Source organism: Bos indicus x Bos taurus, chromosome 7, assembly GCF_003369695.1.
Source record: "Bos indicus x Bos taurus breed Angus x Brahman F1 hybrid chromosome 7, Bos_hybrid_MaternalHap_v2.0, whole genome shotgun sequence".
Lineage (NCBI taxonomy): Eukaryota > Metazoa > Chordata > Mammalia > Artiodactyla > Bovidae > Bos > Bos indicus x Bos taurus.
In genome coordinates this window covers 90,383,360-90,505,939 of record NC_040082.1, presented here as the reverse complement: position 1 = coordinate 90,505,939, position 122,580 = coordinate 90,383,360, and the positions used below count along the sequence as shown (strand labels likewise).

General features: G+C 54.1%; 6 protein-coding genes across 21 annotated transcripts; 4 read left to right on the top strand and 2 right to left on the bottom strand.

The window, feature by feature from the left end:
• Positions 1 to 1,785: 1,785 nt before the first annotated feature.
• ZFR2 (zinc finger RNA binding protein 2) lies at positions 1,786 to 51,942 on the top strand. Of its 7 annotated transcripts, XM_027547239.1 has the most exons (19): positions 1,791 to 1,905; positions 23,854 to 24,073; positions 25,024 to 25,135; positions 25,555 to 25,758; positions 25,867 to 26,153; positions 28,753 to 28,935; positions 30,638 to 30,878; positions 32,292 to 32,452; positions 33,188 to 33,307; positions 34,479 to 34,618; positions 34,736 to 34,868; positions 35,693 to 35,883; positions 39,192 to 39,366; positions 42,039 to 42,177; positions 43,578 to 43,675; positions 44,075 to 44,170; positions 45,552 to 45,663; positions 46,400 to 46,497; positions 47,202 to 51,942. In XM_027547239.1, exons 1-19 carry the CDS (start codon positions 1,853 to 1,855, stop codon positions 47,379 to 47,381), a joined length of 2,943 nt encoding a protein of 980 aa, XP_027403040.1. In that variant the 5' UTR covers positions 1,791 to 1,852; the 3' UTR covers positions 47,382 to 51,942. The 7 variants fall into 7 exon arrangements, 6 of the variants coding, with proteins under 6 accessions (XP_027403042.1, XP_027403041.1, XP_027403044.1 ...); XM_027547237.1 differs by having other exon boundaries at positions 1,789 to 1,905; positions 34,479 to 34,868; XM_027547238.1 differs by having other exon boundaries at positions 1,790 to 1,905; positions 34,479 to 34,868; positions 39,195 to 39,366.
• An 11,676-nt stretch (positions 51,943 to 63,618) lies between these two features.
• On the top strand, positions 63,619 to 71,849 carry MATK (megakaryocyte-associated tyrosine kinase). Of its 3 annotated transcripts, XM_027547234.1 has the most exons (14): positions 63,619 to 63,993; positions 64,436 to 64,546; positions 65,256 to 65,315; positions 65,693 to 65,806; positions 65,893 to 66,008; positions 66,097 to 66,316; positions 66,704 to 66,797; positions 68,679 to 68,744; positions 69,983 to 70,082; positions 70,164 to 70,248; positions 70,438 to 70,511; positions 70,626 to 70,821; positions 71,197 to 71,283; positions 71,389 to 71,849. In XM_027547234.1, the coding sequence occupies exons 2-14, from the start codon at positions 64,541 to 64,543 to the stop codon at positions 71,626 to 71,628; spliced, it is 1,458 nt and encodes a 485-aa protein (XP_027403035.1). In that variant the 5' UTR covers positions 63,619 to 63,993; positions 64,436 to 64,540; the 3' UTR covers positions 71,629 to 71,849. The 3 variants fall into 3 exon arrangements, with proteins under 3 accessions (XP_027403035.1, XP_027403036.1, XP_027403037.1); XM_027547235.1 differs by lacking the exon at positions 64,436 to 64,546 and having other exon boundaries at positions 63,858 to 63,993; XM_027547236.1 differs by lacking the exons at positions 64,436 to 64,546; positions 65,256 to 65,315 and having other exon boundaries at positions 63,862 to 63,993.
• Positions 71,850 to 74,517: 2,668 nt separating this feature from the next.
• On the top strand, positions 74,518 to 77,000 carry RAX2 (retina and anterior neural fold homeobox 2). Its single transcript, XM_027547233.1, has 2 exons — positions 74,518 to 75,805; positions 76,418 to 77,000. Exons 1-2 carry the CDS (start codon positions 75,437 to 75,439, stop codon positions 76,754 to 76,756), a joined length of 708 nt encoding a protein of 235 aa, XP_027403034.1. The 5' UTR covers positions 74,518 to 75,436; the 3' UTR covers positions 76,757 to 77,000.
• Positions 77,001 to 79,167: 2,167 nt separating this feature from the next.
• MRPL54 (mitochondrial ribosomal protein L54) lies at positions 79,168 to 81,180 on the bottom strand. 2 transcript variants are annotated; one of them, XM_027547230.1, is made up of 3 exons: positions 81,028 to 81,180; positions 80,194 to 80,359; positions 79,168 to 79,555 (listed from the first exon to the last, which is right to left on the bottom strand). In XM_027547230.1, the coding sequence occupies exons 1-3, from the start codon at positions 81,143 to 81,145 to the stop codon at positions 79,423 to 79,425; spliced, it is 417 nt and encodes a 138-aa protein (XP_027403031.1). In that variant the 5' UTR covers positions 81,146 to 81,180; the 3' UTR covers positions 79,168 to 79,422. The 2 variants fall into 2 exon arrangements, with proteins under 2 accessions (XP_027403031.1, XP_027403032.1); XM_027547231.1 differs by having other exon boundaries at positions 80,994 to 81,135.
• Positions 81,181 to 82,988: 1,808 nt separating this feature from the next.
• APBA3 (amyloid beta precursor protein binding family A member 3) lies at positions 82,989 to 90,464 on the top strand. 2 transcript variants are annotated; one of them, XM_027547229.1, is made up of 11 exons: positions 82,989 to 83,122; positions 84,149 to 84,690; positions 84,776 to 84,815; positions 87,755 to 87,900; positions 88,021 to 88,107; positions 88,212 to 88,373; positions 88,730 to 88,909; positions 89,034 to 89,246; positions 89,802 to 89,921; positions 90,010 to 90,150; positions 90,240 to 90,464. In XM_027547229.1, the coding sequence occupies exons 2-11, from the start codon at positions 84,160 to 84,162 to the stop codon at positions 90,309 to 90,311; spliced, it is 1,692 nt and encodes a 563-aa protein (XP_027403030.1). In that variant the 5' UTR covers positions 82,989 to 83,122; positions 84,149 to 84,159; the 3' UTR covers positions 90,312 to 90,464. The 2 variants fall into 2 exon arrangements, with proteins under 2 accessions (XP_027403030.1, XP_027403029.1); XM_027547228.1 differs by having other exon boundaries at positions 84,088 to 84,690; positions 90,240 to 90,459.
• Positions 90,465 to 90,543: 79 nt separating this feature from the next.
• Positions 90,544 to 121,079, bottom strand: TJP3 (tight junction protein 3). 6 transcript variants are annotated; one of them, XM_027547223.1, is made up of 23 exons: positions 120,865 to 121,079; positions 119,435 to 119,503; positions 105,273 to 105,329; positions 105,048 to 105,157; positions 104,273 to 104,375; positions 103,679 to 104,027; positions 102,264 to 102,367; positions 101,071 to 101,181; positions 100,638 to 100,746; positions 100,068 to 100,126; positions 99,775 to 99,880; positions 99,577 to 99,643; positions 99,201 to 99,357; positions 98,201 to 98,309; positions 97,824 to 98,061; positions 96,701 to 96,912; positions 95,409 to 95,504; positions 93,698 to 93,768; positions 93,035 to 93,245; positions 92,852 to 92,952; positions 92,180 to 92,467; positions 91,140 to 91,186; positions 90,544 to 90,772 (listed from the first exon to the last, which is right to left on the bottom strand). In XM_027547223.1, exons 3-23 carry the CDS (start codon positions 105,318 to 105,320, stop codon positions 90,670 to 90,672), a joined length of 2,799 nt encoding a protein of 932 aa, XP_027403024.1. In that variant the 5' UTR covers positions 105,321 to 105,329; positions 119,435 to 119,503; positions 120,865 to 121,079; the 3' UTR covers positions 90,544 to 90,669. The 6 variants fall into 6 exon arrangements, with proteins under 6 accessions (XP_027403024.1, XP_027403023.1, XP_027403022.1 ...); XM_027547222.1 differs by lacking the exon at positions 119,435 to 119,503; XM_027547221.1 differs by lacking the exons at positions 119,435 to 119,503; positions 120,865 to 121,079 and adding an exon at positions 110,213 to 110,397.
• Positions 121,080 to 122,580: the final 1,501 nt, after the last annotated feature.

Below are 122,580 nucleotides of genomic sequence, written 5' to 3'. Positions count from 1 at the left end.
CACACACAGTTGTAAAAAGTAACACAGAAAGATCCCATGTACCCTTTTCCACCATGTTACCCAATGGTATTAATAACATCTTGGAAAATTATAATACAATAGCACTATTGCTAATGATACAGTCAAGATACACAACATTTCAATCACCTTAGGAGCTCTCATGTTGCCCTTTTATAGCTACTCCCACTCCCCGTTCCCCCACCCCCATGCCCTTAACTGGTGGAAATCACAAATACATTCTCCGTTTCTATCATTTTTGATCTTTCAAGAATTTTATGTAAATAGAATCATATGTGATCTCTTGACATCAGCTTTTCCTGCTCAGCATAATTCTCTAGAGCTTTATCCAAGTTGTTGTGTGTATCAAGAGTTTATTCCTCCTTACTGCAGAGTAACATTCCATTTATATGAAATGTCCAGAACTGGCAAATCCATAGAGACAGAATGCAAACTAGTGGTGGCCAGGGGCTGGGGGAGGTGTGGGCAAGTAACTGTGAAGGGGTACAAGGTTTCTTCTTGGAGTGATGAAAATGTTCTGGAATTAATGTTTGTAACCACCATCCACAACTTTATGGATATGCTAAAAAAAAATTGAATTGCACACCTTAGGTGGGTGAATTGTATGGTATGTGAAGTATATCTCAATAAATCTGTTCTTAACCAAAGAGTACAGTTTGGTTATGAACTGCTTCCCTGAATCCAAGTTCTTGAGGACTGGTGTTGGGCAGCTCACTGTTACCCCCCAAGAAGGCCCTGCCTGTAGCAAGTGGGTAAAGAAATATCTTTCAAAATGAATTACCCTTAGAACAGGGTTTCTCCACCTTGGCACTGCCGATATTGGAGACAGGTTCTTCTCTGTTATGGGGCACCTACCTGCACACTGCTGGGTCTTGTGCAGCATCCCTGGTCCCCACCTACTTGATGCCAGGAGCACTCCAGTCATGACAGCCACAGATGTCCCCAGACACTGTCCACTGTCCTCTGGGGGCAAAATACTCCAGTTGAGAACCGCAAATTTAGAGCCACTGAATTTTAGGTACTGGAGCCTTCTAAGGAAAGACTGGCACACAGGGTGCTGATCAGCAGGACTTGGTTGTATCAGCAGGGCCATATTCACCCAGCCAGAAACGGTCAGCGGGGCAACGAAACCCCGCTCAAAAAGGAAAAACCACTGCTGCTGCTGCTGCTAAGTCGCTTCAGTAGTGTCCGATTCTCTGTGCGACCCCATAGACGGCAGCCCACCAGGCTCCCCCGTCCCTGGGATTCTCCAGGCAAGAACACTGGAATGGGTTGCCATTTCCTTCTCCAATGTATAAAAGTGAATAGTGAAAGTGAAGTCGCTCAGTCGTGTCCGACTCCTAGAGACCCCATGGACTGCAGCCTACCAGGCTCCTCCATCCATGGGATTTTCCAGGCAAAAGTACTGGAGTGTGTTGATATTTCCTTCTCCAATGCAGCCTCGAAATCTCCAAGCTGAGAGGTCAAAGGGAAGTCCAATATGGGGCGGGGCTTGCGGCGAGGGGCGGAGCTTGAACCAAATCAAAGAGGGTCGGGTCTGGGACTCCACCGGAAGAGTGTCGAGCCAAAGACCCTGATGCTGAGCAGAGGGAAAGTGGGGACTCCGAGTAGGGGGAGGGGCTTGCAGCGAGGGGAGGGGTTCGAGGCAAAGATACGCCCTCGGAAGCAGACTAATAAGCGAGAAGGCACGAGCTTCGCGGGTGGGGGCGGGGCCTGAGGCGCGTGGCGGGGCGCGAGAGGCACGCGGCCCAGGCGCCGGCCAGATGACGTCATGCGCTGACGGCCCCGCCCCTTCGCGCCTCCGGGTCGGCGGGCGCTTAGTGGAGACGCCAAGATGGCGGCGAGTAACTATTATGGCTTTGCGCAAGGCGTCGGTTCGCAGTACAGGTAACGGCCCCCGCGCCGCCCGCGCCGCCCGCGCCGTTCGACCCTAACCCCGGCCCCGGGGAGGCCACAGCCCCGAGTTGTTTCTGTCGGGGAGAGCCGGAGGGGCTCCTGACGTGGGAGGGGGCTCTCGGCCTGTCGCGGGGATGTGCCCAAGGGGGAATTGTACCTCAGCGGGCACCGAGGTCTGACCACGGAAGGGGCTGCCCTAGGAGGATGCAGCACCTGAGGTGGGGGAGAGAAGACCGGCGTGGGACGGTACCTGACTGGGTTAGGGGCGGGGCAAGGGCCAAGGACGGAGGGCGGGGGCAGGGCGAGTAGGGAGAAGACCGAGACCTGTGAGGGCACCTGGCGGGGCAGGGGGTGGAGCAGAGAGACCTTGGCGGGGAGCAGGGGAGTGGAGGTGGAAACTTGACCCCTGATTGGGAGGCCAGACAGCCTCGGAGGGGTTCCTGACCAGGCAGGGGGATTTTAAGTTTGGAGGGATGGACCCTAGCGGGGGCGGGGGTCAGGGGGTGCTACAGAACACAGAGACCCGGGAGGGAGAGACAGAGGCCTGGGGGAGGAGGATAGAGGCCTGACTGGAGGGGCGGGCCGAGACTCAAGGGAGTAGCAGTCTAGACCTGAGGGAAGTCCTGAGATCCAATAGGAGAGCAGGCACCTGGGGCTCCGGGGAACGGGAACCATAAGGAAGGGTAGAGGGACCTGGAATCCTGAAAGTCAGTGGAGGAGGCCATTGGGTATTTGAGTTTTAACAGACTCGGAGAAGGGAATTCTTGCCTGGAGGATCCCATGGACAGAGGAGCCTGGCGGCCACTGTCCATGGGATCGCAAAGAGTTGGACGCGACTGAGTGATTAACACTAACAGACTGGGAGGGCTTGCCTGTGGTAAAGAATCCGCCCGCCAATGCAGGAGACACAGGTTCGATCTCTGGGTCCGGAAAATCCCCTGGAGAAGGAAATGGCAACCTACCCCAGTTTTCTTGCCTGGCGGGCTACAGTCCCTGGGGAAGCTGAGTCAGACACGACTTAGTGAATACAATGCAATGCAGTGCAACAGACAGGGACCCAAGCATTGGGAGGGAAAGAAAGGAGCTGAGAGAAGAGCTGGTGGAAGGTGGGGGGGTGGGGGGCGTGGGGGTGGGCAGGGACAGGAAGCAGCCAGGGGAAGGAAATATCTAGGGGTAGAGACACATGGAGTGCGTATGGACTCCAGATGTACACACACACACCCCTTTCCACGGCTTCTCCTTGGAGCCTCTGTTAGGTCTCGGTTTTTCAGCTGGGCATGCAAGACCAGGTCCCCAGCAGGGATGCAGACAGAGCTGGTGTCCCTGGGGAAAAGTGTCCCCCTCCTTACATCATTTTCATGTGTCACCCTGGGGTCAGTTTCCAGCTGGTAGCCTGGCAGAACCTTCTGGGCCAGTTGCTTACAGACTGGATTCGAACTGCCCCTTAGGTAACTGAGAGACTGGTGTCTGCTTGCAGGATGGGCCTGCGCCTCATGTTTATTTCATGCTCTGTTTCAGCACGTTGAACACAGGTCAGGCTAGTGGGAAGTTAGTGCCCACCTGTCTACCCAGTTGTGATGCTGCCATGTTCGCTCCCATGGGGTCAGAAGTAATGAGGTCAGGGCTTGGATCCAAGGCTTGTGCAGCTTGCAGAGTTCTTCCTGTTTCCTGTACCCAGAGTGTTCTCTAGGTGTAGCATTGACTAGACATAGATTTTCTGTCAGGGAAAGGATGTCTAGCCTGCTGTTTCCTGAAACAAGAGTGTTGCATTTTTATGTCCTCTTTCCCTGTTTCCAGCATCCTTGGCGGTATTCTTACGGCCAATGCTTAGTTACAGCAGCAGGACTTGGCTAGGCTGTCAGAGACCAAGGCCTTTTTTGGAAATGCTGTGTCCTTCTGCCTGCTTGCTGCCGCTTCTTTCTTTTCTTTCTCTCTATTTTTCTGTTTCCCTTTCTTTTTCTTTCTCCAGTGCATTCTACACTCAGATGTGGAAAATCACTTGAGTGTTGTGCTTTCTATTAAGATTATCTTCCAAGAGAAATTTGAGAATTGACACTGGTAAAATAGGTAATCTGAGGACTTCAGATGGTCTTGTCATTTATTTGAATTAAGGTACTTAAACATTTTGATGCAGCTATTGTCTGGATTCTGATAACTTAAGTCATACAGTAAACATGCATGTAACTAAGGATGTGAAACTGTCATGAACTGAATGTCAGATTTGTCTGTGTCTTTAAAATTGTCCCCAAGAAGGTGTGTTATTCCTTAAGAAGTAGATTTAACTAAAACAGAAGCGTAGGAATTATAGCAAAGTAAATTTCAGTCTCAGAAAACCTTGAAATGAGATAATCTGCATTATCTGAACAGTTTTAAGTTAACCCGACATTCCCTTTTGGGGGAAACGACTTTTGCTTGAAACCTTCAGCTGCTTTTAAAGTATATATTTCTTGTGTAATGTGCCATAGAAAAACTGATCAGATAACAGATTTTGTGAGTACCAGCTTTGTGGTAGCATTTGGATAGCAGTATTGACAAAGCCCATTTCATGAACTACCAAAGCAAAGACAGCAGTTTATTTCTTAGAGGAATTTTGTGTAGATTTTCTTGGCTTTTAAAACTGGTAACCACAGGGACTTCTCTGGCAGTCCAGTGATTAATACTGCGTGCCTCCAGTGTAGGGGGTGCAGATTCAATCCCTGGTCGGGGAGCTAATAGCCCACATGCTGCGTGATGCAGCCAAAAAGTAAAAACTTAAAAAAAAAAGAAAAGGATCAAATGCACATTCACTTTTGAACTATAAGAAAAGTTTGTAATTTCTTGTTAATAATGGTGATTTTAATTTATTTCACCTTATGTGGTCTTTTAGATCTCTTAAGGCTTTTTTAGAGTTAGCGCTGTAAGTTTTCAGAAGGATTAATCCCACTTGGAAAATTGACAGTGCATTTAATTTGCACTGAATGCAGGTTTCAGTTGTGAGGCTGAGAGCTGCTCAAGAAATCCGACAGGGCCCTGTGTGAGTTAAGTCATGTTGGTAATGAAAACGAGAGCTCAGAGCTGTCCGGTGGATGTTCACACTGGTGGAACATGACAGGCAGGCCAGATCTACTGTGAACATTTCCCTCTTCTTGCAGATTTTTAAAAAAAAGTATTTCTTTGTTTGGCTGCGCCAGGTCTTAGCTGCAGCCCTCAGAATCTTTAGCTGTGGCATGTGGGATCCTCCTCCCTGACCAGGGCTTGAACCCAGGCAGTTTTGTCAAAACACCACCCATCTAGTGTAGTTGGTGGCCTCTACCTTTGCATTCTTGTTAAAGCTAAGATGGCTGCTGGATTTTGGTGTAATAGTTGATTTCCCATCAGGAGCTTGATAAGCTTTTGGCGTTTATGTTAATGGCTGGATTCCTTTACCTGGAGAGTGTCAGAAAGTTGGAAGCCTGAGTGAAACCCCATCAAACTCCATTAGTGGTACTAACACTGAGGAGTGCTGGTTACCGACGCTCTGTGTTGAATAAGTCCCAGGCACTTGACATCTCGTCCAGTCCTCCCAGTTATCCTGTGAGCAAGGTGTTCTGATGCCTGTTCTGATGCCTGTTTTGCTGATAAGGGAATGAGGCTTGGGGTACAGTAACTGGTGTAGGATCCCCAGGGTGACAAGCAGTGGGGTCTGGCTAGGCACGCGGGCTGCCATGCCTCTGCCCCTTGGTGGGGCTTACCTGAGTCTTTGAGGTGCTGGTGGTAGCAGACCAAGCCTGACACAGCCGCTTAGCAGTGGGGCCTGCTGGCGGAGACTGGGTTTCGTCATTCTGTAGGTGTTGCCTGGATCCTGCCCCTTAAGTTTGGGTCCTAGTCAGATTGTGGTTTAGGGCCATGTTCTTCCGACCTTGAGCAATGATCTTCTCTGGAGCAGGAAAGCTGAGGAAGCATCTAGTCCAGGGTGGTGGGGATGGTAATGGTAAGCCAAGCCGTATCTCTGTAATCTCTCCCAGTCAAAACAGGTAGCTTGGGAAAGGCACTGGGGCCCATGCCAGCCATAGGGAGCCGCACAGGAAGACCACCCATTAACACACCCAGGTGGGAGCCTTGCCCTGTCAGGGCGGGCGCAGCATCCAAGTTGTACCCTTGCCAGCCTCTGTTGCCTGTACCCACCCCCCAGCATGCCCCCACTCTGGTCTCCAGGCCGTTCCAGAATAAATCTTCCCCTCCAAGGCCTGTCTGTCCCCTGAACTTAGGTCCCAGGAGCACAAGCTGCCAGGGAGAATCTAATGTCATTGCCCCGGGGACTGGGGTGGGGCTGGTGGGAACATGACCTGACTGCTCCTCAGCAGTACCTCCTTTCACTCCTGATGGGATTAGCTGAAGTGGACCCTGGGAACACAGGGCACAGGAGTTCTGTTAGAGTGTGACTCCTGTCGTTTTTTTAAAGGCCCATCTCAATCAGGCTGAGATATGTGCTAGGGGTTGAGTGAGAGGGGCCTTTGGAAGGCAGTTTTGAGTGGCAGCTCTCAACTGCAGACAAAACCTGATTTCAGGATATTTTAAGGAAAACCTTTCAAACGATAGAACTGTGTTATATGTGTTTCTATCACAAGTACGTGAGGTACATTGAAAGTTTTTGAAGTGTGGATTTTGAATTTTCATTTTCTACATTATAGAACCAAAAGTCAGCTCATCAACCTCAGAGTATAAGTTAATTCCTAATATAGATTTTTTTTTTTTCTCAACATATTCTGTTTCTGAATGTTTTTTAGTTTAGTTTTGTCTTTTGTCTGGATCTACCAGTGTATATATGGAGGAGGAAATGGCAGCCCACTCCAGTGTTCTTGCTTGGAGAATCCCATGGACAGAGGAGCCTGGTGGGCCGCCATCCATGGGGTCGCACAGAGTCGGACACGACTGAAGCGACTTAGCAGCAGCACCAGTGTATATATTTAGAATGACCAAAACAGCTACATCAAATTTAAAAGCATTTTCAAGTGATCCTTTAAAATTGTTTTTTCACATTGAGTGTAACTGGTGTTGTTCTATGTGGCTGTGGAGGTAAGGATCAAGACCATTGACCTGGATGAATAACCGAAGAGCCCTAAAAAGTAAGGCAGACAGGTAGAAAGATATTCGTAGACTTTGTATTTACTCTTTATTTTATATTAATAGATTGAAAGTCTGAAACTTCAGATCAGGGATTGCAGACAGCGTTGTGAGGGGCGGACACGTACATGTATGAGTCATCTAAGAGGACAGAGGGTGTACCGGGGGAGGATCACAGCAGGGCCTGCGCACCCCACCCCCGCCAGTCATTGATTCGTGGGACTGAGCCTGGAGTCTTCCTGCTTTCCCAGAGAACCCACAATCCCCGTTCTGTGTGAAATCCCCCAAGTTTTAAATACCAGGACCAAATTCAGACTGTGAGACAGATGACATCTGCTTCCATTCTGTGACCTTCCTTTATGTTCTTGAGGATACAAGAATGTACAGGAAGATAATTAAACTTAATGTTTAATAAGACAGGAGAATAGGAAGACATTATAGTTTACAGTGAATAGTTGAAAGGAACAGTACCTATTTCAGCTAGAAGGAGGAGCCCTCCATTTCAACTGGTTTTAGTTATTTAAGAAAGTTCTGGGTTTATGTGTGTGTCTATGTATTAAAAATTAACATCAGTTTTTGTTTTCATCACGACTCTGAGCTCTTCAGATAGCTTATTCATCTAAGGTGAGGAACACTGTCTAATTCAAAACAGAATTAGGAAGCTTTGACAAAGCACAGAGATTTTTTCTTGTTTCTTTTGTTTTTTGCGTGTCTGTGACACCTTAAATTTGAAGGGTGCTCTTTGGTCAGAGCGTGTGGTAGAATCTTGGTAGGAAAAGCTTTGGTACCACCCAGGGTCTCACTGTTTGACTGGTTGTTTCTTGTTCTGTGCCTTGTACTGAGGCATCTGCCATCAGCCGGGAACTGATCTCTGCCTGTCCTTTCTTTGGATTTTTGTAAGGTTGCTAGACCTTTTTAAATTAGAAACTTCATTTGTAAGTATTTTGAGGAATGGGATTTCTTTTTTTTTTGGTAGATATTTTGCTGCTTTGGGCAGTTGTATCCCCCCAGAGGTAAGTTGCATTTATGGCACATCACTGTTCACTTGCCTTTTACAATTAAGTGTTGATTAAGAGTTGAGAAGGCTTCCATGGTGGCTCAGTGGTAAAGAATCTGCCTGCCAGTGCGGGAGGCGCAGGTTCAATCCCTGGGTTGGGAACATCCCCTGGAGATGGAAATGGCAACCCACTCCAGTATTCTTGCCTAGGAAATCCCATGGACAGAGGAGCCTGGCAGGGTACAGTCCATGGGATTGCAGAAGAGTCAGACATGACTCAGAGACTAAACAAGATTTGAGAAATCCCTTGCTTTGGTTCTGCAGCACTTTGTAGTTTAGAAAATCAGTTCCATAGACTGAGATTATCTCCTTGATGGGGAGCAGAATGAACTATAACTTCTCAGACTCTTGGAATGAATGTTTTAAAAAGCCAGTGGTTCTTTTAAATTTTGAATGTCCTTGGTTGGATCCGGGGTTGATGGTCCAACATATGTTGTATTTGCTCATGAGGAACTCAGATTGGCTGTCTAGTGGCTGCTCCCTGTGTTGACGCAAGAGGCACATGTGCTAGACCAGCACCAACATGGCTGTGGAGGTTCTTCTGCCCCTTGAAACAGCAGGAGAGGGCTGGACCACGAATGAGCCCTCGCTGTGCGCAGAGCAGCCTGTTAAGGGTTTGGTTCATCGCAGTAAAGAGGCGCAGCCACACTGATCCTGGTTGACCTGCACTGCTTTGGTGGGGGGACGGTGTGTGTGTGTACATAACGCTTTCTGTTTAGCTTAACCAGCATGTATCAACAAGACGGCGTTCTTAAGCATCTGACCCACAGCGCTAACCATGCAGCCACCCTCCACGTGAGAACTACATTCCTTTTCAGAAGAACAGAAGAGGATTCTTGGAGTTTCACTGCCAAACAACGTGGCTCACCCTTCAGGCTTAGGAAGCTCCCGTCAGCGGTCTCAAACCCCTGCCTCGGGAATGTCCAGCCGTCATGTGACTCTGTGTGGAGGCTCAGGCTGGCCCTGACTGGGGAGCTGGGGTCTCCTGACTACATTCAAAGAAGGTTGCAGACGGGGGCAGAGGAATGAAATTCTCCATCCTCTTCCTAAGAGCCCAAGGATTTAGTGCATCAGATCTAAAGCTTTCCAGGGCATTTTCTGGACATCCCTGGATCTGAAATGGGCATTTCATATGGAGAATGCATATAGCTTTCATGGTAAAAAAAAAAAAATCCGTTAGAAAAAAAATAAGAATTGTTACGGGTATAAATGTACAGTATGTCATATGTTTGACATAAAACCCTTGTCAACCAAAGCGCCAAACGAGGTCATCTCTCTGGGTGTGTATGTATGCGTGTACACACAAAGTAACAGATGTGATCTCAATGCCAATAAAACATCTGAACACCTCCTCCCTGATGAATGTCTTGAGTGAGCATATTAGCCTTACCCTAACCCTAACCCCTGAATGTTCCTCAGCCATGTAGGAGTCACAGACACACCTGGGGAGCTGATCGAGGTCAGGATGCCAAAGCCAGGGTTTTCTCCCCATAGCCCTGCAGAGTTTGTGATCATCTAGTCTGAGATGTCAGACTGTCCCGCAGTCAGGTTTAACCCCTCCGTCTGGTTTAGTTGAAGCCACGGGGTGGGCAGGGGAAGTGTTAGGAGCAGGGCTAATAAGTGAGTGAGTGAAGAGCTCTGCCCTGGAGGGAAGAGTCCATGATTTTTTTTTGTGTGTGATGTGGACTGTTTTGTAAAGTCTTTATTGAATTTGTTACAATATTGTAACAAATACTGTTATAATAGTTAACTGTTAACTTCTGTTTTATGTTTTGATTTTTTGGGCGTGAGGTTTGCAGAATCTGAGCTCCCTGACCAGAGATCAAACCTGCAGCCCCTGCATTAGAAGGTGGACTCTTAACCATGGCACTGCCAGGGAAGCCCGTGATTTTATTTATTTATTTATTTATTTTAACACCTAAAACATTATGTACTGGAATATAGCTGATTAATGACGTTGTGGTGGTTTAAAGTGAATAGCGAAGGGACTCAGCCATACATATACATGTATATCCTTTCTCCCCCAGCTCCCCTTCCATCCAGGCTGGCACATAACATTGAGCAGAAGTTCAGTGTGCTATACAATAGGTGGGAAGTCCTTGATTTTAAAAGAAATCATTGTGTGAGGTTTCTCACCATTGTGATTCCAGGAAAATCTTTTTTCCACTTGATTTTTTTCTTCCCCAAACTCTGCTTGTTTTTGATCCTGTGTGTGTTCTCAATGAGAATGATTCTGTGAAAGAAAGCAGTCTGCAGCGGAGATAGTCGTTATGGCAAACCTAGAATGACCTGTTGCTCCTCCTGACGGTCCCTGGCACATTTCACCACCTGCCTGTAGCTCCCTCAGGTGTGTGCCCTTCTGAAGTGAGGTCTGTGCTCAAGATCCGACATGTCCTTCATGTTTGGCCTTAGAGGAGCAACCAGAGTGTGTCCCATGGGGGAGACCACCGGGCCAGGAAACATAGCCTCCCCAGATGTATCCCCTCCATGTCCCCATCAGCTCAGTGACTCACTGAACAAAATGACATCCATGGGTCTCTCCATTCTAAAATCTTATGACTCTGCGCTTCCAGTGCAGGGGGCTCCAGTTTGATCCCTGGTCCAGGAATTAAGATCCCCACATGCCGTGTGACACAGACAAAAATTACAAATAAATACAATAAGAATAATAAGTTTTAAAAATCTTATCTAGATGTTTAGTCACCCAAAAAAGCCTGACTCCCTGAAACAGAATTCAGACCAGAAAGCCGTCAGAGGATACTTACCTGGGACCCATAGACGAGGACGCCAGCTAGGACTTTGAGTCTGTGTCACTCAGACGTGCTTCAGCCTTGCTCTTCCTGAGCCCACAGATGCCGGTGCATTCCCCCAGCTTCCTGCCTCAGCTCCCCACTCCCAGGCAGGGCAGGGCAGATGGCAGCCGCTGGGTCCTCGTTACAAGGACTGTGTCCCGAGTGCTGTGTTGCAGTGGCACACCCTTCCTGTGAGCAGCAGATGAGCACACAGCAGCAGCAGCAGCAGCAGCCAGGGCCCCTGGCTTAGGGGAGGCTTCACCTGGGGTCAGTTCATGACTCTTCATTCCTCAACACTCAACTCCCAGCACCCTGCTCTTGCTCAGGAATGTCCTGCAGACCATGCTGGATTCTCACACTTGCTCTCTAAGGCCTGTGCAGTGGGGGTTTTTTGTTTGCTATATTTGAATTGGAATAGAAAATGGCAACCCACTCCAGTATTATTCTTGCCTGGAAAATTCTCTGGACAGAGGAGCCTGGCAGGCTACAGTCTGTGGAGTCGCAAAGAGTCAGACATGACTGAGCACAAACAAAATATTTAAATTTGGAGCCATTACTGTAAAGTTGGGAGACTTTTTCAGAAATTTCTAGGATTGCTTAAAATGGGAAGAGCTGGCCATGCTGGGAGGCCCTGTAGCAAATGAGTTTTTGTTTGTCACACCTCCCAAAAGGTAGGCGTTCCATTCTACAGGTGAGTAAACTGATCGCTCAAGGTCCCACGGTGAGCAGAGACAGGGTTGGAAACCAGGCGGTGTGGCTCCTGTCCCAGCCCCTAGGTTGCAGCACTCCCAGTTCCTAAGCTTGAAACCCTGTCAGCTTTTCCCTGGTCCCCGGCCCTCAGTCCTCACGCAGAGCCCTTGGGTCCTCAGCCACTTCCTTCCACCTTATTCTCAGGGCACATCTCATTTGTTCCTGTGCAATTTTCATCTTGAGGTGACTGACAACAGGGGGCGGTCTTGCCCTTGAAAGAAGATTGATTACATTCCTCTCCCCAACCCAACTCCGAGAGAAGGGAATATGCCATGTCACGCAGGGCATGACATGCCTTTTACCCTCTCCCATATGGGAGAGCAATGTCCTGTGAAGCCCCAGGTAATTACAGGCAAAACTGCCATGTCCAGGGCATCTGAGAGGGCAGGAAGTCACAGCTTTCATCTCATTCTTAAAAGGATCCTGAAAAAGGCTATTAGAAACTGACCTCTCAGGACTTCCCTTGTCTGGCCAAGCAGTTAAGACTCCACACATCCACTGCAGGGGGTGTGGGTTTTATCCCTGGTTGGGGAACTCAGATCCTGCATGCCACGTATCATGGCCAAAAAAAAATTAGAAATTGACCTCTCACCAAGGGGAGCTAGAGCAGAGGTATGGGGACTACCCCTTCAGACTTGGGGCAGGGAGCTTGGGCAGGAGTGACAGCCTCTGCTGCTGACTTACCTGCCGCTCCCCCACATATGTTAGGCTCTAGTCCCCCACTCCTGGGCACCCTGACCTTGCAGGCCTGAATCTCTTCAGCAGCAGCCCTGCTGATGTCCAGGCCAGATTGTTCCCTGTGGGGCCATCCTGGGCACTGTGGGGTGTTGAGCAGCATCCCTGGCCCCCACTTATCAACGCCAGGAGCCCCCCAAATAACCAGAAATGTCCCCATGATCACCCTGTGTCCCCTGGGGGCAGGATCACCCCAGATGAGAACCCCGATCTGGATTACCTAGGTTTTGACAACCATACGGGCCAAGCCTGTGGAGGCTTTCCTATGAGCTGTCTTTTGGCACTCCCAGCTCCTAAAACCTCCATGTGGTAGATCCGTGGCCAAAACACCCCTGTCATTTATGTCTTTCCTTCTTATGGTATTGGTTTAGTTGCTAAGTTGTGTCTGCCTCTGTGACCCCATGAATGGTAGCCTGCCAATCTCCTCTGTCCATGGGATTTCCCAGGCAAGAATACTGGAGTAGATTGCCATCTCCTTCTCCAGGGGATCTTCCTGACTCAGGGATAAAACTTGAGTCTCCTGCATTGGCAGGTAGATTCTTTACCACTGAGCCACCAGGAAGGAATTCCTTCTTACATCCTTTCAACTGGGACCTTGCACTCTTCCCATTGGGAAAGTACATCTATTTCCCTGGCCCTGGAGCCAGGCTTCCTCATGCCCCTCCTTGGCCCATAGATTGCAGTGGAAGTGATACCACCATATGTGCATATGTGGAAGGTTTATGTCCCCCCTCAAGTTTATATATTGAAACCTAACCCCTAAGTTGATGGTGTTAGGAAGTAGTGCCTTTTGAGGGGTGATAAGGTCATGAGGACAGTGCCTCATGAATGGGATTAGTGCCCTTTTAAAGGGACCCCAGAGAGCCCTCTCACCCCTTATGAAGTGCCATGTGAAGACACTGCAAGAAGGTAGCCATCTCTGAACCAGGACTCGGGCTCTCAGCAGACACTGGATCTGCTGGTGCCTTGGTCTCAGACTCCCCAGTCTCCAGAACTGAGCAGTTTCTGTTTAGAAGTTCCCACTCTGTGGTGTCATGTTGAAGCATCTGTTTGAGCTGCTAATCTGATTCTAAGCCTAGACCTCCAGAGCCTTTGCCCACATATCGTCCATTCTCGGGGGTACCCTGCTACCACATGGGGGACCCCAGACTAGCCCACTGGAGGAGGAGATGCCACAGGGAGGAGGGCCTTGGTGCAGGCCCTGCTCTCCAGGAGCAGCGCTGCCTGCCACTGACCTCAGTTGCAGCCCAGCCCAGCGCAGCCCACAGGGTGAAGAACAAAGTAATGGATAGCTGATTTGTTTGTTTGGTTTTGGCTGAGCCACATGGCACGTGAGATCTTAGTTCCCCAACCAGGGATTGAACCCGCACCCCATTCTTTGGAAGCTTGAAGTCTTTTAACCACTGGACCACCAGGGAGGTCCCAATGATGGCTATTTTAAGCCAGGGATCAGCAAACCTTGTCTGTAAAGGGTCAGAGAGTAAATATTTTCCACTCTGTGGGTGTCTTAGTTCAGCCTGCTGTGACCAAACACCACAGACTGGATAACTTGTAAGTAACAGTTTATTCCTCTGAGTTCCCATGGCTGGAGGTCTGCCATCAGGACACAGACAGGGATGGGCTCTGCTGAGAACCCTCTCTGGGTTGCAGACACTGACTTCTGTTTGTCCTCACATAGAGGAGCGCAGAGGGTGGAGGAAGCCCTCCTGTGACTTTTTAACTTTTTATTTTGTATTGGGGTGTAGCTGATTAACATTGTTGTAATAGTTTCAGTTGAACAGATAAGGGACTCAGCCATACATATACATGTATTCATTCTCCCCCAAACTCCCCTCCCATCCAGGCTGCCATATAACATTGAGCAGAGTTCCCTGTGCTATACATAGGTCCTTGTTGGTTATCCATTTTAAACATAGCAGTGTGTACGTGCCCATCCCAAATTACCTAACTATCCTTTTTCCCCCTCCTTCCCCCCACCACCCATAAATTCCCATAAATTCATTCTCTCAGTCTGTGAGTCTTTTTCTATTTTGTAAGTAAGTTCATTTGTATTATTTCTTTTGAGAGTCCACATATAAGGCACGTCATTTGATAGTTCTCCCCTGTCTGATTCACTTCTGTCCTATGACTTTTATAAGGGCACTTATCCCATCTCAGGGGCCCCACCCTCATGACCTCATCTAATGCTAAATTACCTCCCAAAGGCCCCACCTTCTAACATCATATTCAGGGGAAGGGGGTTCAGCATAACAATTTTGCACAGACAGGGACATTCAGCCCACAGCAGCAGACTGTACTATACATGTCGCCACTACAGAGCTCTGCCGCCGTAAAGTGGAAGCAGCTGAAGAGATGTAAACAAGTGGATGAGGCTGTGGGCCATCAAAACTTACATATTGACACTGTGAATTTCGTATACTTTTCACATGTCATAAAATCGTACTCTCTTAACCCTCTCCAACCACTCAAAAATGCAAAATCCATTCTCTGTTAATGGGCTGTGCAAAAACAGGCAGTGGGCAGGTGTGGCCACACTGTCCAAGCCCTGCTTTAAATCCCTTCCGTTTCTCTGTTTAATGGTCTAGTTGGGGCTCTACCATGCCACTCCTGAGAAGGGTGTGAGATCATAGGACCTGCACATCCCTCACCACCCCCGCCCCACAGCTCCAGGGCATCGTGCTCTGCTTCCTCACAGAGCTTGCTCTGCTAAATAAATGCCAGGTCACCCATGATCCTCCCAGACCATGGACACCTTTGTGCCGTTGTGAGCAGTGACTCAGCATATGGTAGGCCCAGTGTTCCCTTTGGGGTCACAGCTACTGCTCTGATCATTGTCACCAAACATTTATTTACCTGACTGCTTGGCAAGCCCCCATTTGGGTGTTTGCAAAGCTCTCGACTACCAGCCACCAGCGTGGCCGGACTTTGTGCAGGAGGCCTGAAGTCTCGTGCGTCTTCTCCCCACTTCGACCAGGCTGGTTGAGGCCCATGTGTGTCATGCCCTCTAAGGACCCTCAGCTTCTCCCGTCCTCAGCCCTCACTGCCAGTCTAGTCCGCTCGGGCCATCATAATAGCACCACAGACTGGGCAGCCTAAACAGCGCATCTGTTTCTCACAGTCTGGAAGCTGCATGTTCAAGACCGAGGTGCCAGCAGGGTTGGTTTCTCCCAAGGCCCCTCGGCCCACAGATGGCTGCCTTCTTCCCACGTGCTCGTGTGGTCTTCCCTCTGTGCAGGCATCCCCAGTGTGTCTTCTCATAAGAACCCCAGCCTCGCAGGATGAGGACCCCACCCTTACAGCTTCATTTAATTCTGTAATTACTGTATCTCCAAACAAGTCACATTGGGGTTAGGGCTTCATGTGAACTTAGGGGAGGGCATGATTCAGAGCATAGCACCCCACTAGTGCCCTGAAACAGGACAGAGCTCGTCCTAAGAAACCTCTGACTCCCATATTCTGCCTGGCATCCCCGAACCCACCACCCAGCCTCCTGTCACCCACAGCTCCTCCATGCTGTTCTCCTGCCAACCTCCGTGCTCATCTTCCATCCCCACATGTGTGCCAGGCCCTGCTCTCAGCCTGGGGGCTGCATCTGAACCCCTCTCTGGAACCCCAGAAACCTCCATAATCAGGCCTTTCTGGTCCGAGGTTGGAGGGGGAGGCTCCTACCACCTGTCCGGCTGTCAGCACACCCATCCTTCTCCCAGACAGCATGTTTCCATCTGTCCTGCCCCTCCCCCAGCATCCCAGCTATTCCCTCAGCAGAGGTGCTTCCTCCTGTCATCTGAGCAGATGGGAGAGTGACCTCTGGTAAGGTCAAGGGTGTTTCACCATCCCAAATAAAACTCAGAGCTGGGACTCCGTGGTGGTCCAGTGGCTAAGACTCTTTGCTCCCAATGCAAGGGGCCCGGGTTCAATCCCTGGCTAGGGAACTAGATCCCACATGCTGCAATTGAAGATTCCAAGTGCTGCAACTAAGCCCCAGCACAGCCAAAAAAACAAACCTCAAAGCTGATGTATACTCAGCCCTGTGCATCTCACAGCCAACTGGCCTTCTCACAGCTGTGACCTTTGCCTGCCTTCATAATAAACCTGATGGGGGCACCCTGCAGGCACAGGAACACCTGAGGTCTCCCAGCACTGAGTTACATCAAGGCCATCTGTGGGCAGACGCTCCTCTTGTCCTTGACTTTGGTTTAGCCTGTGCTAAGTCGTTTCAGTCATGTCCAACTGTTTTGCAAACCCGTGGACTGTAGCCCACCAGTCTTCTCTGTCCATGGGATTCTCCAGGCAACAATACTGCAGTGGGTTGCCATTTCCTTCTCCAAGGGTTCTTCCCGATCCAGGGATCAAACCCATGTCTTTTATGTCTCCTGCATTGGCATGTGAGTTCCTTACCATTAGCACCACCTGGAAGGCAGCCTTCAAACCTCAGGGTGTGTAATCGTCACTACTCGGTGTCATACACAACCAAAACGTGTCTTCAGTTCTCAGTTTATGCCCGCAGACGTGCTGTCTTGGGCCTGATCCCCAGTCAGACAGCAGCCTGCAGCGTCCCAGGGGTCCTTCTGGAGCAGGGTCTGGACCAGGCATAATTGAGCACATAACGCCGCCCATCGTGGCCTGGGTCTCAAAGCTGGTACCCTGGGATTGGGACCAATAGCTCTCAATCAGTGTTTGGGAGTATCTCTGGTTGTCATGACTGTGGGTGCTCCAGGCACTGAGTGGGTAGAGGCCAGGGATGCTGGGCACTTCAGAGCCTGAAGTGCCCAGGACGGTCCCCTATGAAGAGAGATGGGGTTCACAGTGTCAACAGGACCAGGAGCGATAAACCTTGCCCTAAATGGAACAGGCCATTGAATCTCCTGGCATGAACAAGGTTAACAACCACCCACCTCAGTGGTTCCCTGCATGGGGCCCCCACTGGACAGAGACACAGCTTTTAACTGGGTCACTGCAGCAGCCGGTGAAGAGCACCCCAAAGTTGTCTCGGCTTCCTCACTGGGGCCCTCAGCTAAAGGATGAGACTCACCCTTCCACCCGGGAGACACTTGCCTCTGCCTCCTCAGCTGGCACCACTCTGTGTGCTGGGCTTCAGGGCTGGGAGGAGAGACCCCACTGGATGGAGGTGGGGGCCCTTGGCATGCTGGGAAGCTTGGGACTCCCCTGGCGGTCCAGGGATTGAGAATCAGCCTTTCCATGCAGGGGACATGAGCTCCATCCCTGGTCGGGGAACAAAGATCCCATCTGCCTCAGGGTGACTAAGTCCGCATGCTGTAACTACTGAGCCTGTGTGCTGCAACAAGAGAAAGCCCTTGCGCTACTGCTAAGACCTAGTGCAGCTAAAAAAAATCTTAAGAAGAAGGAAGCATCAGTGTGCAGTGCTGATGGTCTCTTCCCCAGCAGAGGCAGCAGAGCTCAGCCCAGAGAGCTCCAGTTCTGTCCTTGCAGCTTGGACAGCTCAGACCACCTTGGTGAGCCTTCTGGGTGGCTTCAACAGCATAGCCTTTTATCATCCTCCCAAAGTATGCCTTCCATTTTCCTTGCTGGTTTGGGCTGGGACCACCTCTGTCCCGTGGACTGTCCCATGTGACTGAGTCAGAAGAAGGTGGCCCCAGCTCCCCAACAAATCCTGGTGGAGCTGAAGCAGGCGCCCTTGCCCCATTGCCCTCAACCGTGCCCTGGTTGGAGCTGGTGGTATGGGACCCAGGCAGCACAACAAGTCCTAAGGGGAAGCTGGCACAAGAAGACATGCGTAGAACATGCACAGAACACAGGTGACGGTAGAAAATTGCAAATAGCATGTGGTGGTTTAAAAACATAACCATAGGGACTTCCCTGGGGGGTCCAGTGGTTAAACACTCCACTGCAGGGGGTGCAGGGGGAGCAGGATCAATCCCTGGTCGGGTAACTAAGATCCGGCATGTCTCACGATGTGGCCAAAAATTAAAAATATAATACGGATCTTTAAAAAGATAATAAAAAATTTTCCGTAAGTTCTCATATTCAACATATAAATAAGCTCACTCCTTCCTTCACAAGTTGGGGCCTAATCCTCTCGCCTTGAGGGTGGGGTGGATTTGGTGGTTCACTTCTTCTTCTTTTTTTAATTTCTTGGCCATGCCAGCTGGCATGTGCAGTCTAGTTCATTGTGCACATGCATGCTACGTTGCTTCAGTCATGTCCAGCTCTTTGTGTCCCTATGAACTGTGGCCTTCCAGCTCATCTGTCTGTGGGATTGTCCAGGCAAGAATGCTGGAGTGGGTTGCCATGCCCTCCTCCAGAGGATCTTCCCAACTCAGGGATGAAACCCACATCTTTTGTGTCTCTTGCATTGGCAGGCAGGTTCTTTACCATGAGCGCCACCTGGGAAGCCCCTCTAGTTCTCTGACCAGGGATCAAACCCACGCCTCCTGCATTGGAAGCCCAGAGTCTTAACCTCTGGACCACCAGGGAAGTCCCTCAGTGGTTCACTTCTAACACAGAATGTGGCAGAAGTCATGCCACGTGATGTCTAAAGCTGGGTCATAACAAGGATAGCTTCCACTGGTCCTTCCCCTCTCTCTCTCATTCTGGGGGAAGCAGGTAGCCATGTTGTAAGAACACCCAAGCAGCACTGGGAAATCAGCAACTTGCCCACCACGTAAAGGAGCCATCCTGGAAGCAGATCCCACTACCCCAGTCGAGCCTTCAGACGATGCTGCCCCAGCCGGCTTCTTATTGGCAACTTCATGAACACCCTGAGTCAGAGCCCACCCATGCAACCCCCAAATTCTGACCCACAGAAACTGTAAAGATGGATGATAACTATTGTTTGGAGCCACATCACTGGGGGTAGTTCTCTAAATTGAAGTACAATCACTTATAATAATCTGTTAATTTCAGGTATGTAACATAGAAATTTTATATATTTTTATATGTTACAAAATGGTCACCAGGATAAAGTCTAGTCATCATCTGCCACCATGCAAATTTATCAACTGTATTTATTTATAAATACATCTATATTAATAACTTTAAATATAGTATTGAATATTAATAAATAACATTAAATGTATCTTTATTGCAGTATTATTGACTATATTCCCTATGCTCTATATTACATTCCTGTGGCTTATTTAAGGACTGGTAGTTTCTTCCTCTTCATCTCCCTTGCCTATTTCACTCATTTTCCTGTCCCGCCTCCCTTCTGGCTACCACCAGTTTGTTCTCTGTATCTCTGAGTCTGCTTCTGTTTTGTCATGTTTATTCATCTGTTTTATAGATTCTTCATGTAGGTGGGATCACGTGTTGTTTGTCCTCCTCTAATTTCACTCAGCATAATACTCTGTTGTCAAAAATAGCAAGATTTCATTCTTTTTTATGGCTGAATAATATTCTGTTGTGCACACACATGCCTGTGTGTGTACTTAAGTGTCTGTCGTTAGTGGATAAAGATACATACATCTTCTTTATCTATCTGCTTTATCTATTCATCTATCCATGGACACTTAGGTCAATTCCGTATCCTGGTTATTGTAAATAATGCTGCAGTGAACATTGAGGTGTATAACCTTTTCGCTTCAGAAGATTACCCAGGAATGAAATTGTTGGAACATGTCTTAGTTCTATTTTTAGTTTTTTGAGGAGCCTTCAAACTGTTTTCCATAGTGGCTGCACCAATTGACATTTATCGGGGGTAATTTTTAACTCTTCAGAAGCTAACTGATACATAATATAGATACACCCAATAGTAAAATAGGCGAATGAACTGTGATAGACTCGAACAAATGAATAGCCTTTACGGTTTGAGAGGCCCAGGGCAAAAGTACAAATGGAAGCTGGCATGCCATGTCCCAGCATTTCAACATTATAGACCAAGCTGGCAAAAATTAGATATCATATGTCTTGTCCCACCTACCTCAACAAATATACCTTTCTAATGAGCAAGAAAAAAAAAGTGACATTGGTTTATAGTTGTCAAATCATCATAGGTTACTACTGAGTGTGTCTGGTGATGGGCTGGTGATGTTTGGGTGTCTGAAATAAAAACATACTAATACGTAAATGATTATATATTCTGTAAACCTTATGTTAGGTGCTTTCTTTTCAGTATGAATGATGTTTGTGTAATCAACATTTTCATATCATTTGAGTTTTGCTACAATAATGACCTGAAGCAGCTGGTGTGGGCTGACTTGTGTCGCATGAAATTTATATTCAGCCGTTAGGTTTGGGGCGTCAGGGCTTCAGTCCTAACTCAAGAATGTGACTGTAGAAGGTAGGGTTTTTGAAGAGATAATTACAGTAAAATGAGGTATTGTGTGTATGTGTGTGTGTGTGGTCGTGTCCAACTCTGTGACCTTATGGACTGTAGCCCTGCAGGCTCCTCCGTCCATGGGATTTCCCAGGCAAGAATACTGGAGCGGGTTGCCATTTCCTTCTCCAGGGGATCTTCCCTGATCTTTCGACCCAGGGATCAAACATGTATCTCCTGCATGAGTAGGTGTGTTCTTTACCACTGAACCACCAGTTCAGTTCAGTTCAGTCACTCAGAACCACCAGGGAAGCTATAAATGAGCTATTAGGATGGCCCTGATCCAATATGCCTGGTATCCTTATAAGGGGAGGAGATTAGGGGACCTCCCTGCTGGTCCAATGGCTAAGACTCCATGCTCCCAACGCAGGGGGCCCGGGTTTGATCCCTGGTCAGGGAACTAGATCCCACATGCTGAGACTAAAAGATAACCTGCATGCCACAGTGAAGGTCGAAGATCCCATGTGCTGCAACTAAGACCTAGCACAGCCAAATAAATAAGTCAAAAGAGAGCGATTAGGACACAGACACATACACATAAAGGGAGACCATATCAGGACGTGGGGAGAAGGAGCCCAGCACCCTGGGAGCCGGGACACTGCCTATCCGGCCGCTTCCATCCACCATTCCCCGTGCTAATATTTGCTGAGTGCCTGCCACGTGCCAGGTGCCCCTGTAGTGCTGGGAAATGGCCTGAGACCCACTGCAGTTCCTGGGGCTTCCCGGAAGTAGAAGTGGTGGTGGAAGGATTGCATCAGGCAATGCTGGGCGGAAAAATGAAGCTGGTGACGGGGGGCAGGGTGGTGAGTTCCAGGATACCGCTGCTCTCCTGCCAGGGCTCTAGGAGTGCTGGAGGAGGAGGCAAGTGAGGGGGTGTGGGCGGGGATGGGGCCGCGGGCCTTGGGAGGCTCTGAGCAGGCGGGTGACCCGATCAGGTCTGTGCTTGAAGAGGACCCCTTTGGCTGCCAGGAGGAATGAGGAGCTGCTGGCCAGGAGCTGGGCACGGTCCTGGCAGGGCAGTGCAGTGGGCTCTGCTTGGCCCTCAGCGCCCCCAGCATGGCCGGGATAACACACCCCCAGTGTGGCCCCCACTTCCCCATGGGTCTCCCAGTGGGTAGGGATAGCACTGTGGGTGCCACGTGTGAGTCTGATGTCGGCCCAGAATGTGTGTGAAGGCACTCGTGGGCCGGTGCTGCCAGCCGTCGTCCCTCTGCGCCCTGGGTCTGCCTGGCCCTGGGCTGGGCACACACCTTGCCTCATCCCCTACGGGGTTTGCGGGAACTTTCTTCTTTCAAAAACTGAAGCATAGTTGATCTGCAATATTGTGTTAGTTTCAGGTGTACAGCAAAGTGATTCAGTATTTTCAGATTCTCTATCATTATAGATTAATATAATAAGATGTTGAACATAGTCCCCCATGCTGTCTACTTTAATGCATAATAGTATATATCTGTAACCCCATACTCCCAGTTTATCCCTCACTCCCCTCCCCTTTGGTAAATGTAAAGTTTTCTGTGTCTATGTGTCTGGTTGTGTTTTGTGAATAAATTCATTTATTATTTTTAGATTCCACGTATAAGTGATATCATATGATATTTGTCTTTCTCTGTCTGACTCACTTCACTTAGTATGATAATCTCTAGGTCCATCCATGTTGTTGCAAATGGCAGTATTTCATTCTTTTTATGACTGAGTAATATTCCACTGTGTGTGTGTATATATACATATATATACATACCACATCTTTACGTATTAATCTGTGAATGGGCGCTTAGGTTGCTCCCATGTCTTGGCAACTGTATCAGTGCTGCTGAGAACACTGAGGTGCATGTATCTTTTTGAATTAGAGTGTTTTGTCTTTTCTGGATATATATCCAGGAGTGGGGTTGCTGGATCATATGGTAGCTCTATTTTTTAAAATTTATTGTTTTTATGTTTGTATTTTGGGGCTGCATTGCACAGATTGTGGGATTTTAGTTCCAACTGAGGATTGAACCCAGGGCTTCCCTGGTGGCTCAGATGGTAAAGAATCTGCCTGCAATGTGCGAGACCTGGGTTCAATCCCTGGGTCAGGAAGATCCCCTGGAGAAGGGAATGGCAACACACTCTGGTATTCTTACCTGGAGAATTCCATGGACAGAGGAGCCTGCTGGGCTATGGTCCAATGAGTTGCAAAGAGTTGGACACGACTGAGTGACTAACACACACACACACAAGGATTGAACCCAGGCCCTTGGCAGTGAGAGTGTGGAGTTCTAGCCACTGAGCTGCCAGGAGATTCCTTCTGTTTTTATTTTTTAGGGAATGTCCACGCTGTTTTCCATAGTGACTGTACCAGTGTACATTCCCACCAACCATGTAGGAGGGTCACGGGAACTTTCTTATATGATTCTTATTGGAATTGGGCTAAAATCTTTGCTGATACCCTTCCCCGATATGTGGGCTTTTAAATTCGAGCACTGTCTACGGGTTGGCTGATAATTAGCAGAGTAAGGGGTGCGGGGATCAGACCTATCTGGGTCCGAATAGAGTACCTCACTCATCACCTGTCCTCAGAGTTCCTCATCTAGACAGTGGCGACAGACCAACAGGTAGACTGACAGCCAGCCAGCCAGTGTCTTCTCTAAGGGCCAGAAGGTGGGATGAGGTGAGGTAGATAAGAGGCCTAGGTTCTGGGCTTCCGACGGGCTTCCCTGGTGGCTCAGATGGTAAAGAATCTGCCTGCAATGCAGGAGACGTGGGTTCGATCCTTGGGTTGGGAAGATCCCCTGGAGAAGGGAATGGCTATCCACTCCAGTATTTTTGCCTGGGAAATCCCATGGACAGAGGAGCCTGGTGGGTTACAGTCCATGGGGTCACAAAGAGTCAGACACAACTAAACGGACACACACACACACACACACACACACACACACACACACAGCTTCCTGCAGAGCAAACCGTGAACAAGAGCTGGTTCTCGAAGGTAAAGAATTCTTAGTTTAGTGTTCATGGACCGTCCATGATTTTCCTGGAAACGGGGACCAGGCTGGCTCCAACTTAGCAGGCTTGCTGTGAGATTGTGTGAACTCGGGAAGAGAGCTTCCAATGGTGCCCGCGCTCCCAGGAAGGTCTTGGACTGGGAGCACCCGGAGAGCAGGTTCCTAGCGTCAATGGCATTTTTTGGCTCAGCGCAGGTCCTTACGGACTGGGCCGGGATCTAACGCTGTGTTCATCTGTGGTTCCAGCGTCCCGCCTCCATCGGCTTTCCCCCTCCCCACTGCTGGAGCCAGCTTGTCCACACAGCCTGCTCCTGGACTGGGTCCGGCCCTGATCCCATTTCCTGAGGCCGCCCCGCCCCCCGGGCCAGGATACAGTGGGTACCAGCCCCATTCCGGTCAGGACCTCGGTTATAGCACCCAGCCCCAGGAGCCTACGCCAGCTGCCACCACAGCACCCTCCTACCAGGTATCAGCCACTTGTCTCTGCCCAGCACGGCCCTTCCTTGAGAACACAGTCGGGGACAGGTCCCCACTCCTAATGCTCCTGTCCCTGCCCATAGAGGGCATGGAGAATGGGCTCCTCCTTGGTGGGCCCTCCGGGTGCTGACCCTGAGCCCCAGGCCTGCAGATCGGGCAGTTGTGCTCCCACGCTCCATGTGGCCCACCGCCCACCCCCCAGCCTCTGTCACCCACAGCTGGTTCCTGACTCGCTCAGCCAAGCTTGTACCCATCTGGCTCCATCTCCTTCCTCCTTATCTCCCCTTTGCTTCCCCCAGAGCCCTGGGACTTTTCCAAACCCACCATCCTGAGCTCCTGCCCTGTTCCTGGGACTTCTCCAAACCCACCATCCTGAGCTCCTGCCCTGTTCCTAGGGCCTCCTACGGCCTTTGTGCTTCTGTCCTCGCCTCCACATCATCCCTGGTCCACCCCGCAGCTGGAATCCCCCTGTGAACCAAAATCCAGCCCTGTTCCCTGCCACCCCAGATCTTTCCCACAGCCCCTGCCCACTTGCCCTGCCCACTTGGCCCTCTTGGGCCTCTGCTCTGACCACCTTCTGGGTCTCCTGCAAGCCTATACACTGACCCCCACCAAGGCCTCTGGACTCTACTGACCTGACTGGGAGCTCTGTCCTGGAGTCTCTGCATACCAGCCTCCTTGTCACCGCCCCTCTGAGGAGCCGTCCCCAGCAGCCCATGTCCTGTGGGACTTTTGCTCTCAGATATGAGGTTCTGAGGGAGCAGGCCATGGCCCTCTCCCTGGTCCCTCATTCCCAGGTCCCAAAACAGAGCTTTGGTACAGGGCTGGAGTTCAGGAATGCTATGGATGCGGGCCTGGGGCGGGGACTGAGGGAGGGTGCCTCACCCTGCCCTGAGCACCATTCTCCCTGCCCTGTGTTCCCTGTGGAAACCCGCTCAGGACAGTTACAGTTATGGACTGTCGACAGCCACCAGTGGCTACGAGAGCAAACAGTACCCTCCGCCTGCTGCCGGCCATCAGCTCCCAGCCACAGCCACACTCTGCCCGCCAGGTGGGTCAGGGTGGGGGCCAGTGTCCTTGTTTATACAGGAGGGACCCTGGGAAAGTCCCATTTCAAACTCCAGATTCATAATGCGGGAGTCGGGTGGGTTGTCTTGATACATCCCCAGGTCTCCACAGGTCAGTGGGCCAGAGGGTGTGAAGGGAGGGTGGGGAGGGGCGGCAGAGAGATGGGGAGAGACTGAAGTGGAGCTGGGAGTGGTTTCCTGGGAGGCTTTCCCAGGATGGAAGAAGGTGGGTTTCATGGAGGACTTGGAGATGGAAGAACCGGGGGCTCTGGCCTCCAGCACCTCTCAGACACCCGGGCTTCACGGCCAGCTAGCCACACTGTTGCCCATGTGGCTCTCACTGTCCACTCACGGGACCCAGGGCTGCAGGGCTGACTCTGCAGAGGCTATGCTTGCTCTCCAGGGACCCAAGGAGCCTACGGGGGCGGTGGGTATGGCCAGGCACAGCCCCTGCCACAGATGCCCACCGCCGAGGCAGGGCCACCAGCCAGCGTCGCCTGCTCCAGCTACACATATGCCCCAACGAGCAGCGCCCAGCCCATGGCTTCCTCCATCCCCACCCTGCCAGCCTCGTCATCCTTCAGCGCAGCCTCCGCCCCGTACACAGGTGAGCCGGCAATGGGCACAGGCCACTCCACTGCTTGCTGCTGCAATACATGTGGTCCTTCTCTCAAAACCAACCATCTCACCCTCTCGCTCTTCTCTTCCTTCTTAGGACCAAGCTACCCAAGCTATGATGCGTCCTCCTACTCCGTGGCGGGTCCTTACTACCCACCGCTGCTCACCCCACAGATGCAGCCGCCGCCGCCGCCACCCCCACCCCCAAAGCCTGTGGACTCATCCCAGTGGGGTGGCCCAGTAGGCAGTCCCAGTGCCAGCTGCACCAACAGCGTTGCCAAGAAGCTTCCAGTTCCCAGCAAGCTGCCCAGACCCCGGACCGGCCCCCAGCCGCTCCCGCTTCACTACTGTGACATCTGCAAGATCAGCTGTGCCGGCCCCCAGGTCAGGCCCCCACTCTGGCCCCTGTTGGGAGGCCCAGGGGAGCCCCCTGCCCCCATAGTAGGGGAGCCCTTCCTCGTCCTTGCAGCCGGCCAGAGGGCAGGGTTGTTACCTGCCCAGAAGAGGCTTGTTAGTAATTTGCATCATCAAGCGGGCATCAGCATGGCCTTAAAACTGCCTGATGTTCTTGTGGAAGACATGAAAGCCGGCCCAGCTCTGGGTGTGGGCCGCAGCAGCCGAGTCTTGCACTCTGAGGCTGTCTGCAGCAGGGAGGCACTCATACCCCCTCCTGGACATGAGGCCCAGTGGATGTGGCTGGTCACAGTGGAACTTTGCTGCAGGGCCGGACAGGCAGCGTTGTGTAGGAAGGGCCATGGAGACAGGCCTGCGGCCAGGTAGGAGCAGCACGTGTGTGTGCATGTGAGTGGGCCTGTACTTCTCTGTAAGCAAAGGCCCTCCCAAGCCACGATCGCAGGTAACCCAGCTTGCTCCCTGCAGAGGTCATCAGACACTAGGGCTCGTCAAGCTGCCCCTGGAGGCCTGTAGAGACTCCCCATTGTGGACTGCAGAGACTTGGGAGGCACCCATGCCTGTCTTCTCCAGCCCGAATTCCTGGCTGAGGGTTAAGGGCCAGGTCCCCCACACTCAGGGCCTCGACGCCAAGACCCCCAGCTGTCCATGGTCCTTCCCTCCTCAGATTTCAGGGCATCCCCACTCCTTGTGCTTCTTTCCACTGCATGACTCTCCTTTAGACATTGGCTTTCCCTGTTCCCTTCTTTATTTCTCTGCGTGACTTTAAATTTGCATCGTAAGGATTCTTGGGTATTGTCACCAGTCAAACACAAGGTCTGCTCTGTGATTCTAGACCCTTCACGGCATCACACTGAGCAAGCGTGGGATGCTCCCCACAGATGTGGGATGGGATGGGGTGTGGGCATGTGAGCATCACCCGAGCGGTGTCAAGGTCTCTCTCAGCCTTGTCTCCCATGGGACTGGGTTTGCCCAAGTGCATCATCACTCGGTATAGCATCTGGCACATAGAAATGTCAGCTCCTGTTATTCCCAGCTTTTTGCTAATGTTAGCAGCGCTTTTGCATTGGCATTTTTATTGAGGTAGCGGTGGGTTCACATGTGGTTGTAAGAAAAACTGCAGGGAGGCCCACCAGCCTGCCTCCAGTGCTGACGTTTGTTGACCTTGAACCTGCCGCCTTAGTCAGGTGGCAGCTTAGTCAGATGCCCCTGGTTTTACTAGTCTCAGTTGCACCCGTGTGTGCCTTTGCATGTGAGTATGTGTGTACATGTGGTTTGCTCTGTGCAAGCTCATCACTTGAGCAGGCTCACGCATCTGCCGCTGTCACCACCGCCACCACCAAGTCGGGCATTGGGATGGCATAAGCTGTGAACACATGCTCTTTCTACGAGGTGTGTTCTGAAGTGGTTTACCATTGGCACCTTGGTGTATCTCTTTCTAGGCTGCTCTCTCTCCATAGGCTCTTATGTCATGTATGTGTTTGTGTGTGCACATATACTCATCTGTGTATGTGTGCCTGTGTTATATGTGTGTGTGTGCATGTGTATGCCTGTGTGCATGTGTATATGTGTGCATGCATGTGTGTGTGTATGCGTGTCCTGTGGCTTAGGTAAAGACAGATGCCTGCGTTCCGAGAGCACTGCCCCAACTCCTGTCCCTGCCTCCTTACCCACCCCCAGAACCAGCCAAGATCACCACTGCCTTTCATATTTCCCAGAGGCCTTTCTGCTCTGAGGGTTATTGGCTCTTGGTGTGGGTAGAGGACATCGGGTCAGCAGGCCCCCTTCCAGGAGACGAGTCAAGGCTGCCCTGTGAACACTCGGTCACATGTCTGGTATCTCAGGTGCCCTGGGGCAGGAGCCGTGGGTCTGTGACTCACGAAGTCCCCTCCTGCGTGGACTCACGGTTTGGAAGCAGCACCTTAATAAGAAGTGTGTTCCATGTCTTTCTGGTAACACGCGTCCTTGCTTGGCTTCTGAGGTCAGATTCTGAAAAGCTGGAATATTTTTTCAAGCAGCCTCTGAAACTAAATGTGTTGTCTTTTGAGGATGCTTGCTTCAGAAACTCAGTGATTTTTAGAAGAAGGAAACTTTATGTTTTTCAGTCTGAGCTTCTAGGTCTGTTGCCTGGACTTTATTATTTTTTTTTAAGATTTTATTTATTTTGTCTGTGCTGGGTCTTTGTTGCTACGCAGGCTTTTCTCTAGTTGTGGCAAGCGGGGGCTACCCTCTAGTTGCGGTGTGAGGGCTGCTCATTGCAGTGGCTTCTCTTGTTGCAGACCACAGGCTCTAGGACGCATGGACTTCAGTAGTTGTGGCGCACGGGCTTAGTTGCTCTGCCCCGTGTGGGGTCTTCCAGGATCAGCGATTGAACCTGCGACCCCTGCATTGGCAGGCACATTCTTAACCACTGGACCACCAGGGAAGTCCTGACTGGGCTTTAAAAGGTGGTACACAAACCTCTGGGAGGCCCATGAACAGAGGGGTGGGGACACCAGACCCCTGGGAACTGTGGGGAGATGATGCTGGGTGGGCACACCCCCATCAGGCCGCCCTCGCTCTCTGCCAGCAGACGTACCGCGAGCACCTGGAAGGGCAGAAGCACAAGAAGAAAGAGGCAGCCCAGAAGATGGGCGTCCAGCCCAACGGCAGCCCGCGGGGGGTGCAGGCGCAGCTGCGCTGCGACCTCTGTGCCGTGTCCTGCACCGGGGCAGAGGCCTACGCTGCCCACATCCGGGGGGCCAAGCACCAGAAGGTAGGACCCTGCATGGAGCCAGGCCCACTCGGGACCCAGAGGGGCGTCTGCTGACATGGGGGGCATGGAGACAGCAATCCGCCAAAGGCAGCTCTCCCCTCAGGCCCACGTGTCTTCCTTCCTCAGAAAGCAGCCCCTCCTCCCAGTTACAAGAGTCACACCTGCCCCTGGACAGAGGCATTGAGCCGGACCCCATGCCCGGCCCAAGAGGAGACTGTTCCGGGCCCTCGGGGTGTCTTGTGTGTTTATGCGGACCAGAGTCTGTATGTTGATGAGATCCAATGGTATAGTCCATTTGGGGGTCCTTATTTATTTAAAAATCAAATTAAAGTAGTAAGTTTTCATATTTGAACATCTGAGATTTAACTGACACTGTTTAGTATTAGCACTTGTCATATTTATTACTATTTTAGTAGCAGCGTTTTCTTATGGCCTTAGAAATGCTTGTAGTATGTCATCTTATGGGGAAGTGAACAGGGTCCCCCACCTGAGAAGAGGTAGGTTTCCCCTCCCTGGGCCCTCTTTTTTTGGCCCAGAGGTGGTTTTTGGAAATCAGCAAATCCCCCCAGACAGTGTCATGAACCTGGTAGGTGATGCTCGCCTTCTGGGTGTGCGTTGAGGGCAGGAGGGGGCGATTCCTGGCAGGAGGCCTGCTTGGTGCTGCCCTGTGTGGTTTAGAGTGAGAAGGTTGGGAAGGCCCCTGCCCTGTCCACAGAATCCCCTCCAGCCGCCCCAGCCCACCTGTCGGGCTCCCTCCTGCCCCAGGGCCTTTCCTTGAACCACCACCCGCCCCCCCACACCGTGGCCTTGCCAGCCCTTCCCCAGCCCCCTCTGCAGGTCGGGCCACCCCGAGCGCCCGTCCTGTCCTCTGCCCCAGCTCACCACAGGCCTCGTCCCCCAGCCCAGCTGGGACAGGCTCTCAAATACCTGAGTGAACCCACAAACCCCACAGAGGAAGGAACAGGGGAGTGTGGAGAAGGGGCCCTGACCTGATGGTCACAGGTGTGCAAGGGGAGAGCTGGAGCCCAGGTGGGGTGGGCTGCGGGTGTCACAGCTCAGTTTGCAGGCTGGGACTTGCTTCTGGGGACAGGAAGCCCTGCAGGAAGCCCTGGGGTATGGGGGTGGGGAGGCAGGTTTGAGCTGTGAGCGTCAGAGACTTGGAGCCCGTGAATGTGTCTGAGACGGTCGTCAGTGCAGATTGTCCTTGCCAAGTGGAGCTTCAGCACTTAAATGCCTTGGAGGAGGTCAGGCCAAGGAGGGGCTATGACTGTGTCCTTGGTGATCCGTATCTCTGGATGTGTGTATGAGTTCCCCCAGAGCGTGGACCTGTGCTGTGGGCGTGCACACGCGTACCTCGGAGCACCCGGCCCCCTCAGCGCATTCACCCACATGTGCTGTGGGGCTGGCCCTGGGCTGGTGCTGGGAGTGCAGAAACCAGCACAGGTGTGGAGTGTGGAGTTTGGGGTTGTGTTGAGGTCCCACCTGTGTATGACTGGTGGGTACCTCCTAGCAGGAGACAGCTTGGGAAGGCCCTCCCTGGGACATTTAAGGGGGGCTGGGGAGGAGGCGGTCTCCCAGGGAGACCAGGATAGACCCCCCTCACTTGCACAGGCTGCCAGCTCCCACCACCGTGAGCTGCTCTGCTCGCCCCTGAGGAGGTTGGTCGGGTGGGAGGGGCCCTGATGGGGCTGGTCTGTTCCAGGTCTTCAAGCTGCACACCAAACTGGGGAAGCCCATCCCCACCATAGACCCTGCGCCGGCCGACCCCGGCTTGGCCCAGGCCCCCAGCACCAGCCAGCCGGCCTCCATCCCCGTCACCGTCACCGCAGAGAGCACCCCCGCAGCCTCAGCCAAGCCCGCGGCCCCCGCCAGCCCCAGCGTGTGTGCCCCGAGCAGGCCACCACCGCCCAGGAGACCGGCCACCTCGAAGGCCTCGCGTGTGGGTACGGCTCTGCGCCTCACAGCCACCCCAGGCGAGCCTGAGCTTCAGAGACTGGCCACCCGGTTCACTGTGTGCCATAGCTTCTGGGGAGGCAGGATCTCTGATGGTTCTCTGCCGGATTCCGGCCGGGTGGTGCCTCCTGGTGCCTTTGGTCCACCTGGGGAAGTGTGGGCAGTGAGATGGCAGCTTCCATTTCCTCTCCTGGAGCTTGGGACCCAGCGAGTGCTGCTCACGCGAGCCCCGCCCTGGGCCTGGAGCAGCCCCTCAATGGCCCTGGTGCTGGATGCAGCCCCCTCCCCCAGGTGCTCTGATCACTTAAGTGGGCACCGGGAGGTTAAGGCGGGCTCCTTGCAACCCCGCCTCCCCTCGGGTGTGCACCCTCCGCATCTGTCGCTGTGACCGAGGCCCTGTGTGGCATGGGTACATAGGCTTCCGTGTCAGGAGCTCCACTGACGGCGTCATGTGCAGGGCCTGACTCTCCCCCTATGATGCTTTAGATTTGTCATCAGTCCCACTTTACAGATGGAAGAACTGAGGTGTGGCAAAGCATTTGGCCCCCGGGCCGCCTGGTGAGCAGTGGAGGTGGGGTTCTACCCCAGTGTGGGACAGTCTTTGCTCTCTACCACCACATTGAGGGATGGGGGGCTATTTTATTTTGAGCCTCAGCAGGACTGAGGTTTGAACAGTCATGTGATAGTGAAGATGTAAAGCAGTTTTGGTGACAAAGAAATGTCTCCCTGGACTTCCCTAGTAGCTCAGTGGTAAATAACCTGCCACTTTACAATGCTGGAGACATAGGTTCAATCCCTGGTTCAGGAAGATCCCACCTGCCACAGGACAGCTAAGCCTGTGAGCCACAACTGCTGAGCCAGCACTCCAGAGCCTGTACTCTGCACAAGAGAGGACACCGCAGTGAAAACCCACGCACCACAGCAGAGTAGCCCCAACTCTCCGCAACTAAAGAAAAGCACTGGCAGCCACAAAGACCCAGTGCAGCCATAAATAAATTAATTGTTTTTAAAAACACATTAAAAAAAAGTCTCTCTTCTGGGGCTCAATGAACCAAGGTCAGTGAACGTGACCCTGGTCCACCTGGTGTCCACTGTTGACTAAGGGCTGCAGACTCCGCAGTTGACGGAGGATGTCCTCAGTGAGAGGCTACAACCCGGGCCTCCCTGTGGACCCGTCCGCCTGGGCACAAAACACCATGAGGCTCCCACTCTCCAGTTGTGACCCGAGCTGGTGGGTGAGGTTCTCACAGGACCACGGACCCCACAGGCTGACGTCACGAGGGGATGAGAGGGACGGCGGGGGACCCAGTGGCCTTGTGTTGTACGCTTCCAGCTGGTGGGCCAGGAGCTGACCATGGTTTCTGGCTGGAGCAGGCTACAAGTCATGAAGTTCTTCCCTCCAGGGCCTCCTGCGCTGCCAGCAACTGACTGCAGAGCCCCCCACGGGAAACCAGCGACCCCCAGATCAGAGCGGCCCGGGGAGCCGTCCGCCCGAGGAGGCTCTACAGAAGCTTCTGGAAGCAGCTGTGAGGGGCAGCCAGTGGGCCCAGGCTACGTGGAGGAGGTAAGAGCTGGACGACCATCGCGTGCCTGGCTAGGCCTGGTGGTGCCATGCCTCGAGATTCGCACACATGCCTGGGCAAATAACCCCGCGAGCCAGCATCACTGGGACCTCACTGGGAGCCCTGGGTGTCAGGCTTCAGATCCCGGAAGGAGGTCTGAGACAGGCGGAGACGTTTCCTGCTCCCAGGCAGCACCAGTTCCTACAGGAAGGAAGGTGGCAGGAGGGATCTGTGCCCTGGAAACCCACAGGCATGTGACCCTTGGGCACTGGAGCCCACGTGCCCCCCAGGCACCTGCCCGGACACCCGCTTCCTTGTGGAGCTTGGGTTCTGAGCCCTCTGCTCCCATGCCCACAGTCCCTGCCTCTAGGCACCTGCATGTTGGCACTTTTTCTGTGCTGGAGTTCAGGCTCTTGTTCAATCCACTCAGCGCTTCAGTTTTGTGCCCTGAAAAACAGCCACACCAGGCAGGCTTCCTGGTGGCAGCCCCAGGAAGGGGTGGGTGGGGGCAGGGAAGGAGGATGGGATGACGGTGGCAGAAGTGGTGGCAAGAAGGGCCAGGCTGGCAGGGTGCGCTGCTGAAGGTCACTCCTCTGAAAGCATTAACCACAGGGCAGACAGGAAGCCAGTGCCTGGCCTGGAAGGCCCTGGGGGAGGAGGCTCCTGTTAGAGCCCAGACCCACAGCGTGGGGGGTGTGGGGGCTGCAGGTGGTGCTCAGCCAAGCCTTGTGTCTCAGGTGTGCAACGAGGAGGGCCGGGTGATCCGCTTCCACTGCAAGCTGTGTGAGTGCAGCTTCAATGACCCCAACGCCAGGGACATGCACGTGCGGGGACGGCGGCACCGGCTGCAGTACAAGGTGCGCCCTGACAGGGGCCGGGGGGCATCTGTGCTCTGGACGCCCTGGCCCACGTCTCAGACTGCACCCTGTGCCTCTGTGAGTCTGAGTCCCTGGGCCCTTCAGCACCACGGGCTCAACCAGAGGGGCCCTCAGTTGCCATGACAAGGCCTCCCTGCCTCTGGTTTGCCGGGGCACGCGTGCACACAAGTGTGTTTAGACACACGTGACCCTGAGTGCGTGTGTGCACAGCACAGGCTATGACCCTCATGAGAGACAGTGGCTTCTGGGCATTTTTCTCTTTTAAGCAGCCTGTTGAGATATCACTCACACACCAAGCAGCTGGCGCATGTGAAGTGGCTTTAACTGCATTCACAAATGTGTACATTCAGCCAGCAGCTCCATCTGATTCCGGAACAGTCCATCAGGAGCCCCGGTCCCTATTGTCAGTCATACCCCCACCCCCTCCCCAGCCCTTGACAACAGGAACCCACTCTCTGTGTCTGTGGATCAGCCTGCTCTGCACGTTTCCCGTCAGTGGAATCACACCCTGTGTGTCTCTGTGTTTGCTTCTCTCACTAAGTGTCATGTTCTCAGGGTCTGTCCATGTGGTAGCAAGTGCCAGGGCTTCTCTCCTTTCTGTGGCTGAGCGATGCTCCGTGTGTGGAGGGACCACATCGGGTGTGTTTTGCCACTGAAGCACACTTGTGTTGTTTCCACCGGTGATTAATCCTTAGACAATACCATGCTGTCTGAGTGAGGAAATTAAGTGCTAAAAGTGAAGCCCAGCGAGTGAGTTAACAATTCTATTTACCGTACACATTGGATCTCACACAAATGGTATTTTCTGAATTACTCTGTTTGGGACGAGCATGGTCAGTCCTCTGAGAACAACGTGACCACTGGTGGCAGTTGCCTCAAGGAGTCTTAGCACCTTCCTCCTCTGGCTCCTCCGTTAGACATCCGGATGGTTCGCTCAGTGTCACGTCTGCAGCTCTTTGAGTCAGCCATGGTTTTGTCCTCATGGTTTTCTGCCATGGCCTTTGGGGGACGAGGAGTGTTGAGACTTCGGGACTGAAGCTCACTGTTGTCTAAATCCAGTGGAAGGGTGTTGTCAGACGGGTGTCCCCTGGGCCCTGAGCTCCCCCCTTCCCAGCATTCTCATCTGAATGAAGGTCCCTGAACTTTGCAGAAAAAAGTGAACCCCGACCTCCCGATCGCAGACAAGCCCAGCACACGGGTGCGCAAGCTCGTGGAGGAGACACTGCGGAGGCAGCGGCAGCTGACCAAGAGGCGGCTGGGGGAGCTGCGGCGTTGGCACAATGAGACAAGGTGCAGCCTCGGGGCCCTGTGCGGTGGGAGGGCTCCCTACGGGCTCCCCAGGGCTCCAAGGGGACCACCTCACAGTCCAGCCGCCCCTCAGGGCCCCGAGTCCCTCTCGTCCCACAGGCGCTACGACTTGTGCAGGAGGCGGCTGGAAGAGGGGCCGCCCGTCCCGGATGCACACTCAGGACGCCCGCTGCCTGACCAGCACCTGCCTGCCCTCAGGAGTCGGCCAGGGGCGCCCACAGCCAAGCCTCTGGTGGGTGGTGGTCGAATGCCTCGGAGTGGGGGAAGCTGAAGGGACCTGAGGGCCTCACCGCCAACCACAGGGGTCCCTCAGAGCTTCCTGAGGCCCCAGTGGTCACATCCCTTGGAAGCACTGAGGCATCTGACTGTCCATCCATGGGGATTGGGCGGGTTGCAGGGAAACCGTGGAGGGCGCCCTGCCGAGGGAGCGGCCCCAGCTGCCTCTGGAGCCTCTGGCTCTGAAATTCAAGAGCGTTCTCCAGGGAGCCCAGTGGTCTCCCACTCGGCCCAAGTTCCCCACAGCTATGGGGCTGAGGTCCTCCCTGTTCCATATAAGTTAAATGCGTATAAGTTAAATGAGCAGGGTGATAATATACACACTTGTTTTACTCCTTTCCCAATTTTGAACCAGTCAATTGTTTTACATCTTGTAATAACTGTTGCTTGTTGACCTGCATACAGGTTCCTCAGGAGGCAGGTAGGGTAGCCTGGAATTTCCATTGTTTTAAGAATTTTCCAGTTTGTTGTGATCTACACAGTCAAAGGCTTTAGCATAGTCAATGAAGCAGAAATACATGATTTTCTGGAGTCCCCTCACTTTCTCTAGATCCGATGAATGTTGGTAGTTTTGGTTCCTCTGCCTTTTCTGAAGCCATCTCGTACATCTGGAAGTTCCATTTAACTTATTCCTCCCCCTGGGCCCTGTCGCTCCTTTGCCTGGCTCTCCAGCCACCACTTGCCTGTCACACCAGCCAGGCTCCAAGGGCCCCCACGGCTCCCGAGTGACTGGGACCTCTCAGCCTGCCTGTGACAAGACACACGCACCTCTCCCCACAGCCCACAAGGCGGCCGGAGTCCAGCAACGACCGGCATGTCATGTGTAAGCATGCGGCCATCTACCCGACGGAAGAGGAGCTCCTGGCCGTCCAGAAGGCCGTCTCCCATGCGGAGCGTGCTCTCAAGCTGGTGTCTGACACGCTGGCTGAGGAGGACTCTGCCAGCCCGGAGCCCGAGGGCGGGGACCACAGGTGATGGACGGCGGCCCCCTGTCCAGGGGCCCAGAGGCTGCTGATCCCTGGCTGGGTGGGCAGGGGTCAGGGTCCGGACAGGAAGTGGCAGCTCCAGTGCCAGGAGGCTTGGAGTCTTTGGGGCCTGCGCTTTCCAGCCCCCTTCAGATATCTCCCCAGGAGGCTAGGAGCTAGGAGCTAGCCAGGAGGCTGGGAGATCAAAGGGAGTTATAGTACCCCCAGCCAAGGAGAGTGAGTGTTCTCACACCGGAAGTCACTTTCCTGTAGAAGGTGTGTCTAGAAACGTGGTTTGCAGAGGATTAGCACCTCTGTGTCCTCACCTGTGACACAGAGACCAGTGCGAGAGGTGCCGCCAAGCACTAAGCATGTGTGTGAATCATCTTTCCAGCTGCCCGACTCTCAGAAGACGGAAAGTCCCGGCACCTCGTAGTGAATCATTGCACAGTTTAGAGAATCCCAGAGGACTTAGCTTTTCCAGGTCCCTCATCTCTGGGTGGCTTCCTTTTCATTTACCTTTTTTTTTTTTTCTGGTTGTGCCACATGGCTTGCAAAATCTTAGTTTCCCTACCAGGGATTGAACCTGGACCTTCAGCAGTGAGCACACACAGTTCTAACCACTGGACCTCCCTCGTTTACTATTTTAAGGTGTTTTTTTGATGGTAAAATACTCGTAACAGGAAATTGGCCATTGTGGGCACATTCACAAAGTTGTACAGCCATCACCGCTGTCTGTTTCCAGAACTTTTTAATCATCTGAAACAGAATTCCATACCATAAAATTCCCCAGCCTCCGGCACCCACCTTTCCACGCCCCATGTCCATGGCGTGGCCTGTTCTGGATGTTTCCTGTCCATGGAATCGTGCAGCATTTGTGTCAGGCTGATTCCAGTCAGTAGCTTCTTTGTGCCCGAGTGTTTGCTGTCTGAGAAGAAGAACATGAGAGCCATGCGTGAGTCACCAGGTGTCATAACCGAATGCACTCGTCCCTCAATGTGAACACGGGTGCCGCCCGCTCCCCCCTCCAACTCCGGTGAGGAAGCTCACTGCCTGGAAGTGGAAGCAGGTGCGGCCCCAGACAGAGCAGCCTTCCCTCAACCTCCACCCCCATGTCTCCTGAAGGAGAAGGGCCCTCACTTAGTGCTTCGTGGCTTCCCTCCCCGTTTTCTCCCCATTCTCAGGTTTTGTTTTTGTTAGTTTAACTTTTCATTTTGAAATGATTATGGACTCAACACAAACACAGTAAGGAGAGGACCCTCCCCCCTCCCCCAGCTTCCACAGCGTGGACCCACAGGTGTCAAGGCTGGGCGTCCACACAGGCACCTCAGGGAGGCCCAGGCCCCGCTCAGGCCTCCCCAGTGCTGGACCGCTCGCCCCCTGAGTAGATGCCCCACCGCAGTGAGGACACGGGGCCCCCACCAGCACAGGAGCCCCACTGCCCCCACACTCCCACAACCCCTCAAACCCAGCTTGAAAGCAAAACCGATTGCACTTTTTTAAAGCCTTCACATAACATTGATGTCATGTTACATGTTCTGTCCTTACATTATTTTTCTTTCTTTGTTGTTGTTTGTTTATTTTTATTTTTTGTCTTTTTCATTTTTTTTACATTATTTTTCAAAAACATAGAAGTGTTGGTGGCTTTTTGTCCTCACAATTTTTTTTTCCCTTCGTTGCACTGAGCTTTGTGGGATGTTAGTTCCCTGACCAGGGATTGAACCCAGAGCCCTTGGTAGTGAGAGCGTGGAGTCCTAACCACTGGACTGCCAGGGAATTCCCTTTCTCACTCTTGTTTGTGGCCTTTTTTCTGTGGAAATGTGTGTGTGTGTGTGTGTTTAATAGGAACATGGTAAACTGTCCTATGGATGTTGCATTATTTACTTAACTGTCGCAAAGAGCTCATTAGTGTTGGTTTTTCTTTTTCACTTTTATTATGGAAATTCTCTAACACACACAAAAGATGACCATACCTAAACCGAGGGTGGCTCACTTGCTTTCTCCCCATCTCCCGCCTTGCCCACAGTGGTTAAAGGAAATCCTGTCTGACACCTTACTGAGCGCCAGCCCACAGCTGGAGTATGTCAGTGCATCAGAGCCCATCTCTAAACAATGCTTTTTCATTTAACAAAACCAGAATGCCATGATCATCCTCAAAGAAAAATGAACAATAATTCTTTAGCAACACCAAATATCCAGTCAGTGCTGCAGCGTCCAGTTGTCCCATAGATAACAATAATTCAGCCTTTTAGGAGGTTTTTTTGTTTTGCAGTTCGTGTTGAATCAGGGTCCCAATTAATTGACAAGTTGTAAGTCTCTTGATCCACGGGTTCCCACCTTTGTGCTCTGCCTTCCCCCAAAGGGTCTGCTCCTTGTCCTGTAGACATTCCAGGCATGGCTGGGTCCCCCTGGACCATCCCAGGCTCCAGCACTGGTGGTCTGGAGACAGATCACAACGACACCCACATGTATCGTAGAATAAGGTTATCGCATGTCCTGAGACACGACGCAAAGCAAAGTGGTAGTCAGGAAGTGGTCGGAGCGGATGGCAGCTTCTGAGGAGGTGACCGTGTGTGTGTGTGTGTGAGAGAGAGACAGCGTGGAGAGGTCCACCATGGCGTGGGGGCACCCCAGGCAACGGTCCGGGTGGGCGAGCCTCGTGGGGAGGGAGTGGAAGGACAGGGTGGTGGTGCAGCAGCCAGGGGTCAGGGTGGGTGCCCCAGGAAGAAGCTGGGGTGTCCCCAGCCTACAGCGGGGCAGCAGTAGGAGGGTGACTGCCAGGCCAGTGCTGCCATGGGGGTCACCTGCAGAAAGTGGCCAGGACAGTGGTGGGCGGGCGAGGGCAGACTTGGGGGCAGGGGAGGTGGGACTAGATGCGCAGGCTGGAGGGGAGGACAGGCAGGGAGCTGCCGGCCAGGCCTCCTGAAAGGAGTCCAGGTGGGGGTGACGTGGCCACAGAGACAGCTCAGAAGCCGGGGGCCAATGAGGCTGCCTGGGGTCAAGCAACCGTCCCCTCCCCCCGCTCCCCCCGCCCCCCCTCCTCCCCTCCGGCATGAAGTTTACCAGCAGAGGGTGCCAGCTGCCAGCCCCGCCGAGCAGCATAGATTCTCATCCTCAGGTCCGAGAACTCTCCCTGTTCTCCCAGTTCTCCCGGTGTCTCTCGGATCAGGTGCCCTCTGGGAAGGGCCATGCTCCCACTTCACAGATGAAGACATGGAGGCGCAGGCGCCTGGCAAGGAAACCCATGCCTCTGGGTCGGGAGTGGGGGTCCTTCCTCCGTGCCCCCTGCTCACTGGTCCGTGGGTTTGTCTCAGCAGCCGCCCCAGCCCCTCAGCCCGGATCCTGAAAGGCGTGATGCGGGTCGGCCTCCTGGCGAAGGGGCTACTCCTGCGTGGAGACCGGGCGGTACAGCTGATCCTGCTCTGCTCCCAGAAGCCCACCCGCGCCCTGCAGCGCAGAGTCGCCGAGCAGCTGCCTCTCCAGCTCCCGGTGAGGTGCCCGGCCGTGCTGCGTGGGGTCTGCCTGGGTGAGACACGGTCCGGTCTGCTTTTAGAAACAGGCACAGGGATCCACTGGTGGAACCTGAGGGTTCCCTTATCAGGGGTGTTCACAGTAGGGCTTGAAACAGTCTAAGATCTGGCTCATGAGGACAGTCACTTCTGTCACACTCACACAGAGCCCAGCCAGCTGGCATGAGGACGATCTGCAGGGAAAGCACTAGGGAGGCACAGGACTGGAGGCTTGGCCGGACTTTCTCTTCCAGCACAGTTCCCATTGTTGTCATAGAGCTTTTCTCACCCGAGATAATAACTGGGAGAAGAGGGAGAGCACGTCATGATGTTAATTGATCATCTTGAGTTAAAATGATCACTTGCCAGAGTGCTTTCTCCTTCCTGTCTGCCACCCTCCCCGAGGGGACTCAGCTTCGTCCCTCCTAGGTCCTTCTCTGAGGCTCCCAGTCTGGTACAGAGAAGGCTGAGTTCTGATGTATCTTCTGTAGAGCAATTCAAGCCTGGTGCCAGGTAGGGAGCACTCAGGGAGAGCGGGGTCCACTGCAGACAGGACCATGGGAGGTGTGAGTCTCAACAGAAGACAGAGTAGGTGAGCTGAGAGATGAGAAGCCTTGACAGATGGGGGCGGGCAAAGTTCCCCATAGAGGAAGGGGAACCTGCAGAGGCCAAGAGGCAGGAGGCCCACGGAGAGGTGAGCCTGAGTGGATGAGGGCCTAGATCGAGCCAGGCCTGAAGGCCATGTGAGTGCTAAGTCACTAGTTGTCTCTGACTCTGTGCAACCCTATCGACTGTATAGCCCACCAGGCTCCTCTGTCCATGGAATTCTCCAAGCAAGAATACTGGAGTTGGTTGCCACGCCCTCCTCCAGAAGATCTTCCTGACCCAGGGATCAAATCCGTGTCTCCTGTGTCTCCTGCACTGGCAGGCAGATTCTTCACCACTAGTGCCACCTGGGCAGGCCGTGTGGGGAAGTATGACTGCCTCCTCAGGGAAATGTGGAGACTGGAGAACTTTAAGCAGGGGAGTGACATATTCCAACTTCACCAGTTTAATCACTCATTTTTCCTAAACACCCCACGACATAGCAGTTTTTTGCTAAATACAAAGATGGCTCAGATGCAGGCCCTGTCCTCCAGAATCTGGCAACCCAGGGCCATGAAAATGGATGAGGCCGGAGGGAAGACAGCAGAGGCCATGGGAGAGCTGGTGGTGCTCGGCCCCCAGAGATGTAGACAGACCTCTTGGCTGTCACCTGGCCAAGTGACTCGGGAACTCCAGAGCAACATGAGGGACACAGTGAACTGTCTCCAGGCACTGGGTCACTGCACCAAACCCACCTTCGTTGTGCCGTCTACCTGGGGGCAGCAGTCGGAGTTCTAACGGCCATGAACGAGGGTCCCTGCTCCCGAAGCTCCCCCTGTGAGAGACTGACTGGAACGAGGTCTGGAAAGGAGGGGGCCCGCTGAGAGGGCGGGGCTGCCTGGAGCCTCTGCTTGCAGAGGACTGACCCTCTGGGCAGCCCTGGGTGAGGGGGCCGGGGCTGGCGGGGCCGTAAGGGTGCCTGTGTTGGGGCGAGACTAAACCCTGGGCCCCGCGGCAGGTGTGGGGTGGGGACCAGAGCCAAGGGGCCTCAGACCTTGCCTGGAGGCACCCCTGTCCTGCATTCCGAGAGACCATCGTCTGCCCTCATCCTCCCAAGGGCGGCCTGGTAGGCCAGCTGAAGGACTGTGTGGTTCTCACGGAATAATTGTGGACCTGTCAGGCAGCACCCCACACTCCTGTGTAGGGAGCCTCGCTCTTTCTTGTGGCTGGAGGGCGTGCTGTTGCCACATGTCCGTAGCTGGCTGGGTCCTCCCGTGTAGTTGGACATTTAGGTCTTGTCCAGTGTTCCGGGTCACCAGCGAAGCTGCAGAGAGTGAATAAGCTTGTACACACGCTGCTCCACACGCGTGGGAGCACTTCCTATGGCAGAGTCTCTGGGTCCAAGGCATGAGCCTGGATGTGTCGCCAGGTCAGCCTCCACCAGCAGTTTAGAGATGCACGGATCTGCCGGCCGGGGGCTTCCCTGGTGGCTCAGATGGTAAAGAATCTGCCTGCAATGCAGGAGACTCAGGTTCGATCCCTGGGTCCAGAAGATCCCCTGCAGAAGGACATGGCAACCCACTCCAGTATTCTTGCCTGGGGAATCCCATGGACGGTGGAGCCTGGTGAGCTACAGTCCATGGGGTTACAAAGAGTCGGACACGACTGAAGTGACTAAGCATGCACACGCCAGCCCAGCTGCTCCTCAGACTCCTCAAATTTTGCCCTTCTTACAGGGGGCCATGGCATGCCATTCTAGTTTTAATGTGAGTCTTCCTTACGGTGGGGCTCTTTTTTTTTGTCATTGTGTGAAAAGGGTCACTTTGGTCTCTTTCTCTGCAAACATCACCTGCCAGTTTTGTTGTTGGGTTGCTGATCTGGTTGTTATTGAGCTCCAGGTGTTTTTTACATATGAAGGCACCTTGGTATTTCTACATCTGCATTTCTGGAGGGCAAGGCTGTGTCTCGGTCCCTAGGAGGTTCCAGAAGGCGTGGGGCTGGGCACCCAGCCGTGTCCCACCTCTCAGGTGGAGTCCTGAGGCCTCATGTTGTATGTGCACCTTGCAGGTGGTAACAGACGACAAGTACGAGGTCTCTTCTGACCCAGACGCCAGCATTGTCATCTCCTCCTGCGAGGAGCCCCGGATACAGGTCGCTGTGTCCATCACCTCGCCCCTAATGCGGGAGGACCCCTCCGCAGACCAAGGTGCGGCCGGGCCCTTCTGTTCAGCCCCATCTTCCCACATACCTGGCAGTCTAGGGCGGCACCCACTTCTGCTCTGGTTTAGGGGGAGGGGTGCCACCACCACCTTCCCGTGCTTCTGTGAAGCCTGGATGCCCTGGTCAGATAAGGGCCAGGCCTTGGGGTAGCGGAGGAAGGCAGGAGGAGAGCTGGGACAAGTGTCAAGTGGCTCAGAACTGGCTGTGGCAGGCGTGCTCGGGGCCCTTCCCCCTGAGCCTTCAGGCTATTTGGGCACCTGCTCCCCACCCCAAGGAGACCCAGTGCGCCGGGTCCCCCAGCCAAGCAGGGGCCCTGGGGACCTGAGACACACGGGCACTGCTGCCTGGGCAAGTGGGAGGAGTGCAGGCCAAAGCCAGAGGGCAGCCAACACAGAGGGCGTGGGCCAGGCCGGAGGGCACCCCGAGTCTCATGCCCAGGAGTGGGGAACCCCTGGGACAGCCCCTGGGACCCTTTCCCAAACTCCAGCCTTTCTCAGACCCCCTTCCTGATCGTTGCCTTGAGTAAGGGCCACGAACCACTGCTGCTTTCTCTGATTCAACTCCTTTTTGGCTCTTCCATTTTTAAAGAAGAGAGCCTTTGAACTGTGAGTGGAAAGCCATTATCAGTTGTCATAAGGGGAGTGCCACATGTCATCTGAAAGTAGATGCAGTGGGAAGAAACAGTGACGCCCGCCCTCCGACCCCAGCTTCAGGCCTGCTCCAGCTCACTCCCCTGCCAACAAGTGGGGACTGGGAATGTCGGGGAGGGGGCGGGCTGGAGGGGTCCAGAGAGCAGGAAGCCCCTCTACAGGCACCCTGGACCCCCAGAGCTGCTCCTCACTGGGGTCCGCACCCTGCCGGCTGCTGCTGGGTGGGAGGGGGTGTTGTTCAGCTGTTTCTGTGCTGGCTCTCAGCCCCCAGAAACTGATCCAGGCCTGGGGGCCAGGGGGAGAGCAGTGCTCCCTCCTGCGACCTGAACACCAGGGCCTCACGGGATGAGGGGAGGAGAATCTCCCTAAAGCAAGCAGAAGGAAGAAAAAATGCACATTTCCCCCGACATGGGGCCCTGGTCATCTGTGATGGCATGTGCTCAAACCTGACCCTAATCACACACGCACATGGAAGTTTCTGGAAATCCAGCTTCATTCCTAGTTTTCCACCTGAACGTGGACTTCTTGGGGGCAAGGGACCACAGAGCCTTGGAGAGGGATGGGATTTCAAGAGGGGAGCTCTGTGTCCCAGTGGCAGTGTCTGGAGGCAGGGCCAGCGAGCTGAGCTGCATGTCTTCCTGATGAACAGATGAACGCAGGGAGGCCCAGGGACCTGAGGGCCCAGGAGGTGGGAGCAGGGGGAGGGGTGGCCGGCCTACCTGCCCTTCTCTTCCAGAAGGAACCGAGGTGCCTCTGCCGGACCCAGGAGACGTGCTGAGCCCAGAGAAGTGCCTGCAGGCACTGGCTGCTCTCCGCCACGCCAAGTGGTTCCAGGTTAGCGGCAGGCGGGCTCCCAGGAGAGGCCAGGAGCTGACATGGGTGGGGTGGCTCTGTGTCCTCACCCCGCGCTCACCATCATGATGGAGGTCATTTCTTGGCCGATTGGGTTGGGAGCTTGAAAGGGGTGACCACCGCTCTGGCCCTGTTGGCTGGCACTAGGGCTTAGACTGGGCCATTTGGGAGTGGAATCTGCTTCTGGTTGCCTCCCACAGCCCAGGAGGCTGGCCTGATCCCACTGGAGTCCCTCAATGCCTCCACTGCCAGCATGGGACCGCCAACCAGGCTCACTGCCCTGACTCACTGCCTCCCTTGGCTCCATGCATAGCTCCCTGTCCCACCCCAGCCATGTGCTCAGAGCTTCCTGGGGCTTCCCATGTGCTTCTTCCCCCAAAGGCAAGAGCCAGCGGCCTGCAGCCCTGTGTGATCGTCATCAGGGTCTTCCGGGACCTCTGCCAGCGCGTGCCCACCTGGGGGGCCCTGCCGGACTGGGTAAGACAGTGCCAAGGGGCCAGCCTTGCTTTAAGAAGCCCCCAAACCCTGCCAGGCTACAGCCCTGTTAGGCTGAGCCTTGTATCGTTGTCCAGTGTCCAGCTTTCTGAGAAAAGGCTGGTGTTGGTCTGAGTCCCAGGGGGAGGCTTGCCACAGGACACGGCCTCATTTGACTGTATTATCTTAAACCCACAACCTTGCAGGCAAAACCAGGAAGCATGTAAATTCAAGGGCACCCCAGCAAAAGCTGGAGTGTTTGCCTAGACCTGCAGGCACTGGTGCAGAGGCCCTGGTGAGGGCAAGAAGCCGGTTCCTGTCTTGGCTCCACTTTGACCTCTAGGCCTGGGGCAGACCTACCTCCTCTGAAGGAGAGAATCCAGTGGCCCTGACACGGCTCTTCAGCTGGCCCTGGACCCCTTCCAGGGGGAGAGGAGAGAGGATGCAAGGGACCCTGGGTACTTCAAACCCCCAAAGTTGCCTCGTGAGACCCCACAGCCCCACCCACTGAAGCCCCCTGCCTCGACTTTCAGGGTCTCATTTCCGAGTGTCCCTCTTCTATCACACGCCCACTGACCTCCCCAGTAACCAACAACTTGTAGGTTTTTAAGGTTTTCACCTTTGACCTTATCCCTGGGAATTTGGCCCTGAACTTGGAGGAACACGTGCCTCTTCTCTGCAGCCATCTATAGCCAGTCCATCAGCTCCCATGCCCGTAGGCGGGCTCCTGGACGTTCCCCACACCCCAACCCAGGCTGCCCTTGGCCTTACTCGTCTCCAAAACCAGGGGCTCTGGTGCCCCCCCGACCTCGGCTTCCTGCCTGTGGTCTGAGGAGACGTCCACTCTCAGCTCCACCCCAGGGGGTGGCACAGTGGCTGCCCCGTGCTGAGTGACCAGAGAGGTTCACTCAGATGTTTGCGGCCGGGGGTGGGGCAGTGCGAGGCGGTCGCGCATTTCTTGGAGCCCATTTCCCTTTAAGTGTAGACACGCCCCCACGACAGCTCACACCCCCAACCCTGTCCCCGGGCTCTCCAGGCAGGTGGCTCTTGGAGGAAGAAAGGTTCCTGAACTAGGCCCTAGGATCCTGTGACCCTCAGGGGCCCTCAGGTCACAGAGAACGAATCTCTGAACCCATGTGACACTACTTTGCCATGTTACCATTGATGAGATTTTGCTAATGAGGAAGCTGAAAAGGGAAGGTGCTGAAACCCGCCCATGGCCACGCCAGGGCAGTAAGGTCTGGTGACCCCCTGGGTGGGTGGCTGGGTGGGCCTGAAGGGGCACTGGGCCGGAGCCTCCGGTCCCGTGTCCCCTGGAGACCCGGCTGCCCGCACAACCACTGTCCCCTCAAAGGCCCGGGTCTCCTTTTCTGTCCCGGCGCAGGCCATGGAGCTGCTGGTGGAGAAGGCCCTGAGCAGCACCAAGGGGCCCCTGAGCCCCGGGGATGCTGTGCGCCGAGTCTTGGAATGCGTGGCCTCGGGGACACTCCTCACAGGTCAGTCCCTGTTGGCGAGCAGCTCAGACCCTGGAGCACTTGGCAGACACCAAGGGCCATGGGGGAGCGGGGCAGGTGGACAGAGGAGCCTCTTAGGAACACTCGAGCACCCCATCCAGCCTAGGCAGGACAGCGGACACAGACACACGCATGCGTGTCACTCACCCAAGGGAGCCGTGAGGAGGCGTGGACGGGTGGAAGGAGAGGCGGGTGCAGGCTGGAGGGGGTTCCAGTGGATCCTCTGATGCCACATCCATGCTTCCTGGGGAACCAGGGATAGCCCGGGAGCTGCTTCCGAAGGAAACGACAGGAGGTCCATGGTGGGCCGGGCACGGAGGTGTTCCCGGCGTCCTGAGCGGTAGCGGCAGGAAGAGACCGGGTGGGCAGCCCACGTGACGTGGTAGATGCAGTCGGTGTTCTCCAGTTGTTTCGGTGACTTGGATGATAGCGTGTTTCATGGAAGAAGAGCGTGATACATGGGTCTGTGGTGTGAGCCTTTTATGTAACCGCACACTCGCCCATGCGTGTGCACACGTGCCACACACACACACAGGCTGCGAGGAGCTCTGCTGAATGCTTGTGGGGCCGGAGGGGGACTGGCGGGGAGAGGCCCAGTTGTGGTCCGTGGGCCCCTGGGGGTCCGGGCACAGACTTCCAACATCGCAGAGCCGTGGTGGCAGCCTTCACAAGGGTGCATCTGCTTGTCTGCCGCTCCCACCGACCCCGCCTCATTCAGATGGGCCCGGGCTCCAGGATCCCTGTGAGAGAGACCAGATGGATGCCCTCGGCTCCATGACCCTCCAAGAACGAGAAGACATCACGGCCAGCGCCCAGGTAGGAGGCCAGCCCAACTTGGGCCCACGTGAGCTGGCTGCAGGCAGCCCGGCTCCCAGCCCCTGTGCACATCTCTGCTGCATCCCAGGAAGCGGTCTGGGCCCGCTTCCCGTCCTCTTCCCTGCAGAATCAGGTGGCCTGTGGGTGACAGGACTGCTTCCAGGGGCAGGGCCAGCCCAGCCCAGAACTGAGGCCGTGATGAGGTGCAGACTTGGGGCCTCATCGTCCTGGGAGTACCCCAAGGCCCCAGGTCTGCACACACCCAGCCAGGCCTCCTGCTGCGCCTCAACAGCTTCAAGAATCAAAACATTGCCCACCCCACCCCCACCGCCCCATCTCTGGCTTCCGTTTCATTTGCAAATTCTATTAATGAGCAAGTCTCTTCAGCAGACTTCACATTGGGCATGACATCATGAAGGGTCTTAAGTGGAAAGAGTCAAATTGCTGTTAATCAGAGCCCAACTGGGAGAAGCAGGATCCAGGGTCCCCTTAGCAGATGAGGAGGAGCTGAGGTTCCCGGGCTTCCGGGCAGTGTCCTCGGCACCAGCGGGTGTGAACAGCTCCCAGCACAGTTCCTCATGCCCAGAGGTGCTTTGAGCTTGGCCACTGCTGGGAGGGTGTGAGAATGCCTGAGTTCACACAGACTGTGTGAGGCGGGCCAGCGGGTGCGGGCAGGCCGGTCCTGACAGCTGGTCTGCCCCCAGCACGCCCTGCGCATGTTGGCGTTCCGGCAGATCCACAAGATCCTGGGCATCGACCCGCTGCCTCCCCCCAGAATCAGGCTGGGGGCACGCTTCCGGAAGAGGCCACGGGAGGCAAGCGAGCTGGAGGCCAAGGGGGGCAGCAACCAGAGGAAGCGGCCTCGCCTCCCCAATGGGACCTGACACACTGCCGCTGAGCGGCCACTTCACCCCTGACACCGACAGTCCACGTTTCCCTTTGCAGTAACATTCTGTAGATTTCTTTAAACACACCTGTGCTTAAACCATTAGTGAACTCTCTTCATCTGGCAATTTGAGCTGTGGGGTTTAGGGGCAGGACCCAAGGCCTGCCTTCACCCTGGGGCGAGAAGGGGCAGCACAACCATAAACCCTGGCATTTTTTGCTAGCTTTAAAGTCACCCTGTGGCCTGCAAAAGGTGTGGGTTTTTAATGACTGTGTGTGGATGCGCCCAGCACACATGGATTTGACATAACATGGGCAAGCCCACTGAGGGCCCCACACCAGGAAGCCTGCCCTGGAAGCAGGTTGGAAGGGGGTGTTGGCCAAGCCTGGGAGTGTGCCCAGGCTGGGGTCCCCTGTCCCCAAGCCCAGCTGGTTCCAAACACACCACCTGTGACAGCTCCCCAGCCTGGAGGCTTGGCCAGAGGTTTGCAGGGTCTGAGCTGGGCTCGCCCTGGCGCGCCATGGAGGGGGCCACAGAGCCCCTGAGTGGTGAGGGTGCAGGCTGGGTGGGCCCCTGACCCTGGGAACATGAGTGACCCCCCTGGTCCGCATGCTGTGCCGCTGCGTGCCTTCTGCACTGTGGGGAGCCGCTCTGTGCGCCTCATTCGGGGCTGGTTTGCCTCTGTCTTTCTCCCGTCCTCCTCGCATAGGTGCAGCCAACATGGGTCCGGGGCCTGCCCCTCGGAGGCAGGGTCTGGGGGCTCTTCCCCAGGGTGGGGCATAGGATCAGGCGCCCCCCGACCCGGGCAGGTGGGCCTGGAAGCACCCCCACCCAGTCCCTGCCCCGATCTGTCCACATCCCTCTTTGCTACTTCTCCTCTCGCCTGGCTGCCCAGTGGTGCTGAAGGGGACATGTCCATCTTTGGGCGGACACCATCTCTCCTGCTCACCTGACTGTTTCCAGTTCACCTCTGTGTTTGAGGGACAGCCTGTGTGCAGCTTCACATCTAGTGTCTTCGTAGAACCGCCTGGAAGCTTGGTGGGTGGGGAGTAAACGAGGTGCACTTGTGTCTTGGTGTGGCCCACACAGTCCTTCCTCGGGATGCAGTGACCCTGCTGGGCTCCAGGCAGGACCCTGAGCTGCCAGGACATCTCCCCAAGGCTCTGCAGACCCCCACCCCAACACCAGGGATCCAACACCCACAGCACTCATCTCACACACATCCACAGCCACTCCAGGAAGCCAGCCTGGCATGGTCCAGGAGATACTCTTATCGGCAGGCTGTCAGCGGGAGGTGGGACCCAGAAGGCTTCCTGCAAGAGGGGGCAACCAAGCTGAGTTGGGGGGGTGGCTCTCCGCCTACAGGCCCCCTACCAAGAGCTCCCCTGCTGTTTCCCCAAGTCCTCATTGCAAACCTCAGTGGGCAGCGGGAGGGGGTCCAGATAAGGAGACCCGTTACAGCTGAGCCCTTGACAGCTTCAAGTCCCCAGGGGCATCCCCAGGCATCCCCAGGTTGGGAGGCCAGAGGGGTAGGAGGTGGGCAAGGTTGCGTGGCCCCTGGTGGCAGTAGCACATGCCCGTGGGCACAGACCCGGGCAGGGAGACGGCCAGTACTTCCTGCTCAGAGCTGGGCCAAGGGAGCATCAGCCCTCTGGTGTGAACAGAGCTGAGTCTGGTTCTAGCTGGAGCGATATCTACTAGAAACAGGAAGTGGCCAGCTGGTGCCTGACCATTTGACCTCCCCAGGAGGGTAGGCTGCTCGCCTCCGCTTCCAGGCCCTTCCTGGAGGAGTGGCATCCCAACAAGGCCAGGAGACAGAGCAGCCCCTCAGCAGGTCTTGGCCATGGTCCCAGATCAGGCACAGAGGACACCATGCATTCACGTAGGGCAGCCTTGCCCACACACCCCTCCCCCTCTGCATCTCCATCCACAGCCCTGCTGTTCACCCAGCTGCCCAGGCTACCACCACCACCACTACGGGGGGACCTCCTGGGTTCCTCTGGGCCAAGCCAATAAGAAGTCCTGTTGGTCCCCTGCCTGCTGCTCCACTCACAGCTTTAGTCCTCCAGCAGCTGGGGCTCTGGGTAAAACTCAGGACTGCACCCAAGATAAAACCCCTGATCCTGACAATGCCCCCAGAGGAACCCCAGGGGCCACCCTCCACCTCAGTGTCTCCACTCCAGACCGACTAGTCTCTGCTGGTCCTCAGTGAACCAGCCCCATGTCCGGCTGCCCCAGGGCCTTTGCACATGCTATTCCCACTGCCTGGTAAGCCCTTCCCCGACCTGTATGTACAGCCACTGCTCTTCTCTTCTGGGTCTCAGAGAGGCCTCAACCCCCTCAGTTGAAAGTGTTAGTCACTCAGTCATATCTGACTCTTTGCGACCCCATGACTGTAGCCCACCAGGCTCCTCTGTTCATGGAATTCTCCAGGTAGGAATACTGGAGTGGGTTGCCATTCCCTTCTCCAGGGAATATTCCCAAACCAGGGATCAAACCCATGTCTCCTGCATTGCAGGCAGATTCTATACCATCTGAGCCACCAGGGAAGCCCTTGACCCCTTCAGCCTGTCACATAACTGTCTACTTCCTTCAGACCCACACAGAGCAGATTAAAATAGTTTGTTATCTGCCTTCTCCCCTGCCCGCTGCCACCCCCAGGACTATGAATTGTCTGTGGACAGAAACTGTGCATCTGTCTTACTCACCACGGTATCTCAGGTCTAGAAGACACCAAGTGTAGCAAGTCTGTTAATACTCGAAGCCATGCCCCTGCCCACAAATATGGGTCTCTGTATTGGAGGAATTCCTTTCCCAGCAGATGAAATGACACCGCCTGTTCTGGTCTCATCCCAGGAGATTACCGTGCCAGTCGGGGTGAGGGCCTTTGGCTAAGGCAGTGAGAGGATGGAGGGAAGGGAGAATGGGTTGGCATTTTGGGGGGTAGTGAACAGTCACAGCTGCAACCCTGTCCCACTACCATGGGCCTCTCTCATCCTGGCCACGGCAGCTCCCAGAATCTCACCAGCCATGGCTCACCGTCCCATCCCTGCCTCCTGGGGAAGACGGGTGGGACCTCCTCCATCAGGTGGTTTAAAACCAGCCCAGCTGACAGAGAGTTAAATCTGCCCCCCTAGCAACTGCGAGACACCGAGTTTAGGCAACACAGCCACAGACTCAGACAGCTGGTGAACGATGTACTCAGTCCAGATGGACGGAACGCCCAGGCGGTGGTGCCTGCTGCAGGCCTGAAGAGCAGTGGCTTCTCAGCTTTGCTTCCCAGCCCTCTTCCCGCAGGGTAGAGGACCCCAGAGCAGGCAGACGGCTGGTAGGGAGACTCAGGACCAGGCACTTGAGAACTGAGACTGCTGTGGGGGGACAGTGGGGAGAGAAGCAGCCAGAGACAGCAGCGAAGCGGGACCTCAGGCTGTGGGATGCTGGAGGCCAGCCCGGTTGCTAGGAGATGGTGTTGCGTGTGGGAGGGATGACGCGGGTGGTGTGGGCAGGGCCAGAGCCAGACCCAGCAGGCAGTCCAGGAGAGACAAACATGAGAGGGCAGACCTGCCAGTAAGCCCACCTGCTAAGTCACCAATAACACGGAATGAAAACCACAAAAACGCGCTGCAGCCCCTGATCTAGATAAGTCACGCTCAGTGGTACAGGAAGCATCTCTGGGCTCGGCCGGTCCAAACTTCTTTGGAGAGATGTTGGCTCCATCCTCTCCCTGGTCACCTGTTAGTTCAGCTCCCAGGGCTGAGAAGATGTTTCAGGTAAGCAGATCAAGGCTCTTTGGAGTGAACAGGCCAGAGGACTCATGGAGAAGGCAGCCCAAAGTAAGCAGCTGGGCCTGGGGAGTGTCACCCTGTATATATCTGCCCAAGTTCTGAAAACTAAAGATACTAGAAAACAGATATATGCTGTTCATGGAACACCCATTTTCACAGCAGCAGGAATCACAGCAGCCAAATGGTGAGAAAAAGCCAAAAGCCAAGTGTCCATTACAGATGATGAATAAACAAGTATGGTCATTCACATGGTGGAATATTACTCAGCCTTAAAAAGGAAAGAGGTTCTGACACCTGCTACAATGTGGATGAACCTTGGGGACATGAAGCTCAGTGAGATAACCCAGACACAGAAGGACACACACTGTCTTATTCCACTCCCAGGAGGTCCTAGAGGAGTCAGATCTGTAGAGACAGGAAGTAGATGGCGGGGGCCAGGGGCTGGGGGAGGGGATGGGGAAGTCACTGTTTCATGGGGGCAGAGTTTCAGTTTGGGAAGATGAGAACGTTCTGGAGATGATGGAAGGGAATCGCATGAATGACTGCATCATACGATGGTGGGGATTGCGCAACCATATGAATACGCTTAATGCCACTGAGCTGTGCATCTAAAAACGGTTACAATAGTATTTTGTCTATTTTATTTGTCCATGGTACCATGTCTATTTTAACACAATAAAATTTTCTTTTCATGCACTGGGTTTTTCCAATTACAAGAATCTTGGAACTCTCAGAAAAAAATGGAAGAAGGGAAATAAAGTCAACCATCGTTAATACTGTTTCCTTCCAATTTTCTCATTTTGACACTTGGTTACAGGTGTGCTGTTTATACTACTTACATTCCTCCTTCACTTGACATTATAACAACTTTGATTTCTCAGCTGTGTTTTCAAGGTGCTTAGATATAGTTTTTGTAATTGAATTCTTCTGGAGACCTTTGGAGACAAATCTTTTTCATTATTATCAAGATGCTAAAATATGGTCCAACTCTCACATCCATAAATGACTACAGGAAAGAACCACAGCTTTGACTACATGCGTGTGGATGGACCACATTTGATCCATTCACCAGTTGACGGACATTTGGGTCACTTCCACTTTGTGGCTACTATGAAGAGATGTAGCTTTTTGTCTGTTTTTTCTCTTTAACTTATTGTGTACTTGGGTAGAGCCAATTAACCGGAGAAGGCAATGGCACCCCACTCCAGTACTTTGCCTGGAAAATCCCATGGATGGAGGAGCCTGGTAGGCTGCAGTCCAAGGGTCGCTAGGAGTCGGACACGACTGAGCGACTTCACTTTCACTTTTCACTTTCATGCATTGGAGAAGGAAATGGCAACCCACTCCAGTGTTCTTGCCTGGAGAATCCCAGGGACGGGGGAGCCTGGTGGGCTGCCGTCTAGGGGGTCACACAGAGTCGGACACGACTGAAGCGACTTAGCAGCAGCAGCAGCATTCCACTGCATGAACGTACCCTAATTTGCTTAATTGTTCTCTTACTGTTGGATGTTTAGACTATTTGCAGATTACAAATTACACCTCGGCAAACACCTTCCTGAATGTTGAAAGGAATGAGATTTTAAGGCATTTGAAACTTCCATGCGCAAGACCACATTCCATCAGAGCTGTGTGAGTTCCTCCCCCACCCCACCCTCACTTTAAACTAAAGAGACCCACTCCAGTCCCCAAGTCAGGACCACACCCTCTCATTTTCCAAGATACGTTCCTGCACATACGTTTAACAGTTAGGTCTCCCTCTGCCATGTCTTAGATACTCAGCAGCTGTTCTATCATCATCTCATTCACGCAACATGCACACCTTATTATGTGCCATGGGCCATTGCTCATGGGACCTCTCTCTGTCCCCGACTGAGAATGCTGAGGTTGATTCAATGTTCACTCAGCAAATCGACTCAATGAACATGAGTTTGAGCAAACTACAGGAGACAGTGAAGGACAGGGAAGCCTGGCATGCTGCGGTCCACGGGGTCACAGAGAGTCGGACCCGGCTTAGCAACCGAACAACAAGAATCTGCAAACATCGCCTTCCTTGGGAGAACCCAAAGCACAGCCAGAGTCACTTCGCTCAAAAAGGGTGACTCCGTGGCCCTTTGACATATTAGCCATGGGGTGTCAGGAGCTCACTTCACTTCCCAGAGCCTCTTATGAAATTGGATTAAAACTCATCAGCACCAACCTTGCAGGGCGGCGGAGAGAACTCAGTAATAAAATCCACTGGGTTCCTGTTGCTTTATGCGTGCGTCTCATTGCAGTGACCTCTCTCGTTTCAGAGCACGGGCTCTGGGGCACGCTGGCTTCAGTATTTGCAGCATGTGGGCTCGGGAGTTTCGGCTCACGGATCCTGGAGCACAGGCTCAGTAGTGGCGGTGTGCCAGCTTTAGCTGCATCACAGCTTTTAAAAATTTTTTATTTATGTTTAATTGAAGGATAATTGCTTTACAATATTGGCTTCATTTCTGCCATACATCAACATGAATTAACCATAAGTGTACATATGTCTTCTCCCTCTTGAACCTCCCTATTATACGGAGTGAAGTAAGTTAGAAAGAGAAAAACAAATATCGTATATTAACACATATATATGGAATCTAGAAAGATGGTACTGATGAACCTATTTTCAGAGCAGCAAAAATGTCCCTGATGCTGGGAAAGATCAAGGGCAGAAGGAGAAGAGGGTGTCAGAGGATGAGATGGCTGGATGGCATCACCGATGCAATGAACATGAACTTGGGCAAACTCCGGGAGATGGTGAGGGACAGGGAGGCCTGGCGTGCTGCAGTCCACGGGGTGGCAAAGAGTCAGACATGACTGAGCAACTGAAGAACAGCAATAATGGAGACACAGACATAAAATGCATTTTTAAAAAAATGCTGCCCAGATTTAGTCCCAGGGATATGGGTACAGTGGAGGGCAGGGGTGAGGGCAAACACTGGTGATTAAAATGGAAGTCATACACAGAGCATGCATGTGAGAAAAACCCTACAGTTCCTGCTGATGTTCGAGGACTCCCCAGTAGTGGCCAGTCCCCCCATAATCACCCCAGAGTGAAGCCACTCCCACAGTGAGGAGCTTCCCGTCAGCTCTGTAGCCCTCTCCTCTTGAATGTTAACCATCAAAGAAGCCGGAAAAAACTGGGAGGGCTTCGCAGGTGGCTCAGTGGTAAAGAACCCGTCTGCCAATGCAGGAGACATAAGAGGCACGGGTTTGATCCCTGGATCAAGAAGATCACCTGGAGGAAGCAATGGCAGCCCACTCTAGTATTCTTGCCTGGAGAATCGCCATGGACAGAGGAGCCTGGCAAGCTACACCGCATAGGGGTGCAAAGAGTTGGACATGACTGAAGCAAGTGAGCATGTGTGAGCACACAACTTGGAGGAAAGAATAAGAACAAAAGAATGCAGTTCTAGAAAAAACAACAAAAAAAAACCTTATGTATATATACTATCCTCAGAGAGCAAGTAGAAAGTACAAGAGCCAGGAAACAAGCTTAAATTTGCCCTTTGAAGAGGAATGTTCAAAGAACCAGAAAAAAGCCGTTGGAAATAAAAAACCTGATGATCGAAATTCAAATGGCAACAGAAGGGTTGGAAGAGAAAAAAAAACAGAAGACAAAAAGAAAAAATAATGTAGATAAGAAAATTAGATCAATTCAGGAAGCCCGATATGTGACTAAGAAGAGTTCCAAAGAGAGAGACCAGGGACATCAACAGTGGAAAAAATCACCAGTGACGTCATCCAAAGAGTTGGCCAGGAATGGAAAACATGACAGAGCCCACCAAGTGTACAGCATCACAGGTGAAAATAGATCCACAGCAAACCCACACTGTCAAAGGGCAGGATGTGGAGAGTAAAGAGAAGACAGAGGGACTTCCCTGGGGGTCCAGTGACTAAGCCTCTGCACTCCCAATGCAGGAGGCTCGGGTTTGATCCCCTGGTCAGGGAACTAGATTCCACATGTCACAGTGAAGCTTCTACGTGCTGCAACTAAAACCTGATGCAGCCACGTAAATACGAATTTGGGTGGGGAGGGCAGAGACGTCACTTTGCCAACAAAGGTCTGTATCGTCAAGGCTATGGTTTTTCCAGTAGTCATGTATGGGTGTGAGGGTTGGACCATAAAAAAGGCTGAGGGCCAAAGAACTGATATTTTTGAACCATGATGCTGGAGAAGACTCTTGAGTCCCCGTGGACAGCAAGGAGATCAAACCAGTCAATCCTAAAGGAAATCAACCCTGAATATTCATTGGAAGGACTGATGCTGAAGCTGAAGTTCCAATCCTTTGGCCACATGATGTGAAGAGCCAACTCATTGGAAAAGACCCTGATGCTGAGAAAGATTGAGGGCAGGAGGAGAAGAGGCGATAGAGGACGAGATGGTTGGATGGCATCACCAACTCAGTGGACGGGAGTCTGGGCAAACTCCAGAAACTGCTGAAGGACAGGGAAGCCTGGCATGCTGTAGTCCATGGGGTCACAAAGAGTCAGACACAATTGATTGACTGAACAACAAAAAGAAAAGAAGACAGAGAAGATTCTACAAGCTTCCAGAGAGAAACGAGAAGGGGAAAAAAAAGTGACAAGCAGAAAATGAGGAAGCAGAACAGTTCAGATTGTTTAGCTGTCCGAGACTGGAAGCCGGAAGACCTGAGGCAAGCGACTGTGTACCCAGAGCACTTGTCCTCAGTCAGACCACCGATCACACAGAAGAGTGAAGGAAAACACTTTCTCTGGGAATGCCCGGGGCGTATGAATTCCTAAAACAAAGGCACAAACCAATAAACAGGAGACTTGGACCCAAGAAACTGGAGCTACATCGCAGGAATCCTGGGTGCTAAAGAAAGAGGGGTCAGAAGCACAACCAGGCAACAGCTGCTCCTGTTTGGGGTAGTTAGTTCCACTTGAGGAGCTCGGGGAGAGACAGTCACAGACATACAAAACAAAGGCAATCACTAACTCCAGGAAGAGCAAAGAGCAAGTCCTAGAAAATAAGTGTTCCTTAGTGGACACTGTTCACTGTGAACAAAAGTTTCATATAATATAAGCACTGAATATTCATTTAAACAAAAGTCGTGATACCTTTGTTTGAGAACTTTGGAGAAAGAAATATGCCTCATAGAGTTAAGTCTGTTCCTGAAATCAATGGACAACAAATGTTCCAATGATAAATCCAGAGATGTGTAAACCACTGAGGAGAGAGACACACGGTGCTTTGTTTAAAACAGTTTTTCCTAAGCTTTGTACAGTCTTCAGCAGAGAGCCAAAGGTTCTACAAATATTGCTACTATTAATTTTGACAAGAAGAAAACACACATACACTCGAGGGGCCCATTGCTGAGTCGAGGAGCTTTATGTGGTTTGGAAAGCACTTGAGAACTTCCTGTGTGCCATGAACAGCAACATATTTCATTTTTTTTCTTTTAAATATTTATTTATTTGGCTGCACTGGGGTATTACTTTACTGGCATATGGGGTCTAGTTCCCCGACCAGGGATGGAACCTGGGCCCCCTGCATTGTGAGCCCCAAGTCTTAGCCAGGAAAGTCTCCACATTCAATTTAATTGATGAGGAGTGCACTTATAAGATCAAATAGAAAAAAAAAAAAGAGCAAATAGATTAGAAAATGTGCCTACATTATAAGAAAATAAAGACACAGAGAGACCACAGGTCAGCAAACCACAGCCCACTTACTCACCATCTAGCATGCATCGTTTGATTTTGTGCATTCCGGGAGCTAAAAATGGTTCTTTACATTTTTAAATGGCTGGGGAGAAAGCCATATTGCATGATGCGTGAATAGTACATGAAGCTGAAATTTCAGCGTCCATAAGTAACATTTCATTGGAAGGCAGCCATACCTGTTCTCTTTCCCTTGTGTTCTCTCTCTAAGGCGGCTTCCGTGCCACCGCGGCAGAAATGAGTAGTTTAGACTTGCAGCTCTTGGGATTTCCCTGGTGGTCCAGTGGCTAAGACTCAGGGCTCCCAATGCAAAGGGCCCAGGTTTGAACCCTGGTCAGGGAACTAGAGCCCACAGGCTGTAACTAAGACCCAGTGCAACCAAAAAATATACATAGTGAAAAAGAAGAAAAGACACGTGGCTGTTGATGGAGAGTTTGCTGACTCCTGCGTTAGAGCACGAGGGCGTGGGACAGGATGGGGAGGATCAAGGTGGGATCCTGGAGCAGGGGCAAGTCTCCGGGTACCTTGTGGGTCACCTGCTCATCCTCTAAGTTTACCCTCTCGCATGATTCTGTGTTCTTTTGTGCTGGGAGAGCCTACCCCATGCCAGGCTCCAGAGATAAATGATTGCCCAGGCCACAGCCAGCCTCTGCCCTTGCTCACGGAGCCTACGCTCCATCAAGGAGAGCAAGGCAGATCCCAGGTAACTGACAAGAGCAAGTGAGACAGGGTGACAGGCAGTAATCAGGCTTGGATGGTGGGCGGCCCCTCTGGGTGGTCGGGAAGGGTCTCGGAGGCGTTGCTGGAAGTGCTAAGAAGGAGCCTGCCTTTCGAAGAGCTTGGGGGAGCACGTGCTAGGAGGAGAAAGTGGCATGTGCAAAGGCCCTGGGGCTGGACAATGCCGGATCATCTGAGGAACAGGAGAGAGATGTGAGCAGAGGTGACAGCGGCCCCACCAAGCCGTAGCCAGGAGCTGGGTTTTATGAGCACAGCTGGCACCCGGGGAGGTTTTTGGTTTGTTTGGCTGCATTGGTCTTGGCTGTGACACGTGGGATCTTCACTGCGTCATGCAGATATCTTTGTTGTGGTGCATGGACTCTCTAGTTGTGGCGAGCAAGCTCAGTAGTTGCAGTACAAGGGAGAGCTTAGTTGTTCCACGGCGTGTGGGCTCTTAGTTCCCCAACCAGGGGTCAAACCTGCATCTCCTCCACTGCAAGGCAGGTTCTTAACCACTGGGCACCAGGGACATCCCCAGGGGAGATGTTAAGCCAGGAAGTGATATGGACCCAGGCTACACATATTGAACCCATAAGCATGGCTGGGAAATGAGGCGCCCGGCTCCACTTCTGGTACCAGGAAGACGGGACACGGGACTGGGGAAGAGCAGGGAGCCTCTCCCATTAAAGGCAGATCTGCCTAAAGCTCACCCTGGCACCCAGAGTACACTGCCTGAGAGGCCCTTCCTTGGACCAGGCAGGAGTGGCCCAGTGGCCTGCACTCCAGTTGCAAAGCATTTTTCCTCGAAAGAAGGGAGCGTTCCCGTGCTGAATCCCCATGTCCCCTGGCAGGGAGAGAAAGCTAAATTTAAAGGTGTGCTAACTGGGGCAGTTTGAGCCGGTGTGTGCTCCAGCTGCAGATCAGTTGGGGATCCAGCAACTCAGCCGTCCCGACATCTGGCAGCAGCTGGCCCTCCACATTCAGGGAGCTCTTATAGGTTCATTCTATTTGGGGGATCTACCATGTGCCCCACACCTTGCTGGGCAGTCAGTGTGTGGGTCCTGGAGCTGGATTGGCCTGCGTTCAAAGCTCCTATGTCCCAGGGTGGGCTTCCCAGGTGGCTCAGTGGGTAAAGAATCCACCTGCAATGCAGAATACATAGGAGATGTGGGTGGAGATCTCTTGGAGAAGAGCATGGCAACCCACTCCAGTAGTCTTGCCTAGAGAATCCCATGGACAGAGGAGTCTAGCAGGCTACAGTCCATGGGGTCACAAAAGAGTATGACATGACTGAGCACCCTCTGAGCCTCAGCTTTCTTGTCTGCAAAATGGGTATGATAAGAGCGCTCACCTCACAAGTAACAGGCACTGCTCACTAGCTCGTCTCTCCGCAGTATTCACTGGCTTTAAAAGTACATTTTGGGACTTCCCTGGTGGTCTAGTCATTAAGAATCTGCCTGCCAATGCAGGGGACACAGGTCTGATCCCTGATCTGGGAAGTTCCCACATGGTGTGGAGCAACTAAGCCCGTGCGCCACAACTACTGAAGCCCGGGCACCCTAGAGCCTGTGCTCCACAACAAGAGAAGGCACCTCAGTGAGAAGGCCTCACACCCCCACAAAGAGGAGCCCCACTCGCTGCAACCAGAGAAAGCTCACACACAGCATTAAAGACCCAGCACAGCCAAAAATAATTAAATATTTTTTAAGTGAGTTCTGAGCACCTCCTCTGAATCAGGTACCGAGGCCACAGCAGTGAAGGACATCATCTAAAAGCTCTGCCCTCAGGGGGCTGATGTTCTAGAGAAGACGCAGCCAGCAAACAAGATGCGGTAGGGTCTATGTTCCTTCTGCCCGTACTGGTTCTACAGGGCTTCAGTGGAAGCGGGTGTGAAGTGTCAGCGGGCTGAAATATTCTGTGGGGTTCTGGAAGGCGGGGTACACCTGGGGAAGTGTCCCAGGCAGGAGGCCCAGGAATGCAAAGGCCCTGAGGTGGCAGCAAGCCTGGGAGCTTTGAGGAAGAGGAGACCAGTGCCTCACCTTGGTGGAGCTGACCGTAATCCCAACTGGTGTGTAACATGAAGTGCCTGTAAATGACCCACGGTGTTCATTATTGTTGTTGTTCAGTCACTCAGTCATGTCTGACTCTTTGCAACCCCATGGACTGCCTCATGCCAGGCTTTCCTGTCCTTCACCATCTCCTGGAGTTTTTTCAAAGTCATGTCCTTTGAGTCTGTGATATCCAACCATCTCATCCTCTGTCTCCCCTTCTCCTCCTGCCCTCAATCTTTCCCAGCATCAGGGTCTTTCCCAATGAGTCGGCTCTTATCAGGTGGCCAAAGTATTGGAGCTCCAGCATCAGTCCTTCCAATGAATATTCAGGATTGATTTCCTTTAGGATTGACTGGTTTGCTTTCCTTGCAGTCCAAGGGCCTCTCAAGGGTCTTCTCCAGAACCACAATTTGAAAGCATCAAATTTTCAGCGCTCAGCCTTCTTTATGGTCCAACTCTCACATCTATACATGACTACTGGAACAACCATAGTTTTGACTAGATAGACCTTTGTCAGCAAAGTGATGTCTCTGCTTTTTAATACAGGTCTAGGTTTGTCATAGTTTTTCTTCCAAGGAGCAAGCGTCTTTTAATTTCATGGCTGCAGTCACCATCTGCAGTGATTTTGGAGCCCAAGAAAATAGAGTCTATCACTGTTTCCATTGTTTCCCCATCTATTTGCCATGAAGTGATGGGACCAGATGCCATCATCTTAGTTTTTTGAATGTTTCGTTTTAAGCCAGCTTCTTCACTTTCCTCTTTCACCCTCATCAAGAGGCTCTTTAGTTCCTCCCCACTTTCTGCCATTAGAGTGGTATAATCTGCATATCTGAGGTTGTTGATGGGAGGGGTAGCCAAACTCCAACTGTGAAAATAGAAAGAAGAGAAAGGTGAAGAACAGTGAGATTTGGATGAGGAAAAGAAAAGCCTTCGGAGGGGGACAGGGTGGGTCCATCAGGGCTTCTCTGTGGTGAGCAAGCAAAGTCAGCGCCACCTGACCCGGTGGGTGGAAGGTATATTTAGCAGTTCATGGAAGGGAACACCCAAGAGTTCCTTCTTCTCTAGCTGGGTTTAAGGCAACCCAATCTGACTCACCAGTTCCACATCATAGAATCCATTCATCTCAACACCCAACTTCTGGTCCCATTTTCCATATTTGTTGTTCAGTCGCTCATGCCTGACTCTTTGCAACCCCATGGACTGCAGCCCGTCAGGCTTCCCTGTCCTTCACCATCTCCCAAAGTTTGCTCAAACCATTGAGTCAGTCAGTCTGAAGCCTCCAAAAAGCAAAGGCCAGCTTCCAATACGAGGCATAGCATAAACTCCAGGCATGGCTGGACCCAAGCATTTTAATTCTTCCTGAGGGAGTCAGTCTCTCTCTCTGCTTCCCCTGGACTGGTTCCTTTTCAGGCAGGCTGATGGGCTCAGTCACCATGGCCAGGTCCACGCCCATCACAGCAAGAAGAGAGGGCTAGTGCTATGTGCTTTCAGGGCATGGAAGTGGGTTGGGGTCTTGCTCTGAAACAAGTGGGGCATAAGAGGGCATTGTAAAGATGGAGAGAACTGGGGGTGCCAGCCAGACAAAGGCAAGGACATTCCAGGCAGAGAGGACAGTGGAGACAGATGCTTGCAAACTCCTGCGGTTCAGTGCTGCCAAACTGCTAGGTACTTGGTGGGAGAAGGTGAGACCTGGGAGGCCAGCTGGAGGTTGAACACAAGAGCCCTGAACGCAGATTGAGCGCTTTAGGCTCTGCCTTCAGGCAATGGGGAGTTCCAGAAGGGTATGGAGCAAAGGAGGGCCACAGTCACATGTCCATCCCTTGTCTGTGCAGTAGAAGGTGGAGGACTACAAGGAAGAAACCTGGAGGAGCCAAAGGAGCAGAGAGGGGGCTTCTGTGTCACCTGGACCACAGGGCTTGCCTGGGTGGGGGAGGGGGGCCAGAGAATTTCTGGAATCAAGTCGACAGGACTGGAACCTGGAGGGTGAGGACCCCGCGATCCGTGATGTGGCTACCCACTGGCTTCAGGCAGGTAGAAGGCAGGAGGCAGGAGACACTGGTATGGCCACCCTGGGGACTGGAAGAACATCTTTGTGATTCAAAGTGGTCAATTCTTGAATGCCTCCAGGGATAGGGAACTCACCCCTTATGTAGCTCTGACCCACATAAACCATGGACTCATATCTGTCCCCCTAGAGTCAGGCACTGCCCCCTGCCCCATGCCCATGCCATGGGGGCCTCCCCTTCCCAGGCCAGCCTTTGTTGATAAGGGCACTTGATGCTGTTTGCTCAAGACTCTCCTTCTCCAGTCTCAGCAACTCTGGTTTCTCTGGTAGGGCCATCTCACAGAGCATGGGACAAGGACCCTGTCCAGGGGAGGATGGAGATGTTTCTTAGACACAAAGTGTCACGGTTTTGCAGAGGGAGATAGCAAACCCATTCAACCTCCTCCCATCTCTCTGGTGGCATCAAGGAGAAAGGCTCCATGGGGTGCCAGGGCACCGGGGAAGTCGTAAGCACAGGCCGTGCTGAGGAGAGCAGGCAGCCCTCCCTCGTGCTCCTGGGCCTGCCACAGTGGCTGGTGTAACTCTAACAGTGCTGCTGGATTTCCGCTGTGGCCACTTTGACGCTGCGCTATTTTGGGCAAGTGATGATGGTTTGCCATATACGGTTGGCCCCCAGTGACCCTGCTGAATGCTAGCTGTAGGGTTCCCAGCCCCTTGGTCCAGAGCAGTGCCCGTGGCTGGGAAGTTGGGGCTGGGGGGCACCTGGGACAATCCCACAGTCGGATCCACGGAGCCCAGATGAGCCCAGAGAGCCGGATGAGCAGGAAACCTCCTGGCAAACACTGCCAGTATTAGTACATTACACCACCACAGAGAAAGACCCCCCTCTCTCACTCCCCTCCTGCCTGCTTCCTTCACTGGGAATAACCTTTTGCAGGTTCGGGGGGCCCCTGCTGGACTGTTCCCCTTGGACATGATGCTTCCTGTATGACCTGTATGGGATCACACAGTTTATTTTCTATCACATTCTGGTAAGTGGTGGTTGTTTCTGACAACTGGAGATTTTAGCATTTTCTTATACACAGTTTCCTAGTTTTTGGTGCATAATATTGCATGATATTGAATATCTCCAATTCTTGTCTTGTGCTTAGCTGCTCATCGTATCCAACTCTTTGCCACCCCATGAACTGTAGCCCATCAGGCTCCTCTGTCCATGGGATTTTTCAGGCAAGAATACTGGAGGGGGTTGATATTTCCTCCTCCAGGGAATCTTCCTGACCCAGGTATTGAACCCACTTCTCCTGTGTCTCCTGCTTTGCAGGCAGATTATTTATCCTCTGAGCCACTGGGGAAGCCCCTAATTCTTCTCATTGGGTCTCTATTCCCAGAAATCACATGACATCTTGGTGCACAGACACTTAGACTTTGGGGGTACCAGAAAATTGAATTCTGGGCATCTTGGGGCATCACCCTCCTAAGGTCAGCTTCATCCGTGTCCTCACAGACCCATCCACTCATCCATTAGAAAGTATTCGAAGTGAGCTCACAGAGGAAAGGCGAGGGCTGGGCCCCCAGGCCTTCAGATGCTCACAGAACTCCCTTCTGAGCCGGAAGCTGGTGCTGCCTGACCCTACAGAGGAGGAAACCGAGGCACGAGCTGGGCTGGCCTTGGGGAGGCCCTGTGTTGCTCTGCCAGGAGGCCTCCAGTTCCAGGTGATGTTTTTCCCTTTACTCTCAATTCTCCCTTAATTTCAAGGATGATGATAAGAATATTCATGGTGGTTGACATTTTGAGGGCTTTCTTTGTGCCGGGCACCAACAGCTCTTTCCTAGGGCCACGTACTGAAATGAGACTCTTGTTAGAGCTGGCTGAGGGCGTTGGAGTCAGAAGGGTCCACTGTGTTGTCTGGACTCTGAGACTTGCTTACCTGCCCGGACGGGAAGCTCTCTCCTTCCCCTCCCTGTGCCGGCTGTCCTCTCTCCGCGAGGCGTGGATTACCGGAACGCGCGGGTTGCGCGCCCCGCGGCGCCAGGCCGGGAAGTGGCGTGGATCTCGAGAGCGCCGCGCGGGAGGTGCCGGGGGCCCCGGAGGCGGGGCGAGGAGGGGCCGCCGGTGGCGGCGGCGCGCCGAGCAGACCGCAGTGCGGCCGGCGCTAGGACCCGCGGGGGCAGCTCAAACTGCCGCGCCTCCCGCTCCCCCCACCCCGGTTCCAGCCCTCCCCCAACCCAAAATGAGGAAACGCAGCAACTTGCTCCAAGTTGTGCAGCCGGGGCCGCCTCGGGGTGCGCAGCCGGCGCGCGGGGGCCCTCCTGGGGGCGGGCACGGAGTGCAGCCCAGGGGCGACCCCTGAACAGGTGAGGGCGCTGGAGGGGATAGTGGGAAAAGACCGTAGGACAGTGGAGGGGCCCCAAGGGCTAGCGGGTGGGGGGGATGCTGGGCGAGCGCAGGAGGGGCCAGTGTGCGAGCGCGAGCGCGCGCTTCCGGGGCGTGCGGCCGGTACGCGGCTGGGGCGGGTATGGTTGGATGAGCCCAGGAGTCGGGTGGGGTGGTATTTTTGTGGGTGCGGGTATGCGCGTCTGCAACCCCTGGGTGTGTGTATCCGCGCGTCCAGGTGGAGGGATGTGCGCGCGTGTCTTGCGCTGCGTGTGCGCGGCCCTGCGTGTAGCCCTGCGTGCCCGGGTGGCCCAGCGTGTGGCGCCCAGGTGTTCAAGTGTGGGTTGGGGGGGGCGGCACACACGTTTCTGAATGTCTGTGCGTGTGTTCACACGTGAGACGTGTGTGCACAACTGTCTCTAGGAGAAACTGCTTTTGCTTGCATACCCGCGTGCCTGTGGGTACCTGTGTCCACCTGTGTCCAAGCCCTGTGTGTTTCTGTGTGTTCTCGTGTGTACATGGATCAGTATGCGTGTGAGTACACAGAGGGCTGGGGATTTCTGGGGTGGAGACTCACTCCTCCCCACCTGTCCCACTGCTCCCGCCACCTGGTGGGATCCATGGGGAAAGCAGGGGACAGAAATGCCCCCGCCCCAGCAACAGTGCGGGACTTTGTTTCTGTCCTCGGTTGGGAAGTGAGGGCGGGGGCGGTGGGGGGGTGGGGGGCGCGGATCAGAGACCCAGCCGGCAGCCAGAGGAGCCCAGCACGGCGGCACTGCCCCGCCTCACCCCCGCCAGGGTCAGAGATTCTTGGGAATGACCTTGAATCATCCTCTGTTTCCTCATGTACCCCTGCCTACTTTACCAGAAAAGAGGAAGAACCAGGCTCTGTTTAGTGGCTCCAAGCGCCCCACGTTTAGTGGCTCCAAGCACCCCAGTGTGGGCTGCTGGGGCCTGAGCCAGCCCCTGGCCACTCACTCTGAGCCTGCCCTGTGCCTCTGTTTCCCTTTGGGGATGACGGCGCAGCCAGGCTCCATGCTAAGGAGCTCTCCCAGGGAAAGACCACCTCCCCTAAGGGGCTTGGGGAGCCAGCGCCTTGGGCCCCCCACAACCCCTGGGGGTGGGGGGAGGCCGCCAGACTGTCGCCTCCACCTGGTCCAGGCTGGAAGCAGTAGTCATGGCCCCTGGGCCCCCAGCTTGGCTTGAATCTTGAGCTCTCCAGCTGGTCTCTGCCCCTCCCCAGGGAAGCCCTCGCTTCCTCCACGCCTGGCACCCCTCACCCATCTCAGCCAGGATGCCGACGGTAAGTACTCCCAACTGGGTGCCTGGGCCTAGGCCCCTCCTCTCCTCCGTCCACAGGACCTCAGCTCCACGGGGCTGGAGGGGGGGTGGGGGCCATCTGACCCGTGTCCCCTTAGGCAGTGTCCACAGGTCTTTTTCTGTCACTTGGTGTTTTTTCCCACTCTTTCCTCCCATCTTCTGCCCCGGGGGGTCCCTCTGTTTGTGACTCTGTTTCCTCTACTGGGTGCTCTGTGCACCCCCAACCCGCATCTCCTCTCTCCTGTGTTCTGTTCTGGGTCTCTGCCTCAATAGTCTTTCTCTCTCCTTTGGGCCCCACTCCCCACCCCCACAATCTCTCCATCTCATGACCCCTTTCCTCCTCTCACCACTACCTACCAGAGGCGCTGGGCCCCCGGTACCCAGTGCATCACCAAGTGTGAGCACACGCGCCCCAAACCCGGGGAGCTGGCCTTCTGCAAGGGCGACGTGGTCACCATCCTTGAGGCCTGTGAAGTGAGTAGGGGGGAATGTGCTTGGAGAGAGGGGGTGCTCCTCCAGGAAACATCTCCTCCCACCGACCCCTGGCTCCCTCCCGGCAGAACAAGAGCTGGTACCGTGCCAAGCACCACGCCAGCGGGCAGGAGGGGCTGCTGGCGGCTGGGGCGCTGCGGGAGCGCGAGGCCCTCTCGGCAGACCCCAAGCTCAGCCTCATGCCGTAAGTCGTGGGGAAGCGCCCTCGGGACGCGGGTGGAGTCAGTAGGGCCCGGCCAGTCCCGCCCAGCCCGCCCTTCCACCTGCGGCAGGTGGTTCCACGGGAAGATTTCGGGCCAGGAGGCGGTGCAGCAGCTGCAGCCGCCTGAGGACGGGCTGTTCTTGGTGCGGGAGTCCGCACGGCACCCGGGTGACTACGTGCTGTGCGTGAGCTTCGGCCGCGACGTCATCCACTACCGCGTGCTGCACCGCGACGGCCACCTGACCATCGACGAGGAGGTCTGCTTCTGCAACCTCATGGATATGGTGGAGGTGCGGCTGCCCAGCCCCCCTAGTGCAAACATGTAGGGAGACCAGGCATGGGACCCCCCACCAGAGGCTCATGCTCCCCAGTGTGGACAAGGAGGCGCTGCTCCCTGGACCACGGACCCTACAGACAGTCTGAGTCCTCCACGTCCCCCCATCTCCAGGGACACCCAGGAACCTCCAATTTGACACCAGTCCCAAGACACACACCCTCATCCTCCTGTTTCCATGGAAACCAGCCTAGAGAATCCTGTGGGAACCCACCCCCTCTCCTCCTCCTCAGCGCCGCCCACCCCTCCGGAGAACCCCCTGGGAAGGGGATGGGAGGCAGGGCCTCACCGGATGTGGGGAGTCACACTCACGGCTGCGTCTGCCCTGCCCTACCCGCTGCAGTATTACAGCAAGGACCAGGGGGCCATCTGCACGAAACTCGTGAGACCAAAGAGAAAGCAAGGCACCAAGTCGGCGGAGGAGGAGCTGGCCAAGGGTAAGGGGGTCCGCCCTTCCCTCCTGAGTCGGCCTGGCCTGGGGACGCAGGGCACACGGCCAAGGCTGCCTCACCTGGGTAGGTCACAGTGCCAGGCTCTGCAGGTGGAAGACCTGGGTGCCCTTGGGCTGGGTGGGGCACGCCTGCACACACCCATCAGCACACTATCCATTTATTTCCCACACCAGCTGCTCCCCTTGTTTCATCATCCTTCACCTGAGTCAGAAACCCTGGGCAGATCCTCGATGCCACCCCGTCCCCCGGCCCCCTGGCCTCCCACAACCCCTCCATGGCCAAGTTCTATTAACACTAGTTTAAATCTGGCCCCTCCATGGCCCAGCCTTGGACCTTCCCATCAGACCACCTCCTTCCTGAGGGGGGAGTCCCCCCTCCTCCCAAACCCTGTGGCCTCAGAGGCAACTTTCTACGTGAAAATCCACCCACATCACTCCCGTGTCTAAAGTGGGGAGGCCAGGCAGCTCCACTGCCTTCTAGAACCTTCCCTTGTGGCTGAGCTATCTTTCCTGCTTCATCTACGAGGCCCTTCTTTTCCACATGCCCCTGGGGTTGTGTGACTCTGCACTTACCCTCATGCCTCCGGACTGTTGTGCATTCTGTTCCCCTCACCTGAAATGCTTTTGCCGCCCTTGAGTAGTGAGATCTCCCACATTTAGAGCAAGCGCACCCTGCCCTGGCCACCCCTCTTTGAACCCGGTGATCATGGCTGTCTTCTTGGAAATGTCTTGGGGATGACACCCAGGTGGAGGCTGGTGTCACTGTGCCTGATAGTATCCAAGGGCTGGTGATTTTAAGAGGGGATTTGTTGGGGAAGAGGAGGAGACCTACAGAGCCTGTCACAGGACAATGCAGGGGGCAGGAGAACACAGGTGTGCTTAGCAGAAAGATCAGGGAGGCTAGCACAAAGATGATGACTTAAAATATTTATTTTTATTTATTTGACTGCACTGGGTCTTACCACCTTATAGTGTTGTTCACTCACTCGTGTCCAACTCTTTGCAACCACATGGACTACCAGGTAGCCACCAGGCTCCTCTGTTCACGGGATTCTCCAGGCAAGAATACTGCAGTGGGTTGCCATTCCCTTCTCCAGGAGATCTTCTCGACCCAGGGATCAAACATGGGTCTCCCACATTGCGGGCAGATTCTTTACCATCTGAGTGACAGGGAAGCTCTTCACTTACCACTTTTCCTGATGGTAAAGAATCTGCCCACAATGTGGGAGACCCAGGTTCGATCCCTGGGTCGGGAAGATCCCCTGGAGAAGGGAATGGCATCCCACTTCAGTGTTCTTGCCTGGAGAATCCCATGGACAGAGGAACCTGGAGGACTACCATCCATGGGATTGCAGAGAGTCGGATACAGCTGAGTGACTAACACTTTCAGGTCTTACTGTGGCATGTGGGATCTAGTTCCCTGCCCAGGGATCTAACCCAGGCCCCCTGCATTAGGAGCATGGAGTCTTAGCCACTGGACCACCAGGGAAGTCCCAAGATGATGACTTAGAGTGCTGGAATATTCTAAGAATCTTCCAGAACCTTAACCAGAAGTTCTGGAAACTTTCCCAGTATCTGTTGTATATTTTGGTCTGTGTATCCCTGGTGGAGAGAGGAAGGCAGAGGGAAAGCACCGTAAAGGAAGATTCTGCAGGGCCCTTGGAAGGACACAGTCTCCAGGTAGAAGAGAGAAGGGCCCTGACAGGTGGGCCTCATTGCTTTCACCACCACTCCCAGCCCCGTAACTGGTGCCAGGAGTGTGGTGCCTCAGACGCGGCCACGGCCACTGCTATGGGAGACCAGACGGAGCCTGGCCTCCTGTCGAGTAGAGCTGCTGGCCGCCCTCTCACTGGGTCCCCCTCTACAGCCGGCTGGTTACTGAACCTGCAGCATTTGACGTTGGGAGCGCAGATCGGAGAGGGAGAGTTTGGAGGTGAGCAGGGGATTTCGTAGGGGCTGAGGGAGGGGGGGCTCCCAGAGATGAATTGACACCCACGTTTGATACCTACTTACCATGCGACTGAGGCCACAAGGGCTCCTCTCTATAGAAGGAGGTTCATGACAGCCAGGATGAGGAGAGAGGTGGTGAGGTAGCCAGTGGGCGTGAGTGAGTACTTCACACCCCCTGGACCCTTGCACACTTCTGTTTTATTATTATTTGTATTTTGGCCGTGCAGCCGGTAGGATCTTATCTTCCTGATCAGGGATCGAACCTGCATTGGTAGCACAGAGTCTTAACCACTGGACCACCAAGGAAGTCCCAAATGTTTAAAATTTATGTGTTATTATTATTATTTGGCCATTCTGCACAGCTTGTGGGATCTTAGTTCCCCATCCAGGGATTGGACCCTTGCCTTCAGCAGCGAAATCTCAGAGTCCTAACCACTGGACCACCAGGGAAGTCCCAGGACCCTCTATGTCGAGGCCACAGCCTGAGGTTATTATCCTGGGAGGTCCCAGGGCTTGCATCGGGACCTTCTCTAGAAAGGGCTGGCGTGCGCTTGTTCTCTGTCATGTCTGCTCAGCTCTGCCCTTATTACAGGAAACCAGCCACAGGCCACAGGGAGACAAACAGCCAAGGCCACGTGCCAATAAAACTGTATTTATGGACACTGAAATTGAATTTTGTATCATTTTCATGTCATGAAATAGTCTTCTTCTTTTGATTTTTTTTTCCCCAACCATTTAAAAATGTAAAAACCCATTCTGAGCTTGCAGGCCTTGCAAAAACCCTTGAGGGGACTAGATTGGGTTCAAGGGCTGCAGTTTGCAGACCCTTGGCTTAGGTGATTACCTTTGCTCTGGGGTCTGGAGCCTGTTGGCTTCCCAGGTGGCTCAGTGGTAAAGAACCCACCTGCCAATGTAAGAGACACGGGTTCGATCCCTGCGTCCGGAAGAACCCCTGGAGGAGGAAATGGCAACCCACTCCAGTATTCTTGCCTGGAGACTCCCATGGACAGAGGAGCATGGTGAGCTACAGTCCATGGGGTCGCAGAGAGTCAGACACGACTGAGCAACTGAACGACAACTGGAGCCTACGGGGAGGGGTTTCCAGGCCTGGGGACCTGCCACTGCATTGGCCTCTTCCACGGTTCATGTGAGTGGATATGTGCATGTCTGTCTTGTCTCTGTGGGGTCCTGAGCCCCTTCCCATCCCTGCCTGCCCCCCAGCTGTCCTGCAGGGCGAGTACCTGGGGCAGAAGGTGGCCGTGAAGAATATCAAATGTGACGTAACAGCCCAGGCCTTCCTGGACGAGACAGCGGTCATGACGTGAGCCCTGGGTGTGGCAGGGGAGGGCGCCCTAGGGCCACGGTCCCATCCCACCTTCACCCCACACCCACCTGCCCCCAGGAAGGTGCAGCATAAGAACCTGGTGCGTCTACTGGGTGTGATCCTACATCAGGGCCTCTACATCGTCATGGAGCACGTGAGCAAGGTGAGGCAGGACCCAAGGGTGGTGGGGGGAGGTGGTGGGAGTAGGGCTTGGGGGTTGGGGTGGGGTGGGAGTGGGGCGGGACCTGAGGGTGGGGGTTAGGAGGGGGGCAGGACCGGAGGGTCAGGTAGGGTGCTGGTGGGTGGTTGAGCAGCCTGCAGCGCTCCTAGACCCTGCCCGCGCCCCCCACAGGGTAACTTGGTGAATTTTCTACGGACGCGGGGCCGGGCGCTTGTCAACACCCCGCAGCTCCTGCAGTTTTCCCTGTGAGTGGGGCTCCAGGGGGTGGCAGGGAAGTCGAGGCATGGAGCAGGGAGGAGCCTGGCCTCGGGAGTCTGGCCCAGGCGTCCCAGCCCCTCGCCCGGCGCCCCCTCCCCCAGGCATGTGGCCGAGGGCATGGAATACCTGGAGAGCAAGAAGCTGGTGCACCGTGATCTGGCCGCCCGCAACATCCTCGTCTCGGAGGACCTGGTGGCCAAGGTCAGTGACTTCGGCCTGGCCAAAGCCGAGCGGAAGGGGCTGGACTCCAGCCGGCTGCCCGTCAAGTGGACAGCACCCGAGGCTCTCAAGCATGGGGTGAGCCCCCCTTAGCCCCAGGGCCCTGGGAACCCTAGTTCCACTACGAGCCTTTGGCCATGTCTCTGGCCCCTGAACCTCCAAAAGAATGGCTCCACCTCCCCTGTAAGCCCTTGGCCACTAATTGTTCCTCTTAGCCCTTCTCTGAGCCTTTGTCTCCTCGTTTCTGCAACAGTCTTGGGCTCAGAGAGGGAGAGCAAGAAACACCTTGTTTTTGCACTGAATCTGGGTTGAGGGGTAGGAGGATTCAGGGGCAGGAGTCTATTGGGAGGAGACTACAGAGTGAAGGTCAACCCAGGGGGACTTTCTGGAGGAAGCACGGGCTGTAGCAGAAGCCCTGAGAGGTCCCTCTCACCCTGATCTCGGGCCCCACAGAAGTTCTCCAGCAAGTCGGATGTCTGGAGCTTTGGGGTGCTGCTATGGGAGGTCTTCTCATACGGCCGGGCTCCATACCCCAAGATGGTGAGCAGGGTCCGGGGGCCGGGCGGGGAGGTGCTGGGTCCCCTGCCAGTCTAGGGGGTCGTGATCCTGAACCCCAGCCCACACTGGAGTGGCCTCTGCCCACAGTCGCTGAAGGAGGTGTCAGAGGCCGTGGAGAAGGGGTACCGCATGGAGCCCCCTGAAGGCTGCCCTGGGTCCATCCATGCCCTCATGGGCAGCTGCTGGGAAGCTGAACCCACTCGCCGGCCACCCTTCCGCAAACTGGCTGAGAAGCTGGCCCGGGAGCTACGCAGCGTGGGTGCTTCAGCCCCCAATGGGGGGCAGGACACGGACGGTCCTGCCCCGCCCCGCAGCCAGGAGCCCTGACCCTGCCTGCGGGGCTTCGGGCCCCAGAGGACTGAGAGAGTGGGGAGCTCAGGGTGGGGATGCGGACCAGGCCTGAAGAGGGGCAGGGCCGGTGAGCTGCCTCCCGGGCTCACACCACAGGGGCGGGCCCATGGGGGGCGGGGGCGGTTCCAGGAAGCCCATGGGCACTTCGACCCCAGGAAGCGAAGGATTAGCGCCTGGATAAAGACTGGTTCCAAGAACTGGGTGTCTGAGTGTCTCTCTGCTGCCCCTTGTGTCCGCCCTGGGGCCCATCACTCAGCCTGGGGGCCATCTGCCTGCCCACTGGTCTGCCCACTGAGGGGGCCACCTGGCTGGGAGCTTGCTGCCCCTGAGGGCACATGTTTTCCTGGGCATGCCAGCCAGGAGACCCTCCAGGCCAGGGTCACAGCCACCTGAGGACCACTTGCCATCACCTCCAGGTCCCCCGACTCCTGCTGTAGCCCTTGGGGTCCCGGGTGCAAAGGACCGTGGGAGAGTTCCAGGGGCCGTGGAGGTCTGAGTCCCCTGTCCCGGCACCCTCTCCTATCCCCGCATTTCCCCTTGAGAGCAAATGGAAGCCCTGAGCAGGGAGGGGGGCTGCGAGGGCAGTAGCGTCCCCTCCTGGGGCGCTCCAGGGTGGTTATGTCCTCCACCTGTCACCCCCCCAACAGCCTCACCCAGTGACTCCGAGGAACACTTGCTGGGAAAAGCCAGCCGCACGACCTGTCCCAGGGCCCTGTCCATTCTCCAGCGGGGGCTGGGGCTCCCGGCTTGCACCCCCAGGTTCGAATCCTGACTCCACCACTCTGTGGCCCGGGCTCGCCGTGAGCCAGCACCTCAAACTGAGGGTGTGTCTGGGATGCGGGTGTTGGTGCTAAACCCGGGGTGTCCCAGGGAAACTGGGGGGTGGTCTCCCTCCCTGCCCCATCCCTGCAGCCTCCTCTGTGATCAGGCGTCTTCTGGGGGAGCCATGAGGACCCCGAGGGCTGAGTGCACACAGCTGGCGCTCAGCTGTTACTGTGACTGGCAACTACCCCCTCTCTGATGAAATTCCCAGATGCTTCAAGGTTGCCTGGAGAGGAGTGTCTGGCCTGTGGGGTGTGCCCCCCACCCCAGGAACCCCTGAGCTGGTGCAGGGATCACAGGCCACGGCACAGCCTCCCACCTCCACTGGCCCACCCCTGCCCGAGTTGAGCTGTTCATACGTCTCAAGGTCACACTGGCCTCCTTCAATTACCGACCCCCCAGAACCCCGCCCACCCTCTGGCCTCAGTTTCCCCACCAGCACCTGAAGTGAGTTAGTGATTCTTCCTGGGGGAGAAATGCAGGGTGGGAGTCCAGAGAGGCTGAGAGTGGCCTGCCCACCCCACCCCCCGACCCAATCCAGCTGGAGAAGGCCGCCTGTCACCGCAGCCCCACGCCACCCTGCCCACCCCTAATCCAGCCCTCTAAGCTGACACAGCGTCTGGGCCTGCAGCTGCTGGCTAAGTCACCAAAGCGCCCCCCCTCGCCCCTGCGCCTAACACCCCGATCCCTCCTGTACCTCTTAACCCACTGGGGCCAATTAGCTAATTGGGGGCTGAGAACAGAGCAGCTCATTAGCGTTTTAAAGTGATGAAGCAATTAGGGGGATTACCTCCCCCCACCCCCACTCACCCTCTCCTGAGGCCCGGCTCCCCCTGCCGCAATGCACCAGCCCATCTCAAAGACGGGGCCACTGAGGCCTGGAGGGGCCTTACTCACCGCCCCTCCAGCCTGGACTCAGTTCCTGGAACCTCCCTGTCCAGCTGACCCCTTGGGTGCTAAGCCTCCAGCCCACCCAGACCCCCTCTTCCTCTGAGGTCATTCGCCCCTGCCAGCACTCCAGGGCCTGCACCTCGGTGCTGTGAGTGTCCAACTGGGCACACGTGCACGTGTGAGCACCTGCCTCCCTATCTCTGTGTGTGTCTTCCCCCTACAAAGCCATCCTTCTGGAAGGACTTAGCTCTGCTTCCTCTTGCGCTCACTCTGGTCCATCCACAGGCCTGGGTCTCCAGCCTCATTCCACTGAGACAACCTCCCTCCCTCCATCCCTCCCGTCCTCCTTCTGGGCCTCATTTTGCCCCCTGTCACCCCCAGGGCCCCTCCTGTTTTCAGGGCACCCCCTGCCAAAGCACCCCCAAGCTCCTTGGATTGGGCAGGGGGGTGACCATCCAGTCTCAGGGTATCACCAAGGTCCTACTTGGCTCTCAGGCCACTACTGGAGGGACAGTCCCATCACCCACTTGTCCCCAGACAGGGGCTGGGCTCACCAGTCTTCTTCCCTCCTCAGACTTTCTCTCCCCAGAACTTTTAAAAATATTTTTATTTATTTGGCTGCACCGGGTCTTAGTTGAGACATATGGGATCTAGTTCCCTGACCAGGGAGCCAACCCAGGCCCTCTGCATTGGGAGTGCAGAGTCTTAGCCACTAGACACCAGGGAAGTCCTCCTTCCCCCCAGAATTGCTCTCCTGTCCCCCTCCCCCCAAATCTAGCCCTGACCAGGCCTCTAGCCTCCTCCTGGCCTCCCATCTTGCCCACAATACTCATCCAAAATGCCACCTGTGCCCCTCTCACACTCCACAACCTTCCATGGCTCCTACTGAGGAGTAGGAGGAGTAGGCTCCTACCCCCTTCACACCCAATCGTGTCCAGAATTTACACCCTGCACTCCATCTCCCATTCTGCTTACCTTCCTTAAAAGAACCACCTTTCCTCCCCTGCTTGAGTTTTCCCACCAGGTTTCTGACCACCTGACATGCTGTATTTTACTTACATAGTTATGGATTATCAGTCTCCCCGACCAGGATGCCAGCTCCAAGAAGTGTGTCTGTGTTTTTTTGTTCCCTGCTGTGAACAGTACCTGGTGTACAGTAAGCGCAAATGTTTATTGTGCTTAAATGTTTATTGAGTGACTGAAAAGTGAGCTTCTATTCATACCTCAAAACACAGCTAAAATGCCCCATACTCCTTTGCCCTGGATAGTGCCCAGGGGAACCAACTGGAATTACCTTCACCTCTGGGGACCTCAGCTTCCCCAACTCCCCTTGACATCTGTGAATCTGAGAGGTTCTTTTTCTCACTCCAGATGATAACAAAAGGGGTTAACAGTGGCTAATTTAGTGAGTGCTCACTAAGCACTCACTGTTGGCCAGTCACTGTATATCTCTCCATCAATGTACTCTTTCATCAGCTCATTGAGTCCCTGTGAGAGACCCACGGGGTAGGAAGTCCTGTTGCTGCCATTTTACAGCTGGGGAAACTGAGGCCCCGGGAAGGGGAGGCTCTTGCTTATGTTCTAGAGCAAGGTGTGGCAGACCCAGGCTAACGGTGTCCTGCTGCGCAGCACTCCCTCTGTGGCTCAGAGCAACCAGTGCATGGGCGGGCGGGGCCCCCTCAATTAATCACCTCGCTAATCCTCCTCCCCGCCCGACCCCAACCCCCTTGGGTCTGGCAAGGCCAGGCCAGCAGCAGACAGCGCTGGGCCCACAGGGGCTGTTGGAGGGGCTGCCGGGAGCAGTGAGCACTGGGCAGGTGGGCAGAGGTGGGCCTGGGTGGGAGGTAGGAGCACAGACAGCCCCCCAGGGTGGAGAGCTGAGGGGTGAGGAAACGTTCCTTAGGGCAGTGTCCCAGATCCTGCCTTCCTGGGGGTCACAGACACAGAGACAAAGGAAGAGACAGGGAGCTGCAGAAGGAAAGAGAAATAGAGGCAGAGACAGAAAAAAATAATCAGAGAGAAGGAAGTGGAGACAGAGGGAGGTCGTCTGAGATGCAGAGAGGCAGAGGGAATGCAGGACCCAGTGGAGGGAGAAGCCCCTCCATATCTGACCCCAGATCCAGCAAGGGGTGGGGGACTCCCCCGCCCTCCCCAGCCACCATCCCTCCCGTCTCACCGCTATCTGTCCTGCTGCCTTCCGGCCAGGTGGGGGCAAGGAGGAGCCATGTTCCTGAGCCCAGGTGAGGGGCCGGCGGCTGAGGGTGGGGGGCCAGGGCCCGGAGAGGAGGCCCCCAAGAAGAAGCACCGGAGGAACCGCACAACCTTTACCACGTACCAGCTGCACCAGCTGGAGCGGGCGTTCGAGGCCTCCCACTACCCGGACGTTTACAGCCGTGAGGAGCTGGCAGCCAAGGTGCACCTGCCCGAGGTGCGCGTGCAGGTGAGGGTACCCCCTAACCACCCTCTGAGGCAGCCGGTGCCAGAGATGGACCCTCCCAGGGCAAGGCAAGGCTTCCCAGAGGAGGGGATGTGGCACTGGGGCCTAGACATTTGAGTAGGAGTGTGCCAGCTAGAAAGGAGAAAGGGCATTTTTCTAGGCATCCAGAACTATGAGTGCAAAGATGTGCAGGAGTTAAATTGGAGGCATTTCTACTGAGCTAGGTGTTGAGGCGGGTGGAAGGAGAGGCAGAGAAAGCTGGTGAAGCCCCTCAAATGCCAAACTCAGTGGCTGGAACTTCATGCTGAGGGCCAAGGTAGACCAGGGAGGAGGCTGAGGAGCCTGAGGGGGCCTGGGCAAAGGGAAAGGCAAGGAGAACCTGGACTCAGAAGACTTTGGGACTGATCTAATGGGGTACAAGAGGCAAGGATCTTGCTCTCAGAACAGCCATCTCCTCGGGTAGGTAACAAGGCATATTGGCATCGCAAGGGGTAGGAATCAGGTCAGACAGCAGGCAGAACCCTGAGGGGCTGGGAGGCCCAGGGAGGGAGAGCAGCCTTGCCTGGTGCCCACCAGCCGCCTCTGACATGGGAGCACCTCTCTTGCTGCCTCTAGGTGTGGTTCCAGAACCGCCGGGCCAAGTGGCGCCGCCAGGAGCGTCTGGAGTCCAGCTCTGGGGCCGTGGCAGCCCCAAGACTCCCTGAGGTCCCAGCACTGCCCTTTGCCCGCCCTCCCACCATGCCACTGTCCCTGGAGCCCTGGCTGGGCCCAGGGCCCCCAGCTGTGCCAGCCCTCCCACGCCTCCTGGGCTCGGGCCCAGGGTTGCAGGGCTCCTTTGGGCCCCACGCCTTCAGTCCAGCCTTCATGGATGGCTTCACCCTGGAGGAGGGTTCCCTGCGGCTTCTGGCCAAGGAGCACGTGCAGGCTCTGGACAGGGCCTGGCCGTCGGCCTGAGCCTGGTGCCTGCCCAGCCCCTCCTGCTCAGCCTGTCCATGGCCACCCACACCAAGTCCCCCACCCACCACCACCTACCCCTGCCTTGCAGGGTTAACTGGCACTGACTTCAAGGTGGCAGCCAGAGGCGCCCAGCCAGGGTGGGGGTCCCTGGCCTGGTCTCCCCACCTGTCAAATGGGTGTGTGTGGGGTGGGTTCTGAGGTTCTTAAGGCTCTACGGCTGTAACCAGGAGCCACAGGGATGTTAATTCTGAGTTGATCATTCTAAATCCTCCTGCCTGCTCCTAATTGTTCAACGGCAGGGCCGCCCTGAGAGATAACAATAGCTGCAGCAGTTCACATTAACTGCCCCCTTTCACTGTGTGCTCCCAGCATGCCTATCAGTGTACCCCAAGGTGGCATGGCCATCAGCCCCACGTTACAGGGGAAGAAACTGAGGCCCAGAGAGGGATAGTCAGTTTACTCAGGCCACAGAGCCAGTAGAGGGTGGAGCTCTTTTTAGGCTCATTGCCTGACTCCATCACCCCTGGCACCTAGGACCCAGGCCGGGCGCTAACAGGGCGCTCCCAGGTAGAAGCAGCTGACACTGGCTGAACAGTCGATCTTTGCTCCCCCCATTTATCAGAGCGTGGCTTGTCTCATCAACCACAGCCCCCATCACATCTCCCAGCCCACTGAGGCGGGGCTGGGGCCCTGGTAGCAAGACAAGCGTTGGTTCTGTCCAACCACGTGCCCCCAGGGCTCACAAAGGCATGATGGCCGCCCCTGCCGGGGTTCAACTGGGCTCCAGGACAATGAGGCTGGCTGGGCTGGGGGGTGTGGCCCAAGTGCCCACATGTCAAGGCACCTCCCTGTGGGATGGGATGAGTCAGGACCGGAGAGTGTATGGTGGGGTGGGGGGGACATGGCAGCACCCCAGTTACTCCAGGCTCTGGCCAGGAAGTGACCACAGGTGCTAGGAAATTCCAGGAATGTCGCTTCCAGGCCACTCTCAGCTGGCCTGCTCACCTCCCATCTCAGAGGGCACCTCACGTGAACCCCAGCGGCCCCTGTGTGGTTTATGCTGCGGCAGCGAGGCCAACCATCCCCCCAATTATTCATCCACCGGTTCCAACTTACGAGGACACAACAGTGAACAAAGCAGAGAAAATCCCCTGCCCTCCTGGAGCTGCCACTCCAGTGGGAGAGACCAGTGCCCTAACTTTAAAAATAAATAAGTAAAACATGAGACACCTGCTGGTGGTGAAGTGCTTGGGAGAAAAATAAAGCCAGGAAGGGCAGTCAGGAGCGTGTGGCAGGGCTGCAGTTTAATAGGGTGGTCGGCACCATCAGAGCCAAGGTCTGGAGGTAAAGAGGGAGCCCTGAGGACACGGTGGGGCCAGGGAGAGACCCAGGCAGAGGGCCCAGGGGGCACTGTGACTGCAGTGTTGGAGGAGCAGCCAGGAAGCCTGTGGCCATTACAACTTCGGTTTTCACTCTGAGAGCTGTGGGGACCCACGCAGGAGGGTTGGGATGATGCGCCCACCCAGCGCGGGCTGCAGGGAGGGCAGGTGAGCAGTAATCCGCTTGGCTGAGTCCTCCTAAGAGGATGAGGGCTCTCGTTTCCCTGGGACCAGACAGAATTAGCCTCAGGGACCCTGTCCCGCCCCACCTGCCAGCTCTGGAGGAGTCTGGAAGGTGAGAGAGCCCTGGTCCATCCCCCTAAGCAGCATATGCCACCCCAAACCCAGGTACCTACCCAGGAGAGGGCATGGCTGTACCACTGGGAGTGGGCCCTGGCACCGTGTGTGTGTCCTTCAGCCTCCTCTAAGCTGGTGGGCACCAGTGGGGGTGGACAGGATGGTGGGTAGGCTGGCCAGGATGGTGGGTAGGCTGGCCAACAAAGATAACCCCTGTGACCCTGGCAGAAAGGAAAGAGAAGTCCCTTCCCTCTGGCTGGGTTTGCTGAACTGGGTATGGGGTGCCAGTCAGAAGTCCTGGAGCCACCCCTACCCAAGGGGTAAAAGGACCTACCCACTGGAGTTTAAAGGACCCAGAGATGGAAAGCACCTCATAGCTGAATACTGAAGCACCTGGATCCAGCCATGCCTAGCCTTGGACGTTTCCATTCCTGAACCTCACAAAGACTCTCTTCTGCTCTGGATGATGTGGCTCGGGTATGAGTCCAAGTCCACCGCAATCCAGGGAAGCCTGGCTCAACAAATCTCCCCCTCGAGGACAGAGGTTGGGCGATGCGAGAATTCCAGGAATCAGGGTGAGAAGCTCAAGCCTGGGAGGTGAACATGGACCTGCAGATGCCCAGCAATCACTGAGGGTGGAAGCTGGGCTATGGAACCACTGGGCCTGAAGTGCCCACCTCCCCACTGCCTGTCCCAAGTCCCTCCTGACCCCAATATCACAGGACACTCAGCGGCAACCGGGGCCTGCCGACAATTGCCCCCAGAAGGCTTTATTGGCCCCCAGGCCCCTGATTCAGTCTCACTGTGGGGGCAACCCCAGTGAGGGGGCATTCTCCTCGTTCTCAGAAATGTCTGTTTCTCCAGAAAATAAAAAGTCCTGGGGGCAGGCTAGGGGAGGTACCAACTCCCCCCCACCCCCAGTCTGTCCTGTCTCCTCCAGGTCCTTGGAGGGTCAGGGTCCTTTTAGAGAGCTCTGGCCCTCCCCTACTAGAACTTCTGGTTCTTGCTCAGCCGGTTGTGGCGCCAGATGTTGTGTTTCCGGAGCAGCCGCCAGTACTCCCGGGTCTCCGGGTCCAGCTCCTCCAGCTTCTTGGGGGGGCCCACATTCATCTGGAACAGCCTGATGGAAAGTGGGCAGAAGACGGGGTTACAGAGCAGCCCCCATCCCCACGGCTCCCCCACCCCATCCCAGACAGCTTGGGCACAGGCTGCAGCAGTACCGGGTCCCTTGGTGGCCAGCTGACCTCAGGGCAGTCCCTCCCCACCAGGAGCCAGCTCCCAGGCTGTGGAACAGGGGGCGCCCCCGTCCCAGTGGCCCTGGGATCTGAAGTAGGCACACGCCAAGCCTTCTGCCTCCTGGCCATCGTCTGGGCTGCGCTGCCCGCCTGTAAGCCTTCCCCACCCCCTCACTGAACCTTTCTAAACCTTACCCAGCTTGAAGGATGGGTGCATGGTGATGGCTTCCACATCCTCCCACTGCTCACAGAGCCAAGAGCAAAATTCCCCCTGCAGCCCCCGACAGGCAGGCTTCACCAGGTTCCTGCCTGTCTCCCCCTACCCTCCACCTTGCTCCTTGCTATCCATGTACAAAACAGGTGCAGTTCTGCGCAGGGCCTTTGCACTGGCTGTTCCCACCTGCCTCTGAAGCTCTGGCCATCCACTCAGGTCTTAACTTACCCACCAACTCCCCAGGGAAGCCCTCCTGAAATCTCAGATGAGATCCGCAGGGCCCTGCTCACCCAGTCCTGACCCACTTACCACTCGGGGTACTCAGAATCCGGCTTCAGGACCACATCCTGGCCCTCCTTGTAGATGTTGACACCCATGGCGTGCGTGGTGAGCTGGACTGGGTCTGTACACACCTCGGGGTCCTTCAGGGTCTCTCCTACAGCAGCGCCTTTGGCGCCTTTGCCCCCCTTAAAAACTGCGGTGGGAGAGTCATGTCAGCCCAGCTACACCCTCGAGAGGCCAGCCTTCCCTTTCTGCCCCAGCTGTACCCTGAGTACTGTCCTCAAAATGATTTTAACTGGGACACGGGCACTACATTAAATGACACTGCTATTCACGGTAACTAAGTTCATTCCTTTTCAAATCCATTTTCATTCCTTCTATTTATGTCACGAAGAAAATCTCCGCCGGCTGCCGTGTGTCTTTAAAACCTCATGTTTCGTTTGCCAAGTCCCTCCTTTCAACAAGGGGGATCAGGCAAGGCTGCATCGAGAAAAAAATTAAATCTTGTTTTGGCTTTAATACTTAGATGCCCGTATGGTCGGAATTTCTGGTGGTAATTTGCTAAAGAGGTGACTTTTTCGGACGCAGAAACGCGCTAGGAACCCAAGTTCAAGTTCTCCTCCTAACCACTCCCCATCCACCCGCAAACACACACACACACACACAAAACAACCTTGTGCCCGAGCACAGAGCCCAACCGCACTCTAGATACCTCACACTGCGCCTGCGCAAATAGCCGAGCTTAGCTGCCTCTACGCTTGCGCGCTCATACTAGGAAGCGCCTCCCGACTAGCACTTGCGCACTACGAACTCCCCAATGTCCCTACCGTTCCCATTTTGGTTTCTCTTAAGCCACCTCACCCGGTCTCTTGGCATAATCGCGTACATGTAGCCTTACAGAACCCGCGGGGTCCGGAAGCTCCCAGGCCCGCCAGCGGGCCCAGCTCCGGGTAGCACCGAAGAGGCGTCTAGCCGCCATGACGTATGCTGGCAACGTGCACGTGCACGTTTCCGGAAGACGTCAGCGGTCGAGGGGTTGGGAGTTGTAGGCCCTTAGAGATTTATGGGAAATGTAGTATTCCAGCTCTAGGCATATCTTTATTGTGATCTCTTTAAATAGCTATCCCTAGTTATGGGAAGAAGAGACTTTCAAAGGATGTTTCATTGACCTCTTGCCGTTCAGTTATATCACTTACTTTGAGTATCACACTTTTATACATTCCTGATTGTATTCAACAAGCAACTGTGTGTGCTCAATCTGGTCCAACTCTGCGGCCCCAGGGACTGTAGTCCACCAGGCTCCTCTGTCTGGGAGGGGGAAAAACTGGGATTTTTCCAAGCACGAATACTGGAGTATTTCCTTCTCTAGGGCACCTTCTTGAACCCAAGGATCAAACCTGGGTCTCTTGAATCTCTTGCATTGGCAAGCGGATTCTCTACTACTAGCGCCACCTGGGAAGCATTGGATAGGGGATTATGTATCCTTTAAATTTATAGCAGGTCTGTTTCAAGTCCCTCGCTCCCAATTTTGTGGACCACAGATTACATATGGCATTTAAAAATTAAAATGAAGGCTTCAGGGATCAAGGGGGAGAAAACTTGTTAGCGTTACATTAAAAGGTCCTACCACCCTATAAGTTACACCCGTGTAGCCAATGGCCCTCAAATTTTCAAAAGTCATCACATGCAACAGGTGATAAATAAGGGTTTGGTTATCCTAAGCCAATTAATTTTCCACAAAGCAGGTCCACCCAAGAGAAAAAGAAGTACGTTTAAGTCAACTTTTCAAAGTGAAATATTTCTCTAGGTTCTGACACTGGGTTCTTCTCAGTAGCTAAATTACTGAAAACCTAGAAGTAATGAAAGCTAACACTTATTAGACTCGATATTTTCCAGCCCTACTGCTAAATCTGCAACCAGCTCGATTTCGTTTAATTAGGAGGTAGGTGTGGGCTTGGAGAAGGCAATGGCAACCCACTCCAGCACTCTTGCCTGGAGAATCCCAGGGACCAGGGAGCCTGGTAGGCTGCAGTCCATGGGGTCGCTAGGAGTCGGACACGACTGAGCGACTTCACTCTCACTTTTCACTTTCATGCATTGGAGAAGGAAATGGCAATCCACTCCAGTGGCTGCCATCTATGGGGTCGCATGGAGTCGAACACGACCGAAGCGACTTAGCAGCAGCAGCAGCAGCAGGTGTGGGCTTCCTTGGTGGCTCAGCGGTAAAGAACCGGCCTGCCAACCCAGTAGACGCAGGTTCATCAGGAAGATCCCTAGAGAAGGAAATGGCAACCCATTCCAGTATTCTCGCCTGGGAAATCCCATGGACAGAGGAGCCTGGCCAGCTACAGTCCATAGGGTCGCAGTCAAACACAAGTCAGCAATTGAGCACGCACGCATGCACTATTATCCCCAGTTTACAACTGAGGAGGCCAGAAGCTCAGCGAAATAAAGTTAAGCATAACCGAGCCATTCCGCCGAGCCGAAAGCCTGTGTATAATATGTTCCCCGTGCCGCTTTTGGCACCCCTGCAGTCGGAAAGTCCGTCTCTCATGCGCCTTTAGTATTTTTCCAGTCCCATTTCTTCCCATCTGCTATCCCTTAGAATAATGACCAAAGAGGTAGCAGTCAAGCAGTGATTTTTAACCGCACTTTGCAGTTGAGGAAATAGACTCAGAACCCCGTCGGAGCTTTCACGCCGAGTAAACGAAGGCTTGGGATTCGAACTTGTGGTCCACATACCTGGCGCTCCTGCGCGGGCGAGGTTGTCTGCGAGAACTACATTTCCCAGCAAGCCCAGCGGGAATGCGCATGCCCAGTGATCCAGGATCGCTGCGCGGATCTGGCAGGCGGCGGCGGAATTGGCAGGAATTGGCAGGCGGTGGTCAGTGGAAACACGGTACCAGCTCACGTTAGGGGTCTCGGCGCCCCCGTGGGTTGAGACTACTTCGGTTTGGTAAGTGATTGTCCCGGAGGGGCATAGAGAGGTCTGGAGCCAGCATCTGAAGTCACGGGTCTGAAGTCTTGAGTCTGGGGTCTGCGAGAGGACTAGGGTCTTAACTCTCAGCTTCAGGCTCCAGTTTGTGTCTTCAGGCTGGGTCTGAGGTCCAGGTCTGAGTCTGGGGTTGATCTTGAATGTGGCATTGGAGGTTTTGAGGTGACTCTGCTTTCTGGCATTTTGGAACTCTAGTATTTAGTCTGAAGTTCTGGATCTGAAGTCTTGGACTGAGATCTTGAGTCTCTGGGTATCGGGTACCTACACCTGTCGGGTCTGTATAGTCAGAGTGTGTCCCTGGGTCCCACATCCCGGGGAAGGAACACTTGGAAGAATCAGGGTTGGGTTGTACACGGTCCACGGGTGGGAGGGGAAGGTCTGGGGAGACGGGCACAGGTGAATCCCCTCGGGTTTGGAGCCCAGGAAGCCACTGCCTTACAACTGCTGATTCTACACCTCGATTTCCTCCCCTGTAAAATGAGGATCATGGCAGAATCTTCCTTGCGGGGTATAGTGGGGATTAAAGTATGTGTTCTCTATGAACATTTACCAGGCTAGATCCTAGTATCAAGTTGGCAGCTGGAAAATCTCATCTTTTTTTTTTTTTTGGTTGTGCTGTGGGTCTTCATTACTGCGTGGGCCTTTCTCTAGTTGTGGAGAGTAGGGGCTACTCTTGAGCTGAGGTGCATGGGCTTCTCATTGTGGTGGCTTGGGCTCTACAGCTCAGGGGCTCCAGTAGTTGCGGCTCCCGGGCTCTAGAGCACGGACTCAATAGTTGTGGTTCAATGGGCTCAATTACTCCATGGCATGTGGGATCTTCCCAGACTGGGGATCGAAACCCATGTCTCCTGAATTGACAGGCTGATTCTTTACCACTGAGCCATCAGGGAAGCCCAGAAAATCTCATTTTTGATTCTCCCTTTCAGATGCTGGCTTGAGCCCAGGGTCCAGGCATGGAATTCCTGACAGTCTCCCAACCCCCTCCAGGACCTCCAGCCATGGACTTGGAAGAGCCCAGGGACACACTTTTGCCCTCTCAGGACCTCACCCGTGATTGCCAGTGGGACCCCACACCAGGAGGCTCAAGCAGCCTGAGTCAGATGGAACTTGATGGGCTAAATATTCAGGACCTGGTGCAACAGTTTGAAGCTCTTCCGGGTGACCTGGTGGGCCTGTCCCCGGATGGACCTCCATGCCCCCTGCACATTGCCACTGGCCACGGCCTGGCCCCGCGGGACATGGCTGATGCCCATGGGCTCTTGTCCGCTGAGGCTGATCGGGAAGACTTGCTAAATCTGCTGCAGCAAGATGAGGGCCCTCCTTCCCTGCCGGGTTCCCAGAAACCTCCGGACCCTGCTCCTCGCCTGCTGCAGCCCCCCGAGGACCCAGAGGAGGACACTGGCCCCCAGGAGTGGACGGAGGGTGCCTCCGCCGAGCAGGATGAGGACAGAAGCTCCAACAGCTCCCCAGAACCCTGGCTGGAGACCTCACCTCTGGTCACTCCTGAGGAGCCACCTGCCAGTGTCCAGGTAGAGCCCACCCCACCCCCCAGGCCTCCACTGTTGGGAGCCAAGCAGGAGGACTCAGGCCTGCCCCTCTTCTGTCTTCTTCCAGAGACCCAAGACCCTGGCTTCCTACCCTGCCCTCCAGGAGGGTGAGTGTCCCGCCCCAGGGGCTCAGGGGTTTCAGAACAGCCCGACCCGAGTTCCCAAAATCTGGCACAAAGTTAGCCCATGAGGAGTGGCTTCTCGAGAGGCCCTGAGGTTGGTTTTGAGTAGATTCTGTACACCCGGGAGAAGAGAGACAGTCTTGAGAATGTTCTGGAATGAATAGGGCAACCTTGGCAAATTGTAGGACTTGATTCTAGAGCAAGAGTTGGCACATTACCGTCCATGGGCCTTCTGCTATGTCTGGTGAGCTAAAATGGCTTCTGCATTTTTTAATGGTTGAAAAAAATTGAAAGTATTTCTTGATGGATGAAAATGATAGGCAATTCAAGTTTCAGTATCCACAAATAAAGTTTTATCAGGACAAACTCAAGCCCATTCATTCAAGTGTTGTCTGTGGCAGCCTTCTTGTTACCACAGGCCAGGTTGAGTAGTTGCATCAGAGACCGTAGAAAAATTAATTACTGTTTGGCCTTTTGCAGAAGAGTTTGCCAGTCTGCCCTCAAGGCATGAGAAGTACTGTTCTGGCCACCTGGAATGTTCAAGAATATTCTCCCCCCATGCTGCCTGAGGCTCTAGGTCAAAGGACAAGTTCTGTAATCATGGGAAAGGGCGCTGGTTTGGACTTGTAGTTCCAAGAAGGTTCTAAAGTCATGGAGCTGTGATTGACCTAGCAAGTTCCAGAACCTGGCATTTTGCCTGTGGTTAAATGTGACCTAGGCTGCTTAGGGCATTTTGGAATGATGAGCAGAGCTGTCGAGTTCTCCCCCGACTGAGCAGTCTAGAACCATGGAGTGAATAGTATTTATCTCTGTTTTCTAGACCATTAGGAGCTGTGCTAGAACTGGGCAGGGCTGTCCAGTTCTAGAGTCGTCAGAAAGTTCTAGACCTCTACAGCAGAAATACAATTCCAGCCACATATCACTTGAAATTTCTTAGTAATCCGCATTAAAAAACCACTCAAAATTAACTTTGTTGTTGTTCAGTCGCTAAGTCACATCTAACTGTTTGTGACCCCATGGACTGCAGCATGCCAGGCTTCCCTGTCCTTCATTATTTCCCAGAGTTCACTCAAACTCATGTCCATTGAGTCAGTGATGCCATCCAACCATCTCATCCTCTGTCACCCCCTTTTCCTGTTGCCTTCCATCTTTCCCAGCATCGGGGTCTTTTCACATATGTCGGCTCTTCACATCAGGTGGCCAAAGTACTGGCACTTCAACTTCAGCATCAGTCCTTCCAGTGAATATTCAGGGTTGATTTCCTTTAGGATTGACTGGTTTGGTCTCCTTGCTGTCTAAGAGACTCTCAAAAGTCCTCCCACACCACAGTTCGAAGGCATCAATTCTTCAGCACTCAGCCTTTTTTATGGCCCAATTCTCACATCCATATATGACTACTGGAAAAAATTAATTTTAAAGTTAACCCAATATATTTAAAATGTTATTTCAATGTACAATTAACATTTTATAATTATTATTATTTTGTAATATGAGAGTTTCAAAATCCAGTGTCACATTTTACACTTACAGCATGTTTCAGTCCAAACCAGCTGCATTTCAAGTGCACAATGCCTACCTGTGCCCGGTAGCTACCATATTGGATGGTGCATCTCTGAAACCCCAGAGCAGAGTTGTCTGTTGTCTTGGAATGCTGAGCTCATGAAGGACAAAAGGACAGAACTGGCTAACCTTTAACCACACAGGTGTGTGGTTTCATTCCCTAGGCCTACATCTGTGGTTCTCCAAAAAAGCAATAGCTATTGGTTAGAATATTCTAGAATCACTGGCACTCCTGTCTGGCTCTGGGTTACTCAGGGAATTCTAGGGCCGTGAAGGCAAAGCTTTTTGAGGTTCTGGGCTGAGGTAGAGGGTTCTAGAACTATGAGCAAAGTTGTTTGTTTCTGGACTGTTCAGATCATCTTAGAATTTCCAGGTACACCTGCAGTTGTGAATCATTGTGGAGATTGTAGAACCAATGGAAGAGCTTCTGGATGCTATCTGTTTTTAAAACTGTTTATTTATTTGGCTGCACCAGGTCTTAGTTGCAGCATGTGGAATCTTTAGTTTCAGCATGTGAGATCTAGTTGCCTGACCAGGGATCAAACCAGGGCCCCCTGCATTGGGAGGATGGAGTCTTAGCCACTGGACCACCAGGAAAAGTCCCCCCAGTGCTCTCTTGATTAAGAAGTTCTGGAATCATAGAGTGGAGAAATTCTGATTCTAGGTTTCTAGAACCCCTGGCAGAATTCTGTGGTTTGAGACCCATCAGGGAGTTCTATACTCGTGGATCAGGAGCCCCTGGCGTTCTCGATAGAATGAGAGTTTGAGCTATGTGGACAGTTGCCTGTTTGTATTCTGCGCAGTTCTATGACCATGGAGTTGAGCTGTCTATGGTCCTAGGCTGATTGGAGAGAATTCTAGAACAGTGGGTATACCTAATTGTTTCTAGATTGATCGGGATTCCTGAACTACCTAGCAGAGTTGACCATGGTTCTAGAATGTCACATGTCTTAGAAATAAGAGTGAGTCTGTCTGGTTCTAGCCTGATTCCTGGAATTCCAGAAACACAGGGTGGAGGCATCTGTGGGCACTAGAGCTGTTTTTGGGTCTGGCCATGGTTCTAGACCCACAGCCTGCTCCTGAAACTGCGTGCTCTGCCTGGGAGTCCTTGCGCCCTGGGCAGACCAGGCTCTAGATGGACGGAGGGCTTTCCATCTATGAGGGTCAAGCCTCTGGTCCATGGCTCTGGCTGACGGAATGGCTCTGGGACCCGAGAGTGGATGGACCTGTGTGGCTCCAGGTGCTGAGCCGCAGAGCAGAATTTTGTGTTTCCAGACCATCCAGGACTCTGGGAAGAGCCCATAGGGGTGGATGAGGCTGGCGGGGGTTCTAGGGGGCTGACCCACCTCTGCTGTCACCCTTAGTATCTGGCCCCTGCGACCACGAAGACCTCCTAGACGGTGTCATATTTGGGGCCAAGTACCTGGGCTCCACCCAGCTGGTGTCCGAGCGGAACCCACCCCCCAGCACGCGCATGGCACAGGCCCAGGAGGCTATGGACCGTGTCAAGGTGAAGCCCTGGGCTGGCGGGTGGATGGGCGGGCAGGCAGGCTCCTCTGAGAACCCCTGAGCCTGGTGGGTCAGAGTCTGGGTCTTTGGGGGTCTCCATGCCCCACCCTGCTCCCCACAGGCCCCTGATGGGGAGTCTCAGCCCATGACGGAGGTGGACCTGTTCGTCTCCACCAAGAGGGTCAAGGTCCTGATGACTGACTCCCAGGTACTGGGTCGGGCCTGGTCTCTGGGGCGTGGGGGGCTCCACCAAGGGCAGGGCCGAGCAAGGCTCCTGTAGCCCACCCAGCTCAGTCTCCCCACTCCCGCCAGGAGGCCATGATGGACCACGCCCTGCAGACCATCTCGTACATCGCTGACATCGGCAGCACACTGGTTCTCATGGCCCGGCGGCGCCTGGCCCAGAGGCCAGCAGCCCAGCCCCACAGCCGCCGCCTCTATAAAATGATCTGCCATGTTTTCCAGTCAGAGGACGTGAGCAGCGGGCTCTGGGTGTCCTGGGGGCGAGGGGGCGCTGCTTGGGCCCCTGCCCTCCACCAGAGCCCCACACAGCCACCCTGTCACCCTTGTGTTCTTCCATCCCCACCCTGCTCTGGGCCCCAAGCCATGTATCCCCGGCCTTCGTGTAAGACACTGAGACCGGCAGCCACCTCCACAAGCCCTCCCCGCCCCAGGCCTGTCTCCCTTCCCCTCCCCTAGATTCTCAGGCAGAGGCTTGGGGGGCAGTCCCACTTGGGGGTACAAAGGCCAGCTCTGGGAATATCAGTGTGTTGGTGGGGGACCTGAAGGAGGTAGGCGGGACCCCCAGAAAGGTGCCGCCCATCCCACAGGCCCAGCTCATCGCTCAGGCCATCGGCCAGGCCTTTGCCGTGGCCTACAGTCAGTTCCTCCGGGAAAGCGGGATCGACCCCAGCCAGGTGGGCACCCAGCAGAGCCAGGGGGCCATGGGTCCCGGCCACCTCCACAATGGGGACCTCGACCACTTCTCCAACAGCGAAAACTGCAGGGAGGTGAGCAACCAGGGCTCCCCATCCCAGCCCACTAAGTGAACCTGAAGAACCGCGCCCCCCCCCCGCCACCCCGTTCCTCTCACCTCTTCTAAGCTTCCTTCAATTACTACCCGTGGCCCCACAGGTGTTCATCGAGAAACGCCGGGGCGAGGGTCTGGGTGTGGCCCTGGTGGAGTCGGGCTGGGGCTCCCTGCTGCCCACAGCCGTCATTGCCAACCTGCTGCACGGGGGCCCCGCTGAGCGCTCGGGGGCCCTCAGCATCGGCGACCGCATCACTGCCATCAACGGGACCAGCCTGGTAGGGCTGCCCCTGGCTGCCTGTCAGGCCGCCGTCCGGGTGAGTGCTCCAGGGTGGAGGGCCTGCGAGGCCCACTCTGCCCCGCCATGTGGCTCCCAGGCACTTAAGGAAACCGAGGCTCAGAGAGGAGAAGCCCAGGAACACCCTGCTGGTGCCAGAGCAGGATGGAATGCAGAGAGCCTTGACTCTGCCACGAGGCAGCAAGGGTGTTCTTGAGTCTTGACCCTTGTTGCCCAAATGGGGCAACCTAGGCCCAGAGATGGGGAGGGACCTGGCCAGGCCAGAAGGGCAGGACTGACACGGTCCATGCCATGTTACTGTCTGTAACCCTGTGGGCACTGCTAGAACCTCACTTCTGACCATAACTGAAGCCCAGGGCGATGAGAGGTGATGGAGCTCTGACTATTAGGCCGCCCAGCTCTGGTCTGGGTTCTTAACCACTTCTCAAGAGGTCTTGTAGACTCTACAGCTTCCATTTTATCAGTGGATAAACTGAGGCCCAAGAGGTTGCAGTTTGACTAGAAGTCTGGCAGCACCCCACCCACGCCCCCTCCGCGGAGGTCCAGCCAGGCCAACAGCCCCCGTCCTGCACAGGAAGTGAAGTCGCAGACGCTGGTGACCCTCAGCATCGTCCACTGCCCTCCGGTCACCACGGCCATCATCCGCCGGCCGCACGTCCGTGAGCAGCTGGGCTTTTGCGTGGAGGACGGCATCGTGAGCTCCCAGCCCAGGGACCGGGGAAGGGGGTGGGGCGGCCCCAATCCTGGCCCCCTGAGCAGCATGGCCCTTCCTCTCCCCCCAGATCTGCAGCCTCCTTCGGGGTGGCATCGCTGAGCGTGGGGGCGTCCGCGTCGGGCACCGCATCATTGAAATCAATGGGCACAGTGTGGTGGCCACACCCCACGCTCGCATCATCGAGCTGCTCACAGAGGCCCACATTGAGGTGGGCGGGGTCTTGTGGGAGGAGCCAGTTGTGGGCATGGTCTAGTGGGAGGAGCCCAACCCCAGCCTCGGCCTCCTCTCCACCCCCAGGTCCACATCAAGACGATGCCCGCCGCCACTTACCGCCTGCTCACAGGCCAGGAGCAGCCGGTGTACCTGTGATCGACTACCTTCACCCCCACCACTGTGCCTTAGCCCCAGCTGGCCCTGGAACTCCGTCCGCGGAACCTCCTCGGCTGGCCAAGGTCCCAAAGGTTTCTAGGCTCTATATTCTGATGTAAAAAATTAAAAGCTTATTGAATGGGCAAAACCTCAGATCTGGGTCTGTTGAGGTTGACAGAGGAAAGACAACACTGACTGTGGCCCCTTGTCCCAGGAAATCACTAGAAGCCAGTGCTGTGAAAATACTCTATTAAATACCAGGTAGAGGGAGGCAGGTTTCTAGGTTCTGTATGGGAGACTGAGTCTCAGCTCCAGGGAGGAAATAGGAGGACAGGCCAGCTGGCCACCTGGAAGGGGGTCACAGGTCAGTGGCTGGTCCCCAGTCGTAGCCGTCTTCATCAGAGGACTCCACATCTCTGGCTCGTGTAAACTTTTTCCTCAGAGCTTCCCTCTCATATGTCCTGGGTGAGAAAATAGAAGAGGCTGTGAGTGGGGAGGGTGTGGACTTACCTACTGTTAACTGAGTTGACTCTGGACTAGGCACAGTGGGTGTAGTCAGAGATGAGCAAGACTCTCAAACTCCTACACATCCTTCAAAGCCCCAACCCCAATGTCCCCTCCTTCGGGAAGCCTTCTCATCCTCCCAGGAAGAGGATTCCTACTCTCATGGCCCTGACTGCATGAGGCTTGGAGTGGCTCTCTCTGGTTCTGTCTCACCACGAGGCTCTAGCACCACAAAGGTGCTAGCACCACAGCTTGATTCTAAGCACCCCAAAATCCCGGGGTGGGGGGTTGAGCAGCCCCAATGTGGAGTATAGGGACTCTTACCGCATGCTTTCTTGTCGCCGTTGACCCTGTGGGTGGCGGCTATCCATCTTGGAGAGGGAGAAAGGCAGTTAACACTTATCCCCACTAAGGAATGAGAAATAGGGATGAGTAATCACCCCCATCCTACCTCCCTCCCTTTGGCCAGGCAGTTCTACCCACAAACTTTCTCCTCGTCCCCACAGAAGTCTTGAAATCATCCCCAATTTTAAATGAGAAAATGGATTTGGACAGGGCAAGGCCTTGGCTGAGATCTCCCAGCCTGTCAACAAAGAGAGAGTTGGATTTCCCATCTGTGACATTCCTCAGAGTCATGTTGTCAGCAGTACATAAATGAGTTCATGTATGTCCACTGCTTAGCGTAGAGCTGCCTCATAAACAGGATGCCATAGACAGTTGAACAGGTTGGGCACTGCACAACCCCACAGCACCATTCTACCAGCAACATCATAGATTTGTACGTTTTTACATTTCCCTAGAGAGGGTCTGGAGAACTTTCTTGAATTCACAGAAAAGCACCTAGGGGGCTGAGGAAGCCCCACAGAGAATAAGTGCTGAGTCAATATTTGTTACTGTCAAATACCTGACTACGATGGGGAAGGACTTGGACTAAGTGTATTCAGTTTAAACAACAAGCTTGTGGGAATTCCCTGGCGGTCCAGTGGTTAGGACTCTGAGCTTCCCATTGCAGGGGGCCTGGCTTCAATCCCTGGTCCAGGAACTAAGATCCCTCAAACCTCGTGGCCAAAAAATACAAAACAAAGCAGCAGCAGCAACCAAATAAACAATGAGCTTGTGATGTCAAGACTTTACCATCAGTCTCTGAATCTAAGATAAGGAAACTCATGCAGAGATTAAATATTTGTTCTAAGTGACTCTGGTTTAAACACCCTAGAAGTAGGTCCCAGATACTAATATGATCAGGGAAGTTTCTGCTCCTTCACATCCAGGGGGACGGGGTGCGGGGTTGGTAAGTTAACAGACCCCTACGTCTCAGCCCCATCCCCAAACCCTTGCTGGTGCCACCCCTGTGCTCTGTTCACCTGGGCTTCCTGGGGACCGGAGGGTCTCCCATGATGCTGCGGGATCCGGGCCTCATCCCCCAGCACAGGCTCTGAGGACCGGGCCAGGGCTGGCACCCGGGGCCCCTCATCCACGTCTGTGTGGGGCCCACCCTCGCCATCCGTGTAGCCTTCACCGTCCGTGTAGACGCTGCCCTCGCCATCTGTCTCGTAGTCGCTGTTGACCCGGCTGTCGCAGCTCAGGTCTGCGGAGCTGTCTGCCAGGCCATGGTGGGGGAGGTCCAGGTTGTCTTCCGAGGAGTTGTCCAGCTGTGGGTGCACATGGCCGGGCTGAGCCAAGACCCTTCCCCCTCCCCCCTCCCGCCTCCAGCCCCAAACGTCCTTGATCTGAGACCAAACCCCAGACCCATGACACCACCCTTCAAATTCCAGTCCTCAACCTCAAGTTGAGGCTTAACTCTTGACCCCAAGGTGAGTTCTCACCATTGACCTTATTCGAGACAGAGCCTCCAAATCTGAACTGAGCCCCAAGCCTTGACTCCAGCCCCCAAAGAAGTCCCAATTCCCAAACCCAACCCCCCAGTCCCATCTCACCCCAGGAACCAGGTCCAGAAACCCTAACCTCAGGGTCAAATCTTGGCCACGCCCCTCAGTCCCTAACTCCAGGCGGGTCCCACCCCCTGGCCCAGATACCTGGTCCTCAGCCGTCCAGATGGGCCGCATCTGCTGCTCCTGGATGACGGCCTTGAGCTCTTGGTACCAGGAGTCACTCGTACCTTGCAGGGGGATGGTGGCTACAGGGAGGGGGCATCGGCATGGCCAGGAGGCTCGGGCCAGGGCCCACCACCCACCCCAGACCCTCAGCTCCCATCCCACCTGTGAAGAGGTGGTCGCTGTACTTCCTCAGCTTCTGGGCCTGGGCGTAGAGCCGGCGGGAGCTGCGGCGGGAGGCGGGGGCCAGCCACTGGCGCAGGGCTTTGAGGGCTGTGCGGCTCTCAGGAACACAGAAGACCACGATGGGGTAGTACTGCACGTAGTTGAGGCGCTCAATGGCTGAGGGTGTCACGTCCAGGAGCGCGTGCTTGTCCTGGGCCAGGCCAGCGCCGGGGGCAGTGGTGCAGGGCCAGGAGACAGAGAGAGAGAGAGAGAGAGAGAGAGAGACAGAGAGAGACAGTGGAGAGAAAAACCACGCCCAGAGACAGAGCATTGGAGACAGGTGAAGAATCAAACAGATGGAGATGAAGAGTCTGAGGTCAGAGTGGACCCCCAAGCCACTCACATCTGCAGGCCAGCATGTTGGCCTGAGTCACTGTGTCTTGAGCACAGAGCCCCCAGTTTGATTCTCTGCCTTTTCCCAGGGCTTGCCACTGCATGACACAGGGCAGGCTCTGTCCCCCTCAAGCCCTCCACATGAAAAAGCCTCCAAAATGGGCCTCCATGGAAAATCACATCTGTTGGGCATGGGGCCAGAGCAAGTTGGAGGCCTGGGCCTCAGTTTCCCCATCCATGAAATGGGACCCACAGCACAGCCTTGCTTACTTTCTCTGCAATCACCCGCACGGTGTCCAGTCTGATGATCTTGGAAGGGCTCTCAGTCCTTGACACGCTCTCTGTGGAGGGGAGAGGTGACTGGCAGCTTCAGGAGGGCAGTCACTGGCCCTTCAAATTCATGTCTACCTGCCCCTCCCTTTCTCAAGAACCCACCATGGCTCCCCATGGCCCTTGAAAATCCTAACACCAGCAATAGTAGCTCCTGTTGGCCTCATGCCTGATACCACACTGGGTCCCCTCTTGAACATGACCCTTACCTCCTCCTCCTGAACAGGAGTGGCTGTTACTGGCCCATCTGGCAGATGGGAAAACTGAGCCTCAGGGACATAAGGTCACCAGCTCAGAGTCACTGAGCCAAACGGCATGAGGAGCTGGGTGCAGAGTCTGAGCTCCAGATACTCACTCTCCAAGGCTCAGTCCCAGCTCTAGGCCTTTGCTTGGGCTGTGACCCAAAAGAAGCTATTCTCCCACCCCCATGTGTCTTCTATGACCCTAGATGGAGCACTGCTTCCTCCAGGAAGCCCTCCTAGATATCCTGGCAGCTGAGGGAGAAGGCACGCCTTGCTCTGGGGTGCCTAGAAGGGAGGGGGACACAACCTTGCTTTTTTCTCTTTGTTGTGGTAATCTGTGTAACATAAAATGTACCATCTTAACTGTTTTTAAGTCCATAGCTCAGTGGCATTAAATACATTCACAGTATCATGCAACCATCCCTACCATCATCTCCAGAACTTTTTCATTTTCCCAAACTGAAACTCTGTGCTCATGAAACAGACTCCCCATCCCCTCCCCCAGCTCCTGCCCCACCATCTACTTCCTGTCTCTGTGGATCTGACTCATCTAGGATCTCCTGTGAGTGAAATCAGACAGTATTTTTCCTTTTTGTGTCTGGCTTTTCTCACTGAGCATCAAGTCCTCAAGGTCCATCCATGTAGCAAGTGTCTGAATCTCCTTCCTTTTTTTAAGGCTGAGTGATATTCCATGGATAGATGGAGCACATTTTATTTATTCATCACCTGTTGACGGATACTTGGGCTGTGTCCACCTTCCGGCTGGTGTGAATCATGCCGAAATTTCATGTACAAGTATCTGTTCAAGTCATAGCTTTCAGTTCTTTCCACATATCACCAAAAAAAATTATTTTACCTTCTTTTCAACCATTTTAAATTTATAAATACCATTCTCCATTAGCAGGCTGAATAAGAACAACCAGACTTAGCCCAGGAGCTACAATTCGCTGATTCTCTACCCTATCCTAATTATTTCTGTAGTTGTTCACTTTTGGTCTCTTCCAGAAATTCTGTGTATTTGTTCAACACTGTGTCTAGAGCTCAATAAACAAATGTCTTGAACTAATGAATGGACAGTTGGCAACTGTCTAATTGGCTCCATTGTCAATGACTGTCTGGTAAACGTGTTAAGAAGGATTCTGAGGCTCTCTGGGCAAAGAGTGCCAAGGTCAATTGAGGCTGCATCATTAGCAGCTCCCTTACCACACTGCCTCAACCCTAGAGGCTGAGAAAGGGTTCCTTTTTAAAAAAATTTTTGCCACACTCCGTGGCATCTTGGTACCAGGGATTAAACCCACACGTCCTACATTGAAAGGTGGAATCTTAACCACTGAACCACCAGGGAAGTTCCTAGGAAAGGGCTATGAAACGATTCACCAGTGAGGTTGCTAAAGGACCCGGTTTCTTACCTGCAATTTCAAACTTGTCAGGCATCTCAGCTGTCAACTTCTGCATAGCAATGTCGGCCACGGGTCCCAGTATCACCACCGGGCGCTTGAAACTCGCTGAAGGGCAGAGAATCAATGACAAGAATCAGGATCCCATGTGGGGCAAGGACTGCTAGCCTCTTGCACAACTGCTTCTTCATTTTCTCCACAGTAGATCTAGTGAGGCCCATGGCTGCCCAGCTAAAGACTACAACTCCCTGCCTCCCTTGCAGTAAAGGTGGCCATGTGACTGTGTCCTGGCCAATGGGATGCAAGCAGAATGATAAGCAAAGTCTGGGTTGTATCCTTCATGGAAAGGTAGGAGCTCTCTTTGACTTCTTACATTAGGACTGTTACTTGAAAGAAAAGGAAACTTCTTGTTTATACAGCTGTCCCTTGAGGTCTGTTAGAGCAGCTGAATCCAGCTAACTCAGTGGTTGGTAACTGCCATTACAACCCTCAGGCCACATCCGGTCCAGTGCCTATTTTTGTAAATAAAGTTTTATTGGCACAGAATCACATCCGGTTATGTCCCATTTCTCCTGTTTGTGTGTGTGAGTCGCTCAGTTGTGTCCAACTCTTTGCAACCCCATGGACATGTAGCTCACCAGGCTCCTCTGTCCATGGAATTCTCCAGGCAAGAATACTAGAGTGGGTTGCCATTCCCTTCTCCAGTGAAATCTTCCCAACCCAGGGATCTCCTTTATTGTAGACAGATTCTTTATCATCTGAGCCAACTTATTCTGGGTCACCTGCTATTCCCATCCTCCCACTGTTCTAAAAGCCTCTGCACCTGGTCTTAATCCTCTGCCCTGAGGCTGTATGTAAGAGCTTAATCTTTTCCCTTCCAGAATCTGGATAAGGTGTATTTTTACAACTGGTTCTCAGGTAGGGAAAGAATCTCCTGGTTTTGTGCGTATGTATTTTTGTCCTGGGCTTCCCTGGTGGCTCAGTGGTAAAGAATCTTTCTACAATGTGGGAGCCGCAGGAAATGTGGGTTCAATCCCTGGGGTGGGAAGATCCCCTGGAAGAGAGCATGGCAACATACTCCAATATTCTTGCCTAAAGACTCTCATGGACAGAAGAGCCTGGTGGGCTACAGTGCATGGGGTCACGAAGAGTCAGACACGACTAAAGCGACTTAGCATGGCATGGCACGGCATTTTGGTCCTAAGGTAACTAAAAGTGGGTGTTTGGGGTGGAAGGAGGGAGGTAAGGATTGTGGCTTTTGAACACTTATTTGAGGCCCTTCGCCTCCTCCCACCCTGGCCCACCTTCTCTCAGCACCACGCGCTCGTACGGTGGGTAGTGACCCTGTTTGGTCAGAGCTGACAGATCCTCGCGGCTCCGATGGGTGGTCTTCTTGGCTCCCCGACGAAGACCCCGCAGCCGCCAGAACTCGGCCCGTGAGTTGGAGCCCACTGAGGCTCCAGGTATGACCCCCACAGCCCGCTGAGCAGCCTCCAGACTGGCCAGCTGCTCAGCCCTGGAGAGAAGGGAGGAGGTAAGTGAGCACCAGAGTCCAGCATGACAGCCCCAAAGATGTCCATGGCCTGAACAGGGGGCGGTGTGGACGGGTCACCTCAGTGGGCAAAGGAGACTTTACAGGAGGGATTAATTTAAGGCCCCTGAAATGGGGATGACCCTGGCTCCCTGGGGGGACCCAGTGTCATCATAGGGTCCTTATAAAAGCGGGGGGGAGATACTTCCCTGGTGGGCCAGTTGTTAAGAATCCACCTGCCAATGCAGGGGACACGGGTTCAATCCCTGGTCCAGGAAGATCCTAATACCTCACAGCAACTAAGCCCCTGCACCACAACTACAGAAGCCTGTGTGCCCTAAGAGTCTGCGCTCCAAAACAAGAGAAGCCACTGAAATAAGAAGCCGGAGCACCGCGGCCAAGAGTAGACCCCGCTCACTGCAACTAGAGAAAGCCCGTGTGCAGCAAGGAAGACCCAGTGCAGCCAAAAATAAATAAATTAAAAAAAAAAAAAAGGGAGGGGTGGGAGGGTCAGAGGCAGAGAGAGACAGGAGATGCCGCCCTGCTGGCTGTGAGGATGGAGGGAGGGGCCGCGAGCCAGGGAGGTGGTGCCTCTAGCAGCTGGAAAAGGCAGGAGCTTATGCTCCCCTAGAGCCTCGGGAGGACCCAGCCCTGCCCACATCTCGACTGAGCCCCATCAGATGCGTTTCGGACTTTGGACCTCCAGAACATGAGATGATAAATAAATGCATGTTGCTCAAAGCCCACAGGTTTATGGTAATTTGTTACAGCAGCTGCGGGAAACTGATACTAGTGCTGCTGGTTGGCTGGAGCCTTCTGCAGGGCTCTCCAGAGTGCACCACCAGGGATGCTAAGTAGTGATGCTAAACCTATTCCAGTGCGTGGTTGGTCCCCACCTGCTCTGGTTGGGGATGATGCCCCGCTCCTTCTCCCGGAGGTCACGCCCCATGCGCACTGCCAGCCACTGGCCTCCCCGGGTGGGACTCTGCCCGGGGCCAGGGTACAGTGTGTCCAGCACGTGGAAGACATCTCCGCGGGTGAAGCCCAGGCCGGATGGCGGGCTGGGCTCCATCTCAAAGTGCGTGCGGATGTAGAAGGAGTCGCCCAAGCCAGACCGCACCATCTTCTGGAAGACTGGATGGGGAGACTCCGTGAACTGGTGGGACCCAGACCCCACCCCTCCCCAGGGCCTGACTGTGGATCGCACTCAGCCCTGGGCCACGCACACCTTTCTCTCTCTCTCTCTCACACACACACATACACACACACTCACTGTCCTGCTTGCGCTGTGTCACCAGCTCCACCTCCTCGCCAACTGGCAGCCCCAACAGGAAGTTCACAGCCTCCTCCCGGGTCAGGTTCTGGAACGGGGTATCATTCACCTGCCAGGAATGGGGTGCAGATGGGACGATGCCCCGGGTGAGAGATCCCAGCTCTTCCTCTCAACAAAGCTCTCAACCCTCCCCTTCCAGGGTTGCTGTCAAGAGTCCTGGAGATTAGGGGATGGCTTTCCAATGGAGGCATTGCCTTGTAGCACCCAGGCTTCACACACACTTGTGAAGGTTTGACCCGGAAACCAGGAAACGGGAAATATGATCAATTCAGGCACAACCAAGTCTCAGTGAGTGTTCAACATCAAGACATAGGAACGGGGGGGTCTCAGCTGTGACAGGACCAGGACACTGGTGGGAATTTGGTGAAACACGAACGAGGACTTCTCATGGTCCAGTGGTTAAGAATCCACCTGCCAATGCAGGGGACAAGAGTTCGATCCCTGGTCTGGGAAGATTCCACATGCTGCAAAGAAGCTCTATACAGTCAGCAAAAACAAGACCAGGAGCTGACTGTGGCTCACATCATGAGCTCCTTACTGCAAAGTTCAGACCTTAGTTGAAGAAAGTAGAGAAAATCACTAAGCCACTCAGGTATGACCTAAATGAAATCCTTTATGATTATTCAGTGGAAGAGACGAATAGATTCACGGAATTAGATATGACAGATGCAGTGACTGAAGCACTATGGACAGAGGTTTGTAACATTGTATAGGAGGTGGTGACCAAAACTATCCCCAAGAAAAAGGAAGACGCAGAGCAGCCAAAAAAAAAAAAAAAAAAAAAATATATATATATATATATACACACATAAATTTGAATGTCTCTGAGGGTCTTGCCAGTCCCCAAGGAGGCCCAAGAGGAGGGCTCACAGGCAGCAACAGACTCGGGGACCACCCAGAACGCCCACCGCCAGCCACCCCAGCTAAAACTCCCGCTCACCTGCAGAATCTCATCTCCCTCCAGGATGCCCTGGCCGTCAGCTGGGCTGCCCGCCTGAACCCCGGATACAAAGATGCCCACGTCATTGCCTCCGGCCAGCCGCAGCCCAATGTTCGTGCCCTTGAAGAAGCGGACCACACGCGAGTCTGGGCTGTACCTGCGCAGGGAGGCGGAGGCGGAGTCAGGTGGGAGGCGGAGTCAGGGCAGGCAGAGGCGGAGTCATGCGGGAGGCGGAGTCAGGTGGACTGTGAGCTTCCCAGCTTCGGAGCTGAACCTCCCAAACAGCCCCACGTGGGTGTCCCGGGAAGGCAGGTGGTGGGGACCGGGGAGGCACCCCGGCGTGTGCAGGTCCTCAGTTTTCTTTTGGGGCACATACCCGTGGTCCTCCACACTCTGACCGCTGGGCACCCTGTAGATGTCATAGTTTCTTGGCCTCGGGGAGTCTGAAAAGGAACAGCCAGTTTTCCCCAAGTGCACTGACCGGTCCAGCCGCCAAACTTTTGCTGTAGGGCATCCCTGCCCCTTGGAATGTGGCTGCCCAACCCCCGCTCCTTCCGGGGCAATTGTCTCTGACCTCTGAGGCCCATGCCAGCCTTCCACACTCTGCATGGCACAGCCTCATTGGCTGATATCAGAAAAACCAGAGGAGAGGTGCTCAGACTGACCACAGAGGTGCTCACCTGTTTGGTTTTAAAAAAAATATATTTGTTGATGCCAAATGAGAAGTCAGCATTGTTGAAATGTCTTTTTTTTTTTCCTGCTATGCCATGTGGGATCTTGGTTCTCCAACCAGGGATTGAACCCAAGTCCCCTGCATTGGAAGCACAGAGTCTCAACCACTGGACCACCAAAGAAGTCCCTGCTCACCTGGTTCTGACGCGGTCCTAGAATCCACTGAACTTTCCCGCGGAAGCCGGTGGCTCTCCCTGGTGGGGAACAGATTTGGGGTGGGGTTTGGGGGGTGGATGTTGAGCAGCAAATTTTAGAAGAATTTGAATTTATCAGCACTTGGGTTTTAATTCTAATCCTGCCCCTCTGCAGCTATGTGATCTCAGGCCCTCTGCTCCTTATGACATGTCAATGACCTAAAGAGCCAATAATGAAGTAAGAGTTGGAACCTTGGCATGGGCTGTCCTCTGGCCTCTAAGATGGACTGAGGTGACCTCTACCCCTGGTTGTTACTCCTGTGTGGTCCCCTCCTCTAAACAGACCCCCCTGCTGAGGGTCTGAGTCCTCCCACCAACAGCCATCGGAGGGAGCTTAGAAGGGGATTATCTACCCCCATAGCCCTAGACCACGTCTTGGAACCTCCTATGGACAGGAGAGACCTCTTCCAGGCAGGCCACCATGGCTGCACCCTCAAGGTTACCCAATGTGGGAAAAGACATGCCCGTGTTCCCCTCTCATTTGGCCATCCTAGCCAATGGGGTTACATACACGGGGGAGTTGGTTCGGCTGGTGTCTGGACTCTGCTGCCCATGCTGGGGTGGCGGTGGGATGTGAGATGGTGGTGCCTGGGACAGTTCTGAGCCGAGGTCTGAGATGTCTGTGGGGGGAAAACATGTCTCAGCCATGGGCATGGCCTTCCATTCTGGACCCATTTCACGGAGGGGCACATCAGGCCTCTCTAAGCAAAGGGGCCCAGACCAGAGTCAGGCTCAGCTAGGAACCTCCAGCTCTGATTTGCTGTGTGGACTTGGGCAAGTTTCTGTCCCCCTCTGAGCCTCTCAGGGCCAGGCTTACCAACCCCTGCTTGGCCCTGCCAGAAACAGCCTGCTTCCCTGGCCCTCCGTTCAAACCTCCCTGCCCAGGGCCCCTCACCCTCCAGGAGGGAGCTGTCGCTGTCACTGACGGCTGGAGGGATATTCACCAGGAACTGGCCTCGGTCCCTGAGCACCAGCAGAGTCAGTTTCCCTTCCGATTTCTCAATCAGTTGGCGTGTGTCACTCAGCGACAGATTCTCACTGGACACCCCGTTGATCTAAAAGGAATCAGGAGAGGAGAGAGGAAGCAAGTTCACGAGAGATAGGGGACACTAGAAACAGATATTTTGGTGGGGGGACTACAAACACACAACTCTCAGGGGTTACTAAAAACAGACATTCTCAAGAGAAAATGATAGAATTGCATTCCTTCTGTGAGAGGATACTATGCCGAGAACTGACCTCTGGAAGAATTCTAGAAACAGTTTTCTAAGAGGGGTGGGGGATGCTAGGGAAAAATTAAAAATGGACTGACTCTCTCATCTCCCCAGAGAGGGAAATTTCTCAGGAGACACGGGGAACAGATATTAGATATTACAGATATTACAGGAGTAATAATAGAGACAACCCTAATTGGGGGTGAGGGAGTAAATACTTAAATACTAGAAACAGATGATCTCTAGGAGGTGCTAGAAACAGACATCCAGAAGTAGACTGGAAATGCACAATTCCTAGGGAGGGTTTAATGTCATCTCAACTCACCAGGAATCCATTTCTAACATTTCCTCTTGGGAATGTCCGTTTTCAGTAACCCTTGCGATTGTGAGTTTCTAGCCACCCCCCACCTCCAAGCTCTAAGCGTCAGCCCTAAGCCACTAGAAACAGACATTCAGGGTCACTAGAAACAGACAACTCTGAGAAGAGTTTAGAAACAATCAACCAGAAATGATTTGGAAATCAAACATCAGGAATCACTAGAAACAGATTTTCAGGGGAGGAGTCTAGAAGGAAATGAACTCTTAAGGCAGAGCTGCCCCTTGCAGCCTGGTTTCTGGATCACTAGTATCCAGGCACCTAAGGCAGGTCCACGAATCAGTGCTGTAGCCAGCTGGCCATGTGATTCTGAGGATACTAGAAACAGACAACCCAAAGGGAGTACTAGAAACCAACATTTGGCAATGGATTAGCAGCAGATAGGGGAAAGGGCGGAAAATCCTGCATAGCCATCTCCAATCTTTGGAAAATAGGTAACAATGCAGCTGGCAAGTGGTTCAGCTCTGCTGACCTTACTGGGTGTCTTGGTAGCACTGTTACTCTCTGGCCCTGGTCTCCCTGCCTCTAATGGGAAGCCTGGGCTTACCTGGAGGATGAGGTCTCCTTCCTGAAGCCCACTGTTCTGGGCAGCCAGGCCCGAATCTGTGATGTGCTTGATGAAGATCTGACTGCCCAGTTTGACCCCAAAATCTGTGGGAGGAGGCGGAAAACTGAGGCAGGGCCTGGGGTCTAGGCTGCCAGGGGCTCTCAGATCCCAGCCTTTTCACCTGCTCTCTACCACCCTGCCTTCCCGGCTGCTGTCCTAAGGGGACGGGGCAAGCTTCAGCATTTCCAGCGGGCATTCTCCACCTCAGGTATCTGTCAGCAGGTGACAGCAGACCTGGTGCCCCATAGCTGGAGATGCAACACACGAGCACCAGGTGGTGCCAAGAGCTGGGAAGATGGAGAAATCAGGGAGGTGGGGAAGTGGCCTTGGTGGGAAGGGGGGAAGCCATTTGGGACGAGGTGGTCGGGGGACAGCCTCTCTACAGGGGTGATGTCTGAGCCAGGTCTCAGATGAAGCAAGGGAGCAAACCCTGCAAGGGTCTTGGGAAGGTTGTTTCAGGTGGGAAATGGTCTGTGCAAATGCCCTGCGGCAGGGATTCTGATGTCATTGCATGGTGGTTGGCAGTAGGCACCTGAGAAAGGGCAGAGCCCGGGCTGTCCCTTCCAGACACCCTGATGACAACACCAAAAGGGCTTCGGGGTCACAACCCCCAATATTCAATGAGATCACAACGAACATTTTCAGGAGTATTAAAATTACGATGTGGGGTAGAGGTCCCAGTGCCATTTGTCACATCGTAACCATAATTCCGAGATCCTGATTCTGTCCTTTAATCACGAGGGGGTGAGAGGTCATGTCTCTCTACCTCTGTAGAGGTAAAGGTCTACTGTTCTCTACCTATGAATACCTTGACAATCTACTGATGTCATGATGTGTGAGCTTCCTGTTTCTCTAAGAACATGCCACAAATTTAGTGCGTATAATACAGATTTATCTCACAGTTTGAAATGGGCCTCATGGGACTTAATTCAGGTGTGGGCAGGGCTGATCCCTCCAGAGGCTCCCAGGGAGCACTGGCTCCTGCCTTTCCCAGCTTCGAGGCACCACCTGGCTTGCAGCCCCTCCCTCCACCCTCACAGCCAGCAGCTCAGCATCTCCCGTCTCTCTCTGCCTCTGATTCTCCCCCTCCCTCTTATAAGGACCCTGTGAAGACACTGGGGCCCCAGGGAATGTAGGGTCGTCCCCATCTCAGGGGCCTAGCTTAATTGCACCTGTAGAGTCCCCTCTGCCCCGTGAGATGACACGTCCACAGGTCCTGGGATAGGGCGTGGACATCTTTGGGGGCTGTTATTCTGCTGAGCACACACCACGCGCGACCAAATGTCAGGGCAGCAACGAGGCCCTTTCCCAGGGATTCCAAGACCCCCTGCCGACAACATAGCCCTAAGGCTCACCATCACTCTCTCTCTTCCGCACCAGCACGGACTTCACGGGCCGCATTTGCACGTCCTGCCGTGGCAGCCGCTTGAAGCCGGACACCAGGGCCAGCCCGTTGGCCTCGGAGCCGCCACCTGGGCTCCTGCGCCCGCGGCTGCTGGCCCGGCTCCGGCGACCTGCTCTTGGCCGACGGGAGCGCTCGCCCCAGGAGCGGCCAGAGCCGCTAGACGTGTCCCCCTCGTAGCCCCGGCCGTGGTCAGCCTCCTCCAAACGCCGCAGCCTGTCTTCCTCATCTGAGTCCTGGTGTCCCGGGGCAGAAGTGACCTTGGTGGCAGGCACCTGGACTTTCCGGGGACGCTTCACCGTCTGTTAAGGGAGGCAAAGATGGGTGGGGGGCCAGTTCAAGGCTCTGGCCCATCCCCTGGGCAGCCCTGGGGGACTCTGGTCCCTCTGAGCCTCAACATCCAAGCTATGAAATGGGGACACAATTCCATTGGCTTGGGGGAAGCTTATTCATTTGCCCATGGGCAGCATGATCGGGGATTGGGGATGGGGTGGGGGACTCAGCCAGGACAGAGGTGCTGCTGGCAGGAGCTGCCCCTCCCACTCACAATGTTGGCCATCTTTGTGCAGGTCTTGAGTATCTGAATGGCGAAGGTGGAGGTAACACTCTCCATGGAGACCCCATTCACCATGACAATCTGGTCCCCTGTCCTGAGGGAGAAGGCCAGGTCTCAGGGAGGAGGCCTTGCTGGGAGCCCCTCTCCCCAGGCCTTCCCTGAGGGCCCCTGGCAGGTACCCCCAGCTCTACAAGGCCTGGTTCCAAACCATCAGTGTCCCCAGGCTCACAAAGACAACCTTCTGGGCCTCAGTTTCCTCATCTGTAAAGTGGGGCTGATCAAAGGACCCACATAATAATGAAATGCAATTGTAGAACAGAAACGGCAATTGCGGCTGGCATCTCCATACCGCCTTACTTTTTTCTCTAGGCCCCCCTCTTCATACTTTTCTTCCCTTCTCTCTCTGTTTCACACTCTATTTCTCTCTGAAGCTGGCCCCCGATTCTGAGTATCACATCACCTGTCAACCACTCGGGCCCAAGAACCATTTTTCCCAAAATAACTCCCAGGAGCCTCCTGCCCCCAAGACCTCAGGATACTGGGTCACTCTCCCTCCAGCCAAAAAGAGGTTTCTAGGATATTTGTTCCAGGAGCGTTCCAGGGCCACCATAACCCCGAGAACACAGTCAGTCATGCTGCCAGCTTCCAGTCCTGTGTTGTCAGAGCTGGGAGGTGCCAGGCACATTTTAGCCTCCAGACTCTGGACCATATAGGTCCCTCTTCTTGACACACCTGTCCCCTGTAACCCAGCTGCCTTGACACTCACTGTAGCCAGCCCTCAGCCGGCCCTCCAGGCACCACATCGGACACAACCACAGATCCACCGGACCGGTCTCGGCCACCAGAGATTGCGATGCCAAAGCCTCGGCGGGGGTCCTGAGAGGGGATGAGAAACAGAATGCGATTCTGCTTTTCACTGGGACAAAGGCCATCCTACGGGGACCGGCCCACTGTTTTTGTTGGCGCCCATGCAGGGAGAGGGAGGCCCCACCTTGCTGATCGTAGCAGTGTACTGTTCCCAGATGGTCAGCTCCTCCATGTCCAGCACCTGGAGTGGGGTGGCAGGGAAGGTGGCTGTGAGGATTCAGGGGTCTCCATACCTGGGTGGGGAGCCTGGCTCTGACACTCTCCTGGCCCAAGCCTGTGGGATGGTTGCAATCTCTCCTGAGACCTCAGTTTTTTCATCTGCAAAGTGGACTTAAGTCAGTGGTTCTCAACCCAGAACTGTTCTGCCTCCTCCAGGGGACACTGTGTGGTATCTGGGATCATCTGTGGTTGTCACAACTGGGTGTGCTCCTGGCATCGAGTGGGTGGGGGCTAGGGATGCTTCTCAAATTCCTTCAGTGCACAGGACAGACCCCACCATAAAGAATCATCCATGGGCTTCCCTGGTGGTACAGTAGATAAGAATTCGCCTGCCAATGCAGGGGACATGGGTTTGATCCCTGGTCCAGGAAGATTCCATATGCCATGGGGAGCAACTAAGCTCGTGCACTACAACTACTGAGCCCACGCATCTAGAGCCTGTGCTCTGCAACAAGAGAAGACACCTCAGTGGGAAGCCCGTGCAGCACAATGAACAGCCCCTGATTGCCGCAACTAGAGAAAACCCGCGCGTAGCAACAAAGACCCAGAGCAACAAGAAATACAGAAAAAAAAAAAGAAAAATGATCCTTTCCCAGATGTTAATGGTGCTGAACTGTAATGGAAATAGAGAAGGGGCAAGTCCTTGTTGCTTTCCCTCTGGGAGATCTGACTCGATGCCTAGTGGGCATCGAGCAAAGCCCACAGGCACAAGGGACTCACTCTGCTCCAGACCCGCAGGCCTCCTCGCCATTCCTCCAACACGCCAGGCCCGGTCCTGCCCCAGGACCTTTGCACACACTTTCTCCTCTGCCTGAAACTCTCGTCCACCAGATCTCTACCTGGCTTCCTCCCTCACTTCCTTCTGCCAGCCACCCGGTCTGCAACCGGCCCCTCCCCACCCCACAACAGACCAGTTTATCCACCTCATCCTGATTCCCAGTTCACAGAACCTGTGATCCCTTGACATTCTCTGAATTTTAAAAATCTGGTCACTGTACTTCTCCCTCTAGAATGTCTGCTTCGGAGGGCAGAGATTTTTATCTGCCTCGGATTCTATCTATGGAATGATTAAATGAAGTGCTTCCTTTGCGCCAGGCTCTTTGCAGTAAGATCTCATTTAATCTGCTCACTAACAGGTGTTCTGTTAACAGATAGTCTATTATTCATCTGTTATATGATTTTTTTCCAGTAGTCATGTATGGATGTGAGAGTTGGATCATAAAGAAGGCTGAATGCCGAAGAATTGATGCTTTTGAACTGTTTGGAGAAGACTCTTGAGAATCCCTTGGACTGCAAGGAGATAAAACCAGTCAATCCTAAAGGAAATCAACCCTGAATATTCATTGGAAGGATTGATGCTGAAGTTGAAGCTCCAATACTTTGGCCACCTGATGCGAAGGGCTGACTCACTGGAAAAGACCCTGATGCTGGGGAAGATCGAAGGCAGGAGGAGAAGGGGACGACAGAGGATGAGATGGTGGGATGACATCACCAATTCAATGGACATGAGTTTGAGCAAGTTCTGGGAGATGGTGAAGGACAGGGAAGCCTGGCATACTTGCAGTCCATGGGGCTGCAAAGAATCAGACACGACTGAGCGACTGAACAACAATCACAGATGAGGAAAGCTGGGTCCAGAGAGGGAAAGTCACTTGCCAAGACAACAGAGCAATTGGAGCGTAGGGGTGGAGAGGCGTGGCTTCTGTTATTTTCAAGTCCAGGGTACAGAGGAGATCAGAGGCTTTGGGAATAGAAGTCACGCAGCCAACAGAAGGGGGTATGTGGCCCACACCTATCCCTTACTTCTATCTGGATGTGCTGCTGCCCCTGGGGGGCCTTGTAGAAATGATGCCCCCTCCCCACACAGCATAGCAGGTGTGGGGGGATTCCCTGTGCAGTGTGTGGTGTTTCCCTGCCTTTTCTTAGAGGTTCCTGGGAGAGCAGCATTCCAGGCTCCAGGGAGGTAGGAGGCCCTAGGAGAAGAGGGAAACAAAGCCAAGGGCGGGGCCTCATGAGCCCTCCTGGGAGCCGGGTCTGCTTTGCACCACCAAGATTCAAATCCTTCAGTGTGCACTTGACTGGCTGTGGTGGTACTTCTCCAGCCTCATCTTCCCCATCTGTACAATGGGTACCTCCCTCACCCCCGCTGCCCCATCTTTCAGCGCTGAGGTGTGAGAAGGGGGCCTGGAGTCTCCCACAAATAGCAGTAGGAGCCTCTGGAGGGATGGCAGTGGTTGTAGTGAGAAGTAATAATAATGATCTTTCTCCTCTGTGTAACATTAATAAGCAACACTATTTCATGAGCTGCCAGCGAGCACTATGCAGTACCCATTCTTTTACTCCTGAGTGACCTCAGGAAGCGGCTCTGCTTCTATTCCTGCCTTCCTGCTTCACAGGGGAGGAAAAGGAGGCCCAGAGAGGTTCAGTAACGTACTAGAGGTCACACAGCACTACGTGAACCCTGGCAGTCTGTCCCACGCCTTTGCTCTCAACCACCTGGTCCCAGCACCCTTCTGTTCTTTTTTTTTTTTTTCCCCCTTCTAAACATTTTTCGGAACTAAATCTTTTCACTTGCTCTGATTTTATGTTTGGTGTCATTAAATGATCCCCTTGCATTTTGAGTTCCTGGCTCTATTTTAAGAATCAGCCCCCAGGGAATCACAGCCCTCAGGGGGCAGGCGCAGGTGGCCATGGCTTGTTCTGGCTCGTGCAGGTTCGCCTCCACGGATACTGGCAGGCTCTCTGACACCCATAGGGTCACACCGAACCCCGCAGCCCACCTCAGCTTAGTTCACCCCCAACCTTTCCCTGGCTGACTCCTGTGCCTGGACACCCTCCCAACATGCATACAGCTGTCCCCTGACACTTGGGTCTCAGCTCAAATGCCACCTCCCCAGGAAGACCTCCCAGACTAGCCAATCTTCTCTGGCTGGCATGCTACCACTCCTCTGCTCTATTGATTAGGTTTTACTCATGGCTTCCAAAACCATCTTCAATTACCCTGTTTAATCATCAATTTGTGATTTTCTGATCTTTCTTCTTGGGTGTGAAGGCTAGGCGGGGCTGTCTCTCTGGGTACTTTGCTGATTGGTCCACCAATCAGCCTCCCTTCCAGGCATTTACACATGCTGTACTCCCTGGCAAACTCCTATTCATCCTTCACAGCCCCAGGGGCAGTGTCTCTTCCTTCAGGAAATAAGTCCTCAACACCCCCCCAAGACACATACATTTCTTGCCTCTGATTATTGAGGCCTGGGAGGTCCCAGTCCACCTGTCTCCCTTAAACCCCTGAGTCTGGGGATTCCTGGTAGTCAGGGTTGGGGGTCCTGGGACCCCATCATTGTCCCCACAGGACAGCGTGTGTGGGGAGTTTGCGGAATGCACTAATGGTAGAATAAAAGGCTGATTTTCCCAGGAACTCCACCAGGTTCTCTGGGAGATAGTGGAGGACAGAGGAGCCTGATGTGCTGCAGTCCACAGGGTCGCAAAGAGTAAGACACGACTTAGCGCCTGAACAACCACCACCTGCAGGTACGTCCAGAGTTCCTGGCCTCCTCAGCCCCGCCCCCCTCCAGGTGAGCTCCGAGGGGGCGGAGCCCGCGCCTACATCCCCGCCCCTTGCCACGCGCGGGACAAAAACACCGGAGACTAGAGGCCTCCGGAGGGGACTGGGCTTACCGAGTCACACCGGCCCAGGCACGTGGTTGCCAGGCTGCTGATCACTCTCCCCCTCCCCGCCCCCACCTCTGGGAACCACAGCGGGGGTCGGAGTGGGGGAGGGGAGGGGACCACAAATACTCGAGTTGAGGACGGGATTCTGGGAGCTGCTGCTTGCTGCCTGGAAGGAGAAAGAACTTCCCGGCCCTAGAGCCTCGGGTGGTCTGGCCTGGGGCCAGCCACAGATCTCCTGAGCCTGTTCACCTGTTTACCCCTCTGGGGCCCGACCTGAGACGCAGAAGGGTGGGTGTGACAAAGTCGGTTCAAGCTCCAACACTGGAGAACGAAGCACACCCCACTCGCCACAGGGCCACGGGGATTCCCTGCCCCAGCCCCGATCGGCCTGCCCGATGCAGCAAAACTGGACTCTCAAGCCAGATCCCCCAAGTTAACAACTCTGTATACAGTAGACACTCAATAAATGGTGATCCCCTCTTCCACAGCCTCACTGCCTTCGCCAAAGCCGTTCCAGCCCACATAGTCCCTGCCTACGTCCCACCCTTAGTGCTCAAGCTCAACTCGGCCCATCCCCCTGGGAAACTGCACACCTACTATGTACGAGGAGCATTTTCCCCCCCTCCTAGGATCCTCCCCACGCCCTTCTATAAAGTGACCATCACCCACTTTATAGACGAGGTTCTCAAAGGCGTGGACTCACTGGCTGGCTCAAAGTTACACAGAAAAATCGGAATTTGAACACCGGTTGGCCTGCTAAGGGACTTCCCAGGTGGCGCTGGTGGTAAACATCCCGACTGCCTATACAAGAGACAGAAGAGACGCGGGTTCCATCCCTGGGTCGGAAAGATCCCCTGGAGGAGCATGGGACAGAGGAGCCTGGCGGGCTACCGTCCACTGGGTTGCAAACAGTCACACATGACTGAAGCGACTTAGTACACACACGAACGCTATCTGTTAAGGGAAGCAGACCCGGGGCAGAGGGAGCCCCCGGAGGCACGCTGGAGGCCAGTGGGCGCAGACACTCTCCCCGTGCTAGCCTCCACATTCTCCTGGGCCTCAATTTCCCCATCTGTTACCTAAGAAAGGGGTAATCTGGGGTCCCGGGTCCCGGTCCCAGCCCCGACCCCACCTCGGTCCCCTTCCCCCTCCAGCCCTCCGCGGGCTACTCGCCTGGAATCTCACCGCCATAGTCCACCCTGGGGGCTGTCCAGCGCCTCTGGCCCAGGGCGGGGGGCCTAGAAACAGTCAAAACTGGACCCCACCCTGGCGGCTGGGGAGGGTCGCGGCGAAGCAGGTGTCCAGCACTTGCCCTCCTCCCGCCCGCTCCGCCGCCAGGGCTGCACCTGCACCTCTTCCTCCTCTGAGTCCCCTCCCGGCCCCGCCTCTGTCCCGACACGCCTCCGGGACGCCGCCAAGGCCGCCTTCGCTCACACCCTGCCACCCCTCCCAATACAGGATCCAGGCCCTGTGGTGGGAATTCCAGGCCGTGTTTTCCGCCCAGCTGCGCACTAGCCGGCGGCCGGGTTGGAGACCTGCCCGGAGAGGCTGCAAGGAAGACCAGGCAGGGATTAAAGCCGTGTTTGGAACGGAGCCTGCGCTTTGGAAGGTTTTCCATCCAGGAAAACCAATGCGTGTTGAGATTCTGTAGAGAGACGTGTTATGATTAGGAGCTAGCCAAGGTTCAGAGACCTCCCAAGAGTAGGGCTGATCTTTCTCGGTCACCTCATCTTCAGCAAGTTCACCCGATTTTATTTGATTTTTTGATTTTTGGGAGTTTATTTTAGAGAGGAAACTGAGGCCCAGAGAAACCTGGGGTGGGGTGAGGGGTATGGACTTTCTGAAGGTGTAGGCTGATATGAGACTTCCCTTTTGATGTCCCCTACAGTGGAGGATCCAGAAGGTGCACAGCGGTCACCTCTGGGCCTGGCCAGAATCCAGTGTTTTCAGCCTGTCTTCACACCTGGCCCTGGGTTGGGTCCCCAGCTGGGAAGGGCGCTCAGCGAGGACAAGGAAATTCTTTAAAATTCTTGGAGTAAAGGTCATGCTTCTTTCTCCACCCCTTGACTCACCCTCAAGGGACCTGTCTAGGAATAATTGGACCAGAGCCGGAAACCCTCTACCTGGGGGTGTGGAAGGGAGAAAGTCACCTGGGTAGGTGGAGCCACCATTGGCTCTGCCCTCACATTCCTTCTTGCTTAAAAAAAATAGAGCCTGAGGCTCAACTGTTTCCTTGTCCCACCCAGGTCAAGGTTGAAGGGGCAAATCTGGGCATAGACACCCCTTCCCAGCCTCACCCAATCAAGACTGGGCAGAAAGAAGCTCCAGATTGTGGGAAGAGGGGAGGCAGAGGGGAAAATTAGGGATCAGGGAAGTCTTCCTGGGGGAGGGGGCATTGCCACTGGGGTTTAGAAGATTGAATATTCCTGTTGTTGGTCAGTCACTAAGTTGTGTCCGACTTTTTGCCACCCCATGGAGTGCAGCATGCCAGGCTTCCCTGTCCTTCACCATCTCCCTGAGTTTGCTCAAACTCATGTCCATTGAGTCGATGATGCTGTCCATCAATCTCATCCTCTGTCATCCCCTTCTCTTGCCCTCAGTCTTTCCCAGCACTTTTTCCAATCAGTCAGTTCTTCTCATCACGTGGCCAACGTATTGGAGCTTCAGCTTCAGCAACAGTCCTTTCATTGAATATTCAGGGTTGATTTCCATCAGCACTGACAGGTTTGATCTCCCTGCAATCCAAGGGACTCCCCAGAGTCTTCTCTGGCACCACAGTTTGAAAGCATCAGTTTGTGATCAGCTTTTCTTTATGGTCCAACTCTCACTTCCATACATGTCTACTGGAAAAATCAGCTTTGACTATACAGACCTTTGTTGGCAAAGTGATATCTCTGCTTTTTGATACACTGTCTAGGCTTATCACAGCTTTTCTTCCAAGGAGTGAGTGTCTTTTAATTTCATGGCTGCAGTTACTGTCTGCAGTAATTTTGGAATCCAAGAAAATAAAGTCTCACTGTTTCCATTGTTTCTCCATCTATTTGTCATGAAGTGATGGGACCAGATGCCATCATCTTAGTTTTTTGAATGTTGAGTTTTAAGCCAGCTTTTTCATTCTTCTTTTTCACTTTCATCAAGAGGCTCTTTAGTTCCTCTTCACTTTCTGCCATAAGGGTGGAGTCATCTGCCTATCGGAGGTTGTTGCTATTTCTCTTGGCAATCTCAGTTTCAGCTTGTGATTCATCCAGCCCAACAAGAAGGTTGGATAAGAATTTGCCAAATGTGCAAGAATACAGTCAAATCCTTTGAGGCCCCCAAGGTTGATATCTCACCTCTCCCCAAAACACTAAAGATCCCAGTTAGCCAAAATTTACCCCTCAAGGGTGCCCAAAGTCTTCCAAGGCAATAACCCTTTTTAAGAGCCCCCTTCTAAGGACGTATTTGGACCCTCATAAGTAAATCAGTGTTAGTTGCTCAGTCATGTCCGACTGTTTGCAACCGCATGGACTGTAGCCCACCAGGCTACTCTGTCCATGGAATTCTCCAGGCAACAATGGAGTGGGTAGCCATTCCATTCTCCAGGAGATCTCAACCCAGGGATCAAATCCAGGTGTCCTGCATTGCAGGCAGATTCTTTACCATCTGAGCCAACCTCAGCCTTTTCCGATGTGACCTTGGGCCACCAGCGGGTGACCTTGGGCCAAACATGAAATGATTTTAGGTAAAAGAAGGTCAAACTTTTTAAAAAAATAGATGTATATTTGCTTTAATGAGTTACAGGAAAAAACATAAATAAATTCTCTACTCCCACATGTATAAGGAATTCGTGGCTGCGATTACTGGGGAGGAGTTACTGATTAGGATGTAGGTCTGGCAAAATCAGACAAGCGGGCTGCTTAAGGAGTGTTAGCTTTGCTGCAACCACTGTTACACAGGTATCCACGTGCCCATTTGCAGCTGAGAAAACAGACCAGACGTGTCAAGTAGTGGGCCCAACTAGAAGAGCTGGGTTTGGCTCTGTTTGATGCCACACCCCTCACTCTATATGTAGGGTGATTTACCCCTCACTCCCCCTTGAAACCCCACTTTAATATCTGAAGACATGTTTAGTAGACACTGTTGGCATTGAGTGGGCTTCCCAGGTGATTTAGTGGTAAAAAATCCACCTGGCAATGCAGGAGATGTAGGTTCCATCCCTGGGTCAGGAAGATCCCTTGGAGGGGGAAATGGCAACCCATTCCAGTATTCTTGCCTGTAGAATCCCATGGACAGAGGGAGCCCAACAGGCTACAGTCCATGGGGTCGCAAAGAGTTGGACACAACTGAGCATGCACACACTCCTATTGGCACAGAGTGGACAGAGGCCGGGGATGCTGTTCACCACCGCCAAGTGCCCAGGACAGCCCCACCCCAGAGAAACATCCAGTCCCAAAAGTCAATAGTGCTGAGGTACAGAAACCCCACTTTAAAGCCCTCTAAGAAGGGGGATAACCACCCCAAGATACATGGTCTTCCTTCAGCCACCTCACATACTTCATTCCCTGTTCAAGAACACTCAGCGGCTCCCCAGTATCCATGAGATAACCTGTACTCAAATTCGGGGCTTTGGAGAAAGGTGCCTCCAGTGCTGCCTCACAGAGGGAGGGTCATTCATGCATTCATGTTCTCACCTATTCAGTCGTTCATGCAAAAAAATATTTCAAGCCCTTGTTAAGCACCAGGTGAAGGAGGAAGTGAGGGGGTAAGGAATTCCCGCCTGAAGTTGCAGTGCTGATTACCACCAGGAGGAGGCAGCGTGCACATGGCCTGAAGTGATGTTGTGGGAGGGGAGGATACTAGGAACCTGGGGGATGACCCTTCTCTGCCCCTTCTGAGCCCCAGAGGGGGAAACTGAGGCTCAAAAAGGGTGGGGACAGGGTTGAAGTCTCCCTGATTGGTGGCCATCAGGAAGGGTGGGAACCTGCAGGGAGGGAGTGGTGGTCATTCACGCCTGAGGCTTAAAGCCTCCCTGGTGGAGGCTGCTTTGCTGGGCTGCAGGAGGCGGAGGTGTTATTTGTGGTCAAACAGGTCTGACCAGAACCCAAGAATGAAGCTGCTCAGCCACCTGGCTGGGCGCTGGCTCATTCAATTACTGAGTGCCCACTGTGTACACCCAGTTCCTACGCAAGCCCTGCCCTAAAGAAGGCTGAGCACTGAAGAATTGATGCTTTCGAACTGTGGTGTTGGAAAAGACTCTTGGGAGTCCCTTGGACAGCATGGCAATCAAATCAATCAATCCTAAAGGAAATCAACCCTGAATATTCATTGGGAGGACTAATGTTGAAGCTCCAATACTTTGGCCATCTGATACAAAGAGCCGACTCATTGGAAAAGACCCTGATGCTGGGAAAGATTGAGAGCAGGAGGAGGAGAATATGAGACAGTTGGATGGCATCATCGACTCAGTAGACATGAGTTTGAGCAAATTCTAGGAGATAGTAAAGGACAGGGAAGCCTGGCGTGCTGCAGTCCAGGGGGTTGCAAAGAGTCAGATATGTCACTGAATGACAACAACAAAAGGAAGCCCAGGGCCCTCAGGGAAGATAGACGATGGTCTAATCTTCAGGTAGCAGAAATAAAATGTCCAATCTAGATTTCTGAGAGCACCTGCACAGAGACACACCTGGTCTGGGGACTCCTGGAGGGCTTCTCTGAGGAGGTGTTACTGAGATTAACAGGAGTGACCTAAGTGAGAGGGATCTGGGAGGAGGTAACAGCTAGACCTGAAGGGGGTAAGGGAGGCACCATGGGAGAGCTGGGTGGACAGCCAGTGCAAAGGCTCTGGGGCATGACTGGGCCTAGAATGTTGGAGGAACAGTGAGGAAGACTTTGTGACTGGAACAGAGTGAGTGAGGGAGAGAGAAGGAGGAGGGGAAGGCAGGGAGGAGACAGGGGCTTCTGGCCCCAGGGAAGTTGGGACCGAGGAGGGCTATGGCCGAGGAAGGGGCCAGGGCCTGATTCAGGGGCCCACTGGCGCCCTCTGGTGGCCCACTGCTAGGCCGACAGACTGAGTGGCGGGGCCAAACCTAGGGGAGCTGCGAGCCCAAACCCAGAGGCCCTGCAAAAAAAAACCAAAAACGTTTTAAATCAAGTTTTATTTTGGGAGAATTCCCTGGTGGTCAAGTGACTAGGACTCTGCGCTTTCACTGCCCAAGGGCCCAGGTTCAATCTCTGGTCAGGGAAATAAGATTCCACAAGCCGCGATGCCAAAAAAACCAAGACATTTTATTTTGGACCTTTTAATTTATCTTATTTTATTTATTTAATTTTGGCCGTGCCTCTAGTGGGATCTTAGTTCCCCGACCAGGGATTGAACCCAGGTCCTCGGACAATGAAAGAGGGGAGGCCTGACCACTGGACCAACAGGGAACTTCCGGGACCATTTTTAAATTGACAGAAAAGCTGATGTAATTCAGAGAGTCCCCCTATGCCTCTCACCCAGTTTCTCGCAACATCATTTTACATGACCACGATGTACCTGCCAAAACTAAGAAACCACAGTCTCATCACCGCTAACTACACTCCAGGCTGCGTTCAGCTTTTACTGCCCCAGGACCCCGTTTAGCATCGCGCAGCATGTCCGGTCCACACATCTCCTCGGGCTCCACTCCCCCTTGCTCCATGGGCCTTTCCAGTCTGGAGACCAGGCAGGGGTTTTGCACGCTACTCCTCATTTGGGGTTTGTCCAGTGCTTTCCTTGTGCCTGGACTGGGGTTATGGGTTCAGGCAGAGGGCATGGGAGGAAGGGCAGATTCTGGGGTGCGGCCGGCTTGTGGATGCTCACAGCACTGAGGTATGTCCCAGCAGTTGGCACCGTGAGGGCGCTGGAGCACCTTGGGGAGAGCACTTTGATGTTGGAAGGAGGGGGGTGAAGACCCTTCTGGGGGCAGCTGCAGGGGGGCTCACAGAGTGTGTTCCCCGATCGCCTGCCTCCTGGGTGCGAGGAGGCCCACCGCAGGGGGCAGAGCAGTGCCTATTGTGAATCCCAGCCTCTCTGCCTCCAGCCTCAGTTTTCTCATCTGTATAGTGGGACCTGCTTCTGCCTGTGAGCACTGTGATTGGGAAGGTTCACAAACTAAAGCAGCTGGCACACAGCAGGTGCACAGAAAGGTTCACCTGGGCTCTCTGTGGCTCCATCCCAACTTGGGTCAGGAGGAGGGAAATAAGCTCCTAGTAGGAAAAAATGAAGTGAATTATGGTGTCCCCCAGGGCTGGACAGGGATCACCCACAGAAATGTCAACTTCGAGGTTTCATCCTTTGGTGCAATGGCTGAGGGAAGCACCCACACCCCTGATACCTGCATCCCTGTCTCCTGTCTGGCTTTTGCACCTGTGCCCCCGCCAGCTGCCCCCACCACGTCCCATGAAAGGTCCCTCGTGACCCCCAGTTTGCTAGGGGTCTTATCTGCTTTGTGACTGAGCCAGCCACAGCTGGAATCCGTCCTTCTGAAGTGCAGAGTACTGGTCTTTCTACTCTGCTCAGAATCTTAGGTGGTTCCCCATGAGCTATTCATTTCTTTATGGAGCACCCACTGCACACCAGGCCCTATACTAGGAACTCAGGACACTGCAGAGGTAGAGCTCACAGACTTTCAGAACAGATATGCAGTAATTGTCTGAGGGACTTCCCTGGCTGCCCAGTGGTTAAGGCTCTGAACTTCCACTGTAGGGGATGTGGGTTTGAGCCCTGGTCAGGGAACAAATATCCCACATGTTGTGTGTCTCGACCAAAAGAAATAAATAAACAGAACAGTGTCAGCAATTAGCGTGTGGCTAAAAAGCTGTGGCTTTAGCTCAAGAACATTCCACAGTTCCCTAGCCTTTGGTCAAGGATATTTATTGAGCATCTGATCAATGCCAGGCTCTTGGCACTCTTCTTAGTTATCTGTGCTTCTTATGGTCTTCAAATTATTTTACATCCCTGTAAACTATAGGAATGGCTTCCCTGGAGGCTCAATGGTAAAGAGTCCACCTGCCAATGCAGGAGACTTAGATTCAATCCCTGGGTTGGGAAGATCCCCTGGAAGAGGAAATGACAACCCCCTCCAGTATCTCCCCTGGGAAATCCCATGGACAGCGGAGCCTGGAGGGCTACAGTCCATGGGGTTGCAAAAGCATCAAACACAACTTAAGGACTTCACAACAGCAAAGTTACAGGAAACTGGTAACATTGCAAACGATTCTTGTCCATAGACATATAAATGAATTTTGTCCTGTGGAGACTGTTGATTATTGTCCTGTGGTTATTGACCAGTTTTATAACTATTTGTTATTTCATTTCAGCCTTGATTGCCTGTGTGTGTTCTTTCTTAATAGTCTCTCCTTTAAACAAGCTGTAAGATCTTATTAGTTCACATATTAATTAATGAGTTAAGTAAACTCATAAAGCATTGTTTATTTTTAAATATATATTTTTGTTTATTTGGCTGCACCAGGTCTTAGTTGCAGCATGTGGGATCTAGTTTACTGACCAGGGGTCGAACCCAGGCCCTCCGCACCAGGAGCATGGAGTCTTAGCCACTGGACCACCAGGGAAGGCCTTGTTTGTTTTATATTAGAGTATAGTCATGCTTTTATATTTTTTTGAAAAAAAAAAAATCCCTTACTCCATTACACTGAAAGCCTTCACTCTAGCATCCAAGGCTCCTCCCTCAAGAAATTTCCACCTACTCCCTCTTACCTGTTAACATCTTCAAGTCCCAGAACATTCTTCCCACTTTTCTTCCTAATCACCCTGAACCCTGTCTTTCATATGTCAGCAAATGCTCTTAGTTCTCCCTAAAATGTGTCCAGAATCCTCCCACTTCTTTCTCCTTCTGAGCCTCCACCTGGTTCACCCCATCCTCGCCCACCTGGACCAGCAGAGTCCACTCCTCCAGGTCCCTGGTTCCACCCTCACCCTCCACAGTCTGTCCTCCCTGTAGCAGCCACCAGATGGCAACAGTGAGCGCCAGAGTCAGGCCCCACCCCTCCTCTGCTCACAGCTCTCCAGGTCTCCCACCTCTCAAAGCATAAAAGCCAAAGTCCTTCCGGAGGCTCACAATGTCCTGCAGGACCTGCCCCGTCCCCTCCAGGCCTTCCCCCGTGTCTCTTTCTCTCCCCTCTGTCCATCCACAGAGGCCTCCCAGCTGTTCTACCAGGCACAATCCTGCCCCAGGGCCTTTGCACAGGCTGTGTTTTGCGCTTGGAATGCCCCTCCCCCAACTACTCCATTCAAGTCTCTGCTCAAATGTTCCCTTCTCAATGAGTTCACAAAATTACAAGACGTCTGTTCCTTGGAAGAAAAGCTATGACAAACCTAGACAACGTATTAAAAAGCAGAGATATTACTTTGTCACCCTGAGCCGACAAAGCTATGGTTTTTCCAATAGTCATGTATGGATGTGAGAGTTGAACCATAAAGAAGCCTGAGCACTGAAGAACTGATGCTTTCAAATTGTGATGGAGACGACTCTTGAGTCCCTTGGACTGCAAAGAGATCCAACCAGTCAATCCTAAAGGAAATCAACCCTGAATATTCATTGGAAGGACTGATGCTGAAGCTGAACTTCCAATACTCTGGCCACCTGATTCTAGGAACTGACTCATTGGAAAAGACCTTGATGCTGGGAAAGATTGAAGGCAGGAGGAGAATGGGGCAACAGAAGACAAGATGGTTGGATGGCATCACTGACTCAATGGACATAAGTTTGAGCAAGCTCCAGGAGATAGTGAAGGACAAGGAAGCCTGGCATCCTGCCAGGGGTCCATGGGGTCACAAAGAGTCGGACATAATGGAGCAACTGAAAAGCAACGAGTTCTCCCCTGATCTTTCTACTTAAGATTGTGAAATACCTCCCTGCCTGTTTTACTCCTATCCCTGCAACCCAATCCAGTACTCTTGCCTAGAGAATTCTGTGGACAGAGGAGCCTGGTGGGCTGCTGTCCATGGGGTTGCACAGAGTAGGACACGACTGAAGTGCATTGGAGAAGGAAATGGCAACCCACTCCAGTGTTCTTGCCTGGAGAATCCCAGGGATAGAGGAGCCTGGTGGGCTGCCGTCTATGGTGTCGCACAGAGTCGGACACGACTGAAGTGACTTAGCAGCAGCAGCAGCTGTACCTCTTTCATTTTTTTTTTTTTCTGTAATACTGACCCTCTTCTAACCCAGGATATAGTTTACTTCCTCATTGTCTCTTGTTTCTTGTCTGTCTTCCTCCACCGAAACACAAGCCCCACAAGAGCAGGGCTCTTTGTTTCTCTTGATTGCCCCCTGAATCCCCAAGGCCGGGGACACAGCACACAGTAGTGGGTGCTCCTTAAATGCAGGTTCATTCCCTGGGCAGCCCCTCCTCCCAGTCCTGATCCCGGCTAACCTCAGCCCATTCCAAAGGGTGTCAGGCTCCGCCTTGAGCAAACACAGCTTCCCTGGCACCAGGCCAGACCTGAGGAGGAAGAACAGGAACCCAGACTCCCGCAGTGGACTTTCCTCAGAACCGGGGCCACAAGGAAGCCCTGAGCCAGGGAGGGAGGACTCTAACAAGATGCTGAAACTGGGGTGTTGGCTGGTAGGGGGGCTTAGGCAGCCCCCACCCCTCCCCCGCTCTCCACATTTTCACTCCTATCAGGCTGACAACCGTACTTTCCTGTGCAGCCCAGGGCAGGTGGCTGCCCCTCTCTGAGCCTGGATTTGACCTCTGCAAAACAGGAAGGCAATGAGATGCTGCCGCTGGTCTGGCATTCTGATTTTGGGGGGGCAGTTTACCCTGCCCCTTGCGTGATTGGGAATTTATTACGTGCTCTACCATATGCTATTTTCAGCAGCCCTGTGACATGGTGTCTCTATACCCATTTCACAGAGTGGAAAACTGAAGTCAGAGCTCTCTGATGCCATGGGGTTTTCTCTCTCCAAACCCCAGCAGAGGTATATTCCCTCCTAACTCCTCAGACCCTGAATCTTAGCATCTCTGTTTCCCAGGAGTGACTCCAAATGCCAGCCGCCCCCACCCCGTACCCTGCAACTGGGACGCTCATGCATTCTGAGCCCCAGAGGGCCCTCTTCATCTCGGACAAAGAGCTTTGAGGTGCAATCAGACACTTGGCTGGCTAGGATGCACTCTTTGTCCTGCACTTTTTTGGGAGAAAATGACCCAGAAAAGCTCCTGCCACGGGACTTCTGTCTTCTTGGGGGTGTAATCTTCCTTTGCCTGGAAACCATCGTGGCTTCTTGCCCACAGTCTGCTCTGCAGACTCTTGTGGCCATCATCCACCCACTCATTGCTTCATTTCTCCATAGGAAGATTTCAGCCAGAGAAGAAATCGAGATAAGGAGATAAGCCCTCCTCCCCCAGGACCCTTGTCGCCCCCGGCTCCAGCAGCAGGGGTGGGGGGAGACGAGATGCAACTGTCTGAAAACTTGGGGGCCTCTTAAGAAGTTCCAGGAGGTCCAGATACCAACCAGGTGCCAGTTTGTCTCACCTGCCACTTCCCTGCCAGCCTCCCCTCCTCAATTTGGGGAATCAGCGGCCAACTGGTACCCCCCTCAGCCTCCCTGAAAGAGCCTGGGCCCACAATGACCCTCTGAAGTCTGTGGCTGTGGCGTCCTGGGCAGGCTGCCAGGGGCAGTAACTGCCGGCCAGATAATCCCTTAGAAACTATGTCAAATGCCCACACAGGAGTGTCGGTTTCCTGCCTTCCCAGGAGCCTGGTGGTGGGGGGAGGTGGCAGGGGGCCCAGGACCTTGTGGGGGGAGCCCCATTTGGACAGTACCTTTGGGGTGGTAGGCCGATCGGGCTGGGGGACTCACCTGTCTAGGAGGCTGGGTGGCCTCTGGGCGGGCAGCAGCAGTCAGGGCCTGGATGTCCGCCTGGCATCGGGGGCAGGGAGGGGACCTGAGGCTTGGGCTCTGGCTTGCCCACTTGTTTGCCCAACTTCTCCTCTCTGTGGTGGCCACAGACTGGCCGGGCCCGTGCCAGGTGGAACCAGCAGGGCGACAACCACAAGCCGACTGGCAAGAGTGAGAGAGACCTGGTTGGGTGTGTGGTTCTGTCGCAAGGTGCGCTCACGTGGGAGCTGCTGGCCTTAACCCCTGACCGCCCGGAGGCCAGGGATGCCCAGTCCCACCCAACTTGCGCTGGCTACCGCCAAGCCCTTGGCATCAGCAAGAGATGGGCCCATGTGGCAGGTGGAAGACACTGGTAGAATAAATTCAGAACTGAGTGAATGAATGGTGCACCCCCGCCTGTACCCCCCCGTCCCCCCCGCCCGCACCCCCTGCACCCCCGCGTCCGCATCCCCCACCCCCCATCGCTCCCCCTGCCTTTCTCCAGGCACTGTCTCGCATCTGGTGGAGGGACCGCTCCTTCTCTTCCTGAGGATCTGAGCACAAAATCTGCTTCTCTACCCCAACATGAGTGGCAGGATCCCTACTCTGAGAATTTTCTATCACTTCCCAGCTGGGCAGCTTTGGGCAAGTCACCGGGGCCCCCTCAGTTTCTTCTCCTCAAAAAATGGGAACAGAGACTTCCCTGGCAGTCCGGTGGTTAAGACTGTGCTCCCAGTACAGGGGGTGATGGGTTGGATCTCTGGTCAGGGAACTAGAATCCCAGGTGCCACACCTTGCGGCCAAAACAAAAAAATCACCCCCCCCCCAAAAAAAAGAAACAACATGAAACACTGGATAGCAGCTATCCTACAATAAAAACCAGCAAGCACAAAATGTTCAAAAATGGAAACAACACTGGCCTCTGCTCCTAGGGCTGTTTGCTTGAGTAACTGAACGAATGTTGGTCCATAAAGTGCTCAGAGCTTTGCTGGGCACACAGTAGGGCAGCACTTTCTAATCTCCACCCACAGGTGGCTGGTCTGAATGAATGAGAGCTGGGTGAGATACACACAGGATTTGGAAGAGCTGCTCTGCAGAAAAGAACCTAAAATAGTTCATTAGTTTTACACATCGATTCCTTGTAGAGATGACAATGGTTTTGAATGTACTGGGTTAAATGAAATATATTGTTAAAAGTAATGTCACCTGCTTGTTTTATTTTTATTTATTTTTGGACATGCGCCATGGTATGTTGGATCTTAGTTCCCTGACCATGGGATGAAACCCACACCCCCTACATTGGAAGTGTAGAGTCTTAACCACTGGACCACCAGGGAAGTCCCAGGTTTTTAAAATTTCTTAAGAATGTGGTCACTCAGTTCAGTTTAGTCGCTCAGTCGTGTCCGACTCTTTGCGACCCCATGAATCGCAGCACGCCAGGCCTCCCTGTCCATCACCAACTCCCGGAGTTCACTCAGACTCACGTCCATCGAGTCAGAGGATGCCATCCAGCCATCTCATCCTCTGTCGTCCCCTTCTCCTCCTGCCCCCACTCCCTCCCAGCATCAGAGTCTTCTTCAATGAGTCAACTCTTCGCATGAGGTGGCCAAAGTACTGGAGTTTCAGCTTTAGCATCATTCCTTCCAAAGAAATCCCAGGGCTGATCTCCTTCAGAATGGACCGGTTGGATCTCCTTGC

Coding starts and splice junctions, on each gene's coding strand:
- ZFR2 (XM_027547237.1), top strand. CDS start 1,853: ATGGCGGCGAGTAACTATTATGGCTTTGCGCAAGGCGTCGGTTCGCAG. Junction 28,936..30,637: donor GGGGGGCCAAGCACCAGAAG/GTAGGACCCTGC, acceptor GGTCTGTTCCAG/GTCTTCAAGCTGCACACCAA. Junction 45,664..46,399: donor CTCGGGGACACTCCTCACAG/GTCAGTCCCTGT, acceptor CGCCTCATTCAG/ATGGGCCCGGGCTCCAGGAT.
- MATK (XM_027547234.1), top strand. Junction 65,316..65,692: donor TCTCAGCCAGGATGCCGACG/GTAAGTACTCCC, acceptor ACTACCTACCAG/AGGCGCTGGGCCCCCGGTAC. Junction 66,317..66,703: donor ACCTCATGGATATGGTGGAG/GTGCGGCTGCCC, acceptor TACCCGCTGCAG/TATTACAGCAAGGACCAGGG.
- RAX2 (XM_027547233.1), top strand. CDS start 75,437: ATGCAGGACCCAGTGGAGGGAGAAGCCCCTCCATATCTGACCCCAGAT. Junction 75,806..76,417: donor TGCCCGAGGTGCGCGTGCAG/GTGAGGGTACCC, acceptor TGCTGCCTCTAG/GTGTGGTTCCAGAACCGCCG.
- MRPL54 (XM_027547230.1), bottom strand. CDS start 81,145: ATGGCGGCTAGACGCCTCTTCGGTGCTACCCGGAGCTGGGCCCGCTGG. Junction 80,360..81,027: donor CGATTATGCCAAGAGACCGG/GTGAGGTGGCTT, acceptor CTCCCACCGCAG/TTTTTAAGGGGGGCAAAGGC. Junction 79,556..80,193: donor GATTCTGAGTACCCCGAGTG/GTAAGTGGGTCA, acceptor ACTTTCCATCAG/GCTGTTCCAGATGAATGTGG.
- APBA3 (XM_027547228.1), top strand. CDS start 84,115: ATGGAATTCCTGACAGTCTCCCAACCCCCTCCAGGACCTCCAGCCATG. Junction 84,691..84,775: donor AGCCACCTGCCAGTGTCCAG/GTAGAGCCCACC, acceptor GTCTTCTTCCAG/AGACCCAAGACCCTGGCTTC. Junction 88,108..88,211: donor TCCTGATGACTGACTCCCAG/GTACTGGGTCGG, acceptor CACTCCCGCCAG/GAGGCCATGATGGACCACGC.
- TJP3 (XM_027547221.1), bottom strand. Junction 99,358..99,576: donor CAGAGTGTGGAGGACCACGG/GTATGTGCCCCA, acceptor CTCCCTGCGCAG/GTACAGCCCAGACTCGCGTG. Junction 91,187..92,179: donor CCGGTCCCCAGGAAGCCCAG/GTGAACAGAGCA, acceptor TCCCTCTCCAAG/ATGGATAGCCGCCACCCACA.